Here is a 144,179-nt window from a genome sequence, read left to right as displayed (position 1 = left end):
GTGCGAAAATCGGCCCATTGGGCTTTATCCCATCAATAGAATGGACAAAATCTCGACATTCTAGAACAACTCGAAGCACAGAATGAAGGGCAACCCCCGGACCCCCGTATTCCATTTAGACCATGCAAATCAACTGCACCGTTCCCCATACAAGCAGGCTCTAGCCTGGATATATTTCAGAAGATCTTAGAAAACGACCTGAAGGCAGTAATCTACCCGAAAGCTGCAAGCAATCTTACCATTAAAGAGCAAAGTGCATTAAAATGGCTCCAATCTCGATCGGACTTACAGATCAAAAGAGCCGATAAAGGTGGGGCCAGGGCCGGTCCTGGACTTTCTGCTGCCTGAGGCAAAGATCGTAAAGGCGCCCCCCCCCCCCCCCAATATTTCTACATAACATTACATCCCCCACACAACCGACCGTGTCCGTGAAGGAAAGCCTGAGTGACGCAGCAAAGTGAGTGACTGACTCACCAGGGATTGGGTCTCCCTCCGGGTCTGGCGACGGCAAAGGGCGGGCATCCGCATCCAGCATGCATCCTGCACTGGGAGGGGACAGACGGCTGCGGTCTGCGGCGGGCATGCTCCATCTCGGATCTGAGGGATCTCGCGCTGGGCCAGTGAGCGGCGGCCGGCGGCAGCCAGCCAGCCTCATCATCATCATCGTCACGTCGGCGGCGCTCGCTGCTCAGTGACTGACCATGACAATCAGCCGCAGCCAGGGCAGCAGAGCGGGCGGCAGCCACCGCCATCAAATCATCAGGCTTAGGCACTAGGCAGCGTCACCAGCGTGCAGCCTTGGAGGAGACAGGAGAGGCTGCAGAGCTCGGAGTCGTCGGACTCGGAGGCCGGCGGCAACAGTGCAGTTTCTAGGCTAAAATGCACCCAGGGCGAGGGTGTAAAAATTGGGCACCCCCCAAGGTATAGGTAGCCAGCTATAGGTCCCCCCCGAGTATAGGTGGCCAGGCATGGGTGAGCCAGTAAAGTTGCCCCCAGTATAGGTTAGCCAGGTAGTTGCCTCCAGTATAGGTAGCCAGTATAGTTGCCCCCAGTATAGGTAGCCAGTATAGTTGCCCCCAGTATATGTTAGATAGGCAGGCACCCCCGCCCCGGTATAAGTTAGATAAGTAGGTTACCCCAGTACAGGTTAGCTAGGTAGGTGCCTCCAATATAGGTAGCCAGTATAGTTGCCCCCAGCATAGGTTAGATAGGTAGGTACCCCCAGTATAGGTTAGTTAGGTAGGTGCCCCCAGTATAGGTAGCCAGTATAGTTGCCACCTGTATAGGCTAGCTAGGTAGGTAGGTAGGTGCCCCCAATACAGGTTAGATAAGTGCCCCCAGTATAGGTTAGATAGGTAGCTTCCCCCCAGTTTAGGTTAGATTAGGTCGCTGCCCTTCAGTATAGGTTAGATTAGGTAGGTGCCCCCAGTACAGGTTAGATTAGGTAGGTGCCCCCAGTATAGATTAGATAGGTAGCTGCCCCCAGCATAGGTTAGACAGGTAGCTGCCCCCCAGCATAGGTTAGATAGGTAGCTGCCCCCCAGTATAGGTTAGATAGGTAGCTGCCCCCCAGTATAGGTTAGATAGGTAGCTGCCCCCCAGTACAGGTTAGATTAGGTAGGTGCCCCCCAGTATAGGATAGATAGGTAGCTGCCCCCAGTACAGGTTAGATTAGGTAGGTGCCCCCCAGTATAGGATAGATAGGTAGCTGCCCCCAGTATAGGTTAGATAGGTAGCTGCCCCCCAGTACAGGTTAGATTAGGTAGGTGCCCCCCAGTATAGGATAGATAGGTAGCTGCCCCCAGTACAGGTTAGATTAGGTAGGTGCCCCCCAGTATAGGATAGATAGGTAGCTGCCCCCCAGCATAGGTTAGATAGGTAGCTGCCCCCCAGTGTAGGTTAGATAGGTAGCTGCCCCCCAGTATAGGTTAGATAGGTAGCTGCCCCCCAGCATAGGATAGATAGGTAGCTGCCCCCCAGCATAGGTTAGATAGGTAGCTGCCCCCCAGTATAGGTTAGATAGGTAGCTGCCCCCCAGTATAGGTTAGATAGGTAGCTGCCCCCCAGTATAGGTTAGATAGGTAGCTGCCCCCCAGTATAGGTTAGATAGGTAGCTGCCCCCCAGTATAGGTTAGATAGGTAGCTGCCCCCCAGTATAGGATAGATAGGTAGCTGGCCCCCAGTATAGGTTAGATTAGATAGGTGCCCCCCAGTATAGGATAGATAGGTAGCTGCCCCCAGTACAGGTTAGATTAGGTAGGTGCCCCCCAGTATAGGATAGATAGGTAGCTGCCCCCAGTACAGGTTAGATTAGGTAGGTGCCCCCCAGTATAGGATAGTTAGGTAGGTGCCCCCTCATAATGGCGGAGGGGGGAGCCGGAGCCGCGGTGAGGGCAGCCCGACCTCTCCCTCCCTCTCCCCGGGCCGCTCTCCATGCTCCCCCCTCGGACTGTAGGCAGCAGAGTTAGCGCGCAGGGAAGCGCTGCTGTACACAGCTGTTACTCACCTCCCTGGATCCGATCGCCACTCCCGCCCTGCTGGTCTCCTCTCTGCAATGTTTACACAGGAAGCAGCCGCGTGTGTATCAGCCGGCTACGCAGAGAAGAGACCAGCAGGGCGGGAGCGGCGATCGGATCCAGGGAGGTGAGTAACAGCTGTGTACAGCAGCGCTTCCCTGCGCGCTAACTCTGCTGCCTACAGTCCGAGGGGGGAGCATGGAGAGCGGCCCAGGGAGAGGGAGGGAGAGGTCGGGCTGCCCTGACCGCGGCTCTGGCTCCCCCCCCTATCACAGCCACGTCATCTGGTGCCGCCCCTCCACTTCCTGCCGCCTGAGGAACCCGCCTCACCCCGCCTCATGGGCGGGCCGGCCCTGGGTGGGGCTATCAGCGCTGCGTAATATGTTGGCGCTTTATAAATACCCCATTTTGGAAAGAATACACAACAAGATATTCCATGAGGGGAATGGTGAGGTCATTGAAAATTTTATTTTTTGTCACAAGTTAACAGAAAATGACACTTTGTAAAAAAAAAAAAAAAAAAAAAAAAATTCTGCTAACTTGTGGTAAAAACTAAAATCTTCTATGAACTCACCATGCACCTCACAGAATACTTTAGGGTGTCCTCTTTCCAAAATAGGGTCATTTGTGGAGTCTGTCCTGGCATTTTAGGGTCTCTGCAATCATTACATATATGGGCAGTATTAGGAGTTTCTGCTATACTCCTTATATTGGGTATACGGGTAATGCACCCTGGGCTGAAAGGAAAAATGAACGGCAAACATACCTTGCTCCACATCAATGGCAGATCTTCCTCCACATCAATGGCAGTGATAACCTCAGGAGAGAGACACCCCGTGCCACCCTGCACTCAGGGTGAGCCACCAACTTATGTGATTGGGCCTCAGAACTTTAGTATACAGCAGGGGCGGACTGACCATTAGGGCACTCGGGCACAGACCGAGGGCCCGTGGTCAGGGGGGGGCCCGCCACCCGCAAGAGAACCCTAAGCAGGAGGTGAGATAGCCAGTGAAGGAGGGCGATAGGCACAGCAGCGGAGAAGGGGGGAAGTTTCCCCCCCCCCCTTCTCTCACCTTGGGCCCCCCCTTCCTGGCTCTCCCCTCCGTAATCTGCAAAGTGCAAACAGCTGGAAGCGGCTGACAGCGGGCGGAGATTTACCGCTGTTCAGCCATTGGAGGGATCGCTGATCTGTGTGCAGCTAGTGTGGGCTTGAGAAGCCCAGACTAGCGGCACACAGATCAGCGCTCCCTCCGGTGGCTGAACAGCGGTAAGTTTCCGCCCCCTGTCAGCCGCTTCCAGCTGCTTGCACTTTGCAGATTACGGAGGGGAGAGCCAGGAAGGGGGGGCCCAAGGTGAGAGAGGGGGGGGGGGGAACTTCCCCCCTACTCCGCTGCTGTGCAAATCGCCCTCCTTCACTGGCTGTCTCCCCTCCTGAAGGCACTACAAGCCTGGCTGCATATACTGGGGCACCTATACACCTGGCTATACTGGGGGCACCTATACACCTGGCTGCATATACTAGGGGCACCTATACACCTGGCTGCATATACTGGGGGCACCTATACACCTGGTTGCATATACTGGGGAGACCTATACACCTGGCTGCATATACTGGGGGCACCTATACACCTGGCTGCATATACTGGGGGCACCTATACACCTGGCTGCATATACTGGGGGCACCTATACACCTGGTTGCATATACTGGGGAGACCTATACACCTGGCTGCATATACTGGGGAGACCTATACACCTGGCTGCATATACTGGGGAGACCTATACACCTGGCTGCATATACTGGGGGCACCTATACACCTGGTTGCATATACTGGGGAGACCTATACACCTGGCTGCATATACTGGGGACACCTATACACCTGGCTGCATATACTGGGGAGACCTATACACCTGGCTGCATATACTGGGGGCACCTATACACCTGGCTGAATATACTGGGGGCACCTATACACCTGGCTGCATATACTGGGGGCACCTATACACCTGGCTGCATATACTGGGGAGACCTATACACCTGGCTACATATACTGGGGGCACCTATACACCTGGCTGCATATACTGGGGGCACCTATACACCTGGCTGCATATACTGGGGGCACCTATACAGCTGGCTGCATATACTGGGGAGACCTATACACCTGGCTGCATATACTGGGGGCACCTACACACCTGGCTGCATATACTGGGGGCACTTATACACCTGACTACATATACTGGGGGCTCTTATAGACCTAGCTACATATACTGGGGGCACCTATAGACCTGGCTGTATATACTGGGGGCACCTATAGACCTGACTGTATATACTGGGGACACCTATAGACCTGGCTATACTGGGGACACCTATACACCTGGCTACATATACTGGGGACACCTAAAGACCTGGCTATCTATACAGGAGACACCTATAGACCTGGCTATCTGTACTGGGGACACCTATAAGCCTGGCTACCTATTCTGGAGACACCTGTAGACCTGGCTACCTATACTGGGGAAACCTATAGACCTGGCTATCTTAACTGGGGACATCTATAGACCTGGCTATCTTAAATGGGGACATCTATAGACCTGGTTATCTATTCTGGGGACACCTGTAGATTAGGCTACTTACACTGGGGACACCTATAGACCTGGATACCTGCACTGGGAAAACCTATAGACCTGGATACTTCCACTGGGGATACATTTTGACCTGGTTACCTATACTGGGGGCACCTATTTTGGGGGAACTGCTGCCAGATTAACTATTTTTGGGAAACTGCTGCTGCCAGATTAAGTGTACTTTGAGAAACAGCTGCCAGATTATGTGTATTTTTGGGGAACCGCTGCCAGATTGTGTATAATGGGGGAACTGCTGCTTCCAGATTCTGTGTATTTTGGGGGAACCACTGCTGCTACATGTATTTTTGGTGATCCGCTGCCAAATTATGTGTATTTGGGGGAACCGCTGCTGCCAGATAACGTCTATTTTGGGGGAACGACTGCCATATTATCTGTATTTTGGAGGAACCTCTGCCAAATTGCATGGATTTTTAGTGAAATGCTGTCAGATTACATGTATTTTGGGGGGAAACGCTATGGCAGAGTTCAAACTTCCCCGGCAGACCTTTTACACCACTGCTAAGGTCATGTATATTTTGCCCCACCCATGACCATGCCCACATTCTGTTGCGTGACCACACCCATTTTTTGGCGCGCCGCGCTACGCGCGGCGCAGGGGTTTTTGGCAGTGTACAATATCACAATATAACATATTTACTGTTGTCAATAAATTATTATATCTTAGTCTGTAAAAATATAACGTGAAAGGTGGGAAACACTGGTATGGGGGCCCCATATTCTCCTATTGCCCGGGGGCCCCATGAGTTGTCAGTCCGCCCCTGGTATACAGCATTATGCCTGTAGTATACAGCAATATGCCTGCCAATAGAGATGACTCTGTGTGGCATTAAAGCATCATCATAGGCCCAAAGTAAATCACATATAAACCGGGGGTGTCCACACTCAAGGGAAATTCAAACATGCCGTCTTATATCGCCAACCCAGCACAGATCAGCAATATCAAGCATGGAAACCGATCCTTCTTTCGACTTTTATGCTTACCTGTTTGTTTGGGTTTCAAGCTTACCTCTCCTCCCCCTGGGACAATGTGCGAAATACCACTGAGTGTGTGCCTACTCCTGTATCTGGAGTTCCCTAGGTTCTAATAGTGTACCTGCTCGTGGTACCTCTCAAAGCACTCCCCTAGGCATAGGCCAGGCTAGTCAGGACATTTGGGACAATAAAAACTGGTGTCAGTCCTTCTTCTAGCACTGCTGCAGACACGACAACGTTTTCTTCGGATGCGTTGACCTGGGGTACTCGGAAGCTAATAGGCGTAATGCCTTCTATGCAGTCGGCTAGTTGCATCTGGGGGGGGAGGGGGGGGCCTGGCACCTCCTGGACACAGGAGGTCCAGAACGATCTGTTCCTGAAATTGAAGGAAATTGAAGGAAAGATCCAGTTCTCCCAGCCTTACTGTAGAGAACAAAGCTGTTGCAAACTGCCAATTGAATCAGATAAAAAGACACTTTCTTATACCAGCGTCTTGTTCTCCGGGAAATTAAATAGGGAGCTAACCTCTGGTCATTGAAGTCCACCCCTCCCATGTTGACATTATATTCGTGGACGACAAGGGGCTTTTCAATTACCTCAGTTGCCCGTTGAATTTGGACTGTCGTGTCTGTGTGAATGGTGGACAGAAAGTAAACGTCCCTCTTGTCCCTCCATTTCACCGCGAGCAGGTCGTCAGTACGCAAGGCGGCCCTCCGCCCCCGTTCAAGTCTGGTGGTAACGAGCCGTTGGGGGAAGCCCTGGCGACTAGGCCGCGCAGTGCCACAGCATCGGATTCCTTCTAACGTTAAGTGCTGATAGAGGGCCACACTTGTGTAATAGTTGTCCACATAAAGATGGTACCCCTGGAACAAGGGTGACACCAAGTCCCACTACTTTCCACTGCTCCCCAGGTAGTCAGGGCATCCGACCGGCTCCAATTTTGAGTCTTTTCCCTCATAGACCCTAAAACGACATGTATAGCCTGTGGCCCTTTCACAGAGCTTATACAGTTTTACCCCATACCAGGCGCGCTTGCTTGGGATGTACTGTTTGATGCCAAGGCGCCCGGTAAAGCGTAAGAGGGACTCGTCTACGCAGATTTTCTGTTCAGGGGTATAAGCATCTGCAAAAGTTGATGACAGGTGGTCTATGAGGGGCCGAATTTTGTGGAGCCGGTCATAAGCAGGGTGGTCCTTTTCATGACAGGTTTTGTCGTCATTGAAGTGCAGGAAGCGCAGGATGGACTCAAATCGTGTCCTGGACATGGCAGCAGGGTACAAGGGAACATGATGTACTGGGTTCATAGACCAATACGACCGCAATACATTCTGTTTCATTAGTCCCAAGTGAAGGATAAGGGCCAAAAAGATTTTAAGTTCGGAAACTTGGACTGGTTTCCACCGGAAAGGCTGGGCATAGCTGCTCTCCGGGTGCTCGGTGATGAATTGTGTGGCTTTACGGTTGGTCTCAACCACAATTAAGTCCAAGAGAACCTGGGTGATGAACAGCTGCAAAAAGTCTAGGGCCGTTCCTAGATGAGCTGTCGCCACCTGGACTCCAGACTGGGCGGTGAAAGGGGGCACTACGGGTGCGGCGGAATCAGGGGATTGCCAATCTGGATGTGCCAGCACCTCTGGGAGTCTATGGGTACTACGAGCCCGTCTTCTTCTTGGTGGCTGCGACAGGGGTACTACTGCACGTGCCACCGTACCAGTTTCAACTTCCATGCTGGCGCTCACCACTTCACCAGGGTCTACGGAAGTACTGGTACTAAGTCCAGGAGATGCTGCGCTACTGGTGCCTGCCTCACCAAGAAAACTCTCATCAGCGCTAGCACCACCCTGCTGCCCTTGAGGCGGATCCTGCTCCACCTGCGGTCTAACGACATGAAGTCTGGTACGCCTGGCTCTAGCCGGGACCAAAATCTCATCATCACTTTCGGTCAAAGAACCACTGCTTTCCACAGGTTCAAATTCGGACCCGGATGATTCGTCGGCTGAGTCTTCCCAAACGCTCTCATCCGACTGGTCCATGTACCTGTATACCTCCTCATCGGAAATCCCCCTTCTTGCCATTGTGGACTGCTAAATTTATGGGGTTTTCCTCCGAGACTACCCAGAAAAAAAGAGCACCTACCTAGCACAAGGGAGTATTTGAGAGGTATTGGGGGTGGTGGCGAGTGGGGTCTCAGAGGCAATCAAACAATCACGGGACAATCAAATACAATTACAGCACAATCGAATCCAATCACAGCACAAGCAAATCTGATGCACTCGGAAGGTGGTGGTTGGAGGTGGTGGGGGGAGGGTGGTGTTGGGGGTAGCGGGAAGTGGGGTCTCAGAGGCAATCAAACAATCACGGGACAATCAAAGCCGATCATGGGACAATCAAATACAATTACAGCACAATCGAATCCAATCACAGCACAAGCAAATCTGATGCACTCGGAAGGTGGTGGGGGGGAGGGTGGTGTTGGGGGTGGCGGGAAGTGGGGTCTCAGAGGCAATCAAACAATCACGGGACAATCAAAGCAGATCACGGGACAATCAAATACAATTGCAGCTCAATCGAATACAATTGCAGCACAATCGAATACAATCACAATACAGTCAAATACAATGCACTCGGAAGGTGATTAGGGGGAGGTCTGAGGGGGATTTGAGGGGGTGGGGGGTTGATCAGGAGCCCGCACGGGGCAGACTGAGTCCTGATCTGATGAGAGGCAGTCACAGGGGTTACTGATCGAAGATCAGTTAGTGATTGCTGGGGAGGACAGATGTAAACAATGCGCAGGGGATGTAATCAGGAGGGGGGTCTGAGGGCAATCGAGGGTCTGGGCAGGTGATCAGTTGCCCCCGCAGGGCAGTTAGGGTCTGCTCTGATGGGTGGGGGTGCTGAGGGGTGATGGACAGGTGATAGACAGGTGATCAGAGGGGGATCAGAGGGGGATCAGGGGGTAACGTAGCTGTATACAGATGTATACTGTATACAGGGGGGTAGTCTGGGATGGGGTCTGGGGATGATCTAAAGGTAGGGGGGGGATCAGGAGTGATTAGGAGGCAGTTAGGACCTAATCTAAGGGATAGCGTCGATAGTTAGTGGCAGGTGGGGGGGGGGGGTTTAGAGGGGTGCAAGGGTGCTGGCAGGGGTCTGCTGGGGTGATCAGGGGGGGTCTGAAGGCTGGGGTGGGAGATCAGAGGGGCTAGGTGCAAAAAAAAAAAAAGTGTGTTGTGTATACTATGGCTTCCTCCTCGCTGGTGGTCTCTGGAACAATGAGACCACGAGGCGAGGAGGAAGCATGTATAAGGCACTTTGTTTACCTAACAAAGTGCCTTATACGCATTGATAGGCGGATTTTTATATTCCTCCGCTGGCCGGCGCTGCTAATTGGCCTGCGAGCTGGAGGCTAAATGTCCGGCCATCGATCCCCGGCGGAGGATCGCGTCACGGATGACGCGATCGCTCCACCCATGCCCGTACAAGGACCGCCGCCTCTGTGCATGCAGCGGTCCTTGCGGGATCCACTTTCCGGCCGCCCCTGTGCAGTGGGCGGTCGGTAAGTGGTTAAAGAAAACCTGTAACGACAAAAAGTTCACCTGGGGGTACTCACCTCGGTAGGGGAAGCCTCCGGATCCTATCGAGGCTTCCCTCATTCTCCTGTGTCCCACGGCGGTCTTGCTTTGGCCCTCAGAACAGCGGGGATGTAAATATTTACCTTCCCGACTCCAGCGCAGGCGCAGTATTGGCTCTCCGCTTGGAGATAGGTGGAAATAGCCGATCACTGTCGGGCCGCTCTACTGCGCAGGTGCAAGTCTCCTGCGCCTGTGTAGCAAAGCAGACCCGATGGAGATTGCCTATTTTCGCCTATCTCCGTGCTAAGAGCCACAATAGCGCCCCCGTTGGAGCCTGGGAAGGTAAATATATCAAGCCTTGTCAGGCTTGTCGAGCGTGGAATGCAGGAGACTTCGGGGGAGCCAACGCTGGACTGCCTGCAGCTACAGGGATGGGGGAAGCCTCATTGGGACCCTGAGGCTTCCCCCTACCAAAGTGAGTACCCCTCAGGGGAACATTTCTTTGTTACAGAGTCTCTTTAAAGAGGAACTTTATCTAAAAGGGAAAAAAATAAATCAATACATTGGAAAGTGGGAAGTTAAAAAATAGAATAGAGATCAAGAAATTATTGATACTTGCCATGTAATTTGTTCAGATTGCTTGATCAACAATCTGCCTACATGTAATCATTTTTACTTCTGGAAGACATTAAAAAAACCAGACAGCACCAACTGCCATTATAACCACACCCCCTAACAATGCAATAGGCTTTTTTTTATATAGATATACATACAATTTTTGATATACATACCAGGAGTCAATATCATGTATGGAGGCTTTGCTATCAACTGCAAAATTTGGCCAATAGAATTCAGTAGAAGAACTACTGTAACGATCTGCTAGTGAATGTGAGGGCACTAGCAGACAGACAGATATCAGAGGTTCCCAATAAGGGAATAGCTTGCAGACAGTAGAAGGCAATACTGTCTCGGTTAATAATAGATTGGTCAAAAAATCGGGTCGGTAACAGATCTAACAGATGAGGTACAAATTATTTAGGGAAGATCAGAGTAAATATACAGGCAGAGGTCGGTAACGGATCAGATAGGCAGAGGTACAGAATCGTTAGGCAAAATCAGAGTGAGTATTCAGGCAGAGGTCGGCAACAGATCAGATAGGCAAAGGTACAGAATCGTCGTTAGGAAAAAGAGTAGTAAGAGGCAAAGCAGAGGTCAAATCATACAATCACAATAATATGTTTATTCCTGAGCTAGTGTGAAATCCCTGGGGGCCTGCCGGTTCAAAGCACACACGGATCTGACTGAAGGTCTGAAGCCTTCACTGTGAAGTGTTAGCTACAACAGACAATGAGAGACTGGCAGCGTGAGGATAAATAGCCCGAGGTGGGAGTGCGAACAATGCCTCCCTCTTGCCCAGCAATCAGCAATGGAGGTGGAACCCTGCGTGTCAGCTGACCGGTTGTCAGCTCACACGCTTCCTAAGGGCATAAGAGGTGCGACGCAAACAGCGTGTGCATCCACCCTCTTTCTCTCCCTGCGAGTGAAGCTCAGCTGACGAGCCGCTGATGTCATCTCCGACAGCGCAGCCCTGCGAACCGGAAGTCGCAGATGCGCTGCTGATCGCCACGGCGGAGATAAGCTCCGCATGCCTGTCATTACCCCTCCCCTGAGGCGTGGTCTCCGAACACGCCAGAGCAGGTTTGTCAGGGTGAGCAGTATGAAACTCAGAAATTAACTCATCTCCATGGAGTCTGTGAGCCGGAATCCAAGATCTTTCCTCCGGACCATAACTTTTCCAATGTACTAGATACTGTAAAGAATTTCTGTTTTTCCTGGAAACCAGGATTCTCTCCACTTCATTTTCTGACTCACCATCAATTATAACAGGAGGGGGAGGAGAGTCAGTATCAGCATCAGCAGCGGATTTCAGAAGGGACACATGGAAAGATCTGGTTCCTCTCATAGAAGCTGGCAGGGACACTTTATAGGTCACCTCATTAATCCTTTCAGAAATGACGTATTTACCAATAAACTTAGGACCTAGTTTAGCTGATGGCTGTCGCAGCGCAATGTTTTTTGTGGACACCCACACTCGATCTCCGGAAGAGAACTGCTTATGTGGAGAACGATGGCGATCGGCCTGTCGCTTCTGAGAAGCGGCAGCCTCTCTTAAATTCTGGTTGACAGAGGACCAGACTTCCTGCATCTTAATCACCCAATCCTGCAGGACTGGAAAGGGTGAAGAAGAAGAGAGAGCAAAAGAAAACCTAGGGGATCTCCCATAAAGTACTTAAAAAGGAGAAAGTTTAGATGAGGCATTCAACAAGATTTTATGGGAGAACTCTGCAAACGGCAAGAACTGCACCCAATCCTCCTGAGACTCAGAGACATAACAACGTAGAAACTGCTCTAAAGACTGATTTATTCTCTCTGTCTGACCTTTTGTCTGAGGATGGAACCCTGAAGAGAATGACAAGGACATACCGAGATGTGCACAGAAGTTTTTCCAGAACTGCGACACGAATTGAACTCCATTGTCAGAGACAACATTCTCGGGAATATCATGTAAACGAAAAATGTGCTCAATTAATAAATCAGACAACTCTTTGGCAGAAGGTAACTTCTCCAAGGGTACGAAATGTGCCATTTTGCTGAATCTGTCTACAACAACCCAGATCACCGTCTTCCCTTGGGAAACGGGGAGATCCACCATGAAATCCATGGAAATGTGGATCCAAGGAGAATCGGGATTTGGCAAAGGCTGCAATGTACCAGCAGTAGCATTCCTGGTAGGTTTGCTCCTAGCACATACACTACAGACTGCTACAAAACTCTTTCAGTCATTTCGCATGGAAGGCCACCAGAAATGGCGCTGGAGTAAGTTTAGAGTTCTGGTTACACCTGGATGTCCGGCTATCTTACTGCAATTACAGTGTTTTAGAACAGACAACCGCAAATGTAAAGGAACAAATGAACAGTCAGGAGGTTTCCCAGCAGGGGCGTCTATCTGAAATTGAGCCAGTGATTCAAGCAAATCTACTGATAACTCAGTTGCAGAGATAACGACATGATCAGAGAGTATGTTAGTAGGTGTGGCAGGCTCAGACTCCCCAGGTTCAAAACATCTGGAAAGAAAAAGAGCGTCAGCCTTTACATTCTTACTATTAGGCTTATACGTGATAATGAATTTAAAACGAGAAAAGAATAAAGCCCAGCGGGTCTGTCTAGGCTTCAGTGTTTTGTCTCCTTCTATATATTCAAGATTTTTGTGGTCTGTATATACTATAATAGTGTGCTCTGCCCCTTCCAGCCAATGCCTCCATTCCTCAAAGGCCATTTTCACAGCTAGGAGCTCCCTATTACCAATGTCATAATTGCGCTCGGCCGAGCTAAACTTTCTGGAGAAAAATGCACACGGGTGTAAGCGTTCGGGCTGACTTGAGAACTGAGACAGAATTGCACCCACACCGACCTCAGAAGCATTGACCTAGAGGATGAAGGGTCGGAGGACATTGGTGTGCATTAGGATAGGGGCAGAACAGAAGGCCTCCTTTAGAGTCTGCAATGCTTGGGAGGCCTCCACAGACCATTTAGAAGGATCGGCTCCCTTTTTGGTCATATTAGTCAGAGGAGCCACAATGGTTGAGAAGTTACGAATAAACTTGCGATAATAGTTCGCGAAACCTATAAATCGCTGTAAAGGTTTAAGACCAAGAGGTTGAGGCCACTGCAAAACCGCATCAACCTTCCTTTAGTCCATTGACAGACCGAAATCAAAGATAATGTACCCAAGGAATGGGATTTCCCTGACTTCAAAAAGACACTTTTCAAGTTTAGCATAAAGGGAATTTTCCCTCAAGTTCTGTAAGACAAACCTCACATGCTGGCGATGAATGTCTAGAGATTTGGAGAAGATAAGGATGTCATCAAGGTATACTATAACAAATCTCCCCAATACATGCCTGAAAATCTCGTTAACGAACTCCTGAAAGACAGCAGGGGCATTGCATAACCCGAATGGCATGACTAAGTATTCATAATGACCATCTTGCGTATTGAACACGGTCTTCCACTCATCCCCCTGTCTGATCCTGATCAAATTATAAGCTCCTCTCAGATCCAATTTGGAGAATATCTGAGCTCCAGAAACCTGTGAAAACAGATCCTCAATGAGGGGTAGAGGATATCTGTTTTTCACCGTGATGTTATTCAGACCCCTGTAATCCGCACAGGGTCTGAGACCACCATCTTTCTTCTGAACGAAGAAGAACCCTGCTCCGGCCGGAGAGTTAGAAGGGCGAATGAAACCCTTTTATAAATTTTCCTTAATATATTCCTGCATAGCTCTTTTTTCAGGACCAGCCAGGGGATAGATATGACCTATGACCTCTGGGAGGCATAGTGCCGGGGCATAATTCAATCGGACAGTCGAAGGAACGATGAGGAGGCAGTCTATCAGCAGATTGAGGTGAAAATACGTCTGTATACTGAACATACTGCTTAGGCACCCCCTCTCCCGACAGCTCAACTGAATGTAAAGGTAAATTTTGTAGGCAATTTTTCTGACAAAATGGAGACCAGGACGTGAGTTGTCCACTTCCCCAATCAAAGTGAGGAGAGCGTTTTTGTAGCCAGGGCAGGCCCAGAACAAAGGAACTGGACGACATCTTGAGAACATAAAATTGCATCTCCTCTACATGAAAAAGACCAACCTGGCAAGTAAGTGGAGCTGTTTGGGAAATAGGCTGTTTATCCTGTAGAGGAGAATCATCAACTCCTGTGACATACAGTTTTTTCTGCATAGGTATTAAAGGAATACTCCATCTCTCTACAAGAGTGGAATCGATAAAATTTCCAGCCACTCCCGAGTCTGTGAAGGCTTGTGAGGAAAACTCAGAATCCTTTAACGAGACTTTAATGGGTAGCAGTAACTTATCAAAATTTTGGGGTGTCTGAAGGACGCCTAGGGGTACACCACCAACAGAACCTAGGCGGAGGAGTTTCCCGCTTTCTTAATACAATTCTGTACCAGATGCCCCTTCTCCCCGCAGTACAAACACAGCCCCTCCTGTCTCCTTCTTTGTCTCTCACTGTCTGAGAGTCTGGCATGCCCTAACTGCATGGGTTCATCAACCTGAGCAGAGGTGGGACTGGCCGATGACACAGGAGGATGAAGAAACGACCGAGATCTTCTGTGTTGGTGGTAACGAATTCTTTGGTCAACTTTAATAGCTAAGGAGATGGCCTCATCAAGAGATCGGGGCTCAGGATGGCCGATTAATAATTCCGAGACCTTGTTAGACAAGCCCATTAGGAATTGATCTAATGGTGCGTAATTTTCCCATCTAGAAGCACTGGCCCACTTCCTGATTTCTGCTGCATAGTCCTCCGCAGAGTTACATCCCTGACGGAGACTACGCAGTTTCCGGACAGCAGTGGCGGACATGTCGGGGTCATCGTAAATGATAGCCATAGCCTCAAAAAAGTCTTTCACTGATTTAAGACTTACCAAACACACAAATGGAGAAACTCACTCCCAAACAGTTCTCTGCTGCTTTATAAAGCCTGCAGGCTGCTTATAAGCCAATGAGAAGTGCACACATATGTTACACCTAGCTTGCAGTGATTAATCAAACAGAAGCTGAGCAAGTCAGCCAGTCAGTTGGAGAGGGCTTCAGTTGCATATAGACAATGGCTATATGACCAGCAGGGGGCACCAGCGTGCAGGATATTCCCTCTCATCTGCCCCCCTCCTAACTAAACTGCATGAAGCCACACCCTGAAGAAACGTCTGCCCTTGACGTGAACCGCGTAGGGGGGCGTGGCCTACGTGCTGTCATGGCGGCTGACTAACTGCAACACACATGGAATGCCGTGCTTGGCGTTTTTTGAATCGCCGACTGAACTGGCTGGAATTCGTTTGCACACATCCTGGATCCATATGGGTTTGCCTTGAGGTCCACAGATAACGGAGCTATATGGACATTGTTACTCGGGGACATCTTGGTTTGGAAGCGGATTGGGTGAGAGCCTTCCTGTTTCATTTCTGCATATGCTACATATCGTTCTATACTGTCTGCCGCAGCTGGCCTCCCCCGCTCCTCAGATGTGCCCCATGTGCTGCTTGGCTATTGCTGTACGCTGTCTCTGTGACAATACACCTTGAACTGTGAGCTTAGCAATAAGTGTGCTGCTTTAATCTGCCCATAGCTCTGTACGTGGACATGTGCCCTACCTGTGTTCTCAGGAATTAGTGTCTCCTTTCATTTGCTCACGCAGATTATAATCCATGAATCCGTGGGAAATATTAAGGACTTTATGAGAACAATGATTGGAGGTTTCATATCCCCTTTAGTGAAACTGGCCGGCTTAGGTAGCATGTGTGTGAGTTGTGTGAGAACAGGATGGTCTGAGTGTATACAGTGGCCACTGTACTTTGAATAGCAGCCATTATTCTAGTGACAGCTTTGATAGGCTGAGGCTTTTTAATCATTTTACTGTAATTTTGTACCTTTTTGCATGCTAAGAAACTACCTTATCTCATCGAATTTTTCCTATTAATAAATAGTAGCAAAAAAGTTTCTGTACCGTGTTAGCCAAACAAATTATATAGGTAGAAAAAAACAACGTTTTGTAAAAAATAATACCTTTTAATGGCTAACTAATAGAGTTAACCTCTTGAGGACTGCAGGGCTAAACCCCCCTAGTGACCAGGCAATTTTTAATCTTTAAGGCCAAGCTGCAGGGCCGCACAACACAGCACACGAGTGATTCCCCCCACCTTTTCTCCCCACCAACAGAGCTCTCTGTTGGTGGGGTCTGATCGCTCCCCCCATGTTTATTTTTTTTTTAATAAATATTTGTGTTGCTGTTTTAAAAAAAAAAAAAAAAACCTCTTCCTTTAATTCCTTTCCCTCCCTCGCTCCCTCCCTCCCCACAGCCGGCCAATTACGGCGATCGGCTGTCATAGGCTTCTGCCTATGAGAGCCGATCGCTCTCTTGTCCCCCAGGGGGACAGCCGTGTCACACGGCTGTCCCCAGTGCAGCGCTGCTGCTGATCGCAGCGCTACACAGAGTAAATAGACGGCGATCACGCCGTCTAACAGTCTCCCGAGCGGCAATAGCCGCTCGGAGACTGAAGGCGGGGCGGAGCTCCGCCCCCCAAGCAGGAGATGCGTGCGCAGCCTGCGCGCGATCTCCTGCAAAACAGAGCCCCAGGACTTTACGCCAATTGGCGTTAGGCGGTCCTGGGGCTGCCGCCGCGGCCACGCCTACTAGCGTGACGTGGTCGGCAAGAGGTTAAATGATGCAAGCTTTCTGGGATCTTGTCCCCTTCTTCAGGCATATTTTCAGATGTTAGGTGAAGTAAAACACTGATGCAGATAAATGGTAAACACGAAGATGACAGTTGTGCTGGTTACTGTTTATCCGTTAGGTGTCAGGTGATCAGCAGGCTGGAGCCAGTGAGTTAGTGCAACCATACATGAAATCCAGCAGGTTTCTGAAGATCATGAAGCCAAATCAATCATGTTACATAAGGTGTCATGAATCCTGTTCCACAATTTAAACCTTCTGTTAATGTCTTGAACATTTTCATAAATTTGTACTCAGAAATTTTTCTTGATTGATCATTTTTGAAGTTACCCTTAAGAACAAGTACTTTTAGATCTTGCATGCTGTGTCCTGGTTCACAGAAGTGTTGGCCCACTGGTGTGTCCATTTTACCTTCATTGATTTTAAAGCGGTGATGGTTCATTCTTGTGCGCAGTTTTTGTCCTGTTTCTCCTGCACGCTGGTGCCCCCTGCTGGTCATATAGCCATTGTCTATATGCAACTGAAGCCCTCTCCAACTGACTGGCTGACTTGCTCAGCTTCTGTTTGATTAATCACTGCAAGCTAGGTGTAACATATGTGTGCACTTCTCATTGGCTTATAAGCAGCCTGCAGGCTTTATAAAGCAGCAGAGAACTGTTTGGGAGTGAGTTTCTCCATTTGTGTGTTTGGTAAGTTTTAGAGCAGTAGGAGACAGGCCTTGGGGGTGGCAGCTCCAAGGGTTTGTTGCGCTCACATATGGTGTTAGATGCTGGTTCTGGGGCCCCGGGCAGTGAGAGTTCCCGGGGCCCCAGGCTGGCTCATGCACCATTGTTTTTAATTTCACTGATTTAAGAGCCTCATGTTCAGGTGGAAGATTATAGGCCCACGTCTGTGAATCCCCCTGCAGGAGTGTTTTAACCAATGTAACCCTCTGATGCTCACTGCCAGAAGAAATGGGTCTCACTTCAAAGTATGACTGACAGTGACTCCTAAAGTTGTGGAAATTGCTTCTATGACCTGAGAACTTCTCTGGCAGTGGCATTTTTGGCTCAATTGCCAAATGTACCTGTCCTGGCTGCTGCGGCTGCAGTCCGCGAACAGCCTGAGACAAAGTGTCCAATCGCTGCTGCTGATTGGTTACCGTTTCGCTTAGGTTACCAACCGCCAGCGTGAGAGCTTGAACCTGATTACAAAGCTCTTCCATTATCGTTTGGTCTGTTGTAATGTAACGATCTGCTAGTGAATGTGAGGGCACTAGCAGACAGACAGATATCAGAGGTTACCAATAAGGGAATAGCTTGCAGACAGTAGAAGGCAATACTGTCTCGGTTAATAAAAGATTGGTCAACAAATCGAGTCGGTAACAGATCTAAGGCCCCGTTCACACTTGCGGTTTTGCAAAAACCGCACCGGATGTCCGGACCGCACCGGAGCCGGATCGGACCTGAACCGTACGGTTCCTGTCCGGATCCGGTCCGGATCCGGTCCGGTTGCATACGGTTTCCGTGCGGTATGAACACGGTTGCGGTCCGGATCCGGATTCTTAAAGAGATAACAACCTGTATAAATACCTGGGGTTCTGGGAGGTCAGCAGAAGCTCTGGGGTCATTGTTGGAGACAGCTGGACGTGTGGAGACCATCCTTGGATACAGAGACAGCAGTTAGGACCATGGATCCAGTCATTTTTTACGCTTATTACCTGGGAATTCTCTCCTTCCTGTTGTTTACCTACTACTATGTGGGGAGAAGGCGTGCTCCTCGCAGGAGATGGTGGGTGCACCCTCTACTAGCCAGGAGGCAGAGGAAGGGAGAGTTCCAGGCCCTCTACCGGGACCTCAGACGACACCCACAGAAGTTCTACAGCTACACTCGGATGTCTATTCCCCTGTAAGTATCTAGGCCTAAATACACCAACCCCCACCATCCCTAAACACCCCACCCTCACCCCCACAACACCTCATCCCTGTATACCTAGCTAAACACACCACCCTGACCCCCACACCCCTGTATACCTAGCTATACACTACACCCCCACCCTCCACAACACTCCCAAACCTCTGTAAACACACCTCCCCCATCCTCCACCCAACACCTTGTCCCACAACATACTTTACAGCTTCTTCCTTTCCATCTCCTGACAGGTTTGATACCCTTTTGGAGATGGTGAAGGATGACCTTAGGAAGAAGGATACCACGTTCAGGAGAGCAGTCACACCACAAGAACAACTACTCATCACACTGAGGTATGTAAAAACAAATTTTTTTATTGCAAAAACAACCACTTTCCAACATGGAAACATTCTTCCAACATGGAAGACAAAAAATAACATATCTATGGTATAGCCCGGTCAGTTTTAAGGAACACCAACCACCAACTTTGTGCTGAAAGAGTTGCAGGGCATAGCTGCCCAAGTGTCTTTCGGGGACACCAGTCCCTAATATTAAAGTGCTTCAAAAACCTAACCACTGGCACAGGACCCTCGTAGCCATGGATGAAGGACACAGGTCAGTGAAAAGGCTAGGCCTCTCACCGACCAGTGTAGGTGTCCTTCATACATGGCTCCAAGGGTCTTGTGCAAGTGATTAGGAACAAGAACAAAGTGAGGAGCAAGAGGAACCGATGGCAGAGGAGCAGGACTACAGGTAGTGTCTTTCGGGGACACCAGGCCCTAAATTTTTAGTGCTTCTAAAACCTAACCACTGGCACAGGACCCTCTGAGCCATGGATGAAGGACACAGGTCAGTGAAAAGGCTAGGCCTCTCACCGACCAGTCAAGGTGTCCTTCATCCATGGCTCCAAGGGTCTTGTGCAAGTGGTTAGGAACAAGAACAAAGTGAGGAGCAAGAGGAACCGATGGCAGAGGTGCATGACTACAGGTGCAGTGCAACAGGCACAAGGTTGTGACCCAGGTAGTGTCTTTCGGGGACACCAGGCCCTAAATTTTTAGTGCTTCTAAAACCTAACCACTGGCACAGGACCCTCTGAGCCATGGATGAAGGACACAGGTCAGTGAAAAGGCTAGGCCTCTCACCGACCAGTCAAGGTGTCCTTCATCCATGGCTCCAAGGGTCTTGTGCAAGTGGTTAGGAACAAGAACAAAGTGAGGAGCAAGAGGAACCGATGGCAGAGGTGCATGACTACAGGTGCAGTGCAACAGGCACAAGGTTGTGACCCAGGTAGTGTCTTTCGGGGACACCAGGCCCTAATAAATTGAAGTGCTTTAAAAACCTAACCACTGGCACATGACCCTCTGAGCCATGGATGAAGGACACAGGTCAGTGAAAAGGCTAGGCCTCTCACCGACCAGTGTAGGTGTCCTTCATCCATGGTTTCAAGGGTCTTGTGCAAGTGATTAGGAACAAGAACAAAGTGAGGAGCAAGAGGAACCGATGGCAGAGGAGCAGGACTACAGGTAGTGTCTTTCGGGGACACCAGGCCCTAAATTTTTAGTGCTTCTAAAACCTAACCACTGGCACATGACCCTCTGAGCCATGGATGAAGGACACAGGTCAGTGAAAAGGCTAGGCCTCTCACCGACCAGTGAAGGTGTCCTTCACCCATGGCTCCAAGGGTCTTGTGCAAGTGATTAGGAACAACAAAGTAAGGAACAAGAGGAATCAAAGGCACAGGTGCAGGACTACAGGTGCAGTGCAACAGGCACAAGGTTGTGACCCAGGTAGTGTCTTTCGGGGACACCAGGCCCTAAATTTTTAGTGCTTCTAAAACCTAACCACTGGCACATGACCCTCTGAGCCATGGATGAAGGAAACAGGTCAGTGAAAAGGCTAGGCCTCTCACCGACCAGTGAAGGTGTCCTTCACCCATGGCTCCAAGGGTCTTGTGCAAGTGATTAGGAACAACAAAGTAAGGAACAAGAGGAATCAAAGGCACAGGTGCAGGACTACAGGTGCAGTGCAACAGGCACAAGGTTGTGACCCAGGTAGTGTCTTTCGGGGACACCAGGCCCTAAAATTGAAGTGCTTTAAAAACCTAACCACTGGCACATGACCCTCTGAGCCATGGATGAAGGACACAGGTCAGTGAAAAGGCTAGGCCTCTCACCGACCAGTGAAGGTGTCCTTCACCCATGGCTCCAAGGGTCTTGTGCAAGTGATTAGGAACAACAAAGTAAGGAACAAGAGGAATCAAAGGCACAGGTGCAGGACTACAGGTGCAGTGCAACAGGCACAAGGTTGTGACCCAGGTAGTGTCTTTCGGGGACACCAGGCCCTAAAGTTCAAGTCCAGCAAAAACAAAAGTTCCCTGACATGGTCATCTGAACACCTCTGAACCTTGGTTGAAGGAGATGGGGCAGGGAAAAGGTTGGGCTAAAAAGCCCTGGGATGTATCCTTCCTCCGAGGATCGGAGGTATTCAGAGGAGCATGTCCAGGAACAATTTGACTTTTTTTTTCAAATTGGATCGACACCACTACTAGAAAAGGTGGGAGTTGCTGCCTGGAAATCTGGACTCTCTTGGGTGCTGGTCGTGGATGAGCTGGACCCTGACAGCGGTGGCCCATATTGACTGCCTCTGTAGCCGGTGTACATCTGTGATGATTGCCAGGTGGGCACCGCTGTTGGTTGTGGGGGTCTAAAAATTGGTGGTTGCAATAATGGCGTGTCCATGTGTTGTTTGATCACCTCCAGCAAAGTGGAATGGCACGCCATCATGTTTTGGGAAGGCACCTTTTCCAAATATGGTATTAGAGACATCACAGTGTGAAAACACGGGTGTGCCTGCAATTTCAGTAGTTCCTTGCTTTGTTGATGCATTTGCTGCATCATGTTCTGCAGCTGGCCCACCGACTGATGATGCTGCGCACGCAGTTGGTCGATTTCTCCTCTGTGCATCTCATGCATCATTTTAAGCTCGTCCCTGTAGTGCCCATGTACAGCGTCGAGCTCACATTGCAGTGAAGTGATGTGGGACTTGTACTGCTCCATGATATGGCCCCTGTCCTCATCTTGCAACTGCCGGGTTATGAGAGTTTGGTGGCTCTGAAGAATCCCGAGAAGTCCGGAGACAGCCCCGGACATCTCGGACTCTGTCTCTCTCCTTGTTGGGGGGAGGGTACCTCGACGTCTCACTGGTGGGGTGGTCCTCACTGGTGGTGTGGCAGCATCTTCCCGTCCTCTGGCCTGTGTCGGGGTTGCCCTGCGCGCTGGTTGTGCTGCAGTCTCTTGGTGCTCCTCACTTTGTTCTTGTTCCCCTGGAGCTTCCATAGCGGTCGATTGTGGAGGTGCAGCTTCTTCCACACTCGGTCCTGCAACCTCAACATCCAAGCTCTCTTCTACCAAGTCATCATCAAAGGAGAGAGCTGGGATAGCTAAGGACTCCCTCCTCCTACTCCTCTCCTCGGGGAAATAGGTTACATCGGCGACGTCATCATCCACCAAGCTCTCCTCACTGCTGAACCGTGCCTCCTGGGTCGGTTCCTCTTGCTCCAAATTGTCTTCAGTCCTGTAGATAAAAACAATATTTATTGGTGTGCCAAACAGCATGTGGCGTCAATTCACAGAGCTAGCAAACACTAGCAAACACTTTATCAACCGTTTCTACCAAACATTTGATAAAGCTTGTGAGAAAAGTTCGCTAGCCATGGGAATTGAGGCCAGTTTATAGCAATACATGGCCGAAGTCATGGTAGTTGTCTGCTAAAATGAGCTCTCAGTTCCTGCCCACAGTAGTGGTACTTACAGTCTAGGTTCCAGGCTTGCATTGATGAAAGACAATTGCTTGGCAAATTGGTAGTCTTTTTGTCGCTTTCCCCCGCCACTGCCACTTCGTTCGGCAAGTTTTTTCTTCCGTAGCCATTTCACGTATGCATCACGTATATTGCGCCACCTTGTCTTGAACCTTTCTCCTGTAACGACATGAAAAATTGATTTCGATTATTTCTCTTGTAGGTACATCGCAACTGGACAAACATATACATCGCTACATGTCACATTTCGTATTGGGAAGAGCACGGTGGCAGGCATCGTCGTGAGGGCTTCGAGGATCCTTTGGATGCGACTGAGGGCCAGATACATGCCTGTGCCAGACACCACGAAATGGGAGGAGATCGCCCAGGGCTTCTGGACCGAGTGCAAGTTTCCTAATTGTGTTGGCGCACTGGATGGGAAACACATCCAGCTTCAGAAACCCGTGGGGAGTGGCAGCCATTATTTCAACTATAAAAAATACTTTAGCATTGTTCTAATGGCAGTGGCAGATGCGGACTACAAGTTTGTGTACGTGGACGTGGGGTCGTACGGTAGTTCCAATGACTCTGGAATTTTCCAGCGTACGACCCTTTGCCGGCTGATGGAGGAAGGCAGACTGCGTCTCCCCCGTGACAGACCCTGGCCTGGGACAAGGGCACCGGCCTACCCCTATGTGTTTGTGGGGGACGAGGCCTTCGCCCTGTCCGACCATGTAATGCGTCCGTACCCAGACAGGGGACTTGATGCCAGCCAGCTACACTTCAATGCTCGGTTGAGCCGTGCAAGGAGAATGGTGGAGTGCACATTTGGGATCCTGGTGTCAAAGTGGAGGGTGTTCCACACGCCCATGCTGCTGAAACCGGGCAACGCAGTTGTCGTGGTGAAGGCAGCATGCATCCTCCACAACTTTGTGCGGCAGGGGGAAAGAGAGACTCCGGAACCCCCGAATGTGCTTCCACTAATGCCCCTGCGGAGGTATGCAACCAGGCCAAGGGTAGTGTCACTGCGGAACAGGGACCAACTGAGACTTTATTTTACCACACCACCAGGACGAGGGTGAATGTTTGGTTTTTAATATGTTTTGTTGAAATGTGTTTATTTTGGAGTTTCAAGTTTTTAAGTGATTTTAAATGTCTTAATTTTTTACAATAAATTGATGTTTAATAATTGGTCATTGTGTATGTTTTATGTGCACAGGTGGGGTACATCGCAGGTGGGTGGGAGACATCACAGGTGGGTGGGAGACATCACAGGTGGGGTACAGGTGGGTGGGATACATCACAGGTTAGGTACAGGTGGGTGGGATACATCACAGGTGGGGTACATGTGGGTGGGATACATCACAGGTGGGTGGGATACATCACAGGTGGGGTACAGGTGGGTGGGATACATCACAGGTGGGTGGGATACATCACAGGTGGGGTACAGGTGGGTGGGATACATCACAGGTGGGTGGGATACATCACAGGTGGGGTACAGGTGGGTGGGATACATCACAGGTGGGTGGGATACATCACAGGTGGGTGGGATACATCACAGGTGGGGTACAGGTGGGTGGGATACATCACAGGTGGGGTACAGGTGGGTGGGATACATCACAGGTGGGTGGGATACATCACAGGTGGGGTACAGGTGGGTGGGATACATCACAGGTGGGTGGGATACATCACAGGTGGGATACATCACAGGTGGGTGGGATACATCACAGGTGGGGTACATCACAGGTGGGTGGGATACATCACAGGTGGGGTACAGGTGGGTGGGATACATCACAGGTGGGTGGGATACATCACAGGTGGGGTACAGGTGGGTGGGATACATCACAGGTGGGTGGGATACATCACAGGTGGGGTACAGGTGGGTGGGATACATCACAGGTGGGTGGGATACATCACAGGTGGGGTACATCACAGGTGGGTGGGATACATCACAGGTGGGGTACAGGTGGGTGGGATACATCACAGGTGGGTGGGATACATCACAGGTGGGGTACAGGTGGGTGGGATACATCACAGGTGGGTGGGATACATCACAGGTGGGGTACAGGTGGGTGGGGAACAGGTGGGTGGGCAACACGTGGGTGACACAAATCCATAGCAAAAGTGGAATACATCACAAGCTAGCCACAAGCCCCCCCAAAAACTTCTAGTCAACATACCCTCTGTGCCTTGCTGTCTCTTGCTCAAGTGCTCAAAGTCCTCCACATACAGCTTGGCAATTTTTTTCCACAGGCCTCTGCATTTTTTGATGTTGCCGTGGTCCGCATCCCCCTTGTCCCACAGGGCTGGTACCTGCTGCACCTGTAGGATGAGGTCTTCTGATGTGTAGGGCCTCACCCCCTCGTTATCAGACATATCGTCAGACATGTTGCTGCCAAAGAGCTCCAGCATGAAGTCACTGCTGCTCCACTCTGTGAACGCTGGTGCCATGTGGTCCCCATCCAAAATGGCCACCATACCATAGAGTCAGCATAGGAAGTGTGGTATAACATCCGGTTTTTATAGCCAGTGTGTTGTGCGCTCTCCGGTTCTCATTGGTTTCCATTGGCCGGATGCAACATTCCGGCTCCGGTCCGGATACGTCAGCCGGACCAGCCGGACCAAAAAATAGCGCATGTTGGAACGGACGCCGGAGTCCGGATCCGGTCCGGCTCCGGTCCGGACGAAACGGACGCATGGGAGCGGTCGCATAGACTTTCATTGCTATGCCGTGCGTCCGTATCGTCCGGTCCGCATGCGGTCCGGCTCCGGCACGGCTCCGGCACGGCGATTCCGGATAGCAACCGCTAATGTGAACCGGGCCTAACAGATAAGGTACAAATTCTTTAGGCAAGATCAGAGTAAATATGCAGGCAGAGGTCGGCAACGGATCAGATAGGCAGAGGTACAGAATCGTTAGGCAAAATCAGAGTGAGTATTCAGGCAGAGGTCGGCAACAGATCAGATAGGCAAAGGTACAGAATCGTTAGGAAAAACAGTAGTAAGAGGCAAAGCAGAGGTCAAATAATACAATCACAATAATATGTTTATTCTTGAGCTAGTGTGAAATCCCCGGGGTCCTGCCGGTTCAAAGCACACACGGATCTGACTAAGGTCTGAAGCCTTCACTGTGAAGTGTTAGCTACAACAGACAATGAGAGACTGGCAGCGTGAGGCTAAATAGCCCGAGGTGGGAGTGCAACCACGCCTCCCTCCTGCCCAGCAATCAGCAATGGAGGTGGAACCCTGCGTGTCAGCTGACCGATTGTCAGCTGACACGCTTCCTAAGGGCATAAGAGGTGCGACGCAAACAGCGTGTGCATCCACCCTCTTTCTCTCCCTGCGAGTGAAGTTCAGCTGACGTCATCTCTGACAGCGCAGCCCGGAGACCCGGAAGTCGCAGATCGCCGCGGCGGAGGTAAGCACCGCATGCCTGACAACTACTAGAACAACTACAGTAAATGCAGGTGTTTCTACGCACCGTGGGAGCTATAAAGCATTCAGTATTAGTCAAAGCCCCTGGTCCACATGTATGTAAATTCCAAAATGTATTTCAAACTTTAGAGAGGAAAACGTATTTTTAAACCAATACAGTGTCATATTGAAGTGTATTTTAACGTATTGTAAAGCCCCCGTAAATGCTATTGTCCCCAAATGTGCTATGTATGTCAGGGTCAATAGTGGGAACATGACAAAAAAATTTTTTTTCAAAAACACCTTGTAGCTTTTTTTTTTTTTTTTTAAATCTGCCCCTAATTTTTTTGCAGAAAACAACAAACATTCACAGTTAAGGTAATTGGTGTCTCAGCCAAACTGATTAACTGCCTCTGTGTATTTCTACAAAACATGAGAAGATGAGTTGAGAACCTCTTCTTTAAACTATACCTGAACTCCGAGTAAGATGGGGCACTCCAGGTGCTTTTGGCTCATATATCCTGCACTTAAGACACTGTTTTTATTGATGGAGCCCTTCATTAGTGTCTAAATTGCAATACATTTTATAACCTCACTCAGGCTTTATCCTTTCTAGAGATAAGCTACTTTATTACTTTTATATAATTTATTGCTACAATATTATTTTTGGGGTGCCTCCTCCTCTCCAGTTTCAGTCTCCATAGCCCCTAAACACTGAGTGTGTGGGGGGGGGGGGGGCATTGCTTTTTTTTTTTTTTTTTAGTTCTTCAAACTTAATATATATTTTTTCTGGAGCATGACCCACCCGACCTTAAAGAGACTCCGTAACAAAAATTGCATCCTGTTTTTTATCATCCTATAAGTTCCAAAAGCTATTCTAATGTGTTCTGGCTAACTGCAGCACTTCATACTATCACAGTCTCTGTAATAAATCAATGTATCTTTCCCCTGTCAGACTTGTCGGCCTGTGTCTGGAAGGCTGCCAAGTTCTTCAGTGTTGTGGTTCTGCTATGAACTCCCCTCTCTCTGCACACTGCCTGTGTATGATTTAGATTAGAGCAGCTTCTCTCTTCTCTCATCTTTTACAAGCTGGATAAATTGTCCTCTGAGCTGGCTGGGCTTTCACATACTGAAGAATTACAGACAAGGGCAAAGCTGTTTGCAGGAAGAAAAGAGCAGCCTGAAACTTCAGTGCATGAGAACAGGGGGAAGAAACACACAAATGATCTCTTGAGATTCAAAAGGAAGGGTGTATACAGCCTGCTTGTGTATGAATGTATTTTCTATGTGTGGACATACTGTACATCAACCTACTTCCTGTTTTGGTGGCCATTTTGTTTGTTTACAAACAAACTTTTTAAAACTGTTATAGAGGGTAATAGGAGATGTCCCCTAACGCACTGATATGTTTACTTTTAAACGATTTTAACAATACAGATTCTCTTTAAACCCCAGGAACATGAGTGAGGATGGGATTTCCTTACTTGCGATTACAATGTGGTTGCTGGTCTTGCAACCTTTGTAACTACACCATAAGCGGTTCCAGGCTTAGTCTCCTTCTGCAGGTCTATGGATCCCTCAGGAGTACTACACAACCCTTGACTGCCCACGGTCAAGACAAGTTCACACAAAGGACCCCGGTAGCAGACCCTCAACATGAATACTCCTTTGGAGAGTCCTAAAAGGCGCTCCTGGCTCACAACTCCTGCACCTAAGACACTGTTTTTTTTGATCTGATGAAGGGGAATGTGATCTGTGAAAGACGTAAACTCATTAGTATCTGAATTGCAATAGATTGTATTACCTCACTCAGGCTGTGTAATTTCTAGAAGTAAGCTACTTTATTACTTTCATATTATTAACTGCCACAATATTATTTTTGGGACATCTCCTCCTCTCCAGTTTCAGATTATATCCCCCTTGTACCTCTTGTTCCCCTTTTGTGTCCCCTTTGTGTCCTCTGTCCCCCTCTGTGCCTTCCAATGTACTCCTTATGTCCTCATCCCCTCCTGTGATACCCGCCTGCAGAGTGCATCTGAAACGGAAGCGGCAGCTCACTTGCTCTGGGCACTACAGTGATCAGGGATGTCTCCTCTCTCACAATTTCCCTTAGTTGCGGTTACATGTAAAACACAATCAGGAGAAGCCACCACTAGAGGAAGCCTTGACAGAGAGAAGACATTGCTGATTGCTGCAGGCAAGAAAGCAGGTGAGAAAAACACTTCTGTGGATTACGCTGTATGGGAGAGCACTGTACAGGGAGTCCCCAAAATCAATATTTAGTGGTGGTTAATGTCGGTGGGCTTCGTAAGTCGGGGACTTCCTATATACCATTCATAACACGCAGTTTCTTTCTCCCCACTTTTGTCTTATGTGTCTTATGGTCCAAATAATACAGTAAATATTTTGTTTTTCATTTAAACTCATGGATGGTATTGTGTCTCAAGGCTCTTTGATCACTGAAATCAATATTGGACACCTATGACTTTGCCAGGTGAGCCCAACTGAAGGAAAAATTACCAAAGGAAGATGTTATTACGCAGACTACAATTTTCAAGCAATATGGGAAAGAAAAAAGGACCTCTATGCTGCCAAAAAGCATGAAATAGTTGAATGCCTTGGACAAGGTTTGAAAAGCTCAGGTATTTTAGTAAAACTTAAACTTGAACATCATATTGTTTGTGGCTAAGGCTTCGTTTCCAGGAGCAGTTAAAAGGCAATTAAAAATCTCTCAAACTCTCCCAACTGCTTGCTGCTGCCTGGCAACTGCTTGCTGCTGCCTGTTAACTGCTCACTACTGCCTAGTAACTGCTTTCTGAGCACACAGATCAACTGCCCATTGAAATGAGCCCTAACTGAGAGCACACACAGATTTGTGCAATAAAGGCAAAATTAGGAAGGTTTCTGCAGACAAATACATCAGATTAAGAAAACAGCTGCCAAAATGCCATTACAAAGCAGCAAACAGGTATTTGAAGCTGCGGGTGCCTCTGGAGTCCCGCAAACATCAAGGTGTAGGAACCTCCAGAGGATTGCAGTTTTGCATAAACCTTCTATGCGGCATTCCCTTAACCAAACCTCACAAGCAGAAACTGCTGCAGTGGGCCCAGAACTACATGAAGACTAATTGTTAAACAGTCTTGTTTACTGATGAGTGCTATGCCTGGATAGTCCAGATGGATGGAGTGGTGGATGGCTGGTGAATGGCCACCTTGTCCCAACAAGGCTGCAACATCAGCAAAGAGGTGGCTGACTTCTACTTTGGGTCAGAATCATGGGGAGAGAGCTGTTCGTCTCTTTAGGGTCCCTGAAGGTGTGAAAATGACCTCTGAAAAGTATGTGGAGTTTCTGACTAATCACTTTCTTCTATGGTACCAAAAAAACTGTACTTTCAGTAACAAAATCACCTTCATGCATGACAATGCACAATTTCATGCTGCAAGAAATACCTTTGCATCATTGGCTGCTATCGGTATAAAAGGAGAGAAACTCATGGTGTGGCCCAATCCTCCCCTGACCTCAGCTCTCGGAGGCTATTCTAACATCCTGCGAAGACATTAAGGATTCTTTCAGACTTAGACACTGCTTTGCAGAGGACGTTAAAGAGAATCTGTATTGTTAAAATCTCACAAAAGTAAACATACCAGTGTGTTAGGGGACATCTCCTATTACCCTCTGTCACAATTTCGCCGCTCCTCGCCGCATTAAAAGTGGTTAAAAACAGTTTTAAAAAGTTTGTTTATAAACAAACAAAATGGCCACCAAAACAGGAAGTAGGTTGATGTACAGTATGTCCACACATAGAAAATACATCCATACACAAGCAGGCTGTTTACAGCCTTCCTTTTGAATCTCAAGAGATCATTTGTGTGTTTCTTTCCCCCTGCAGCTATCTTCCACTGAAGTGTCAGGCTGTTTCTTCCTGCAGAGTGCAGACAGCTGTGCCTGTATGTAATTCCTCAGTATGTGAAAGCCCAGCCAGCTCAGAGGAGGATTTATCCAGCTTGTAAAAGATAAGAGAGAAGAGAGAAGCTGCCCTTATCTAAATAATACACAGGCAGTGTGCAGAGAGGGGCCTGGAGGGGGGAGATGCATCACAGAACCACAACACTGAAGAACTTGGCAGCCTTCCAGACACAGGCTGACAAGTCTGGCAAGAGAGAGATAAGTTGATTTATTACAGAGACTGTGATAGTATAAAGTGCTGCAGTTAGCCAGAACACATTAGAATAGCTTTTGGAACTTGTAGGATGATAAAAAACAGGATGCAATTTTTGTTATGGAGTCTCTTTAAGGTCGCATAACATCCCCTAACGCAACGCTTGCTGGTAGCAAAGGTGGACGCTATATAAAGCTGCGGTATGCAGCTCTCGGTGCGCCGATAAAATGACTGTGGAAACCTCGTGATCGGAACACTCCGCATCACGTTTTCCCACCAGCCAATAAGCGGCCGCTCTAGGAAGTAAACACTGCAGTAGTGATGGGAAGTCTGGCTCTTTTCAATGAATCGATTAATTGAAAAGAGCCGAACTTCCCATTGCTACTGTTCAGAATCGATTCAGAGGCAGAACAGCAGGACTGAACCTAGTGATGGGAAGTCCGGCTCTTTTCAATGAATCGATTCTGAATCGATTCTGAATCGATTCTGAACAGTAGTGATGGGAAGTCCTGCTCTTTTCAATGAATCGATTAATTGAAAAGAGCCGAACTTCCCATCACTACATTGCAGTGCAGTAAATATTAATTAGCCATGTGGCTGGCCACAATAGCGGACTCTCCCCTCCTCCTCTCCTGCACGAGTAAATTAAAAAAAACACATTACTGAGCATGTGCAAACAGTCTAACGCGGCTAAAACCGCGTATAACGCACAGCATGCTGCACTTTCATTCAACGTGTAACGTTACAATGTAAGGCAACGTGGGCACTGTGAACAGCCCATTGATTTTTCATTACTGTGAGTTGGGCTGCGTTACAGGCTACTCTAACGTGCGCCTGTAACGTCCCACTCTGAAAGCAGCCTTAAGCAGAAACTCTACAAAAACTCACAGGTTCAATGGATGCAACAATCCATATACATTTTACATTAAAATAGCATGCAAAACTGAATTATTAGCATCTCATAGACCATCAGTAGAGGTAAATAGCTGCGTTTTTTTGTTCATCATTAGTGGCGGGGTGAGTCATAACCAGCTAGAGGTGGCCTAGAAATCTTTTTCATATATTTGATACAGAAGGGCAAAATTATCACGGAAAGAAATGAGGATGCATATACTGTATATAACAAAAGTGGAGTTATACTTTGTGTTTTTGTATCTGACTTGTATGTGTGAATGCCTTTATCTCAATACAATCTTTACATAAATTCACCACTTTAAAGTTTTGTTTTGACATGTAATACTTCATATTGTGTTGCATGTTTCAGCATGATTGATAGGAAGTTTTCCCCTCTACGAATAAAAGCAAACGTTAAAGTCACCAGGCCAGAAATCTTGTATTTACCTTCTTTGATAGGTTTGCACAGGGCTTAGCATGTCGTGTACTTGAAGGGCAGCACCGTATCTGTATATACAAGGACACAATAGAACTCAGATCAGGCACTCCCTTGAGTCTCTGTGAATAAATACACCCAATTAATAAATGCGCACAGTTGTAGGACAACATGCAGCGTATGGTATTTCTTCTGCATGTATTTGACAGTTGGGCGTTATTACTACTGAAAGCATTACATTTAAATGATTACAAAAAAAAGGAAAGATCTACTTACCTGGGGCTTCCTTCAGCCCCTGGCAGCCGTCCTGGGATCCCCTCTGTTGGAGATGCCAGTTTCCCCAGGTCGGCATCTACTGCCCCACCACTGGTGACCGCTCCATACCATGCTTCATACCACGTGAGCACAGTCACCAGTGGCACTCGCGCAGGCGCAGCAGCTGCCGACCTCAACAGAGGGGATCTCGGGACACTGGAGCAGCAGCTAGGGCACAGGACGGCTGCCAGGGGCTGGAAGGAGCCTCGGGTAAGTAGAATTGTTTTTTTTCGTAATCCTTGGACATTCCCTTTAAGTAAGTGTATGGATGAGATCAGAGGACACCTCCAGGCTGCCACAGTCCCCTCCATAAGATCATCAACCCCCAGCTGGGTCACGGTTCTGCGCATGGGCGGGACGCCACGCACCTTTCGCAATGATGCCCCCGTGGCCGGGAATGCTCTGCACTTCCTCAGTTCACAAAGACTTGAACTGCACTAGTGCAGAACGGCAACAGAGCACAATCACTAACAGTGCACCACACATTCACAGAACCCTGCAAACCAGTATGAGGTTGTGGATCTTACGGAGTGTACATCGGCAACCTGGAGGACATTGGAACTTCAGCACTGGAGCAGATAGGCTTCTAGGGGCTAGAAGGAGCCCCATGTAATTAAAGCTTCACTTCTTTATTTTACCTCATATTAAAGATGCCTCATACTTTTTTTTTAAAAGAGAATTTTTATTGAGTTTTATACATAAACCATGAACAATCAATACAAAACAAAAACAACACAAAACACTTCCTCCATCAGTTACAAACCATCAACAGGAGCTTTGCAAAGGTTATACAAGAGACAGGGATACTTTAAGTTATATACACATTTATAGGGGTACATATTATACACTCGTCAAATCTATATTTGAGCAATCATATAGAATCATGCACCTACGTCACTCAATTATTCCGCATACATTATAAGTGTAAATCTTGTAGTGTAGCTGTGATATCAAGGTTAGAGATAGGCGCTACCACCTCAAAGGAGTCCACCCATCTGCTCCAAACTTCGTTAAATTTATTAAACTGGGCTTTGGCCTGATAGGTAAGCTTATACAAAGGAATAGCATCATTGACCAATTTTATCCAGTCTTTGATCAAAGGAGGATTATGTTGTTTCCAACGTATAGTTATGGACTTTCTAGCGTAATACAACAGAATTCTAATAAGCATTTTCTTATATTTCCCACAGGCCATGTCTCTCAGCATCCCCAACATACATGTCTGAAACGATAGAACAACTGGCATGCCTATTTTGGTGGATAGAAAATGAATTACAGATTTCCAGTATTTCTGGACTTGCGGAAAGGACCAGACAGAGTGTATAAAATCCGCATCAGATGCAGTGCATTTAAAGCATGTTTCACTTTGGGTGTACACATTTTTGCCAACCGACTAGGGGATAAATATGCTTGATGTAACCATTTCAATTGAATGACCTTATCCTTTGATGCAATTACCGCACCAAAGTATGTCGTTTGGAACTCTTCCCAATTTAAGTCAGTAATTTCGGGATCTGCCCGCTGCCATTTATCCTTATATGATCCGTATTTATTTGTATATTTGTGAGTCATAATAAAGTTATAATACTTTGAGATTAGTTTTGTTGAGTCCTTATTCAGTAATAGCGACTCTAATGGGGATTAAGGGAATTTGTTGCAGACCTAATTGTGCTCTGACAGCATGCCATAATTGGAAATATCGGAATAGTGAGTGGTTAAATTCCTGCCTAAGGGCCCGTTCTCACCTGAGCGGGAATCGCGCGATTCCCGCTCACGGCAAACCGCTAGCGGTTTAGCAAAAACCGCTACACATTGTAGCGAGTGGCAGTATTCTCACTGCCGCGGTTGCGGTTAGCGATAACCGCAACCATGCTGCATGCAGCGGTTTGCCGGCGACGAGCGTTCCGCGATTAGCGATCGTGATTAGCGTGCAAAGCACGCTAATCGCGATCACTCCAAAACCGCCGCAGTGTCCGGTGTTTTTTCCGCGCTAATCGCGGGAAAATCACTCCCGCGCCGGCGTTCTGCGATTATAAGTATGAACGGGCCCTTAGTGTTATAAAGTCCTTAAATGAGCCATCAGAGTACAATTGATTAATATACTTGATATTATACTTGCACCAAAAAGAGATGTCAGGAATTGTCAGAAGCTCTGGGAGGTTATTATTAAACCATAATGGGGAGCTGGGTGACACGGTCGTCGGCAGTGGGTCACACAGTTTTTGCGTTTTTTGATATATCCTCACAGTATATTTGATAAGTGATGTTCCCTTATCTCCTGTTGGGACTGTGCCCCTGTATATCACATTACACAACGCTTCATAACATGATGCAATATCAGCTTCAGTGTTCATAGCTAAGTCAGTTCTGCATGGGCCCAACCAGTTAACAATTGGGACCAGCTGGGATGCCAGATAATAAAAATAACAATCCGGTAATGCAAGTCCACCTTGTGAAGTAGGGAGTCTGAGGATCGCAAGGGCCATTCTGGGGGAACCACCATTCCACAGAATAGAAGAGACCATAGAGGCTTGTATTTTAAAATATTTTTGAAGCGCATATAAGAGTATCGGAGCTAGGATCATCTTGACAGAACATACCCTACCTAGTAGATTCAGGGGGAGTGCCGTCCAACTTTTTAGTTTCAGCTCAGTATTATTTGTAAGAGGGATTAAGTTTTTATCCAGATAATCATGTATATCCCTATGTACCCATATCCCGAGGTATTTGAACCGGTCCACAATTTGCAGTTTAGAAGCTGGGCATATAATGGTATGGTCAAATGTATCTAGTGGAAACAAAACCGATTTAGTCCAGTTGATCGTAAGTCCTGATAATTGTCCAAATTGTTCATATAGTTCTAGAACCTCTGTCAGGGATGAGCCAGGGTCTGCCAAATATATCAACATATCGTCCGCATATAGGAAAAAAATTTCCTCTACATGATTGATGGAAAGTCCATGTATACGGGCAGATTGACGGACTGCCTGAGCCAGGGGTTCTATTGCCAGTGCGAACAATAACGGGGAGAGGGGGCAGCCCTGTCTAGTACCCCTTGTTATCTGCAGAGGTTGAGATATGTTTTGATGTACCCTAACCCTTGCTGTCGGGTTGTTGTAGAGAATTGTGATCCACCTGCGAAACCCGGAACCAAAGCCAAACCTCTCCAGTACTTGTAATAAGTATGACCACTCAATAGAGTCAAAAGCTTTGTAGGCGTCTAGCGAGAGGATGACTCTGGTGCCTGAGTTCGCATGCGAGTATTGTATGTTGGATAATAGTCTTCGTATGTTGAGTCTAGTGGACCTACCAGTGATAAACCCGCATTGATCTGGGTGTATACGTTTCTGCACTACCTTTGACAATATTTTGGTGTCAATATTAATCAGTGATATAGGCCTATAAGAGTCACATTCAAATGGGTTTTTCCCTGGTTTTAGAATTAATGTAATAAGGGCCTCACGCATTGATACCGGGAGTGTGCCTTTGTTATATATATCTGTAAAAAGGGCAGTCAACCTAGGAACCATTTCAGTTCTGTTTTTGATGTACCATTCCACCGGTATCCCATCTGGGCCTGGCGCTTTACCTTTATTAATTAGGGAAATGGCCATGGATATGTCATCTGCACTTATAGGCGCATCTAATTGTTCAATATCAATTGCTTCTAGGGTAGGTAGGTGAAGATCACTCAAGAATTTAGAAGTGGAATCTGTATATGGGTTTATACAGGAAGAGTATACGTTCTCATAGAATTCTTTAAAGGCTTTAGCAATATCTGCAGACAATGTAACGGATTGGCCGTCTGGCAGATCGATTCTAGGGATGGCAGTTGTGTCTGTCTGGGCTCTAAGAAAGTAGGCCAGTAGTTTCCCACATTTATTGCCATGCTTAAATTGTTGTTGTGTTTGAATTACATTTTTCCTTTTTATGTTAGTTAGTAGGGTTAATTCTAGTTTTTTACGAGCTACTTCTCAGGCGTTGTATGTTTCAGGGGATGGATTAGCAATTAGACGGGCCCTGCAGTCCTCAGACTTCCTTTTCTTGTACTCCTGATAGGCCTTGTAATTATTTCTCAATACTGACATTGCCGATCGAAATGTATCCCGTAGAACCGCTTTACTGGCATCCCAGCAAATATCTATATCAGCTGAACCATCGTTTTCTGCCCAATAATAATTCATTCCTCTTTTACATTCAGCCAAAATGGTCTCATCCTCCAATCAAACCTGTCCCATTCTCCAGCGGCCCGGGAAATTGGAACCAGGGGTATCTAGAACACAAAGCAACGGTGTATGATCGGAGATGCTGTGTGACAACTGATGGATTTTAATTACCGGTATATATGGTAATAGGTCTTTAGAGGCCAGTGCTAAGTCAATGCGGGACATTGTCTTGTAACTATCTGATAAAAAATAGAATTCCCTGAGCGTTGGGTGTTTCCACCGCCAAACATCTGTAAGACTGTATGTACTCATCCAGTCCAACAGAGGAGAACATGCTCTATGACCTTTATTAAGTTTATCAAGAGATGGATCGATAATAGCGTTAAAATTACCCATTAGAAGCAATGGTCCCTCAAGAAAGGTATGTAGTCTAGCAGACGTACTCTGTAGGATTTGTATTCTGAAGGGGGGTACATATATGGATACTAAGGTAAATACCCTCCCCTCTAGACTTTGTTTAATAATTACATAGTTACCTTGAGAGTCTGTGTATGCATTTTACACCTTACCCGTGAATGATTTGGAGATAAGTATAGCGGTGCCTCTGGAGAGTGCGGAGAAATGTGCCAGGTAGTAGTTTGAGATCCACGGTTTCTTTAATGAAAGGGCCCTTGCCCCCATTAGGTGAGTCTCTTGCAGACAGATGATGTGGGGTGCCTGCTTACGAATCTGCTCAAATACCAGTTTTCTTTTAATGTTATCATTCATACCCCTGACATTCCAAGAAAGCACTTTTAATTGTACCAAATATAACTGCTGGGAGAACGCCTGCCTCTAACATTAGTAAATGCGTACCAGTAAAACCTGAATAATGGATAGCTTCTGGAGGAAAACACATACACATGAACACATTAAACCAAACGCCCTTCCCACCCTGCTTCCTAAATGAAACCTTCCTAGGAGGCTTATTACCCTAACTTGCCCTTAAAGAGACTCTGTAACAAAATGTTGAGCCTTATTTCTTCTATCCTATAAGTTCCTATACCTGTTCTAATGTGGTCTGTCTTACTGCAGCATTTTCTAGTTGCACTGTCTCTGTAATAAATCTTATCTTCTTTCCTCTGTCGGCTCTGTCGGGCTGAGGCTGGAATGTGTGGAATGTGCAGCACTGCTTGTCATTGGCAGAAGCTTTACACACCCTCTCCAAGCTCTGCATGAGTCACACAGTAAGCTGTTCTCAGCGTATCATACTCTGGTTAGAAGCCATGTCTTTTGTTTGTAAACACTGCCTAAAACTGTTAATTACAAGCCAGGATTGCAGCAGGGGGTGGCAGAAACAGCACAGAGGGGCCCAGGAGAACATAATGAAGAGAATGGTATGCTTTTTATTGTAAGAATTTTAGAGTACAGATTCTCTTTAAGTAGCTACTACTAAGGAGCTGGATTTAACAGACCCGCTACCTTGTACCCACAATTTAGTGTTAGCCACCAACCAAAAACCATTAGAGGTAAATAGAATCAGGGGAGTCTAGGGGGACAGGGGGGGGAGCAGTAGAGGGGGGGGGGAGGAGGGTCAAAAAAGGTGGTAGGGAGGGAGAAGGAGAAATGGGAAGGGGAGGGAAAGTGGGGGGAGGTGAGGAAAAAAGTTCACAGATTGTTCCCGATGCTGGCATATATGACCTTATTAGTGAAAATACAGAAGTAAAGACATCATAAAAACCCAAGTTGTTCAAAATCTATGACCACTTTAACTTTTAGGCCCAGTAGTTGGGCAGTACCACCAACATAGTAATATTCAAGCTTATTGGATAACTCCGTTTCGCTTTTCCAGGTGGACAATCTCTTAATAAATCAAAGCTTTGAAGAGTGAAGCCAGGATATTTCCATCAGAACATTATATACATAACATCAAGTTCTGCTGTTTTCTCTTTTTAGTATATACTGCCACCTACTGGACAGCATATTCCATTGTGCAGGAGCAAAAAAAAAACTTTTTTGTCTGACTTTCCCTGCAACAGGAGAATAATATAACTCCCTTAGGGGGATATTGGCCAGTTACCAGACAACTGAGTTAAAGCATAGTAGGAGTCCTGAGATTAACCACCTTAGCGGTATGGACGAGCTCAGCTCGTCCATTACCGCCAGAGGGTGCCGCTCAGGCCCTGCTGGGCCGATTTACATGAAATAAAGAGCAGCACACGCAGCCGGCACTTTGCCAGCCGCGTGTGCTGCCCGATCGCCGCCGCTCTGCGGCGATCCGCCGCGAGCAGCGGCGAAAGAGGGTCCCCCCAGCCGCCTGAGCCCTGCGCAGCCGGAACAAATAGTTCCGGCCAGCGCTAAGGGCTGGATCGGAGGCGGCAGACGTCAGGACGTCGGCTGACGTCCATGACGTCACTCCGCTCGTCGCTATGGCGACGATCTAAGCAAAACAAGGAAGGCCGCTCATTGCGGCCTTCCTTGTTTATTCCGGGCGCCGGAGGCGATCAGAAGAACGCCTCCGGAGCGCCATCTAGTGGGCTTTCATGCAGCCAACTTTCAGTTGGCTGCATGAAATATTTTTTTTTTTATTTAAAAAAAACCCTCATGCAGCTGCCCTGGCGATCTTAATAGAACGCCAGGGTGGTTAACCATCCCTGTTAAGTGACACAGTGAGTGATCCTTCTGGAAATATATAACCCAAAGTCATGTAGTGCACTGCTATAATATCCAGAGACAGAGTTCTGCATCCTTCTTAGTAAGGCAAGTTGGCATATCTCACACAGGAGAAAAAAAGGCATAAGTGGTGGTGTTCGATAGGGAAAGATATCCTATGGCGTATGCAAGTGCTAGATAAACATAGTCCTTGTGAAGTAAGAAAAGTTACTTCCTAGCTGTTGGCTGCCAAGCTGTGAATACATCCATGCCCTTCTGTTCCATCCAGGCTATTGCATCACCTGGGGTAGTAAAGAAGTGGGCTTTGGATTCGTATTGGATCCTACGTTTTGCTGGAAAAATCATACTATATGGGATCTGAAGCTCACGCATGCATTGCTTGTCATTATAACAGGTTTCCCTCTGTTTCTGAACTTCGTTAGAAAAGTCCTGATAGATAGAGATCTTTGAGCCATTGAATTGTACATCAGGTGTTTTGCGTGCTGCACGATGTATTTTTAATTTGTCCCTATAATTGAGCAGTTTTGCTATTAAGGGCCGAGGAGGGGTCCCGGGTTTAGGGGGCCTCCCGGAATACGGTGGGCTCTTTCAACAGCAAAGGCACGCAATGGATTCATTTCCGGCAGATTATCTTTTAACCAGTCTTCCAGGAAAAGCTCTGGCTGAGTACCTTCAGACTTCTCTGGAAAGCCCACAAATCTTAGGTTTGACCTCCTGGAGCGATTCTCCAGGTCATCCAGATTAGCCGCCTGCATGTCTGAGGCCTTAACAGTATTGGTGTGAGCGCGTTGCAAAGGGTACACAATATCCTCCAGTTCCCCTACCCTCCTTTCTGTTTCAGCTGTTCTGTCTTTTAGTTTCCCGAAGTCTCCTTTTAAAAAAGGACAGTTCTGTGTGGATAGTATCTAGCCTGGATGTGAGTGTGAGCTGAAGGGACCGGATAGCTGCCAGTAATTCAGCTCTCGTGGGCTCCACTATCTCCTCATTGTTTTCTGTGACACCATCTTGGGCCCTCTCATCCCTCTCTCCCCTCCTGTCCTTGTCACCGCATCCTCTATCTTTTTTGGGTCTAGGTGGCAGCGGCTGACATACCTGATCTGCCGGTGTGGGGCTGGGGGATCTGGATGCTTGTGTTTCCTGTGTCCATGGCGTCTGTAGGAGGAGAGGGATCTGTTTGCGCGTCTGCTGCATCGGCGCCATCTTGCGGAGCGTCCCGGGCGAATCTCGCCAGCTTCTCCACCGTTGCTGTAGGGACAGGCGGCCCGTATTTCGGCATGGCTGCGTCCCCTGAACGTTCTATGCCTGGTAGAGTGTCGGTTCCGGCGGCGGCGTTTTTCTCCTTTTTTTGCCAGGATTACTGAGCAGGTCTTAGGGAGCTGAGGAGAATCACGTCCTCACGCGCTCATCGTAGGCCACCCCCCCCAAAGATGCCTCATATTAAAGATGCTGCTCCAGTAATTTTATTGGCTTTCAGCACTGAAAGCCATTACCAACTCCAGTTTCCCTGTTGGTTATCCTGTATATGCTACCAGTCTTAACCCTACTTCTCTATTGGCCATCCACTCATTACCTGCCCTGACTCCAGCCTCACTCAGCAGTGCAGTGATGTATCAATATTGTATGGATATTGAGTTGTGGACCAGGAATGCCCTTTCCTTCATTTAAGGGTCCACAGCCACTTCATTGTATGAATGGCAATGTAATACCCTGTCCAAAACAAAGAACGGAAATGCACACTAAAGCAGGGGTCAGGAACCTTTTTGGCTGAGCGAACCATAAACGCCACATATTTTAAAATGCAATTCCTTGAGAGCCATACGATATGTATCAAACTGGGACAGTGCGCATTCGCAGCAGAGGGTTCACGTTCTTCAGCAACATGAACAATTTTCCCGAGAGTCAGACAGGAGAAATACCGGCTAACAGCTTTTACAATTATTATAGACAATGTAAAATAGTGTGGTTCCACCCCAAATATCACAATACTACAGTTTCAAACAAGCAAAAGACGAGGTTTTCTTCGAACCAAAGTTCTCTTATTTATTCTTCATTGGTAGTATCTTCAAATTTGCGGACAAGGCGTGTAGGTGCAAACACCAGACCTCCAATTTACATAAAAAGACTGCCTGACACGTGTTTCACGGCCAAAAGCCGCTTCCTCAGAGGCACATTGTATACAAATATCCGTGGGCTTGCAAGCAGTACCACCGCAATCTGAAGTTTGAAGAGGAGCCGTAATCAGCGCCGCACGGTATCAGCGCTGATTACTTTGGTTCAACGAAAACCCTGTCTTTTGCTTGTTTGAAACTGTAGCTTGTACAATTAGCTAGCTGACTTGGGGGTTGATTCACTTTGTAGGGCTTTGCTGCACTTTGGCCCAATAGGCTGCCTGTCAAGTGACAGACAGCCTATTGGGCCAATCAAAGTGCGGGGATCTCATCCTACAAAGTCACTGGACCTGACAATTGGAGTGGCCGTTAGTTTTGGGGGGAGCGCGAGCAAGTTAACAGTGCATGCTACAGCAGTAGCAAGCCTACTTTGAAAATTTTACTTGCGCTGTCACACTATGCTGCGCTGCTTGAGCAGTGTAGCTTAGTGAATCAACCCCTGCTGATTTGTATGTGAGCCAGATGTAACCATCAAAAGAGCCACATCTGGCTCCCTAGACTGGCCCCTAAAAACTGCAGACTTTGTATCACCCATTTTTGTCCACTATTTACCATATGCAGTGTGTTGTGATGCTGAACGCCTTTCTACTACACCTGCCGCACTGTGAACGTCGCATAGGTGGTGCAATGCAATGCAGCAACGCCACAACTTTACACCGCAACACCCCCTGTGAATGTAGCCCTAAGTATAGAGATCACTTTGCTGTATCATATACATTAATGTTTAGATTTTCTGAAGATGTGTGGATAGTTTACCTACTTGCTTACTTATAGTCTACGTAATCAGTTCACCAGTATCATATTATTGCCATTCATTTCAATGTAATTTGGCAATTACAAATGTTGCATTAAATGTGCATTTCTTTTTCTCTATATATCTAATCATTTATTAACTGGTTCGCATTCCAGTTTTTAACCCTTAAGGTTCCTGACATTTTTTTTACACTTTAGCTGTGTCGTTTTGATACAGTTGTAACTTTTTAATTACTTATGCCATCTCTGTTATATATCTTGTTTCTAGGCTTTTAGGTAATATTTTTCTCCCAAATCTATTTTATTTTATAGTCATTTTATAGGGACATTGTTTTCTTTTAGCCTTACTAATTTTTCCCTCCAGGGAAAAAAAGGTGGAGGGGTTTGTCTCTTTGTTAAGAATTCTCTTACAGCTGTCCTCAACGATGAGATGGAGGAAGATTGCGAAGATGTGGAGTCCGTTTGGGTAAATATTCATGGTGGAAATAAAAGTTGCCAATTGCTTATTGGGGTATGCTACAGGCCACCTCTTATTAATGAAGCTGCAGAACTGCGATTACTACAGCAGATTGAAAAAGCTGCAGGTAAAAATGAGGTCATAATTATGGGCGACTTCAACTTTCCAGACATTGACTGGGGTATTGAGGCTACCCATTCTGGTAAAAGCAGCAGATTTCTGGCAGCACTACAGGACAATTACTTGACTCAAATGGTAACTGAACCAACTAGGGGGAATGAGTTACTGGATCTGATCATTTCTAATAGACCAGATAATGTATCAAATGTGCAGGTTCAAGAACATTTGGGAAATAGTGATCACAACATGATAACGTTTGATCTGGTGACTGATAGGCCACGGGGCAGCGGGACCACTAAAACTATGAATTTTAGAAAAGCAAAGTTCAATCAAATTAGGCAGGCACTAAGTTTGGTGAACTGTGATAATGTACTACAAGGGGAAGACACTGAAGGGAAATGGCAAGCTTTTAAAATTATACTCAATCAATACTGTAGTATGTATATCCCATATGGAAACAAAATGTCTAGGAATAAAAAAAGGCCTCTATGGATGAATAGAAAGGTTAAAGATAAAATGAAGAGGAAAAAGAATGCCTATAAGGTCTTAAAACAGGAGGGGACCGAGGCTGCACTAAGCAATTATAAGGAGTGCAATAAAAATTGTAAAAAAGAAATTAGGCAGGCAAAGATTGAAGCTGAAAAACAAAATCGCTAAGGATATCAAATCTAACCCAAAAAAGTTTTACAAGTACATTAACTCTAAAAAAAGAAAGGCTGACTGTATAGGACTCCTAAAGGATGAGGATGGGAACTCAATGGTGGATGACCAAGGTAAGGCAGAGTTATTAAATGCTTTCTTTGCTTCTGTCTTCACAAAAGAAACAGCACTGTTGCAAACTACAGAGGCGGAAGAGTCTCAATCTTCTAACTGTAATATTAAATACTTAACGCAGGAAGAAGTGAAGGCAAGACTAAATAAATTAAAAATAGACAAGGCACCTGGCCCGGATGGCATGCATCCTCGGGTCCTAAGGGAATTAAGTTCAGTTATAGATAAACCCCTTTATCTTATCTTTTGTGACTCTCTTGCAACTGGCAGAGTCCCAGTGGATTGGCGTACAGCCCACGTTTTCCCATTATTTAAGAAGGGCAAAAAATCTGATCCAGGAAATTATAGACCTGTAAGTTTAACATCAGTTGTATGCAAACTATTTGAGGGGTTACTAAGAGATACTATACATGACTTCATAGTAGAAAATAATCTTATTTCTCAGCATCAACATGGGTTTACTAAAGACAGGTCCTGTTTGACTAACATGCTCAGCTTTTATGAGGTAGTGAATGCTAATATGGATATTGGGAATGCTGTAGATGTGATATACTTGGACTTTGCAAAGGCCTTCGACACTGTTCCCCACAAAAGTCTGGTGCAAAAGTTGAGGATGCAAGGACTGGGGAAGAGTCTGTGTGCATGGATAGGGAACTGGCTAATGGACAGAAAACAAAGAGTTGTGGTCAATGGATTGTACTCAAAATGGGAGACTGTTAGCAGTAGGGTCCCACAGGGGTCTGTTCTGGGTCCAGTGCTCTTCAATTTATTTATTAATGACCTAGTAGATGCAGTAGTGAGCAATGTTGCTATTTTTGCAGATGATACAAAATTGTGCAGAATCATCAACTCTCAGGAAGATAGTGTCATATTGCAACAGGATCTGGATAGGATGGCTATATGGGCACATACATGGCAGATGAAATTCAATGTTGACAAATGTAAGGTCATGCATTTTGGATGTACTAATGGTCTAGCACCATACAAAATAAATGGGATACAGTTGGGGACATCAAACTTGGAGAAGGACTTAGGAGTACTCATTGACAACAAGTTAAATAATCGTACTCAATGCCAAGCAGCTGCAGCTAAAGCTAACAAAATTTTGGGATGCATTAAAAGGGAAATAAAAACTCGAGATGCTAGCATAATATTGCCCCTGTTTAACTCTCTAGTAAGGCCACATCTGGAATATGGAATTCAGTTCTGGGCACCACATTACAAAAAAGATATTGCAGTTTTAGAGCAGGTGCAGAGACGAGCAACAAAATTGATGCGTGGGATGGAAGGTCTTACTTATCGAGAAAGGTTAGATAAACTGGGTTTATTTAGTCTAGAGAAAAGACGCCTTAGAGGGGATCTAATTAACATGTATAAATACATCAGAGGGCAATATAATACCTTGGCGGATGAGCCTTTTGTCCCTAGGCCTTCTCAAAGGACTAGAGGACATGATCTGCGCATGGAGGAAAAACGTTTTAGCCACTTATTTAGGAAAGGGTTCTTTACAGTAAGAGTGATTAAGATGTGGAATGCATTGCCACAGGAAGTCGTTATGGCAAACTCTATACCTGCATTTAAAGGGGGCTTAGATGCTTTCCTTGCGTTGAATGACATCCATGGCTACAATTACTAGGTAATGCCTAATGATGTTGATCCAGGGATTTTATCTGATTGCCATCTGGAGTCGGGAAGGAATTTTTCCCTTTAGGGGCTAATTGGACCATGCCTTGTAAGGGTTTTTTCGCCTTCCTCTGGATCAACAGGGATATGTGAGGGAGCAGGCTGGTGTTGTACTTTGTACTGGTTGAACTCGATGGACGTATGTCTTTTTTCAACCAAAATAACTATGTAACTATGTAACTATCTTAGTTATAAAACACAAAAATGAATTATTTGGCCTTTCCCATTTAAAAAGATACCCCATATGCCATAGTTTACTTCTAGTTGAGCATGTGGTGGACCACTATCCCCAGTCGTGCCTACCATGCTCCTGTTGCCTGGAGAGTTCAACGCAAGCGCAGAACACGCCTGGAAATAAAGAGCGATGGGTGCGTGCGGCTGAGCCATGCATGCGCAGTACAGGCGACGACTGGAAGAAGAGACCGGTTTGGGCGGCTGATAATCAAAGTGGTCCGGGAGGACAGAAAGAGAGCGCCAAACGGCCTAAAGGGGGCTGAAGGAAGCCCCAGGTAAATGTTAATGCTTCATTTTCATCTCAGGTTTCCTTTAATAATTTAGCTCTACTAGATTGTCCATAACAGGTCTGCATAGATGAAATATTTATGAAGTGAGCTCCCTCTAGTGGGCATTTTTTAGTATTGCGATTTTGGTCAGGCATTTCATACACAAGTTACATGCAGTCATCATTTTTAAAGAGAACCTGAGGTGGGTATTTAAAATCTTAATAGAACACAGAGGCATATCCTGTGCGCTATGACATACCTCTGTGGTATTACTGCCTCAAAGTCTCCCCCAGGGTCTGCTGTGTCCCCCTAGTGCTTGTACAGGACAAGCATGTGAGCAAGCGCTGTTTAGCGCGAAATGGCTGTTGTGCCGTCCTATTATCCCCGGGTCACCTCGCTCTACCCATAAGAAGCACAGCACCTCACCAGGTTTGATTCTTGTTTTCACTGGACGTGTTAATCATAATGGTTGTATGCTGTTAGCATGGAATAAATAGGCATTTATGAGGACAGCGCCCAGGCTGCTTTTTTTCTATGTACAAATTTACAAGTGTTCCTTCCTTTCACTTACCAGCAGCACATTCTCTGCCACATCTGTTACCATCAGTGCTTATGGATGGTTGTTTTTTGAAGTTTGTGCTTAATGTGTGAGGACTTTTGGCTCTTCTCCCTCTTGAAAACCAAGTGCCGAGCTATTTCTTCTCCACGTAACTAAATATATATTATACATAGGGCAAAGTATGCATTGAACACCAAATATAAAACAGCATCCAGAAAGCCCAGAGTAAATCCATACAAAAACAATGAGAACATCCAAACTATGTCATTTGTGTTCTGACCAGAGATTGAACCTGGGATGCTAGTGCTGCAAAGCAAGGTAGTCCTGACTACTATATTGTAAAAATTAAAACTATCCAGGAGGGCACACTGGGGAGTGGTGGACTCAGCAAAGAGTATAATCTTGTTCTGCTTATGATTCTGTACATATCCATACGATCTGGTTGTATGTGCTGCTGAGTTAACCTCCTTAGCAGTAGCCCCGTGCTGGACACGGGGTAAGCCGCCGCGGAGGATTCCTCAGGCCCTGCTGGGCCGATTTGCATAATTTGTTTTCAAACACGCAGCTAGCACTTTGCTAGCTGCATGTTTGTTGCGATCACCGCTGCCCATGCGCTGCTACCTGCCGTGATACAGGGCCCCCCCCCCCTCCAATCGCCGCCAGGCTGCGCTGTGGGGTAGATCTAGACTCCCTGTGATGTCACTCAATTTGTTGCCATGGTGACAGGGGAAGCCCTCAAGATAATCCTGTTCAGAACGGGATTTCCTTATGGGCAAGTGCGATCTAAGGCTACGGGTGAACACCGCAGGGAGGGAGAAGGGGGGGTGAGGGGGGCATGTAGCTAGCGCTAGGCAAAAAAAAAAGTGGTGAAAACCCTCCCACAGCCGCACGATTCATACCGCCAGGGAGGTTAAGGCGTAGTGTTTTCCTATACATTTACTGCACTTTTAACGTAGGACTTGTGTGGCATGTATTTTTTGGGCTTACGTTCTTTTTTCATCAAGTGTTTGATTTTTTTGGGGTGGAATGCAGTGATGTTTTGATTCTGATTGTATTTGGCCTTATTTGCTTAAGGTGCTTTAATGCTCCATGTAGACACCTGATTTTTTTTTTTAGCATCACAATTTTATTCCATGAGACTGTTCTTGTGTCTCCTGGGTGGTTATTTGTTTTCATATGGTCGACGTAAGCCTAGTATTATACGCCTCGTTATTAGTGGCAACTGCGTCCATTTTTCACTGTATGGCATGTCCTCAGCGGCGTATCTCCGCTCTAGCGTCTTGTCGAATGGAAATGCTAGGGGGAGTGTTTTTTTGCTGCGGTTTGTACTTTGCATAACGTTCCATGATGCCGCTCACATGGCTGGCTACACTGCAAGTTGTGCCATGCCTCTTTTAGGAAGCATTGTGCCGCTTTCATATAGTAGATGCAGTGGTGGGAGCCATTACACTCTTGGGTGGATGTACAGCTCCTGTTTCCCATCAGGTCTGCCTTTGGGTGATGCTGCTCATTGGTGAGTTTTTTTTTTAATCCACATGGCTGTCCCCATTTGGGCATTTGTCCACCTGAATTAACTTGACACGGTATAAACATATTACATATAGTACTTATATTAAAGAATTAATAGAATTGCCTGAAGTCCGTTTCTATTTTCCTGCACTACTGAAGGTAGTAGCAATAGAAGTAAATGGTAATCGATCAGAAAAATAGACAGTAAATCTGATGAAGAATCTCATTGTGTATTCCCAACATTAAACACAAAAAGTTTAAAGTCAGGATGATACCATTTATTGTCTTAAAGAGAACCCGATCCTGCGTCCCTTCCCACCTCCGTAAGCTTCCTCCAGTCAGCTTACAGAGGCAGGGTGCCGCGATATACAGGAGGCAGAGGAGTGGCAGCATCAATGTAAACAGCTGACTAGCAACAATCTGCGTGTTGCTTGCCTGGCGGTTTTTGTAAGGGAGGACAGCAGAGCACGGGGTGGCTGGGGCACATTATGTGGACACAGAGGCTGGTGATAGTATGCAGAATGTGCTTCTGTGTCCTGTATTGATTGCAGAAACCCACCTCGGGTTCTCTTTAAAAGAATAGTAAGCTTTTGGCAATGCAGCCTGCGTCAGAAATCCTGTTTGATTACAAGCTGTTACGACCGACCAGTGGCGTACCTAGGGCATTTGACACCTGGTGCTGGGCATTGTAAGACAACCCCCCCAAAAAGGAGCAAGTGTGGCAAACTATGCATACCACGGCAGGTAACACCAGATATAGTTGCGCCTAGTCGGCCCAGTTGTAGCCAGCATAGTTGCTGAAGGAGGGGCAGTTGGGACAGCGGCAGGGATGGGGCCAGAACCCCCCCCCCCCTCCCTCACCTGGTTCCCCTCCTTCTGCTCTCCCCCTCCAGAATAGCGGTGGCGAAAGCAGGCAGAGTATTATTCACCTTCTAGCTCTGGAACGCAGCATCCCCTTGTCACAGGTCTCCACCTTCAATGCCGCCACCTTTGCTTCCACCAATTAGGAAGCAGTGGGCAGCATTAAAGGCGAAGACATGTGACAATGGGGACACTACGTTCCAGCGATTGGAACACAGAAGTTAGCATTGCAATGCAATTTCTGCCCTTAAAACGCTGCTGTGCTTCAAATCCAGATTTTTTCCCCAGAGACTTTTGGCGTGTATCCCACTCCATGCAAAAACTGCAGTGTTAAGCCCCTTGAAACATCTTTTCCACCACTTGTGGCCAGCATAAATGTTTGTAGTTTTCAAAGTTCACCTCGCCATTGAAGTCTGATGTGGTTCGTGAAAACCCGAACTTTGAGGTTCACGAACCTAAAATCAGAGGTCCGAGCCATCACAACCACAAGGCAGGGTAGTATGTGGACAAGCATACGACAGGCTGCATACACAACAGAGGTGGATCAATATATGTTCTAACAGTCAATTTTCCTATTTAAGACTAGATTTAATGTTTAAGAGCAGAAATTACATTTCAGTTTCATATTGCTTTGTCCTCACAGCTACAAATGCCATCATTTTACTTCCAACCAAAACCACCCAGGAAATGTCTCATTCTCAGGTTAAGGAACTAGAAATGAAGCATGTATTTGTTTAGGGGCAGTTTTTATTGACAAGGTAAAAGCAGTCCGAGGTACCTAAGAATATTTAATATATTCTTTAACTTTTACTTCAGAAACAAATGGAGAATTATGCAATTTTACATAGAACATTATGACATTTATTTTCCTATGACAGGTATAGATCCATTCCACCTAGGGAAAAAAAAAAAAAAAGTGAAAGTTAATGCATACAATAGCTCAGTGAAGCAAGTTTATCCCCAAAGCTCTGTTTCATATAGAAGCAGACTTTCCCAAACCCTCTAGCATAAAGAGGGGGGAAAAGAAAAAAAAAGGTTAAAAATTGAATCTGACGTGAGAGGGATACTGACAGGTTTTGCTGTTAAATAATGTACATTGCCTGGCTGTCCTGCTGACTCTCTGCCTCTTAATACCTTAAGCCATAATCCCTGAACAAGCATGCAGATCAGATGTCTGACAAATCTGATTAGATTAGTTGCATGCTTGTTTTAGGTGTGTAATTCAGACCAGGAAGATCAGGATTGCCAGGCAACTGGTATTTAAAATTATAGCAGCATCTAAAAGGTCTCACTTCTGGTGCCTTTTAAAATTGCATTTAAAACCAGTAAAACTGGGGAGCTTGCCAATATCAGCAGACTGCACACCGTAAGGCCTTGTTCACACTGCACGCGTCTCTAGCTGCGTTTTGGGAACGCGTGCAGGAAGCCAACACGACAGAGTGCACTGATGTTCACACTGCATGCGATCAACCAGTGCGGTCCGGGAACGCATGCTGCACGCATTTTTCCCCAAAACGCGCAGCTGTCCCATTCACTTTCAGTGAATGGGATCAGCCACGCAACGCAAACACAGACGGTGTGTGTTCGTACACTTTGCAAACGCACAGCCGTCTGCGCTTGTAATGTGAACGGGGCCTAAACAATCTGCATGAAATAAGTAGGTGGTAAAAAAAATTTTTTGTCTATTGCATTTCTAATGCCAAATTTGGCATTTTATAGTTGAAAAATGCTTTTCCAGGTCCTGTGTTGGTTCTCTGAATGAGCTCGTTTAGCCTTGTAGATGCCCTTTGATTAGCCACTACTTAGATACCCCTTTCTTCAGATAGGGCCAGTGCACACCAAAAAGCACCATCGTAAACACTTAGCGCTTTTTTTTTTTTAAAGTGATTGTTCTAGGCGATTCTAGGCATGTGCCTAGCGTTTTCTAATCATGCCTAGCATAATCAGGGCTAATTCACACTACAACAACTTTTCTAAGCACTTATTCTTAAAGCTCTTGCTAATGTTATCCTATGTGTTCACACTGGAGCGATGTAATTTTGTAAACCCCCCCCCCCCCATAGCATTGCATTAGCAAGAGCTTTTAAAACTCTAGCGCTTAAAATAGCTCTTGTGTGAATCAGCCCTAAGGCCCCATTCATACGTAAAAGCGCAAAACACTGGCGATTACAGCTGGAGTTTTGCAGGAGTGATTTTTCCGTGATTACACTCAGGGGAAGAAGAAAAAAATAAAATTAAAAAAAAAAATCACTGGACACATCGGCGGTTATTCTGCTTCTATAGCACTGAAACACGATCACCGGGAAATAGCCTTAAAATGGTGCAGGCTATGCGTTTGCCGATTTGTGTTAATCACCGGCGATTAATGCAAATTGCCCAACAGGCCCATAGGGTTTTATAGAGTCGCCGGCAAAACACTCTAGTGTGAATGGGGCCCAAGGTTGTTAATACAATTGAGTCAGATTGATGGCCAATATGGAGCACTCCCAAGACAAGGAGATCTTATTAGCTTTTGCATGAATATTCAGAAGACAGCCATACCAGTAAATGTAGATCAACCCCTTGTGTGAATGCAGGTAATTTGGCCATGCAGCATTTTAGTGACACCTCTGTTCTAATGATTTGTGTGAAGGGTTATTTCAGAAACAGGTCTAGTTAAAAGCAACAGATTTTATATCTAAGCGAAGGCCTCAGTGATAGAAATGTGTCCTCATGGCTGACAAGTCAGACAGGGATAACAAAACATCATTGGCTCTTAAATGAGACTTTAGGATGCTCCATTACACTTACCCGAGGACACGTTGATCTGGTCCATGCAGGCCACTGCTGAAGTCAGACATCCTCCTGCAACAGGACAAATCTGATCAGTATAGAAACCGTACACCACATTCAGCATGATGGCAAAATAGGCACAATTCAGATCAGGAGAAATTGTCAGTTCTCGCATCTGACGGCACTTCCTATTTCCTGAGTCTCATCATGTGACACCAAGACAATATCACTGTAAGGCCTCATTCAGAACCATATTTAAGCAAACTAAGATCTGGTCCCTACTAGACAAATTCAGGAGGCTATGCAATTCCTAAAATAAATTTTTTTTTTAAAAACTTCCTGGAGTGATCACAACTGTCCCTGCATCCAGGGCTGTGGATTATGTTTGGCCCTCTCTAGACCACCAGAACAGCTATATTGGAGGGTAAGCCCTAGACCACCAGTAAGCCATATGGGGAGGAGGACAGCACTAAATACAAGGGAACTGTATAGGAGGGGGAAGGGGGGCACTAGACACCAGGACACTATAGGGGAGGATCACTAATAAGGGAAATGTATAGGAGTGGGAGAGAGGACCACTAATCTGGGAACTGTATAGGGGATGGAGGTGGCCACTAGACATTGAGGTCGGCCTGCAACTTGGCCCCAGAGCTCAGTTTCAGCCCACTTTGTATTTTAGTTTGACACCTCTGTCCTAGACTAAAACTAGTCCTTGTAGAAGGTACAGACAGGACCAACCAACATCAGGCCCTAGGCAATGTAACTAGGTACATGTAGGAGTGATGTGCAGGTACTCTGCAGGAGAATGAGGAGATTCTTCCTCTATTACACATTCATGCAAAATCTGAATCATGTTTATGGGTGATAGACAACACCCCTCTGTTCAATGTGCACAACATTCTCAGTTGATTCCCTGCAGCTCTGTAGGGAGTGCATATGTATAGTACTACTGTAACAAAGTAAACCTGAGACAGATGAAATTAAAGTTTTATACATACCTGGGGCTTCCTCCAGCCCCCTTCAGGCTAATCAGTCCCTCGCTGTCCTCCGCCACCTGGATCTTCTGCTATGAGACCAGGTACTTGAGCCAGTCTTGAGCCAGTCTGGCGTAGTGCGCATGCACACTCCGCCAGGAACGTACTACCCCTGTGCAGAACGCTCCTGGCTGTTGAAGTGGCACATGGCTGGACTGCGCCAACTGGCTGAATTACAGAGACTCATAGCAGAAGACCCAGGTGGCAGAGAACAGGGAGGGACTGATTAGCCTGAAAGGGGCTGGAGGAAGCCCCAGGTATGATATATCTAGATCTATGAGATTCCTGTGTACACACAGTCAGATATGTTTATCTGACTTTAAAAATATGGGGACTGCCACACAACTAACTATGTGATTTCTTTTTTGTGGGCTAAGCAGATATATACACATATACACATACACTTAAGACAACCATTATCTGAGAAAGAACATTTTATCATATTTTCCATTTTAATTAGTTTAAATTCATTAGGAGTCGGAGCATTTTTCCCAAAACTGCGCCGACTCCACAGCCCTGCCTGCATCCCTCTAATGTGATGACTGATTGCTTCAAAATTGCTGCAGGAAGTGCTCTAGTTAGCTGCAGGCCATAAGGCTCTTTCCCACAAACAGTACAGTGGTGTTGTGGACAGCCTCAGCTTGCAGTGCTGGGTTCAAATCCAGTTTGTGTCCCGAGTACTTGTGTAACCATTCTGAGCGATGCCCACTGACTTGTGTGGTTATGAATGCGTTCACTTGGTTGCATTATTTTACAGTGGGAAGGAGCTTACCCACAACACTCAGGCAGCTAATCAAGGCGTTTGTAGCAGGGTCCCATTTTTGATAAAGGGTGCAGTCACATGCACAGCAGAGACTGCTACTCACTGATTAGCATTCTACTTTTGAAGCATCTAGCCAATTACCTGGGAGTCAGCTGATGAGAATTCATACAAAAGCTTAAAGCGGTATTGTCACCATAAAAATCAAATTACAACAGCAACTGGTCTGAGTGTATTAACCACCTTAGCGGTATGGACGAGCTCAGCTCGTCCATTACCGCCAGAGGGTGCCGCTCAGGCCCTGCTGGGCCGGGTTTGAATCAAATAAAAAGCAGCACACGCAGCCGGCACTTTGCCAGCCGCGTGTGCTGCCTGATCACCGCCGCTCTGCGGCGATCCGCCGTGAGCAGCAGCGAAAGAGGGTCCCCCCAGCCGCCTGCCTGCGCAGCCGGAACAAATAGTTCCGGCCAGCGCTAAGGGCTGGATCGGAGGTGGCTGACGTCAGGACATCGGCTGATGTCCATGACGTCACTCCGCTCGTTGCCATGGCGACGAGGAAAGCCAAACAAGGAAGGCTGCTCATTGCAGCCTTCCTTGTTAATTCTGATCGCCGGAGGCGATCGGAATTATGCTCCAGGAGCGCCCTCTAGTGGGCTTTCATGCAGCCACCTTTCAGTTGGCTATATGAAATAGTGTTTTTTTTTATTTAAAAAAACAACCCTCCCGCAGCCGCCCTGGCGATCTCAATAGAACGCCAGGGTGGTTAAGTGATAAAGATGCTAATCCTGCATTCAAAACTTTTTCTGCTGTTATTCAGTTTGAGTTCACATACTTTAGGAGCACTGGCCCTAGTGCCAAAAAGTTGAATGCTGGGAGTTTTTTTAATCTATAAAATATTTATCCTCTTCCATTTCCCTGCCTAGCTGATCACTTGTGTTTACAAGCAAGGCTGAGGTGACTCAGTGATTGGATGTGTAAGAAAAATAAATAAATAAAATAAAAGACTCTGGGAGGAGGGCAGCTGATGAATACACAATGAGCAAGGGGGGGGGGGGGGGGGGGAACAAGAGTCAGGGAGGATACGATGTCAGCATTAGTTTGGCAAGATGGCCACTGCCTAGAATAGGACTTTCTGCTTTGCCTTTGTAAAATTCACAGGAATCATTACGTGGATAGCACAATACATCTTTTATGTAAGTAGTAGTATTTATCTACTTATATATGTGTTTTTTATTACTAGGTTAGCATGGGTGTCGCTTCTTATTTAAGGCAAGGACAAATGGGACACTGGGCCTGAACATTCTCACCACGTTTCCTTTAAAAAAAAAAAAATATGCATTACTTACCCAAGCAGAAAGTCCCAGAGCATTGCAGCACTTCATTTGGTTTAGAGACCTCCATCAGGTTCTCCAACAGATCCTAAAATACGTATTAGACGATCGTTTAGTTTGATGGGGGGAAAAAAAAAAAAAAAAAAAAAAAACAACTTACAGTGCATTTTCTAAAATCTTCCTGCCACTGTAAAAGGATAATGCCGTTTTTTTTACACCCGTACCACAACCTGGACATGTAAGAGTAGCAGCGCTCAGATAACCCTTCTCACCACCAGCAATCTGACGGTAATTCCAGCTATTTTCAGGTTATTTCATCACAGCGCACTCCGAGGCCTTCTACCTTCCAACACTAGACAAAGCCTACAACCAGCCAGACCCAAAGAACGTTTCCTTATTTTCCAGAGCAAGTACACATCTGTACTCGTTTCCAGCAGAACCCTGTGGGGCTGTAAAGACTCTTGCCACAATGGCACACTGCTACAAATCTCCCTTATTGGGAGGTCCATTAAAAAAAAAAAAATCCGTTGCCTTTAAAGTAGACTGAAGGTCCACTTGAAGTAACGCAGTACATTCCTCCCTGGGTTTGATTGCTGCAGGGTTGTGCAGTCACATAATGGCTGGCTTCCTGCTTGTTCCTCAAGTCTCCCATGGCACCTTCATAAACCATTCACTTCAGAATTCATTAAACTTCTTAGAATTGTTTAAAATTACTGTTTTAGGACATGCACACTACAACATTACACCTACCAAGAACTAGTGACAGAAGACCGTCCTGAAGCATCGCAGCACTGAGTGTTTTTGACTTCCCATCAGGTGCTTTGACACCTAAAAAAAAAAAAAAAATAATAATGTTTAGTCCGAGATTGGCAAAAAAAGTTTTATTGTACATTTCAAAAAAAAAATAAATATAAATAAACCTTCACTGAATGAGGATTAAGCAGTTTGCTACACAACACCACAACCTGGCCAGGTAAGAGGAGCAGCGCTCAGATAAACCCTTCTCACCACCAGCAATCTGACGGTAATTCCAGCTATTTTTAGGTTATTTCATCACAGCGCACTCAGAGGCGGATTCTACCTGCTAACACTAGACTAAAAGCCTAAAACCAGACCCGAAGAACTTTTCCTCATTTTCCAGAGCAAGTACATATCTGTACTCAAACCCTGTGAGCCTGTATATATGCTCACCTCAAAGGCACACTATTAAAGACATCCCTCTTTGGGAGTTCATAAAAAGATTTCTAGGTGTTCAGTTGCTTTTTAAAGTAGTCTGAAGGTCCACGTAAAGTAGCACAGTACAGTCCAGTGTTCTCCCCAGGCTCTTTTAGCCGGGTGCTCCACCCGGCTAGACTTGGTGACCACCCGGCTGTCATTGGCTCACGTTCTCACCGCCTCTTATGCTGTAAGCAGAGTTGCCCTGCATTTTCATCTCTCCCCACCCGGCTGTTTTTTCATGCCACCCGGCTACAATTTCATGCCACCCGGCTGGAAAATAGTTCTGGGGAGAACACTGAGTCCCCCCCGGGTTTGATTGCTGCAGGCTTGTGCAGTCATAATTGTTGGTTTCCTTACCAACTTACCATGAACTAGTAACAAAAGCAGACAGTTCTGAAGCATCGCAGCACTGAGCGGTTTTTGTTAAGACTTCCCATCAGGTGCTTTAATGACTGATCCTAAAACAAAAATAAAAAATTTAGTCTGAGATCAGCAAAAAGCAGTTTTATTGTACATTTCAAGAAAAATCTTCACTGAATGAGGATTAAGCCGGTTTCTACACAGTACCACAACCTAAGCAGGTAAGAGGAGCAGCGCTCAGATAAACCCTTCTCACCACCAGCAATCTGACGGTAATTCCAGCTATTTTTAGGTTATTTCATCACAGCGCACTCAAGAGGCGGATTCTACCTGCTAACACTAGACAAAAAGCCTGCAATTAGAATTGAGGGAACTCTTCCGTCTCAATTTCCAGAGCTATAACTTTAAAGCAGAACTAAAGTAAAAGTAGCTCCAGCACACAGAAAAGTCAAAACGAGTAAAGCAAACCTGAAGTTTATGTCTAGTACACAATACAATTTTCTGTTAGATTTACCTGTAATTCGATTATTTCCTGTTAAGTACTGATAGAGAATTGTCATTCTCTGGTGCATTGTCTTCTGGTCATCTCCTGCCGAGTAGAACAATGCTTAAAGTGGAATATAGCCCTGCATTTCAACTTTGCTCTAAAACATTTACAGCATATTATATGCAACCAGCATTTTTTTACTAGACCAGCATTGGAAGGGTCACACAGCTTTAAAGTTCCTGGAAAAACCTGCTGCCACATCAGAAGCTTACATAGATACATTTAAGCAAAACAAAATGTAACAACTGTGGAATGACTCACTCTGACTGTGCAGGAGCTGGAGGACAGCCAAAGAGTAACATTCCTCACTTGCTACATTTTGTTTACTGAAATGTATCTATCTAAACTTCAGCAGTTCTCTCCACGAACTTTAAAAGCTGTGTGTAACCCTTCCAATGCTGGTCTAGTAAAAAAAAAAAATGCTGGTTGCATATAATATGCTGTAAATAATGTTTTAGAGCAAAGTTGAAATGCAGGGTTATATTCCGCTTTAATTGCTAGGCAGATGGTTAGACATTTCCAACATGTTGGAAATATCTGGCAGGTAAATCTAAAGCCCAATCTACACGATACAATTCTTTGTGCGATTCGATTACGATTCTATTTACGATCCATTCAGACATGTCCGATCAGACATGTTGGATTTAATCAGATCGTACATAGAATACTACAATACAATAACATTTCTATAGCGCTTTTCTCCCATAGGACTCAATGCGCTTAGGCTCTCTCAGATTCAGTAATTAGTAGGATGAAGTATTCACACAACAAAAGTTATATTTCTGCAAATGCCAGACTGAACAGGTGGGTTTTCAGTCTGGATTTAAACACATCCAGGGATGGGGCTGTCCTGATCTGTTGAGGTAAGGCGTTCCAAAACGTAGGGGCAGCATGACAGAAGGCTCTGGGACCAAAAGTTTCCAAGTGGACTCTGGGTATGACTAGATTATTAGAACCTGTGGATCTGAGAATGTGGGGATTGCTACGCAGCTGTAACATATTTCATGTATCCAGGGCCTAGATTATTCAGGGATTTAAATGTCAGTAGGCCGATCTTGAATAGGACCCTCCATTCTATAGGTAGCCAGTGAAGGGAATGCAGGACTGGCGTTATGTGGCAGTGACGGGGTTGGTTGGTTAGCAGTCTGGCAGCAGTATGCTGTATCAGCTGTAGGCGGTACAAGACCTTTTTTGGAAGGCCAGTGTAGAGAGCATTGCAGTAGTCCAGTCGGGATGTGATGAAGGCATGGACTAAGGTTGGCAGATCTTCTGGGGGTATGAGGTGCTTGATTTTTGCAATGTTCTTCAGGTGAAAATAGGATGATTTCACCACAGCAGAGATTTGAGTTCTGAAGTTTAAATCCCCATCAATTTAAACTCCCAGGCTACGCACATGATCAGAGCTGCGTAGATCCGTGCCTCCTATTCCCAGTGGTGAAGAATGCAAGTTAAGTTGTTTTGTTATCATGCTCTGCCCTCCAATCAGAAGGACTTCAGTTTTGTCTGCATTTAGTTTCAGCCAGTTGTCATTCATCCATTGCTGTAGTTCACGTAAGCAGGCGTTTATAGTTAAAGTTGGGTCTGTCACACCAGGCTTGAAGGAAAGATATAGTTCTATATAGTAGAATTGTAATCGAATTGCACAAAGAATCGTATCATGTAGATGGGGCTTAAAGAGAGTGAAGCGAGAATAAATCTCGCTTCAGACCTCATAGATAGCAGGGGCACGTGTGCCCCTGCTAAACCGCCGCTATTCCGCGGCTTAACGGGGGTCCCTGATCCCCAAATCCCCTCCGTAATGTGGGGGAGCGCTTCCTGGTTGGGCAGGGCTAACCACCGCAGCCCTGCCCCACGCGCGTCTGTCAGCGCGCATCTCCGCCTCTCCCCCGCCCCTCTCAGTCTTCCTTCACTGAGAGGGGCTGGGGAGAGGCGGCGATTCGCCGCTGATAGACGTGACTGGAGGCAGGGCTGCAGCCGTTAGCCCTGCCTCCAGGAGCGACCAAGTCTGCGACCAAGTGTCGCAGTGGGGGTTAAGGGACCCCCGTTTAGCGGCACTATTGCGGCGGGTTAGCAGTGGCACATGTGCCACTGCTAACTATGAGCTCTGAAGCGAGATTTATTCTCGCTTCAGAGTCTCTTTAACAGAAAATTGTATAGTGTGTACTAGGCATTAAATACAAAACAGATGTTTACCTAATGAGAGGAAAGGCTCTGGATCCTATAGAAGAGAGCAGTATTCAACCCATCGGCTGAAGACTGCTATCATGGGTTACAGTGGTGGAACGAGGGAACCGGGAGAGGCATGGGAAGGCCCTGTAGGAAGTGCTGCAATGTCATCCAAAATGGCAAGTTATTCAGCCAGCAGCACCATTATTCCCTGTGGTAGAGTTACCCCACACAACTTGCTTTTCTGCGCTAGTGGAAACAGGACCTATATCTATACACGTTCTACATTTGAAAATCATATTCTAGCCAATTACTGTAGCCAAGCTTTTCAGGAAAAACCGCACTGGAAAACTTGAGCGCACCATAGGCCATAGTGTGAATTACAGCCATAGCATTGCTCAGACAGTAATCTGGGAGCTGTCAAAAGACAAAGCCCAAATCACTTAAAGGGCTCGTTCACATTGCGTTCCACCCGTGTTAGCGTTGGGTTTTTCGTAGCAATTTCTTTCCGATTCCCGGCGCCTGGGTGGGGCGTTCCGTTTTTGTGAAAAGCGCTTATCCTGAGCTTTTTTAATTCACTCCCTGACGCAAATCAGGAAGTAAACTCTGACTCAGAAAATAATTGATACTATGCATTCTTTAAAACGCTAACACAATTGCCTCACAAAGATTCTGTGAGCGGGTAACACTTCCTATAACTTCCATTATAGCAAAATAACCACAAAAAGCTTATGTACAGGACAAAATACCTTTTACACCCAGGAATGGCATCTTGTCATCCGTATTTCGTGGTAAACCCTCTGCAAAGAATATTGAAAAATAAAAAAAAAGTCACTTCAAGGCAAGGTGTTAAATGCTTTTACTTTTATAACATTTACGTTTTAAAAGTTGAAATAAATAGGGAAATTTAAAGATCTAAATTGGCACATGTGAGACTGACAAGATATGCAAATAGAGAATGCTCATGCTTTGTTAGGTGGTGAGAACTCCAGACGCTACAATAAAATGTTCACCCTACACAAGCCAACTTGGTTACTAAACAACTTATGGAAGTGAGGGGTATATAGAAGCTGCCATATTCATTCACTAACAAAGCCAGCTAACTGAATTCTGTACTAATCACTGCCTTTATTACTTAGAGCAGGTATGTCAAACCGGTCCTACGAGGGCCGAGATACTCACATTTTTGATACAGCTCAAATGAATTGATGGGTCTGAATCAGGAAAGGTGTGGTCCATCAGGTAGAACACATTCTCTTTCTCAGTCCATCCTAAACACTGGCATGGATCTGGCCCTCCAGGCCTGGAGTTGACACATGTGACTTAGAGTCTGAAGCGAGAATAAATGTCGCTTCAGACCTCAGATAGCAGGGGCATGTGTGCCCCTGCTAAACCGCCGCTATCCCGCAGCTTAACGGTGGTCCCTTCACCCCCAAATCCCCTCCGTACAGCGCGGAATCTCTTCCGCATCGAGGCAGGGCTAACCGACGCAGCCCTGCCTCACGCGCGTCTATCAGATGCGTACCTCCGCCTCTCCCCCGCCCCTCAGCATGCACAGTAGCACTGAGCGGCTCCGGCTTACTGCACATGTGCAGGTATGCTCAGGAGGCCATGCTATAGGAAGGGGAGGTGTGTAGCCCTGATGTGCTTAGAGGATGCAATGTTGCCAATATTCCAGGGAACCATGCTCAGCATGGGGGGGGGGGGGGGCAAGGGGACATCAGCACTGAGGGAATCATCAATAGGATCCCTTGGCTTCCCCCTCTGTAAGCATCTCATTTTGTACCAGAGCTTCCACTCTGGTACACTTTAAAGGCAGAACGGCAAGTAGTGGTTAGCGCTCTCGCCTTGCATCACTGGGTCCCTGGTTCAAATCCCAGCCAGGTCAACATCTGCAAAGACTTTGTATGCTCTGTCTGTGGGTTTCTTCCAGGCACTCTGATTTCCTCCCACTTTCCCCCCAAAAATACAAACATTAACTGGCGTCCTCCTAAATTGGCCCTAGACTACGATACATACACAAATGTGACTATGGTTGGGATTATATTGTGAACCGCTCTGAGGGACAGGTGACAATATAACCTGTACAGCACCTGTGGAAGATGACAGCGCTATATAAATACTAAATATAATAACCTTTGGCAATGAAAAAAAATATTGCAATAAGCATTACTAACTGGATGTGATGCGATTTTCATCATTTAGAAAAAGCAAGTTTGCTTCAGTGACTGTCAATTATATTTATAAAGCGCCAACATTACACAGCGCTGGACATTAGTTTACAGACAATATTTAGAGGTGAAATACAGCAATATGACAATACAGGAATACAAGAAAAACCAGATCACACAGCACAGTATGAGCATAAGGTAATGCTTAGTCACTGGAGGGGAGCATGGAGATTAGGCAAGTTAGGCTCACAAATGCATAGCATGGGTTCACAGTAATGGAGGTGTATGATCAGGTAGGACACAAGAGGAGGACCCTGCCCAAAGGCTTACAATCTAGAGGGAGAGGTAGGGACACAAAAGGTAGGGGACCAGAGTTCAGCTGTGGGTTTAGAGCACTTGTGAGGGGTATAGTAGGCTAGAGTGAAAAGGTGAGTATTGAGGGCTTTCTTGATGTTGGAGGGGGCTGCCCTAATGGATGGAGGTAGGGAGTTCCATAGTGTTGGAGCAGCTCTTGATAAGTCCTGGAGGCATGCATGGGACTGAGTGATGTGGGGAGAAGTCAGGCAAAGTTAATTGGAGGGGGGGAGTGAGCGGCTAGGTGTGTACCTGAGTAAGATCGGAAATGTAGGTTGGACAGGTTTTGTGGATAGATTTGTAGGTCAGACAGTATCTTGAATCTGATTCTGGACCGGATAGGAAGCCAGTGGAGGGATTCAAGGAGGGGAGCTGCCATGGTGGAGCAATCATAATCATTGATCAAGTAGGAAAAATGTAGCGCTTTTACGATTGGGGAAAATTCAAAGTGCAGTTTATGTTAATTATATGCAGCTTGGACTTGCACTTGTCAGTGTAAAAAAAAAAAAAATCTCATTCATCAACCAAAGACTGCAATAATCTCATAACAAACCAAACAGGTTATAAACCAAACATACCAAATGCAGCATGCACTCCTTAAAATGAAATGGCGCAAGGTAAAAATCTTTGGTAATCTAGTGAAAAAAACTGCATGACCACTCCACTACCACCAAGTTCAAAAATCTTAGTAAAATAAAAAAAACTACAGAATGCCTCAAAGCCTGCTGCTGACACCTTAAAAGTTGTCAAACAAATAAACACCCCCCCCCCTCTACTTAAGTGCATAGTACAAGGCAGGTTCCACATTGATGACCAAAGTATAGCACGCCAAGGCCAGGAGACACTTTTTTGGCTTGTGAGCCACTTTAAAAAAAATAGCAAAGACAAAATGATCTACCCATGAACAATTTTAGGAGCACATTTGGTGTAGATCAACCCTTGTGTCAATGCATGTTCTAATAATTGTGTGAAGGAAGAGTTCAGAAATTTGTGTACTACAACAGGTGTACGAAAGATTCAATATCTAAGTGAAGGCCTCAGTGATAGAAATGTGTCATCATGGCTGACAAGTCAGACAGGGATAACAAAACATCATTGGCTCTTAAATGAGACTTTAGAATGCTCCATTACACTTACTTGAGGACCGGTTGATCTGGTCCATGCAGGCCACTGCTGAAGTCAGACATCCTCCTGCAACAGGACAAATCTGATCAGTATAGAAACTGTACACCACATTCAGCATTATGGCAAAATTAGGCGCAATTCAGATCAGGAGAAATCGTCAGTTCTCGCATCTGACGGCACTTCCTATTTCCTGAGTCTCATCATGTGACACCAAGACATTAAATACCACCATAAAGGTGGCCACTAACTACCTAATTTTTGGCAAAAAAAATAAAAAAATCGTCCAGCAATCAAATAATTCTGATTGGAAGTGAAATCGTTCACATCAATGAACCAATATTTTCTCATCACATCCGAGAATTTAAATTCTGGTTCAACAAAAACTAAACGACTTTAAAATAATTCATAATTGATTGAGCCCATAAAGAGATTTATAACAAATCTGACCAAAATTTATGGTTGCTCAAATGTTTTTTTCCCTAGAAATTAGACTTAGTGACCACCTTTAGGCTTGGGGCCTACTGGCAGCAATTTCAGGGAACTACTTGCAGTTTCTTAAATCACAGAACTGCAATTTTAAACACCATTCCCAGAGCAATCGCAATTTATCCCCGCATCCCTTGAATGTGATCACTTCGGAATTGCTCCAAAAATGCTGTAGGCAGCGCCTTTGTGGTTCAAACATTGTTCCATAAGATTTGTCTGGTTTTAGAGATCTTGAGTCTTTAGGCCTCGTTCAGCTGGACGTTAACACAATTGCCATGAAACTAGTCAGTATTCTCTGGGCATCCGTATGATTGCTTTTCTCTGGTATTTACTAAAGGCTAGCAAATGCTAAACAGCAGCGTATAAGGATTCTTCCCTCTTAAAGCAGATATATCAAACAGTTGCAGGTTGGTATATTCTCCTTTATTCCCCTGCCTAGCTGTAACATGATCCCATGCTTGCTTGGGTTTACAAGCAAGGCTGAGGGGACTCAGCAATTGGAGGAGCAAAGAAAAAAAAAAAATTAGTGAAGAATGACATCAGTATTTAGCCTCAGCTGTGGGCAAAAAAAACATTGACCCCACCAGGAACAGAATTCATTTACTAAAAAAAAAAAAAAAAAATTTTCACTGAAATCAAAACATGGACAGTACAATACAGGTCTTTAGTAGATGAACTATCCACTTATAAATGTGTTTTTCCCCTGGCATTGTATGGCTGATCCTCCTGCTTTAAACTGAGGCATACTGCAGATCGCTTTTTGATAAGTCAGTGCTGAATTTGCACTTTTAAAATAACACTCCTGATTTGCATAAAAACTACAGTAAAATCAAAATTGCCAAAAAAAATTTTGTTTTTGTTTTTAATTGTTGGTGTCCAGTGTCACGATTTTTAGGCTTTCACACTACAGGATTATTAGTAATTTTGACACGATGCTAGCAACCAAGAAGAAGCAAAAATAAAAAATAAATTGCCAAGCACGTTTTTTTTCTCATCTGATATAAAAAAAAAAAAAAAAAAAAGTCACATTAGATGTAAAAGAGCCCTTAACGTGATTTTTTTTATGAAAATCAATGGGAGCATTTATTTTAAAAACAAATGCTGCGCTGATGGATCAAAAAGCACCCTGCAGTGTGGCTCAGGCCTAACACTTGTCAATGTCAAATGCTTACAAAATCACTGCAATATACTGTGCATTTACCAAGTTTTTGACATAGATCCCATACACCTCCAACATTACCAGTTAAAAAAATATAAGTAAATATAAGCAAACAAACATTACACCCTTGATGTCAACTGTCCAGATAAAATACATGGAGTCATCACATAGGAGTTTACAAGTTTAAAACAAAACAAAAAAAAAAAACACCTTTTCAAGTCAATACAAGCCCCTCTCTACCACACATCTAAACATGGTCAGTTCAACTGCAGTTTCTGCAAGTCAATGCAATTTAGTATGTTCTTAGCCACGAGCCTTCCCATCACTGCTAACTACTCTTTACGCCGATCTATACCGGATTGCAAGTAAAAACCTTAAAAAATCCCGATAGTATATAAGTAATCAAATGGCTTGTAAAAGAGCATGGTTACTGAAAGGAGGATGTTTGCCAAACAAACGTGATAAATGTTAGCTTAATAGCATAAATAAGAAACAAAAAGCAAAAGTCAACTGCACTTCCCTACACAGTAAAAGCAGGAGCCCTCTCTGTAGACCCCCTACACACCCAGCAAGCAGATGCCCCCAGATTGCACATTACAACAAACGTACCCACTCCCTGCAGCCATAAGCACATGAGATGAGAGGGAAATGCAGGCCGAGGAAATGCTTTATATAGTCTCAAAGCCCGCGTTATCTCGTTAACCTTGGGGAGGATTCTGGGTAATGTAGTCTTCAGCCTTCTTTCCTTCCCCTTCAAGCAAACGTGCCTGTGAAATCTCAACACATGCTCTGCACAGATGGCAGGCAGGACTGATGACATCATCAGAGGCAGCCTAGTTTTGGTCCAGCACGTGGTAAAGAAGAAGTGTGAGAAACAGAACAGAGGCATAATCCTATGCTATAATTCTTTGAATGCTTGAGTGGCTCATATTACATCTAGTTCGGTGTGTGGGGAGGAGGGGGAGACAGAAATGAGAAGAGATGCTGCAGCTGTGGTGTTTGCTATAATTTTTATCTGAGGTGTCTGTGTATAATGCTGGGCATACACGGCTCGTTTTTGAACCATTAAGATGGCTTGATAGATAATTTCCGACATGCCCGATCTCCCGCCCGATCACATAGCTCTCAACTGTCCCTCTTTTGGAGGGACAGTCCCTCTTTGGGAGCCCTGTCCCTTTTTCCTCCTCATTTGTCCCTCTTTCAGAACTTTGTCCCTTTTTCTATGTAAGTATATATATTTTTCTACTAAAAATGTGTTTGATTGACTCTAAACTTTATTCACATGCTTGAAATTGATATATTACTAATTTTAAAATGTTAATATGAAGGATAGAAAGGACGGTGTGTGGTTTGAATTATAAAACAACATATTTTTCTTATGAAATCTTTATGGTATGCGTGACTAGGGTTGTGATGGGGCGTGGTCAGGGGTGTGGCTTAAGTGTCCCTCTTTCTCATCTCAAAAAGTTGGGAGGTATGCGATCATTTCACCGCTCGATTCCGGATAGCAGTCAATGGAAAAATATAAGAAAAATGAGCGGAAGATAAGAGAATTGACTGCAGAATCGAGCGGTGAAACGATCTAGCGGCAAAATCGAGCCGTGTATGCCCAGCTTAAGAGACAAAATAGGAGAACTGCTGCAGCCCATGTCTGTTTGACAATTACTCTGCTAGTTTCCTAGCACCATTTTTTTTCACACACCCCCTTCCTTATTGTTTGATGTATAGGGAGACATGCATTATGTCCTACTCTCGGAAACATGCATTATGTCCTACTCTCAGGGCGGAAAAGTACATTGCTGAATAATGCATAAGATGTGATGACCGTTTTGGTCTGTGTGACATCTCCCTGCTATTTACTTTTCTCCCACATCCTCTATAATAAAACCTTACTGTCCCTGCGTCATCATCTTTCCCTGTCTGTGTCGGAACGGTTGACTGTACTGCGCACATGCGCAGTACAGAAAACCACGGACAGGAGGACGGGCCAGGGAGCTGGGCGGACGGGTGCGCGCGTGGCCGGCAGTGGGTGCGCGCATGCGCACTAACATGGAGCGGCAGTGGTGGCGGAATCACTACCTAGAGCCTGTTTTTACACGGGCTTAGGTAGACTAGTGTCTATGATTATAAACCACTAGTTCACTAGAGATGGCCCGAACGGTTCGCCCAGCGGGTAGTTCGCACGGATTTCAGCTGTCCGTGGCGGGTAGCGAACACATAGTGCGTTCGACCCGCCTAAGGTTGCCACCTTTTATGTCAGATAGACAGGTCTTTCTCATCAATTTTGTATAGAAGTGATCAGAAAAAGATTAAAAAAACAGTCGAAAATCAGATCGAACCTGTCGGAAATGATCAATTTGACCCATCTATGTGACAGTAAAATTGCATGGTGTGTACCAGGTATTACATTTTTAAAGTGAATCTGAAGCAATATGTTACATGAGAAAAACATACTTGACTTATGATACTACCCCTACTAATTATGCAAGGTTCCTTTCTGTTTACTAGCATAGGATAAAGGCTGCCATACACTAGTCGATTGCCACTAGATCGACCAGCAGATAGATCCCTCTGTGATCGAATCTGATCAAAGAGGGATCTATTGGCTGCCTACACTGCAAACAGATATTGAATTGATTTCACTGTGAAACCGATTCACAATCTGTGGAAAATAAAGGGCATTTCTGTACTGAAACACAGCACTCTAGATATAATTAATTTTCCCACCTCCACACTTAACAACATTACGTAAATTGTGTATGTTCAAACAATACCGCCTATTTGTTTACATTTTCCTGAATTCTAAATAATTGCTAAAACAGCAAAATAAATTGACATAAAAAAACCAGACCATAAAGACAAAAAAGTTGTCATGACATTTTTGTAAAAAAAAAAAAAGAAAAGCAAAGAAATCCTGGCAATCCATGTAAAAATTATTTCAAACTGCAAGAAATTAAACCAGTGTACATGTACTAGAAGGGAGAGAGAGTGACAGTGATTGAGAGAGAAAGGTTGAGAGAACCTGGCTAGTGGTTATGCTATGCTATGCTGTGCTGGCCTGGCTAATGGCGATGCTGTGCCAGCTTTGCTGGCGGGGATGTAGAGCTGGCCTGGCTTTGTTAGGTGACTTGCTGGGGGCTTTGCTGGACTGGGCAATTTGCTGGGAACATTTTGGGGGGCTTTGCTGGGCTGGGGGCTTTACTAGGCTTTGCTTGGCTGTATGCTTTGCTGAGCTGGGACCAGGAGGCTTTGCTAGGCTGGGGGGTTTGCTTTGCTGAGGGCACTGCTTTGCTGGGCTTGGGCCCTGGGGCTTTGCTTGGCTGTAGATAGGTAGGTGCCTCCAGTATAGGTTAGATACGTATGTTCCCCCAGTATAGGTTAGATAGGTAGGTTCCCCCAGTGTAGGTTAGATAGGTAAGTGCCCCCAGTATAGGTTAGATAGGTAGGTGCCCCCAGTATAGGTTAGATAGGTAGGTGCCCCCAGTGTAGGTTAGATAGGTAGGTGCCTCCAGTATAGGTTAGATAGGTAGGTGCCCCCAGTATAGGTTAGATAGGTAGGTGCCCCCAGTATAGGTTAGATAGGTAGGTGCCCCCAGTATAGGTTAGATAGGTAGGTGCCCCCAGTGTAGGTTAGATAGGTAGGTGCCCCCAGTATAGATTAGATAGGTAGATGCCCCCAGTGTAGGTTAGATAGGTAGCTTCCCCCAGCGTAGGTTAGATAGGTAGCTTCCCCCAGTGTAGGTTAGATAGGTAGCTTCCCCCAGTTTAGGTTAGCTAGGTAGCTTCCCCCAGTGTAGGTTAGATAGGTAGCTTCCCCCAGTGTAGATTAGATAGGTAGCTGCCCCCAGCGTAGGTTAGATAGGTAGTTTCCCCCAGTGTAGGTTAGATAGGTAGCTTCCCCCAGTGTAGGTTAGATAGGTAGCTTCCCCCAGTATAGATTAGATAGGTAGCTTCCCCCAGTATAGATTAGATAGGTAGCTGCCCCCAGTGTAGGTTAGATAGGTAGCTGCCCCCAGCGTAGGTTAGATAGATAGCTTCCTCCAGTGTAGGTTAGATAGGTAGCTTCCCCCAGCGTAGGTTAGATAGGTAGCTTCCTCCAGCGTAGGTTAGGTAGGTATCTTCCCCCAGTGTAGGTTAGATAGGTAGCTTCCCACAGTGTAGATTAGATAGGTAGCTGCCCCCATCGTAGGTTAGATAGGTAGCTTCCCCCTGCGTAGGTTAGATAGGTACCTTCCCCAGGATAGATTGGATAGGTAGCTTCCCCAGTGTAGATTAGATAGGTAACTGCCCCCAGCGTAGGTTAGATAGGTAGCTTCCCCCAGTTTAGGTTAGATAGGTAGCTTCCCCCAACGTAGATTAGATAGGTAGCTTCCCCCAGCGTAAGAGGCGAGAGTAAGGAGGCGGGTGCTGGGTGGAGCGGCGGGGGGGAGCGGACAGTTACAAACTCACCTCCGATCGACGCAGATACAGCCTCCAGCTTCTTCCGATTTTCTCCCCTGGCGTAGCTCGCCTTGGTAACAGGGGCCCCTGTGATGACATTGGTCATGTCATCACAGGGTGTGCTGTAACCAAGGCGACGGACGCCGGGGAAGGAAGTCAGAAGAAGATGGATGCTGTGCCTGCGGCGATCGGAGGTGAGTTTTTAATTGCCCACTCCCCCCCCCCCGCCGCTCCGCCCAGTGCCCCCTCCTGCCACTCAATCAATCCAGGCACCATGGCAACAGGTTTGGGGGCGGTGCCTCGGATCAAAGGCCCTAGCAACGCCGCTGGTTAAAATAAAAAGAGAGAAGGTACAGTTGTGTTCAAAATTATTCAACCACCACTGAAATTGAGTATTTTGGTCAGTTTGACATTGATTTCGATCATTTCAGTCATCTTGTTTACAATTAAATCAAAGAGGCACTTGTAAGTCAGACAAATATATCATAACATTTAGAATGAAATAACCACAAATGTCTTTTCTGTGCTCACATCATTATGTGATGATGTCATAATAATATCATTATTATCAGTTTTATTCAACCCCCAAGTGACATTCATTCTTAGTACTTAGTACAATATCCTTTTCCAGTTATAACAGCTTTTAAACGTGAAGCATAGCTTGACACAAGTGTTTTGCAGCAATCTACGGTTATCTTAGCCTATTCTTCATGGGCAAAAGCCTCCAGTTCAGTCACATTCTTAGGCTTGTGCGCTGCAACTGCTTTCTTTAAGTCCCACCAGAGGTTCTCAATCGGATTTAAGTCTGGTGACTGCGATAGCCACTCCAAAATTTTCCAGCCTTTAATCTGCAACCATGCTTTAGTGGACTTGGAGGTATGCTTGGGATCATTGCCCTGTTGAAAGGTCCAACGTCTCCCAAGCTTCAGGTTCGTGATGGACTGCATCACATTTTCATCCAATATCTCCTGGTACTGAAGAGAATTCATGGTACCTTGCACACGCTGAAGCTTCCCTGTACCTGCAGAAGCATAACAGCCCCAAAGCATGATTGACCCCCCGCCATGCTTCACAGTAGGCAAGGTGTTCTTTTTCTCATAGGCCTTGTTCTTCCTCCTCCAAACATAGCATTGATCAATGGGCCCAAACAGTTCTAATTTTGTTTCATCAGTCCACAGAACACTATCCCAAATGTTGTGTTGGGAGGAAAAAGAGACCCAATGCAATGGGAGCACAGCAAGTAAATATTTTTAAGCTTAGTCTGCTGGGGAAGGGAGGAGGAGCTAGTTCCCAGGGGTATGCTGCAGGGAGCCCCATGATGGTTGTGTTTGGTGGGGAGGCCCAGAGGGGTGTTGTTTTGTGTGTGTGTGTGTGTGTGTGGGGGGGGGGGGGAGCGTTGCCTAACAACTATCAGGATCACTTTGCTACCTATGTTTTGGGAGGAAAGATACACTCGTACACTTCTCCCACATCCTGTCATGACCATGCCCATTTTTTCGCTGCACTTTCCCTCCTTGCTTGGTGCCCCAGATCATTCAAGATCGTAGCCCCTGAGGACATAAACTGGCTGCATCAGAGCAACTGCTGGTGCGCTGTTTTAACTTTAACACTAATAGATTTCCACCCAATGTTCCATTATGTTTGATTCCTTTCATAAAGGAATCTATGTAGACACAGCACATCAGTATTTAATAGATTCTTGCAAGGAATCTATTGAAAATTGATCGCACCACAGAATCACACTATGCAATGGAAGCACGTTGGTGGAGGTGCCCAAAATTTTTTATTATAGGTGTAACAATACTGTGGTAATAAAAAAAAGTGGTCTCTTACCTCGCAAGAAGACTCACATAGATGGAAAAAGGAGTCTTTATTAAAAGAGTAAAACGGTTATGCTGTAGACAACGTGTTTCATGGGACACAGCCCGCTTCCTCAGGTCAATAAAACAGATAACCTAAAATCAAAGTATTTGTTTTAACATTCTGTATAACACAACAAAAAGCTAAAAGCACGGCCAAAAATTTATTTACACCTATTTTGTGTATTGTATTGATTTCTGAGATGTACATGTAGCATCTGTGTTTGAGTTGCAGCAGGCCCTGGGATAGAGGGGAGTGGGAGAGGAGGGGAGCACAATTGAGAAAATCTACAAACTGCTTGTCATTGGCAGAAGCTTTACACACCCCCTCCAAGCTCTGCATAAGTCACACAGTAAGCTAGTTCTCAGCCTATGATACTCTGGTTAGAAGCCAGTCTTTTGTTTGTAAACACTGCCTAAAACTGTTAATTACAAACCAGGATTGCAGCAGGGAGTGGCAGAAACAGCACAGAGGGGCCCAGGAGAACATAAGGAATAGAATGGTATGCTTTTTATTGTAAGAATATTAGAGTACAGATTCTCTTTAAATTACATAAAGACATTGGGAGGAATTACAGTTCTGAGGTTTAGTAGAAACATTGCATGGGTCATCTACAAGGCCGTAGAAGAGATATCCAGGGCATAGGCCAGACTAGCTGGCGGCAAACAACAGAAAACATGAGCCATTGTTATGAAAACATGCACACAGTACATTCAACAATGGTCTTGGGGACATATGACCTCATTTTCGGGGTTTTAGGAGAGGAAACGCCATATTTGGCTTTCCCCATCTGAGCAGGCGCAGATAGGGTCATCCATCACATGCTCTGATCAGCCAATTGCAGGCAATAGGGACTGGTCCATCCCTGCTGGGTGATGTCACATTTAACTCTTTAGAGGCTAGTATAAAACTGCCGACACGGGCTCCAGAGGGCCACTTCCAGCTTCTACTTTCACTTTACTTCTACTTTTCTTGTAACTTCTTGTCATCTCATCTACCTGTATGCTGTATATACGCTAAGTGCTGTCTAGCATAGATGTACCATAAGAGAAAGCCTGGTTGATTCACAAGGAATGGAGCAAGAGCAGGCAACACTTAAAGCTAATGGGAACCCATACTGAAAAAAAAAGTCAGATACTCACCTAAGGAGAGGAAGGTCTCATAGAGCTTTCCCTCTCCTCTCCCAGTCCTCGCTGTTGCGCTGGCTCCCACGTAGCGGTATTCGACCGTTTCGGTCAAACCGCTGTTTCCCTGCCGAAGGGAGGCTTTGGAAATGCTTCGGGAGCCCGAGTGCTTCCGAAGACGGGCCGCTCTACACTGCGCATGTGCGAGCGCCCTCTATGACGCACTCGCGCTTGTGCAGTATGGAGCCGCCTTTCTTCTGGAGGACTCAGCTCCCGAAGACTTCCGAAGTCCCCGCGGCGGGGGAATTGAACGGGGGAGCCAGCGCAGCACCGAGGGCACCTGGAGAGGAGAGGGAAGGCTCATTAGGACCCGAGCCTTCCCTCTCCTTAGGTGAGTATCTGATTTTTTTTTAGTAACACATGGATTTCCATTAGCTTTAAGAGGACTTACTACAGACCGATTGCTTTGCTGAGGTAACAAACATGTAACAAAGATAAGATAGCTGCTGAATACATCTGTATATCTGTTTTGCTGAGTAAACTCCTTACACTTTGAAGACGTCTAATCAGTGCTATGGCTTCAATTCATCAAGCATTACCGCATTCGGTAATGCTGAAAACAGCTGAGTTAACGGAGCACTTAAGAAAATGTTAATTCATCAAAGCTGTTACCGAATGAGAAGCTGAAATGACAGAGCAATGAGATAAATTACCGACTTGTGCTCAACACATGTCAGCAAATGTCAGTAAATGTTAATTCATCAAGGTTACCACATTCGCTAGCACATTCGGTGTTTATCTCCAGCTCTCCCCTGTCGTTACAGGCTTCGAAAGCCTTCTGTGTGAATGTTTTCATGATTAACAGGAGCAGGCAGCCAATAGAAACAGCCCCTGTTCTCCTGCAAGTGCCGCTGATAGGTGCTGATAGGTCACAGGCTTCTCCACACAAGCTTCCAGACCCCCCAGGCAGTGAGCAGAGAGAACTGGACAAAAGATATCCCCAGATGTCCTTCGGTCGTTTAACCCTTTGAGTCCCTGTTTGAATATGCAAAGATGCAAGTGGTGAAATCACCAAGCATGGCATTTGTAATGTCTCCAGGAAGTTTATCTACGTTGTGGCAAATAAGTAAAATGTTAAGAAACACTGATGGACAGATTCAGAGCAGCAGAGGCAGTATAAGTAACAGTAAATATAACACGTTTACATGTAAAGGGATGTCTGGATGCCTTCTATTGTTATCAGCTTGTAACAACACAGGGACATTCCAAGCTGCTCTGCACCACTCTGCTGTTATCTGACAGCCTTTGATGAACTGAAGCAGTAGTACTTCGGTAACTTAACAAACCTCTACCACACATGTGAAAATATTGATGAATTAGCACAGTGAAGTGTAAAATACCGAATGCGGTATTTTAAGGACTGGGATTTTGTTATCGAACACCCTTTGATGAATTGAAGCCTATGTCCTTTGCTGTTGTTGTGATGAGTGTCAAGTTATCACACATTCTGTGATATAGTGTCGAACAAAGGTGTAGTGTTGTTGCCCATAGCAACCAACAAATATTTATTACATTAGAATTAACATGTGATGCATGAAGTGGCACCTTGCTATGGGCGTACCGGAAGCTCCCAGTCCTTTCACAACAAGGCATTACATTTAAGCCGGCTGAGCGGGCAGACACACTTTTTCTATGCGCCCCCGCACTGCACGGCTATCAGTTAAGGTAAGATCTTCCTTTTACCACCAGGTTAGTAGGCAAGCAACCATAATCACTGTAACCACATTCTTTTTTATATATATGCATACTCCCTTCTGGCACACACAAGGCATTAGAGTCCCCCTGCCAGGGCCGGCCTTAGGTTTTACAGCGCCCTGAGCGAAGCCTGATTATGGTGCCCCCCTCCCCCCCCCCCCCTCATCCTACACACACACACACGGAATAGGTAATATTGGGATGGACAGACAGACAAATAGAGAGAGAGACAGAGAGAGAGAGACAGAGAGAGACAGAGAGAGGAGAGAGAGAGAGACAGAGAGAGACAGAGAGAGACAGAGAGAGACAGAGAGAGAGAGACAGAGAGAGACAGAGAGAGACAGAGAGAGGAGAGAGAGAGAGACAGAGAGAGGAGAGAGAGACAGAGAGAGAGACAGAGAGAGAGAGGGAGAGACAGAGAGAGACAGAGAGAGGAGACAGAGAGAGAGAGAGAGAGACAGAGAGAGACAGAGAGAGGAGAGAGAGAGAGACAGAGAGAGAGAGACAGAGAGAGGAGAGAGAGAGACAGAGAGAGGAGAGAGAGAGACAGAGAGAGGAGAGAGAGAGAGACAGAGAGAGGAGAGAGAGAGAGACAGAGAGAGGAGAGAGAGAGAGACAGAGAGAGAGAGAGACAGAGAGAGGAGAGAGAGAGACAGAGAGAGGAGAGAGAGACAGAGAGAGAGACAGAGACAGAGAGGGAGAGAGACAGAGAGAGAGAGGGAGAGAGACAGAGAGAGAGAGGGAGAGAGACAGAGAGAGAGAGGGAGAGAGACAGAGAGAGGAGAGAGAGAGAGAGAGAGAGACAGACAGAGAGAGACAGAGAGAGGAGAGAGAAACAGAGAGAGGAGACAGAGAGAGGAGGGAGAGACAGAGAGAGGAGGGAGAGACAGAGAGAGGAGGGAGAGACAGAGAGAGGAGGGAGAGACAGAGAGAGGAGGGAGAGACAGAGAGGAGGGAGAGACAGAGAGGAGGGAGAGACAGAGAGGAGGGAGAGACAGAGAGGAGGAAAGAGAGAGGACGAGAGAGACAGACAGATATAGGGATGGAGGGATAGGAGGGAGAAAAAAAGAGAGAGAGAGAAAAACATAGGGGGGGAGGGGGAGAGAGAGGGATGGATGGATGGATAGATAGATAGATAGATAGATAGATAGATAGACAGGATATAGGAATAGATAATCTAGGGACATATATGAGAGAGAGAGACAGAGCTATAGGGATGGATGTATGTTTGGGGAGAGAGAGAGAGACAGACAGATATAGATGGATGGATGGGAGGAGTAGAGAGAGAGACAGATATATAGGGATGGATGGATGCATGGGGAGATAGAGAGACAGACAGATATAGGGATGGATGGATGGATGGATGGTAGGAGTAGAGAGAGGGGGAAGAGAGACAGAGAGAGTGAGTGAGTGAGTGTGTGTGCTGCACAAAGTACGGTCCATTAAGGCTGCATTTCTATCTATGTAAAGCCCCTGGGCCCTGAGTGACTGACCTGCCTCTCTGCTGTCCCCCTTGCTTGCAGTTTGCTGGCACTCTGTGGGAGCTGGGCGATGTGCTCTTGTCACACAGACCTGTGGGCTGCAACAAGTTCCCCTCTGTGGTGGCTCCCTCCATCCCCGGCACTCAGACTGCCAGCCATGTAGTTCAGCGGTGGGTGGTCCAGCAGCATTGATGGCAGAGCGAGGGAAGCCGCTGTATACTTCAAATACAGGAAGTGCTCATTCAGGAAAGCACTTCCTGTATTTGAGATACACAGCGCCACCACTGGGCTCCCTCTGTCATCACAGCTGCCGATTCACCCACAGCTGAACAGGGCTGACAGTGAGTGCCGGAGATCGGAGGGAGCCGCGAGTGAGGGGAATAGAAACCCCTGCACATGCGCCCCTTGGAGGCCGGCGCCCTGTGCGACCGCTCCGGTCGCACAGGTCAAAGGCCGGCCGTGCCCCCTGCTCACTTTTGTTGCAGATTTTAAACGTAAAGACGTACACCATACATTTATTATTTAATTTTATTGAGATGCTTTTTACAACAGCTGCCTCGCATAGCCTTGCCATGTGACTGTTATAGTTATGTAATCCTTATGGCTGCCACTGCTATTTATCTGAGAACTATTATATTATAATTTTTAATGCTGTTATTATATTATTTTACTATTTATTACATTATTCATTTACTGCGTAATATATTTATAAGACTGGTATTTAAAGAGACTCTGTAACAACAAAAACCTCCCCTGGGGGGTACTCACCTCGGGTGGGGGAAGCCTCCGGATCCTAATGAGGCTTCCCACGCCGTCCTCTGTCCCACGGGGGTCTCGCCGCAGCCCTCCGAACAGCCGGCGACTGTGCCGACTGTCATTTCAATATTTACCTTTGCTGGCTCCAGCGGGGGCGCTGTGGCGACTTTCGGCACGGAAATAGACGGAAATACCCGATCTCCGTCGGGTCCGCTCTACTGCGCAGGCGCCGGAAACTTGCGCCTGCGCAGTAGAGCAGACCCGACGGCGATCGGGTATTTCCGCCTACTTCGGCGCCGAGAGGCATCAGAGCGCCTGCGCAGGAGCCAGGAAGGTAAATAATGACGTCACCGCTGCCCGGACTGCACGGAGGGCTACAGCGAGACCCCCGAGGGACGCAGGACGGCGTGGGAAGCCTCATTAGGATCCTGAGGCTTCCCCCACCCGAGGTGAGTACCCCCCAGGGGCCGTTTTGGCGTTACAGTTCCTCTTTAAATAATTTATTAAGCTCACTTAATGTAGCGGGGCAGCACGGTGGCGTAGTGGTTAGCTCTCTCGCCTTGCAGCGCTGGGTCTCTGGTTCGAATCCCGGCCAGGGCACTATCTGCAAAGAGTTTGTATGTTCTCTCCGTGTCTGCGTGGGTTTCCTCCGGGCACTCCGGTTTCCTCCCACATTCCAAAAACATACAGATAAGTTAATTGGCTCCCACTAAAATTGGCCCTAGACTACAGTACTTACACTACATAATATAGACATATGGCAATGGTAGGGATTAGATTGTAAGCTCCTTTGAGGGACAGTTAGTGACAAGATATATATATATACACACTGTACAGCGCTGCGTAATATGTCGGCGCTATATAAATACTAAATAATAATAGTAATAATAATAATATTAATGTATCTACTACATTGGCTAGTGTTTATTTCTACTAAGTTACCCCTTGAACTAACAGTACTAATGATGTAGTAGGAAAAGGTGTAAATAACTTTTGGCCGTGCTTTTAGCTTTTTGTTGTGTTAAACAGAATGTTAAAACAAATACTTTGATCTTACGTTATCTGTTTTATTGACCAGAGGAAGCGGGCTGTGTCCTGTGTGAAACGCGTTGTCTACAGCATAACAGTTTTACTCTTTTAATTAAGACTCCTTTTTCCATCTATGTGAGTCTTCTTGTGAGGTAAGAGACCTCTTTTTATTGTTACCACAGTATTGTTACACCTATAATAAAAAATTTTGGGCGCCTCCACCAATGTGCTCCTGTACCCTACATCTCCCCAAGGTGCCACTCCTACCGCTGGGGGCTTCGTCCACCAGTGCATATAGGACCACAGGAGGAGAGCGACCACCCAGTTCCAGAAGGGTTCTGGCAGTGGCGTAGCAATAGGGGGTGCAGAGGTAGCTACTGCATCGGGGCCCTTGGGCTAGAGGGGCCCCATGAGGCCCACTCTCAACCAGAGTATTAGCTCTTTATTGGGCCTGCGCTTGTAATAAATCAATTCTACAGATGCTTTAAATAGTAGTAATCATTAACAAACTGTACCCCATCCCCTTCTTGCACCTCTGACACTGTGGTTGTCCCTGGCAGGTTTTGGTGCGCCCTATCAATTGTTATGTATAGCATGACTGGGGGGCCCCAATGCAAAACTTGCACTGGGGACCACAGCTTCTTAGCTACGCCACTGGGTTCTGGGATACCGAGCGGAAACGGTTCTTTTCCACATGCATTGTCGGTGGTTGCAGAATTGCAACCCACCTTTGTGAGTATAATCTACCCACATTATTTGTTATCATATTCATTCTAAAAACGATACTGCACCATAAGGGCTCCTGGTCTCACCTTCTCCATAGGCCAAAGACGTTTTCCTCCTCAGTGAAGGGATCGTCGAGGGCCTGCACAAATACACTATGCAATGCAATGCTTCGCTGCTTTTGATCAATTTTTGTCAAAATCGTTCGAATCAAACATTTTAAAGAATCAGTTCCCACCTGATTTGATCAGAGTAATCACATCTGCAGGGAATCGAATGGGAACCTTGATGTGTGTATGGGCACCTTTACAGACTTAGCATATCATTGAACTCCTCCTCTCCAATAAACGTCCGTCCACTTTCACCTGGATTTAAATGGGATAAATATAGTAGGTGCCAATTAGACTTGCAGTTTTGTAGGCTGCACTACTAAACTTTGGACACTGGGTGGCAGAAGAGCATTGCATAAGCCTGATGTACAAATGATTCAACTATTACAAAATAAATAATAAAATGTGTATTATTGTGAATTGTGTCATAATAAAATGATTAATAAGGTGAGCATCCAGAAAGGTCCTCTCCTGCATCTTGAGATGAGTCGTCAATGAAGCTAAACGTATTTGTAGCTTGCAGTAAAAGCAGATAGAAGCATGAAATGGTGACCTGCTGATATGCGGAGATAATGAGATTTCAGAGTTTGCATATTGCTGGGCCATTAAGCAGTCAGTTAATTAGAAATTAAATGGAAGATTAACCTCCTGTTGAGAGATAACACAATCAAGGCTTGGATCTGTAATATGCTGACACTCCTCCCCTATGTTTGACTGGCTCGATATCTCTCCCAAGCCTGTTATTAATCCAAATGGATATTCCAACACCACTGCAGACTCCCTTCTTTCACAATTTATTTACAAAAGCATTGGAATGTCTGCAATTTGGGCCGGGTTGTTGGATGTCAGCCGTACACTAATAAAAACAACTATTTCATAGAAAGGCTATGATTTTGTCTCCATAGGAGCTAAAAGATTACATGTTGTACTGTTTTATGTTTACTTAAAGCAGAATATAACCCAGCATTTCAACTTTGCTCTAAAACATTATTTACAGCATATTATATGCAACCAGCATTTTTTTTTCACTAGACCAGCATTGGAAGGGTTACACACAGAGCTTTATAGATACATTTAAGTAAACACAATGTAACAAGTGTGGAATGTGACACACACTCTCTGACTGTGCAGGAGCTGGAGGACAGCCAGAGAGTGTGTAACATTCACCACTTGTTACATTGTGTTTACTTCAAATGTATCTAAACTTTGGATGCGTCTGCATTTCTCTCCACTGAGCTTTAAAGCTCTGTGTGTAACCCTACCAATGCTGGTCTAGTAACAAAAAAATGCTGGTTGCATATAATATGCTGTAAATAATGTTTTAGAGCAAAGTTGAAATGCTGGGTTATATTCCGCTTTAATAAAGAGGAACCTTTCTGAATATAACGTAATAAAATGGCCTGTTTTCTTCAATATTTATTTATAAATGATGCAGTCAATGATTGCCCATTGTGAAATCTTCACTTGGTTTTCCATTCTTAAAGTGGATCTGAATTTTTGCACATGACACAAGGAAAACGGAGAGAAAGGCACCCTGTGCGTTTTTAGAGCGAAGAGCCTGTGTAATTCACCATCATCTTCAAGTATTCACAAGTGTAGTCTGATCTCTCAGCTGCGTCAGCATAAAAATTTGGCCGTCCCCGGCAGACACAGCTAATATGTAAACACAAGATGTTAACCCTTTTTCTGCTTCCATGAAATCGGGAGGTCGACACACTGCTTTCTATCAGCTGTAACAAAGAAATGTTTTTCTTTAAAGGTTATTATGCTGTTGCTTATCTTTAACCACTTCACCACTGAGGGGTTTTATCCCCTGAGCACCAGAGCAATTTTCACCTTTCAGCGCTCCTTCCATTCATTCGTCTATAACTTTATCATTCCTTATCCCAATGAAATGAACTATAGCTTGTTTTTTTCGCCACCAATTAGGCTTTCTTTAGGTGGGACATTATGCCAAGAATTATTTTATTCTAAATGTGTTTTAATGTGAAAATAGGAAAAATGTGGGGGAAAAAATAATTATTTTTCAGTTTTCGGCCATTATAGTTTTTAAATAATGCATGCTACTGTAATTAAAACCCATGAAATTTATTTGCCCTTTTGTCCCGGTTATAAAACCATTTAAATTATGTCCCTATCACAATGTTTGGCGCCAATATTTTATTTGGAAATAAAGGTGCATTTTTTTCAGTTTTGCGTCCATCCCTAATTACAAGCCCATAGTTTATAAAGTAACAGTGTTATACCCTCTTGACATAAATATTTAAAAAGTTCAGTCCCTAAGGTAACTATTTATGTATTTTTTTTAATTGTAAATTTTTGAATTTTTTTTTTAATTACAAAAAAAAAAAATGGGGAGTGTGGGAGGTAATGAGTTAATTTTTTGTGTAAAAATCATTTATTTGTATGTGAAAAATGTGTAGGGTGTAGTTTACTATTTGGCCACAAGATGGCCACAGTAACTTTTTGTTTTAATGCGACCTCCAAGCTTCCTTCCGGAAGCTTGGAGGAAGTATAAGGAGGCTGGACACGTGAATTTTTTCTCACAATGATCGCGCTGCCCATAGGAGAGCAGCGGATCATTGTGGGGCTTAGATCAACGAACGGGATTGGATTTTCCCATTCATTGATCTCTGGGCGAGCGGGCGGCGGCGTGTTTACTAGGTGGCGGGCAGCGTGTTTACGAGCGGGAGCGCGGACAGCGTCGGGAACGCGGAAAGTACGGATTTCTCCGTCCCTGGGGGTTAAAGGATGGAAAAAGGGACGGAGAAATTCGTACGGGCGGGGGTAAAGTGGTTAAAAGCAGAGAGGACGTTCTGAATTCTGGTCTGCTTTATCAGTGGTGGTGGCATCTTTAATGTTGTGAAGGTGTACCATGGTGAAAAATTATTTTTCCTATCTGTAGTGAGCAGTTGATCTCCCAGAGTGCTATGGGGCAGACGGCTGCATGACATCACATCCTAGCCAGGTGCATAGCAATAGGGGTTGCAGAGGTTGCGACCGCATCGGGGGCCCTTGGGCCAGAGGGGCTCCAAAGTGCCCTCCCTCAACTGCAGTATTAACTCTCTATTGGTCCTGTGCTCATAATAATCACTTCTATAGATACTTTGAACAGTGGTAATTATTAACTAGCTGTTCCCCATCCCCTTCTTGCACCTCTGACACTGTAGTTGCCATTGGCAGATTTTGGTGCACCGTATCAATTGTTATTCATAGAATGCTTGGGGTCCCCATTGAAAAACTTGCATCGGGGCCCACAGCTCCTTAGCTACGACACTGATCCTAGCCTAAACATCACTGGGAGGGCAGGGCTACGTACCATTATACTGCAATATATAGTTATAAGACTTGTTTCTGATGATTAAACTAGGATAATTAACATAAAAATGGGTAACTTGATTATTTTTTTTATGTTCTGCAAAGGTGCTCTTAAATATACCCAGTCAGAGACAACCCACAAATTCTGCCAGTTAGTTATTTCATTATTCAACCACTGAATAATTAACCTACAGTTCCCCAATCTGATTAGTCCAAATTATATTTCCATCTATGTAAGTTCCAGCTCTGCCAAAAGCAGAATTATCACATTTGTTGAATGATTTGCTTATTTCTACTAGTCTGTTTAAAGCAATGGAATGGATTTACTAAAGTTGGGGAACAATGAATGGCATCCCGCATATACTCCAATATAAACCAATTTGATTATAAAATGTGGGAACAACCCATAGCTATATTAGGGGACAAAGGTGTCTCCCTTGTAAAGATAGAAGCAAAGCATACATGTTATATCTTGGTTTTAGCTCGCTTTTCCACAACCAACTTCCCTGCCCGTATACAACTAATTCAGGCGCTGGGAAATTTGGGCACAGGGTAAAGCCAACAAACGGCTCACCCTGCTCCTGCAAAGTCCCGGCAGCATTAATTAGTATTCCCCCTACAGGCCGCCATTGACTCAGGGGTAAGATGCATTTCGGCTGTTGCTGGCAGCCGAATTACACTGTTTTCATGGTAATTTGGACTCTGTCTTTTGACGGCACCCAAATTACTGACTGACCGCCACTATAAATACGTATGATTGGGTATTATCCTTTTTAAAATGAAGGATCAAAAACACAGAGTCCTTTTAAGGGCAATCCACCTTGCCCACAAGACTTCAATAATTTTATGGAAAAGGACTTGAGTTCAAAAAACGAGGAGATACAGTGCAATTTTAGCAAAATCTTATAGAAAATCTTTATTGATACAAAATATCAAAAATTCGTTAAAAAGACTTCTTCAATTCCACATGATTGGTCTTCATGTAATTAATTATATACCATAAGACATGAACAATTGAAGCTGATTGGTAGGTATTATATTCTGGCTTGATGCAACTTTAAATAGGTGTTGTATTTTACAGGCAATGACACATGTTCGTTTCGGGCTCTTTATATCGTATGTATGCCCTTCATCAGGCCGTAATACAAATTTCTGTGTGGCACAGTCAATCAGCACAAAGGCCAAAAAAATACATAAAATGGCACAGGCATCCAGGCCTACCAGATGCACAAGGGAATTCTTCCAAGGCGTAAAGAGGAAAGGACGCTGCTAGAGTGGAAGCCCTCTATAGCCATCAGCGCCAGATTTACCATAAAGCATTGTAAGAACGTGCCTACAGGTGCCTGGTGGTGGAAAGGCAGCTCAATCCCCTCCCTGAGTGCCTCCCTCCCTTCTACCCTATGAGAGTCCCAAGCGGAGTGTAATTGAGAGGTTACTCAACTGGGTCTCGGCATTCCATTGACCAGATCTCCCTTCAGTCGGCGGCACCTCTACCTACTTAATACTTGGGGGCACCTCTAGCTACTTAATACCGAGGATAGCTCTGGCTTCCTAATGCTAAGGGGCACCTGTAGTTACCTATGACGGGCAAGGGAACTAAGGACAGCTGGGTCAGCCAGCACACTTGCAGTGGAGTTTGTAGGTCCATGGAGGGTGAAGTCTAAGGTGAAAGGACCTCTTTGTCTATAGGCTCCTATGATGTACCGTATATTCCGGCGTATAAGACGACTGGGTGTATAAGATGACCCCCTAACTTTTCCAGTTAAAATAAAGAGTTTGGGTTATACTCGCCGTATAAGACTACCCCTCTTCCAACGCACACCAAAGAAAAATGAAAAAACATCATATACTGGTGCTATGTATGAAGAGATACTTGTACTGTACTGTATGTGGTACCCAGTATATAACAGTATACATGTGATTGACTGTTTGGATTGGTCAACTCTCCCTCTCCCTAAGCGGATTGGTCAGCTCTCCTTGTCTACCTGTTTATCAGAGCGGTATGGAAGAATAGATTGCGCTGTGCCCATAAAACATGCCTCTTTCACCCTTCTGGCCCTCCGTGTTATCCTATTTACCTCCTTCCCTGCCTCTCAGATCTCGCACATGTGCGCCTGCGCCGCTTCACTACAGTCCTCAGCAGCGAGATCTGAGAGGCGGTAACAGGATAGGGTGTATCACCCGGCATCAATGACACCCGCCATATAAGACGACCTGACTTCTCAAAGATTTTCAAGGGTTAAAAAGTAGTCTAATACACCAGAATATACTGTAAATCAGTGCCTGATAGCTGTAATTCACATTACGGCCTATGGCGGTGCCAGCTGCACCCAAATTCCCAGCACCATAATTGCCTGACTCACCCTGCCCATCTTTTAGAAGGCGTCTGTCTTATTTTAGAATTTAGAATTTGGTTCAATCACATTCCTTACTTCCACTGTGAGTATTCACCGATATAGACTTCACACTGTCATGCTTCAGCCATTCTTTTGTTAATACAAAGTGCTAGAGAACTTTATTGTGATGTCTCCTCTTTAAACATACTGTACTATTCCAAATGTATTACAGTCATTACGATCTATCATCCATCCAGTTTTCCATAATATCATAGTCTTTATATCACATAAGCAACTTAAGCTTTTGACAGGTAATCACATTGAGAAACAAAACATACCACTGCATGCTGGATTATTATGGCTATGTATATTTAACAAGCTGACACATCATTGCATTCCAGCAAATCTGGAGGTGTGGTTAGCTTACAGGGACACCAATGGATAATTTGCATATTCAGTAGTGATGCTATGATTAAGGAGCCACACATTGCTCCGATACGTGTTAGCTTTTTTATCTGTACACTGATGATGGATTAAGATGGATTTAAAATAAAGTTTTTTCTACTTCACCCTACCTCTTGGTGTAGCGGGATTTCCTTGGATACTTGTGGACTTTTGGCGTTGATTTCCCTGCTCCCATCTGTGTACACACGTGAGTGCAGCAGTCTACTCCCCTTTTTCAGTGTTAGGGAGTCTTGCCCAAGATCTCTTACTGAATTAGTGCTGGCTTACTGAACAGGAAGAGCTGTGATTTGAACCCTGGTCACCTGTGTCATAGGCAGAGCCCTTAACCATTACACTATCCTGCCACAAAGCAAGTTGTTTTTTCCTTGTAATTGTGTAGGGCCCATGGAGACTCTTTATTCCAGAATACCCCATGGGGATTACATATAACAGGCTGTCAGCATTTCTTTCAGGTGAATCGTCTTCTCACAGAACCCAGAAAACAATTCATGAAGTTTGCAGTAACACACAATTACTTTTCTTGGGAATGTTAGATGTTTGCAAATGATGGGAAATGGTCTGAAAAGTAAAATGGCTCCAGAGTATAATTACTTATGGCTAGACTGGAGGGAACTTTTGTCTCTGCTGTACTTGCAACATCAAACCATGGGTTTACTTCCGCTCTAAAAAGAAAATATGGACTGCACCAACAATGAAAGGGAAATTAATCACATTCAACAAAAATGCAAGACATTTCCACCATGCGTCAAACTGTCATCTGAGGTTTCATGTTAATATTTATCTCTGGGTGAAGACTTTCAGCACTTTCCCCATTCTGCATCCATTCAGATGCCAGCTGACATATATATCAAGTTGTCTCCACCTATTAGAACCTCACCCCAGTAAAGCTCCGTTCTAGGTGCATCTTATATACCCATCGGTGAGAGTACCTGGGGCGCTGCCCAAGCCGCACCACCTCCCTTTATATGGCCTGCTGCTCCTAAGCCAATGTTGCTAGCATGTTCCCAAATCGATGGGTGATTTTAAATGTAAGTTAGGGTGGGGACCCTGAGAGAAGCCTGCATGTGGCGTACCTGCTAACATGCTTTGCAGCATGGAACTGATGTCTCTCCCAAAAAGAGAAGGGTAACGTTCCCCAACAATAAGCTGTAATAATGTGAATTTCATAAGTTTGCTTCCATTATTTGTATTGTGAGTTGCATTAGTTCTTAATGCACCTGTTCAACTGCAATGAGCACATTTGCTGCAAGCAGCAATTTACCAGCGGTCGCAATGTAATTATCCTTCTCTTGAAAGGGAATCGCAAATTGCATCAAAATCGTAACATTTCTTGCAGCAAAACTTGCAAGTTGCACTTCAAGTGTGAACCAGCCCATAGTGATACATTCAAGTGATGCTGCTCTGGGGATGTGGGACTCTGCTACCTCTATGGCTCATTCTTCATTCCTTTAGCAGTAAGTTTGAAAAGGAGGGCACGGATTGGTGTAAGGCCTCTTTCACAGTGGGACGTTGCGTTTGATGCAACGTTAAGGTCGCATAATGTGCCCCTAATGCAACGCATGGAAAGACTATAACTTAGACGTTATAGTACATTCTTTAGCCCTGCGTTTGGTGCGCCGTTTTCATCGCACAGTGATGGAATGAAAACGGTGCATGCGTTACAATTAAAAAAAAACTTACTGAGCATGTGCAACACACATAACGCAGCAAACGTATTGCTAAATGCACAGAATGCAGCACTTTCTAAATATTGCTACACGTTACACATAATGCAACGTGTGCACTGTGAATGTCGCACAGACTTTGTATTGCTGTGCGTTAGTCTGTGTTATAAAATTTTCTAACGTGAAAGAGGCCTAAAAGAAGCAAAGATACATCACTATTGTTCAGACCAAGTCGGCAAATGTGTTTCTGCAACATGATTAGTGGCCTCTGCATCTGCCAGCAAGCATTTGAAGCAGGAGGACCATATTATATATGTTACGACCAGAACCCAAAATTTGGCCACTTTGGGTTCTGGCCAGTCAAAACTAGAAATGGCTGGGTGATGGGGCCAGTGTGCAAAACGGGGACATTTTGCTAACTTTGGCCGGCCAGAACCCATTATGGCTAGATGTGGCTGGCAAAATCCCGAACTCCTGAGTCCCCGCCTCCTCCTGTCAGCTCACTTCTCCCTGCCTGCTGTCTACCCGGCTGCTCAGCTCACCGCCGTCTCCCCGGGTGCTTAGTTCACCTCTCTCCACCTTCTGTCTCCCCGGCTGCTTAACTCACTTCTCCCCGTCTGCTGTCTCCCTGCTGTCTCCATGGCTGTTCCCCAGCAAAGCCCTGATGAGCTCTCTGCTCCCTGCCATCGATGCTGCAACTCTGTCTTCCGTCTGTCTTTCGCAGCACTGTACAGAGTATATAGTCTTGTAACTTAACTGTCCCATAGAGGGGCTCAAAATCTGAAAATATGTCCAATATAGTCTTGGAGCAATTTTAGGGGGAAGCCAATTAATGTATCTGTATGTTTGTGTGTTAAGGGAGGACATTGGAGTGTCCAGAGGAAACCCACACAGACACAAGGAGAACATACTGCAGACAGTGCCCTGCCTGGGATTTAACTTATGGACCTTGCAAGGCCAGAGTGCTATCCACTACGCCACTGTGCTGCCCAATATGATTATATGGTTGAGTGATACCCAAAGGATTCCATTATTATTTCCCATAATGCATTATGAGTTGCATCAGAATGGAGGAAGCTAGAATTCAGAAAAAACTAAACCAAATGGTATTGCTTCTGTGTGGTGACAGAAAGTAATGCTTTTTTGGTTATAGGCACAGTTTCCAGCCATTGTACCATGCCTTCACAATTCCCGTGAAGTAAAGTAAACCTGTGAAAATATGACACATGCTGCCATCTTATGTTTGCCTGACCTCAATGTCAATTTTTTTTATTCTGAAAGTGCCTTTTTTATGTGTATGGAATGAGACTCAGGCAGTTGTACATTGTGTCCCTTGCTTACTGCCTCCCTCAGCTAAGTGTGATAAGAGGGACCATTGCCTTGAGCCTGCCTATTTCTGTCTGAAAATTTTACTTTAGCCAAAAATGTAATTTTTCAAGGAGTGATTACGGGTACCTTTGCCTCTGGTCAGGTGTCCTTTAATTATCAAAATAAATCCATGTCGGCCTCAATTTATGACGAAAGGTTTCCTTTCTGCAGGTTATTGATTTTCTTTCATGAAGGTTTTATTGTGCAAAATATCAATAAAATTGAACAAGACATTATTATAGAACAACATTTGTCCATCAATCATCATTCACTGACAAGGCTATATAAATGTCCTGGAATACTGTAGGAAACAGCCTCAAAATATAATCCATAGTACAAAACAAATAACCAAGAAGCCAAGAATCTGGGGGTTGGACTCAGGGTGTCTAACAAAAGGTAACGTAGGAGCGAAATTTGATTGCTGATTATTGATTTAATGTCTTGAAATGAATAAATGCAAAATCTGTAACAAATATATGATGTACTGTATGTGATATATGAACTACTCCTAAACATTGCAGCCCCATGTTATAATTTAATAAACATTTAAAGGGGTTCTGTGGAGGCTATAAAAACAAAAAAAACTGACACTTACCTGGGGCTTCTATCGGCCCCCTGCAGCTGTCATGTCCTGCGCCGTCCTCCTACGATCCTACATTACCCGCCGCCGATCTGGTCTAATTATTCATCTAACTGAGGTCTTCTCGTGCCTGCGCAGTAAGCTCCCTAGTTAGATGAATAATTAGACCGGTGGAAGGAAACGGATGATCGGAGGAGGACGGCGCGGGACATGACAGCTGCAGGGGGCCGATAGAAGCCCCAGGTAAGTGTCAGTTTTGTTTTGTTTTTTATCCCTCCACAGAACCCCTTTAAGATACCAAAAACCTATGCAAATGCTGCTTTTCCATAGTGTCGTTCATAGTGTGGTGAATATAGTCAGACAGCATAAGACCATACACCCTGGTGAGACCCTGATAGTAAGTCAGAGCTGTCTTTTCCCACATATATACAATAACCCAAAACACTGCACTTAAAGGGGCATACTATACTCTCTGCCACAGTTTTGGCATCAAAAAATTTAGTGCAAACAACAAGGCCTGGGTAGCATCAAGTGAAACTTATTTCTCAAGAAGCGCTCCGAGCTGTAATTTCACCTGTGACCATAAGTTAGCAGCTACTGGACAACCCCAGAAGATGTGCATCATTGAGCCATCTAATTGACAGCCTCTAAAACAGCATGGAGAAACCGGTGGAAAAATGTTGTTAAGTCTAACTGGTGTATAATACCAATGTGTGTCACTTTTAAAACAGATGCTGTTTTAGTGGTTGTTTTCAAGTCAGCTAATAGTTTATTCCAGGAAATACGATCCGTTTCTTGATTCAGGTCTGATTCCCAAGCTGTCATGCTATTGGTTTTACGCTCAGCTGAATATGCCCTAATATGGTTATAAAGAAGTGAGATAGTTCCACTAGATAGTTCAGAAAGGTAAAGATTTAAAAAACGTAGCATTAAGTGCCCTCCCCTATGAGTGGAATTTTTGAGGAAGAAATGTTGAAGCTGACAATAGCGAAAATAGTCCTCAATTGAAATTATTCTATTGAGTCTCAATATTTAAAAGGGTAGAAATGTATCCCCGATTTAAAATCTGTTAAAAGTGGTATAAGAATTAATTCATTGAAAACTGAGACTAACCAAGAATGGGGGGTGGGGGGGGGGGAGGGGGGGGGGATCTGGGGGTTGGACTCAGGATGTCTAACAAAAGGTAACATAGGAGCGAAATTTGATTGTTGGTTATTGATTTAATGGCTTGAAATGAATAAATGCACAATCTGTAACAAATATATGATGTATGTGATACTGTATATGAACTACTCCTAAACATTGCAGCCCCATGTTATAATTTAATAAACATTTAAAGGGGTTCTGTGGAGGCTATAAAACAAAAAAACGGACACTTACCTGGGGCTTCTATCGGCCCCCTGCAGCTGTCATGTCCCGCGCCGTCCTCTTACGATCCTACATTACCCGCCGCCGGTCTGGTCTAATTATTCATCTAACTGAGGTCTTCTCGTACTGTGCCTGCGCAATAAGCTCCCGGAGACGCAAGCAGGAGCAAGCACGCACGCGGCCACGGCCGTGCAGCCGTAGTCTAGTTAGATGAATAATTAGACCGGCTGAGGGGAACGGATGATTGGAGGAGGACGGCGCGGGACATGACAGCTGCAGGGGGCCGAAAGAAGCCCGAGGTAAGTGTCAGTTTTGTTTTGTTTTTTTATCCCTCCACAGAACTCCTTTAAGATACCAAAAACCCAAACCTGGGAAAACCTAAGCAGTGACACCCTCCATCTCCTCGCCTCCAGTCTGTCCATTTGTGAGTAATTACTGATTTCACTGTACCCCAAACTGCATTAATCAGGCATCCCTTCATTTTAAACACAAGGATAAGGCCTCGATTCATCAAGACTTATCGAATTGGTTAACGGCAGTTCGGTAATATACCGAATGCGTTAAGTTGATTTCAGGATTCATCAAATTTATCTACAGCTGTTAGCAAGCATTCGGTAATCATTCGGTAATCATTCGTTAGTGATGCGTTAAAGCGGAAGAAAGTGCAATTCATGAAAATGAAAGTGGGCGTGGTTTAGCGTTACATTTAGGATTAGTTATCTACTTCACTGCTCTGTCGTTATTCCTGTCAGATCATTGCTGACAGAGAAAATGGAGCCATTTGAAGTGGTTATGTATCAGCTGAGAGTGATTCAAAGGCGCAGAAGGGCAAGAATAAGGTCTAGAACCGTATCAATTTGCAAGAGAATAGATTTATTTGCTATAACAGGACATCTGCATTTCTATTGAATCATCTTGTAAGAGAACACAGGCAGTGCCAGGGTTAACTAATTTGCTAGCTGCACTATATTTTTTTAGAAAAGGCTCCTATCAAATTGTGGGATTATCCCAAACCACTTCTAGAATCCTGGTCCAGATGTTAAGCCCTGTTCAGAATGTTGCTACGTAGTGTTCAAAGGACTGCCTTTTACCCACAATTCCATGGAAATCTTATGGCCTTGTGTTAAATTACCGCTATAAAATGGAAATATCGACATGTTACCGAATGGTTACCGAATTGTTATCGATATTTTATCGAATTCACACCAAATGCAGAAAAACCTTGATGAATACAACTAGGAATCGATAAACTTCGAATTCGGTAATTTAAAAAAACTGGAAAAAGTTATCTCAAAGACAATGATGAATCGAGGCCTAAGTAACAGAGAAAAAATAAAAGGGTAGTAAACCATGTTCCCCAAATACAGGGTCCCATAGTAGAGAAGACAAATAACATCTATATTGCACTTTTCTCCTGGCTGACTCAAAGTGCAAAAGCTGCAGCCACAACGGAGCCCAAGGTCTCCCCACTGAATAGGTGCTGGCTTACTGAACAGGAAGAGACGAAATTCAAAACCCTGGTCGCTGGGGTCAGAGACAGAGCCCTTAACCATTACACTTTCAAGTCCCTGCTGGATAGTAGCCGCTATGACTGCTAAGGCTATTGCTGTGCTCCTGGCCCCAAGTCAGTTTTTGAAATATTACTGACACACAAAACAGACAGATTTTTTATAAATCCAGACCAAAATCTCAGAATCGCCTTTCCAGTGATCCCCACCCAGGAGAAGATTGGTAATCTAGGCCCTTTTGGTTCTGTTTTTTTACTGTAAGAGACACTTTTGCTGCAATGGTTTAGCAATATTCTTTTTCTGTTTACAAAATTCTACCAGTAAGACCAGCAGATCGATCTAAAAATACAAAATGTATGTTTTATATACTGTTCGTTAAAAAAATAAAAAAATGTGCTTTAAAATTATTTTTAATTTTTTTGTTTTAATTTTAGGCTTAAAAATGAAAACCAATATGAAAAAAAACCTATGCATTCATCCTAATGTAGTAGGCCTCAGTCAATATGCGTTTTCATTGTATTCAATCAGAAAAAGAAAGATTTGCCTTCAAATATATTTTGAATGCTTTATTGCATTCTCCTGGATCACCAGTATTAAAACAGGATTGGATTTATAATGGCCTGGATTTGATGGAAGTCTGTCTTTGTTCCACCTTTCTACATGCACTACATTCTGGTGTGATTTTTTTTGTTGGTAATATTATTAATACACACGTCAGAAATGTGATAGCAAGGGATAAAAGAAACAGATAGCAAACACAATTTCCCAGTGAGAAAATTGATGAGAGATAGCAGCAGAGCCACAATGGCAGAGATGAAATAATTTAGAGGGGATATGAGATAAAAAAAGAAGCTTTGAGCGAAACATGACAAATGGAGTTAATCAGCTGCTGCTGTAACCCCAATATCCTATCCATTCTTCAGTAGGGTTTTGTTTCCTACTGGCAGAGATTGTGAAATCTCCTGTAGACCATATTTTGAGTTGTCTTTCAGTTATTAGCCATTGAAAGGTATATATTGTGTCTTGGAAGGTATATGTTGCATACCTTTCGCTTTCTAGAGGAACCATAAAAAGGTTAAATACTATGAGTAATGCACTTTTTGCATGAATAAAAATTCTTATAGGATTGTATGCAAAAATGCACCATTAATGCCCATAGCTGTAAAATGCTGAAACAGGAGGGTCCAGTTCAGCCTGTCAAAGGACTTCTGTGCATCAAGGCTCAATAAAATAGTACAAAGTTTTTGTGCGTGCATGAAAAAAGTGCGCCAGAAAATAGAGCCCGGCTGGATAGTGAAATGGCGCCGGTGGATAACTAAATGTCAATAATGATAAACATCATTAACAAAATTGGTTAACGATAAATACAACTTTAAAACATATGGGAAATAATAACGAAAATATATTAACATTAAAAATCGTTAAGTAATTCAACAATACAACCCAACCCTACTGTCACACAGAACCATACCCTGGTGGTGCCTAAACCTAACCACTCCAATGGTGGTGTCTAACCCTAACCACCCTAGTTAATAGTCAGGTGGTGCCTAACCCCCCCCCCCCCCGGTGGTGCCTAATCCTAACTTCCCCAGTGGTGCCTAACCCTAACCATCCACCACCCTGGCGGTTTCTAACCCTTACCACAGTGTTGCCTAACCCTAACCTTCCCCTGGGTGGTGCCTATCCTAAACGATAATAGGTTTGATAACGTAAAATCTGTACATACAAACTAAATACAATGACAAAAACTATAACGTTTATTTATTTGTTGTATTTATAAAGCGCCAACATATTACGCAGCGCTGGACATTAGTTTAGGTTACAGACAATATTTAGGGGTGACATACAAGCTACTAAAACGATAACATATTTCAAAAAAGTAAATGTTCTAATGTTGTTAACGATATTTATCGGGTGCCCATTTTTTCTGCTTTGGGGGCCGTATTAATGAGAAATGCATTAGAATCTACGGCGGCGCCCTTTTCGTCCACTAGTGTTCTTTCTAACATTGCATCACTCTATAATATGTGCAGATTACACAACACTCAGCATTCAAAATGAGTCTTTCAGAGCAGTCTGTGAAGTAATGAACTCTCCTCTAGCAGAGGAAAAGTAAACAGTTCAATTACAGTTGAGATAATAAAAGTCAGATAACAGCCCTCTCCACGACTAACTTAGTCGGAGAGCTTAATGGCTTGTTTGCATAGAGATAACAACTGGAGTTTCTCAACTCTTCCTGTACTGGAAACAATTAGACTGATGTATCTGATCTTAATGTTTTTTTTTCTTAGCTGTACTACACATACAAATCATAATATCATCATTTTTTTTTCGCTTCAGTGTCTCTTTAAGAATTTTTTTTTTAACAAGGTGACAAGCTTAGGTCTTAACAGATCCTTACATTTTTTTGTAATATACTATCGTGAGGCCATCTGGGCCTGGGGCTTTATGCCGTTGGAGTGGTTTAAGGGTCTCTAATACTTCAACATCTATTTCCTTATTGAGAGAGTTTAGCTGAGCTTAAGATAACCTAGGCAATGTGCAAGAATACAAATATGCGTTAATATCATCAAGTTTTATCAAAGTTTTAACAAAATATGTATTTTTTTGTATAAATGTTCTCCTTGGTTTTAACACAGATTCCCAATTAGCCAGCACCTATTTAGTAAGGAGTCATTGGGCTAGACTCCCTAACACTGCTACTGCCTACTGAGCGCAGTGGCTGCAGCTCAAAAGCTTTAAGTCTGCTAGGAGAAAAGCACAATATAGATTTTATTTGTCATGTCTTGTCTTGACTAATAGACATTTTGATTCGCAGAAACTAAGACTTGTTTGTTTAGCTGTTAATACGGAGAACAGGATCATATTTCCGAGTGGGAATTCCAGATGCAGAAGGCACAAAAGACTTATTAATCAATAATCACACTATTTCACTTTTAATCTTTTTATTTGTGAAAGGATTAACAGTATTCTTCGTTATATATCCCGAAGGAATGTTTGGATGTTTTCCAAATGACACTCCTTTGTTCAGTTCTGCAAAGCTTGAGTGACGTAGTTTTGTTTGGTGGTGTTTGGCAATGCTGTATATTTTGAATATCATTTTCAAGCCTGGGTGAATGCTATGTAGACTTGGAAAAGGCAAAAACCGCATGGCATGATGGGCATGATTCACTAAGTGAAAGGATTGCAATTTGCACATCTATTGTGGTTGTGAATGCTGTGGGATGCCATCACATCCTGACCAGGTGGCAGGGCAGCCACAATGTGCAAATCCATCAGACTCCTGTGGCTTCCAGTGCACCAGGAACCACAGTGGTGGAGTTGTACATTTGCTGCACAATTCTATATTCACTGTGGGGCATCTCACTACTTGGCCAGCTGGGCAGTGGCCACATATAATATTAATGGGATTATATGCCTAAAACTAGAATATCAGTAACTACTCTTAGTTATATAAAAGAACATTTGAAAGCATTCTCAAGTATTCCCTATGTGTAAAAGCATGTATTTTCACTGCAGAGAGCAGTACAGGCTTGCTTATCTCAAGTGCAGATCGACAATGTGACCAATTTTGGGCTGAAACTTAGTGCATTAACCAGTCGTAAATGCTGCAAAATGTAGGGCCAACTTGCCCAATAAAATGAAACAAGGGCTTATGGTGCTATCTGATCACCCCAAAATGTCTGTGCACATTGCTCAGAAAATGTGAAGAAGCCAGAATCAATAAGTCTTTGGGGTTCTTCTCCTGAAACCCCATTTTTAATCAGTAAACTTAATTGTAGTATCGCATCTGTCTTGGTGATGCCAGCAGTCTTCTGTCTTGCTTGAAGGATTCCTGGAGGCAGTCTGTCTGAACTCTGGGCAACACCTCTCTCCCATAAGGAAGAATGGTAGGGAGGTTAAGTAGTATGTTGGCAACACCCTCTCCTAAAACCCTCTGCAGCACATTATAGGAAACCCATGAAATCCTCAATGCAGAGCACTTTTCTGTATTCCCATTGTAATAGCCATTCCCCCTATTTGATAGCAATAGAAGGAACAGGATGGGGTGGTTAGTGGCTTTATCAGAATATTCTTTTTCATTCAGTAGGAAAGCAAGGGGGTGACTGCCCCTTCCTAAATAGATGACAAAACTTTTTTTTCCCACCAAACCCAGATCATGTGCCCTTGTCCTTTGTACAAGCCCAGGGACAAAAATCTAATTTGCCAAGCTTTTGTATTACATTCTGATGCATTTGTACATGTCAATCAGGTCACCTCTTAGACGTCTTTTATACATGTCAACCAGGTCACCTCTTAGCTGTCTTGTGTACATGTCAATCAGGTCACCTCTTAGCTGTCTAGTGTACATGTCAATCAGGTCACCTCTTAGCTGTCTTGTGTACATGTCAATCAGGTCACCTCTTAGCTGTCTTGTGTAAATGTCAGTCAGGTCACCTCTTAGCTGTCTTGTGTACATGTCAGTAAGGTCACCTCTTAGCTATCCTTTTCCAAGCTAACTAAGCCCAGTTTGTCTAACCTTTCTTTTAGCTGGGCCCTTCCATCTCTCTGATCAATTCAGTTGCCTGTCTTTGTACGTTTTCTAGAATGCCAATGTACTTCTTATAGTGTGGTGTCCAAAACTGTATTTCATATTGTATCTGTATCTTTAGTTTGTAAGCTCGCAAGGGCAGTGCTCTCACCTCTTTGTGTCTTGGAACTTGTTATACATTTTATTCATCATGCTACTTTTGTCACTGTAATTACCATCTGTGTATTTTGTATATTAGTGTACACCACAACATTGTCTGTATTATTATGTACCCCATGTTTGTATTCTTACTTTGTACAGTGCCACTACAGCGTCACAGAATATGTTGGCATTTATAAATCATTTATAAATCAATAATAATAATACTTCAGATGTGGCCTCATAAGGGTTTTTTTCCACATACGGTCAAGTATACTAGCATCCTGGGGTGTTGCTAGGGTCCTGGGAGATCCGGGGAATCTCTTGGCAAAATAGGCATGGCCATGTGCCTGAAAGTGGGTGCAGTCATGGGTGGGGCCAAATGTACATGAACTTAACATCTGGGAAACTTAGGCTACGTTCTCAGAGGTGCATTGCAGCATAACCATAATGGCTGCTTTGTAATGCGGCTCCTGCACTGCAATGCACCACCTATAGTGACAATCTCAGTGCGGCAGGTGTGTTCCCACATAGATATATCATAAACAGGCAGCATTTCACAATAATAGGCAAGTAGTCCCCTCACCTGGCTTTTGAGTTGGCCTAGGTGCTGTGCTTCGCTGGCCTGGTGGTGATGCTATGCTGGATAGCCTTGCGTGCTGGGTTGGCTGGCAGTTATGCTGGCTATCGCTGATGCTGGCTGGCTGGGGGTGATGCTGGCTGGCTGGCTGGCCTTGATGCTGGATGGCTGTGATGCCAGGACTACCACAGCTTCCAGCATGCCCCATAGAGGAACCACAGCTTTATGGTTGTATGCTGTGAGCTGTAGTGCCTCTATAGTGACATGCTGGGAGCTGTGGTTCCGTAATGTAGGCTATGGTTTGAGTTGTGGTGCATTAATGGGGGGCATGCTGGGTGCCATTGTGTGTGTCCCTCTCTTCTGACAGCTATGCCACCTTTCTCTCTCCTCTGCCAAAGTGGGGAGGCCGGGCAGCCTAGAATAGATCTGTGGCACGTGCTACGGATCTAAAGGGCTAGTGACATGCCTGTTAGTATTTCATGTTTCTATTTCTCATTTTATGCTTCCCAGATTTTTATTTGCTTTAGCTGCTGCTTGGCACTGAGTACAATTGCTTAACTTGTTATGAACCAGTATTCCCGATTCCTCCTCCAAGTCTGAGGTTTCCAGCTGTGTGCTATTTATGTCATATGGTGCTCTTGACACATCCAAGGTGCATGACCCTACATTTATCTACATTAAATTTCATCTGGCATTTGTCTGCCCATATGGCCATGCTGTCGAGATCTTGTTGTGAAATGTCACTAACCTGCTTAGGGTTTATAATTCTGCATAATTTTATATAATCTGTGAAGATGGTAACATTACTCTGTATTCCGTCTACTAGATCACTGATAAAACACATTGAACAGGATTGGACCTAGAATTGATCCTTGAGGGACCCCACTGCTAACAGTTACCCATTTTGAATATGGTCAATTTATCATAACTCTTTGCTTTCTGTCCTTGAACCAGTTCTCTATCCATGTACAGATATTTTCTCCTAGTCTCTATTTCCTCATCTTCTGCACCAGGCTATATTAATTCTAGGTGAACATATAATGAATGAAGATGTTTGTAGCTTTTGTAGCTATTGTTATTACACAGCTTTACCCCAAACAATTTGAAGCTTTATTAAAGAAAATCTGTAACAAAAAAAAGTTCCCCTGGGGGGTACTCACCTTGGGAGGGGGAAGCCTCAGGGTCCCGATGAGGCTTCTCCATCACCTGCAGTTGCAGGCAATTCAGCGCTGGCTCTCCCGAAGTGTCTGGCAATCCTCCCTCGACAAGCCTAACAAGCGCTGATAAGTGCTGATTTATTTACCTTTCTTGGCTCCAGCGGGGGCGCTGTTGCGGCTCTCCGCACGGAGATGGGCGAAAATAGCCGATCTCTGTCGGGTCCGCTGTACCGTGCAGGGGCAGGAGACTTGCGCCTACACAGTAGAGCGGGCCGGCTATTTACGCCTATCTCCGAGCAGAGAGCCGATACTGCGCCTGCGCTGGAGTCGGGAAGGTAAATATTTACATCCACGCTGTTCAGGGAGCTTTATCGCTGCCGCGAGGAGGACAGGGAAGCCTCAATAGGATCCGAAGGCTTCTCCCACCCGAGGTGAGTACCCCCTGGGAAGGTTTTTTTTGTTACAGGTTTTCTTTAAAAAAGATTTTCAGAAAGAGCTTTTGTATTTTCCTCCAGCAAAATGGAAAGATTGATTGTTTAACAATGTGGTCCATGAATCACAGCCAATGTTATTGTGGCGAAGAGCCAAAGCTATAACAAGAGGAGTAGTAATTGCATATAAGACCTGTCTTTACAGAGAGAAGAATCTAAAATATGAGACAGCTAGATGCCAGGGCTACAGTCTATCACCACTTTCTCTATGAAAACATCCTTACATTATCTTTACAAATGTCAAGTATTCAACAAACTGCAGTATACTAATATAGCTGTGATTATTCTATTTTCTGTTTTGCAACCTGAACTTCTATATATGTGTGCATGAAATAGGGGCCCAAGGAAAAAATGGGTGCCCATTTCTGCTTATAAAGTGATTGTTAACTAGTGACCTTATCTCATTTAATAAACAGGCTCTAGGTCTGTCATCGCTTCCACATGCACGCGCCCTCACCCGCCCCGCGCGCACACCCACCTGCCGCGCGCACACCTGCCCACCCGGCCGGCCCCCAGGCCTGTCCTGCTCCTGTCCCAGCAACCACAAAGTTGTGTGAGACCGCACACTAGCGATGTCGGGGAATGGGCGTGCAGCGGATCCACCCCTGTACCCACAGGGTACAGCGAACAATTTCTCCAAGATGATCCAGCACAGCTCCTTTAATCAGAAAATTATTTTATTTTTATCATAAAAGTACAAACATTAAAGCTGCATAGTGGTTACGGTCCACCGTTTCGGACCATCACAGTCCTTGTTCACGCCACACAGCCAAATGAACAACTGCAAACATGCTCTTTATATAGTCAAAGCTATACCATGGCAACCAATCAGAGAAACCTATGCAAATGACTGGACCTGATGGGGAACTACAGGGCTTGTCCACAAAGGGTACTGCCCTCCCACTCTATTGGTCAAACATTTTGAAATGCATGATGTCATTGCAGTAACATAAACGTGAATAGAAACATTTCTAACTCTGATCTATTGCACCTGTTAAACATCTAAAAAGATCCAGGGAGGAATCCAGGGCATCATGATGCAGAGGGCATGGGTTTGGATGTGTCATAAGCAGTATAAAACTGTAAATAAAGGTACACCATGGCGACGGCGGGCAGCGCTCGGTGTACCTTTATTTACAGTTTTATACTGCGTATGACACATCCAAACCCATGCCCTCTGCATCATGATGCCCTGGATTCCTCCCTGGATCTTTTTAGATGTTTAACAGGTGCTATAGATCAGAGTTAGAAATGTTTCTATTCACATGTTTATGTTACTGCAATGACATCATGCATTTTAAAATGTTTGACCAATAGAGTGGGAAGGCGGTACCCTTTGTGGACAAGCCCTGTAGTTCCCCATCAGGTCCAGTCATTTGCATAGGTTTCTCTGATTGGTTGCCATGGTATAGCTTTGACTATATAAAGAGCATGTTTGCAGTTGTTCATTTGGTTGTGTGGCGTGAACAAGGACTGTGATGGTCCGAAACGGTGGACCGTAACCACTATGCAGCTTTAATGTGTGTACTTTTAAGATCCAATAAAATAATTTTCTGATTAAAAGAGCTGTGCTGAATCATCTTGGAGAACTGCTCCTGTCCCAGGCTGTCCCTGCGGCACATGCGCAGTAGCACAAACGCAGGGACATACATACACAGAAACAGGACGCAGAGACACAGGGGTTTTATTATATAGGATATCTACCGATATTATTAGTCTTTAAAGTGTAAATAGTGTAAATCCTCTATAATAATCCCCCTGTGTCCATGCGTCCTCCTTTGTCCCTGTGTCCATGCACTTCACTTACAGCGCATGCGCGACACTCAGGCGGGCAATGGGACTGCTGGAGGATGGGGCCACGGGGGCAGCCATGCACGCACATGCATGCTGACCTGCGGGCGATGTGGCGGCGACAGGGGTGGGAGGGGAGGGAGGTTGGAGGGGAGAGGCCTAGCGCCATTATTGTAACGGGCCTTAGGTGTAGTTATTGTCATAAAATACCAGTATGCAGTGGAGGAAATAATTATTTGACCCCTCACTGATTTTGTAAGTTTGTCCAATGACAAAGAAATGACAAGTCTCAGAACAGTATCATTTCAATGGTAGGTTTATTTTAACAGTGGCAGATAGCACATCAAAAGGAAAATCGAAATAATAACCTTAAATAAAAGATAGCAACTGATTTGCATTTAATTGAGTGAAATAAGTTTTTGAACCCTCTAACAATAAAAGACTTAATACTTAGTGGAAAAACCCTTGTTTGCAAGCACAGAGGTCAAACATTTCTTGTAATTGATGACCAAGTTTGCACACATTTTAGGAGGAATGTTGGTCCACTTCTCTTTGCAGATCATCTCTAAATCCCTAAGGTTTCGAGGCTGTCTCTGTGCAACTCTGAGCTTGAGCTCCCTCCATAGGTTTTCTATTGGATTAAGGTCCGGAGACTGACTAGGCCACTCCATGACCTTAATGTGCTTCTTCTTGAGCCACTCCTTTGTTGCCTTTGCTGTATGTTTTGGGTCATTGTCGTGCTGGAACACCCATCCAAGACCCATTTTCAGTTTCCTGGCAGAGGGAAGGAGGTTGTTGTTCAGGATTTAACGATGCATGGCTCCGTCCATTTTCCTGTTAATGCGATCAAGTTGTCCTGTGCCCTTAGCAGAAAAACACCCCCAAAGCAAAATGTTTCCACCCCCATGCTTGACGGTGGGGACGGTGTTTTGGGGGTCATAGGCAGCATTTTTCTTCCTCCAAACACAGCGAGTTGAGTTAATGCCAAAGAGCTCTATTTTGGTCTCATCAGACCACAGCACCTTCTCCCAGTCACTCACAGAATCATTCAGGTGTTCATTGGCAAACTTCAGGCAGGCCTGCACATGTGCCTTCTTAAGCAGGGGGACCTTGCGAGCCCTGCAGGATTTTAATCCATTGCGGTGTAATGTGTTTCCAATGGTTTTCTTGGTGACTGTGGTCCCTGCTAATTTGAGGTCATTCACTAACTCCTCCCGTGTAGTTCTAGGATGCTTTTTCACCTTTCTCAGAACCATTGACACCCCACGAGGTGAGATCTTGCGTGGAGCCCCAGAGCGAGGTCGATTGATGGTCATTTTGTGCTCCTTCCATTTTCGAACAATCGAACCAACAGTTGTCACCTTCTCTCCCAGCTTCTTGCTAATGGTTTTGTAGCCCATTCCAGCCTTGTGCAGGTCTACAATTTTGTCTCTGACATCCTTGGACAGCTCTTTGGTCTTTCCCATGTTGGAGAGTTTGGAGTCTGCTTGATTGATTGATTCTGTGGACAGGTGTCTTTTATACAGGTGACTAGTTAAGACAGGTGTCCTTAATGAGGGTGACTAATTGAGTAGAAGTGTCTAACCACTCTGTGGGAGCCAGAACTCTTAATGGTTGGTAGGGGTTCAAAAACTTATTTCACTCAATGAAATGCAAATCAGTTGCTATCTTTTATTTAAGGTTATTTTTTCGATTTTCCTTTTGATGTGCTATCTGCCACTGTTAAAATAAACCTACCATTGAAATGATAGTGTTCTGAGACTTTTCATTTCTTTGTCATTGGACAAACTTACAAAATCAGTGAGGGGTCAATTAATTATTTCCTCCACTTGTATATTAACAATATTTTGCTACAACTTAACCTAACCCTACTCTCACACAGAACCCTCTCCCCTCCGATGCCTAACCCTAAAACCCAGCTTCCTGACGCCTAACTTTAATATCCCCCTTCCTGACTTTATAATGTTCAAAACTATACATTTCAAAAAAAATAATTTCAAACATGAATGATTTGTAAATACAAAACATTAAAAATGTCAAAAACTATAATGTTATAATTTTCAAAATGATAAAAAAAAAAATTATAACATAATTTTCAAAACCATAATTATCACGTGCCCAAATTTTTGCTTTAGGCACCTAATAGCCAATATTTGCATTAGCGCCTATTGGGCGCCCAAATCGTCCATTACTGCCGGGCACCCAAATTCCCTGCTTCCCTGCATGTACCTAAAGGCCCATACACACGTCTGATTTTTGCGAACGATGGGTCGTTTGAACGTCCCGTCGTTCAGTCGTTCCGCCCGGCGGATCACTCAAATTTAGTCTTATCACACAAACGACAGCCTGTACACACGCCCGATTTGGCGGGCGAACGACTGAACGACGGGACTATCAAACGACCCATCGTTCGCAAAAATCAGACGTGTGTATGGGCCTTTATTGGAAAAGCTGTCTTGCAGAGCTCTCAGCTGTTACTAAGGTGGGAGTGCTGTGTATGCACATCATCTCCTCACAGGCATCCAGTGAAAAATGGTGCCAGTTAAATAATGGCGCACGCTTCCGCCTGATATTTGTTTAAAACAATATTAATCGTTTTAAAGGTTAAAATGGTGCAGACCTTGTGAAGGTTTTTTATCGTTTTAAATCCTGCTTTTTGTCCTGCCTGAACGTTATTTATCATTTTAAGCCCTGCTTTGCTGCCGTTTGAAAATATGTCTGCCCGCCGACTTTAAGGTTTAATATTAAAGCCCCCTTAAAAGCTAGAAACACCAAATGTGCAGGCCATGTTAAGAAGAAAAGTGGGAACAAGAAGGTAATTTAAAAAAAAAAAAGACCTTGTCCTTTTTTCAGAAAATCGATTTTAAAGTTTCAAAGGAAAAAAGTTACATTTAAATGCGGCAAATGACAGTTAATGAAGCAAAATCCGCCGACTTTGATGGGGTGTCACCTCAGTGGAAAGGTGGAGATAGGCAGAAAGAACTCCTGCATAAGGAGATAGGATGGATCAGGCGATTGGATGCAATGGGAAGAGCAGGGCTCAATAGGGAGCTGGACTTGGGATTCTGTATCTAATTATAATTATTGTTCTTGTTGTATATTTCTCTAAATTTATAAGTATTTTACTATTCGTACTCTTTACTGTTTTATTATGCATTGTTTTTAATTTTTGTCTTTCAGACCAATATGAGAGCACAGGTGGAGAGACTAGTAGAGTTCCCCTTTAACTCCACGGTGGTATGGTGAGTGCTGCGGCTATTGTATCACTTTTAGTGTATATGTCACCATGGTTACGTGGGCGGACTTTTAAGCCGCTTTAGCACTGCCTACCGCCGTGATGCGGAGGCTAATGTATGGCTATGCGACATTCTGGGTGCAAAATGATTGGCTGGCGGTAGTCAGTTGAGCGAGTCATGTGACTTGCCACATGACACTGACGTCATACCACTCGCCTCCGTGGAGGGAGGCGGTGGTTAGTGCTATGATGCGCCCGTCCTTTCCGCATCACCTATTACAGATAGCGGGGCGCTCCCTAACTTTCACTGATTGGTGAGTGAATATTTAAAATACTATTGGCTTATATAATATGGTCAGTCTCCCATCAGGTCCTCCGAACTTAGGCTCTTCTGATTGGTCACTGAGCCCCCTAGAGGGGCGTGTATTTGTGCTATATATATGTATGTGTTTCACTGTTGTCACAAGCCTGAATGGAGGAACAGGGTTTTGACCACAGTTTGCAGTATACAGACACTGAACCAAGGAATATGGTGCAAATATAATGTTTTATTGCAAATGCAGGCATACATGCAAATGTAATGCAATATCATGCAAACCCATGCACAGCACACAATATATACAAAAACCCGCGAAAGCAGTGGTAAATATATATAATACCCTGACTAACTAACTATCTAAATATATACAGAAAATATATACACAATCACAGTACAAAAAGGGATCAGGCAGAATATCAGAGTCAGCAGGAGAGCAAGGTCAGCAACAGGTTATCAGAGAAGCACGGTACCAGGGATTAGACAAAAGAAAGGTCTCAGAATAAAGAATAAACAGGTTCGGCAACAGGAAGGCATACACAGGAATCAGGGCAAGGAACAGGAACCAGGGTGTCCAGAAACTCAGACCTGGGAGCTCAATGTTCTGGCCATTAGCAAGGGGAAGTGGAAGTCCTTATATACTCCATGTGAAAGTGAACACAGGATGCAGGTGGTGGTGAGTAACTGGAACAAACAACTGAACCACCCGCAGGCAAAATCAGGAACTGCAAGTCTTTGTGAGTGAACAGCCAACTGCTGTTAGATTGTAGAACTGCAGGTCTGTTCAAAAGTCCTTTAAACCCTCTGCTGGTGACACAATTAAAGTTCCAGGCATTCCATGCCAATACTGCCACCAGCAGACAGGAGCAGGCAGTACACAGTTCCTAACAACTGTGTTATGTATAATCACTAGGCAACTTGATAAAGGCCTGAGGAGGCCAAAACAGCGGTCTGTTGTTGCCATCATGCATGCATCAATAAAACCATACAGAGCTATAAATACACTGTGTGGTGCCAGTCTTTTGTGTGGATCTACGGATGTGACCCCCAGGTACCGGGGTGAGGACCTTGGCACACACCGCTTCTACTATCTATTGGAGCTTCTGGTGGTTCTTCTGGGCACTTGATGAACATTTTCCTATTTTTTTTTTATTTCTTTTTTCTTATGTTCAGAGTGTGGGAAATTTAAAAAAAATGACGTGAGGCCCCCCTACAGAGCCTCTTTAACCTCTTGTCCCCACGCAGGCTGGGCCAGAATGTGGAGCCCCGGCCAACTGGGGCTTCGCACCCTGAGCTATACCAGCCCACATGGACCATGGTATGGAGGGGCTCCGGGGGAGAGGGGCGGCCAAGTCTTCCCCTTTCCCCCGGAGCCCTTGTCTAATCCATGGACAAGGGCCTCTTCCCCACCTCTGGTGTCCAAGGAGGAGGTGGGGCTACGACTTCCTGGGGGGGTTCATGGTGGCATTTGGGAGTCCCCATTAAGAAGAAGACCCCCAGATGCCAACCCCCCTCCCAGGAGAAATGAGTATAGGGGTGCGAAGTACCCCTTACCCATTTCCACAAAGGGTTCAATGAAATAAATACACAACGACTAAAAAAAAGTCCTTTATAAGTCTTAATTAACCAGAAATACTTACCTGTACCTTTAAAAAAAGTTCCCACTCCAATATACTTGGGAAAAGGTCCCACAACAATATCTACTATCTTGCAATCTTCTGTTACATTGATTGAAGATCACCGCACACTGCCGCCACACACGCCACCCCCACCAAACTGCTCTCAGCTATAGTATAGCTGAGACCAAAAAGCATCTTTAAATTCTCCTCCAAGGCTCCCCATTGGTTCCTTAACAGACCAATGGGGATCAGGAGGATCCTTGGAGGGAAATTTGCCTTGGAGGGAAATTTAAAGATGCTTTGCTCTCAGCTATACTAAGTATAACTATGCGGACACTATACCACTGGCTCCCACTGCCCTCCCTGTCTTCCACGCCTATCACCCTCACCCATGCTGGCACTAGAGATGGCTCGAACCTCTGATTTTGGGTTCGCGGACCTCGAACGCGAACTTCCGCAAAAGTTTGAGTTCACACGAACCATGCAAACCGCAATAGACTTCTATGGGCAGGCAAACTTTAAAGACTACAAACACTTTTTCTGGCCACAAAAGTGATGGAACAGATGTTTCAAGGGGTCTAACACCTGGAGGGGGGCATGGAGGAGTGGGATACATGCCCAAAGTCCCAGGGAAAATTACGGATTTGATGCAGAGCAGGGTTTTAAGGGCAGAAATCATATTGCATTCCTAAATTGGAGGCATAAAGTGCTTGAACACATCTTGCGTGTGTAGACATGGATCAGCAGGTAGTGTAAGTAGTGTATTGCTTCACACTGACAGACCAAACTCACTGTGTAACACATCGCAAACAGCTGTTTGTGTAGTGATGGCTGACGGCTGTGACGGACTGGTGCACATGATGGCGAGAGCGCGGGCGATGACGGTTGTCCACAATGAAGCAACAACCTTATAATTTTGAATGTGCCCCCCAACACACTCATATAGGTCATTGCTTCATTGTGATATGCAAGCCCCTTCACCGCGGCAAGGTAACGATCACGCAGGGGAATTGACACATGTACATGCCTTTTGTTTTGTTGTTGCAGCCGCATTGCATCTAGAAAAATTAGGCAGGCATGTACACGCACCAGAAAAATTATTATTCTTTTTGTTAGCAGCCTTAAAAATTCAGGAATCCACCTGGAGTCCTGGACCCTGTTAGTGGTGGCGGAGAAGGCAGTAAAGCGGCCTGCAGGCAGAGATGCTGTGTGGGGGGACTGACTTAGTCTTGGGGCAGGCAGCAGGCAGGCAGGCAGGCAGGGATGCTGTGTGGGGACTGACTTAGTCATCGGGCAGGCAGTAGCTCTCCAGGATCCATGCCTCATTCATTTTGATAAAGGTGAGGTACTGAACACTTTTTTGACCTAGACAACTTTTCTTCTCACTGACAATGCCTCCAGCTGTGCTAAAGGTCCTTTCTGACAGGACGCTTGAGGCAGGGCAAGCCAGAAGTTGAATGGCAAATTGTGACAGCTCTTGCCACAGGTCAAGCCTGCACACCCAGTAGTCCAGGGGTTCATCACTGTGCTCAGACTGTCGATTGTTCTTTCTCTACCATTGTTAAAACTTTTTTTTAACTTTTTCTGCTTTCTGTTCAGTTCCTTCAACGAGAATCTTATGAAGGGCAAGTCTGCCATTCATTCAACTGTGTGATAAAGTTTTTATGGTACTTTCTCAGTACCATGGTGACCACGGGTAATGGTCCGGGAATCAGGGTTCGCTTCCGGTCTGGAGTGGGAGCCTGAGAAACAGCTACCACCACACATCCAAGGAAGGCAGCAGGCATGGCACACAAGTCCCGACTCAGGGAGGTAGTGACAAAAAATAACAATACAGGAGGACTCTTTCGAGGCCCTGCTGTATAATGATGAGACGAATACACTTGAAATCCTTTAACGAGAATCTGTTATGGAGGGCAAGTCTGTCATCCATTCAAGTGAAAGGTATGCACTGACTGCCAAGTATAATACAATGTGCAGTCACAGATGCAGTGAAATGTATGCACTGACTGGACTAATACAGTGTGCAGTCACACATATGCAGTGAAAGGTACTGACTGCTGGTATAATACAATGTGCAGTCACACAGATGCAGTGAAAAGGTATGCAGTGACTGGTACAATACGATGTGCAGGAAGAAAGGGTTGTTTGACCTCTGTACTGAACATAGGGAGCGATCTTGGCAATATCGATGTAAAGTATAGGCAAAGTATGTTAGTTGGTGCTGCTCCTTTAAAAGCCACTCTGGTTGGTGAAGATATCTGTAAAGGACAAGGCGGAAAAAGGAAGGGGAGGGGGAGAGCGCACTCAATAGACAATTTGAGAAAACTGGTTAGCCAACCGTGGAATAATCTCACCTGAGATTTTTGCCGATTAGCCCATATGGGTTGGTCGTCTGAAGAGCTTTTGTCCCACTAAACTTCAGTCCTGGATCAGATGTATTTCCACTCCTCGCAAATGCTACCTACCGCTATAGGCAGCCGCATTTATGCATAGGAGTGTCTGCACAGAGGTGTATTGGATAAATAAATTTAGCCTGATAAAAGAAAGTTGAGCTCTCAGAAACGTGTCGCTGTTTATTAGAATAAATACTTTTAACTACACTACACGGCAGTTGCCTTTTATCCTTTCTACCACGCACCTGCTTGTCAGCTCACAAACCTCCCTCCAGCTGCCTGCTGCTTGCTTGTGCGAGACACGCAGAGCAGAGTGGAGTTTCTCTCAGCCATTACCACTCACACAAACTGAGCCTGCTCCTGGCTCCAAGAGCTCCTGCAGCCTGTGGCTTACAAGTGTAAAGCATACAGAGCTGCGTGGAGTAATCTAGGCACAAACTTGGTTCCTCCTGCACATCCAAGACATCTCTGTGCAGACACTCCTATGCATAAATGCGGCTGCCTATAGCGGTAGGTAGCATTTGCGAGGAGTGGAAATACATCTGATCCAGGACTGAATTTTAGTGGACGGAGGAGCATATGTGCCAGTACATCTTGTGGAGGAAGATCGCTGGAAAGACCTGGTCCCCGGTTCTGAGTCGGACAAAAGCTCTTCAGCCGACCAACCCATATGGGCTAATTGGCAAGAATCTCAGATGAGATTATTCCACGGTTGGCTAACCAGTTTTCTCAAATTGTCTATTGAGTGCGCTCTCCCCCTCCCCTTCCTTTTTCCCCCTTGTCCTTTACAAATACAATGTGCAGTCACACAGATGCAGTGAAAGGTATGCAGTGACTGGTATAATACAATGTGCAGTCACAGTTGCAGTGAAAGGTATGCACTGACTGGTATATAAAACAGTGTGCAGTCACACAGATGCAGTGAAAGGTACTGACTGCTGGTATAATATAATGTGCAGTCACACAGATGCAGTGAAAGGTATGCACTGACTGATCTGGGCCTGGCACAGTATAGCAATTAGCAAGGGTCAGCTGCAACAGACAGGGCTGTATATGGCGGTGGTGCGCAGTGATCTTCAATCAACTTCAGAAGATTGCAATGTTAGTGGGATTAGTTATAGAAAATGGCAGTTGGTGCTGTTTAGTTTTTTCATGTCTGTCAGTAGTAAAGACAATGACATGCAGGCTTATTGTGGATCAAACATGAATAAATTTCATGGCAAACCAGGGGCGCCTGGTCCATCAGGCCGACCAAGCGGTCGCCTGGGGTGCCGTGTGGTGGAAGGGCGCTGCCGCTGATGGGGAGAACATGCCCACCCCCCAGATTTTGTGACCACCAGGTGGTGAACTGTCTGCAACATCTAATAGACGCTGCGCCAGTTCACTCCCAGCAGCCTGAAACTCACCTCTCCCCGCAGGCAGAGCAGGGCTACGGGCAGATGGCGTCCGAAGCCCTGCACTGGAGACTATTTGTGTCTCCGGTACAAGGCTTTGGGCGCCATCTTCCTGTAGCCCTGCTCTCTGCCTGTCAGCGCAGAAGTTTCACTGGAGCCGGGGGAGCTGCGCGCTGGGAGAGCAGTCTTCTGGAAGTGAATACATGCTTTTTTTTTATAGGTGCACTTTATTTTCTGGTTAAATGCTTCCCACATTACGATTATTTTCTGGTGAAACATTGCTGCATTATGATTATTTCCTGGTGAAAGATTACTGCATTGCCATTATTTTCTGGTGAAACATTGGTGCGTTATGATTATTTCCTGGCGAAAGATTACTGCATTACCATTATTTTCTGGTGAAACATTGCTGCATTACTATTATTTTATGGTGACGCATTGCTGCATTATGATTATTGTCTGGTGAAATGCTGCCCACATTACGATTATTTTCTGGTGAAACATAGCCGCATTATGATTATTTTCTGGTGAAACATTGCTGCATTACAATTATTTTGTGACAAAATGGCTAGAGGAGCCCATGTGGCGAATATCAAAAATTTCTTGATCTCACTTCTATTTTGTAACTTCTCACTTTGCAATGTATTGATTTATTGTTTTCCCTTTTTTCGCTAAAGGTCCTCTTTAAGTGTAAGGGGCACAGACATGATGCAGAACAGAAGGGTGAACTTTGAAAGAAGCCAGTTCATTGTCATGTAAGCGTATGCTGTACAAAGCAAATACAGTTATTAACCATTTTTAATCTATGGGGTATGATTTATGAACTGTTGGAGGAAGAGATTGGATGAGTAAAAAAATTATTGTTGGATACGGGCTCTAAGCTTTGGAAATCAGCCCAGAAGATTGATTTGAAACCTTTCTAAACCCCCAAGATCCTCTGCATTTATATTACAAGTAAGATGGCTGAAGGGATATATACGTAAATATACAAATTCAGAGTGTATAGAGAAGATATTTTGACAGTTTTATGAGGAAAAAGAAACTTCACTGCTAATAAAGAAACCAGAGAGCATTTTTGGTGTATACTTGACTTGCAACAACTCAGTCTAATTCAGACATCATTATAAAATCCCTCCTTTACAGATAAACAGGTTGAAGTAGTTATTAAACATCTGCTTTGCTCAGACACACCTGGTGTAGATGGGGATACCTCTCTAAAATGCGGTCATAGAAAATAGCTTCTAATTTGATATTGAAGTATCATTCTCTCATTTGTTGTTCAAAGGGGTAAGAGGCGTCCAGGAGTATATAAAACTAAGTTAAAAACAAATAAAATAGAGAAAGGGGGAGGTGGCTTACCTCAAAAATGACAATTTCATATACAGTGGCTTGCAAAAGTATTTGGCCCCCTTGACGTTTTCCACATTTTTTCACATTACTGCCACAATCATGAATCAATTTTATTGGAATTCCACGTGAAAGACCAATACAAAGTGGTATACACGTGAGAAGTGGAACGAAAATCATACATGATTCCAAACATTTTTTACAAATCAATAACTGCAAAGTGGGGTGTGCGTAATTATTCAGCCCCCTTAGTCAATACTTTATACAACCACCTTTTGCAGCAATTAGAGCTGCCAGTCTTTAAGGGTATGTCTCTACCAGCTTTGCACATCTAGAGACTGAAATCCTTGCCCATTCTTCTTTGCAAAACAGCTCCAGCTCAGTCAGATTAGATGGACAGCGTTTGTGAACAGCAGTTTTCAGATCTTGCCACAGATTCTTGATTGGATTTAGATCTGGACTTTGACTGGGCCATTCTAACACATTGATATGTTTTGTTTTAAACTATTCCATTGTTGCCCTGGCTCTATGTTTAGGGTCATTGTCCTACTGGAAGGTGAACCTTCGCCCCAGTCTCAAGTCTTTTGCAGACTCCTAAAGGTTTTCTTCCAAGATTGCCCTGTATTTGGCTCCATACATCTTCCCATCAACTCTGACCAGCTTCCCTGTCCCTGCTGAAGAGAAGCAACCCCAGAGCATGATGCTGTCACCACCATATTTGAAAGTGGGGATGGTGTGTTCTGAGCTATGTGCAGTGTTAGTTTACCACCATACATAGCGTTTTGCATTTTGGCCAAAAAGTTCCATTTTGGTCTCATCTGATCAGAGCACCTTCTTCCACATGTTTGCTGTGTCCCCCACATGGCTTGTGGTAAACTGTAAACAGGATTTCATATGATTTTCTGTTCACAATTACTGTCTTCTTGCCACTCTTCCATAAAGGACAACTTTGTACAGTGCACGACTAATAGTTGTCCTATGGACAGGTTCCCCCACCTGAGCTATACATCTCTGCAGCTCGTCCAGAGTCACCATGGGCCTCTTGACTGCATTTCTGATCAGCGCTCTTCTTCTTTGGCCCGTGAGTTTAGGTGGACGGCCTTGTCTTGGTAGGTTTACAGTTGTGCCATACGCCTTTCATTTCTGAATGATCACTTGAACAGTGCTCCGTGGAATGTTCAAGGCTTTGGAAATCTTTTTGTAGCCTAAGCCTGCTTTAAATTTATCAATAACTTTATCCCTGACCTGTCTGGTTTGTTCTTTAGACTTCATGGTGTTGTTGCTCCCAATATTCTCTTAGACAACCTCTGAGGCCGTCACAGAGCAGCTGTATTTGTACTGACATTAGATTACACACAGGTGCACTCTATTTAGTCATTAGCACTCATCAGGCAATGTCTATAGGCAACTGACTGCACTCAGATCAAAGGGGGCCGAATAATTATGCACACACCACTTTGCAGTAATTTATTTGTAAAAAATGTTTGGAATCATGCATGATTTTCATTCCACTTCTCATGTGTACACCACTTTGTATTGGTCTTTCACGTGGAATTCCAATAAAATTGATTCAATTTTATGGCAGTAATATGACAAAATGTGGAAAACTTAAAGGGGGCAGAATACTTTTGCAAGCCACTGTATATAAATATAATTCATATTTAATAAGCACAGGCAACACGTTTCGTGGTGCTCTCCCTACATCCTCAGGGCAAATATAGTACCGAAAGGTTTCAAAAGACAGGTGCAGAGTGCTCAGAGTGCATGAGAGAGCATGCTCACACATGCGCAATACCGAGTGGCATGTCTTCAGGAGCACTCAGGCTCCTGAAGACTTCAGAAACCTACCGCAGTGACAGAGAGCAGTCTCCAACCCATCAGTCGGAGACTGGTAACGGGGAGCCAGTGCTGGAACAGGAAGGCTCTATAGGGACCAGAGCCTTCCCTCTCCTTAGGTAAGTATCAGTTTTTGTTTTGTTTTGTAATTTAGCTTTAGACTCACTTTAACTGTCTGCTTTTACTGCTTTTAGGCAGCAAAAATTTGCATCCCCCACCACCACCACCACCTGGGTTAAAGGATCTGGTGATAATTTCCGAATCAGCCAATTTCAGAGCGCGGCTCTGAGAGCCAAGCGCCGAAACTGGGCGAAGTTATAGCAGCAATGCTATGCACCCCGCATAGCGGTAATTCGGGGCTCTGGCGGCTGTCAGACCCTGAATTACATCTCCCTCCGAGTTGCGACAACTCGGAGGAGGAATAGTATTTAACACCACATCGGAGTTTAGCAGCAGCGGGGAGAGCCGTCATTCGGGGAAAAAAATCAAAACGTTTTTACAAAATGATTTTTAATGTCATTTTTGCCTGAAAGTAGATTGTTACATTATTGTTGCGAAAACTGATGCGAAAATAAAATCTGCATTTTCACTCATCACTGCTCAAAAGTTCTGAGTCACTAAATTTAGATCTGATCTAAAGACCAAAGCAATGCATGACTGTGTGGGTAACTGGGCCAAGACTGTGAAGAGCAACGAAGGTCAGTCAGCATGCCAGCACTGAAACATGTCTTCAAGCCACTGTGCCATATGTGATCTGAGAAGCTGCTTGCTTTGGCACATGATGTACCCCAGCCTATACCAGAGTACAGCAGTACCAAAGGAATCCGTTTTGTGAAATGAATGGATTAGCACTGCAGATCGGAAGCAAAATATTTATAGACTGCAGGGATGAGCAACGGATGAATTCCGAATAGCTTTTACTCGGAATTCATCCAGGTAAGTAGCACACCTGAGCGAGGGGGGTTAAACTTACCCAGGAGCCTTCTGCTTTAATTCGTCCCACGTCACGTCCCACGCTGCGTTCCAATTCACGGCCACGTGTCTACCGCACTTCCTCCTTGTCGGGTTGAAGGAGGAAGTGCGGTAGTTACGTAACCGTGAATTGGAACGCAGCGTGGTACGGATTAAAGCAGAAGGCTCCTGGGTAAGTTTAACCCTCCCGCAACCCCCCCCCCCCCCCCCCGCTCAGGTGTGCTAATTACCTGGATGAATTCCGAATAAAACCTATTCTGTATTCATCCGTTTCTCGTCCCTGATAGACTGCAATGGATTTCAGTATGGTTTTGGTGTACACATAAGCTTAAAGTGATTCTGAAATGTTTTTGCAATATACAGTAATACAGCGTTCACGCAAAAATACTTTGAAGTATCTAAGATAGGAAACTTTTTTTTAACTTTTTTATTTACTAGATAATTCCATATGTGTACCTGCATACTTCTGGCATGAAAAACATTTAATGAAGATTAAAAACAACATTGAACTGGCGCTGCATATTTTTTCCCAACATCGGTTAAGTATGAAAAATGGACCATTTTGGCTCACTATCTGAACAGTACAAAGACCTTAGATATGAAAAATTGAACATGAATATTTCATATTTTCCACTTGCAGCTAGCAAGAGGAGGTGTAGGTCAGGACAATGACAAACAGGATTCTAGAAGGTTTGAAGTCAGTTTACAAGAAAATAAAGGTATTTTTTAATAATTCAGCCAATAACGAACATTGGTTAATAGTGTTGAATTGTGTTCTAAGAATTTGTTTATATGTCAAATTAACAAGGATCATAGTGACTTTAGTTGACAGGAAAGGCTAATGGAGCTTAAAGGACAACTGAAGCGAGAGGGATATGGAGGCTGCCATATTTATTTCCTTTTAAACAATACCAGTTTCCTGGCTGTCCTACTGATCCTCTGCTTCTACTTTTAGCCATAGACCCTGAACGAGCATACAGTACAGCAGATCGGGTGTTTCTGACATTATTGTCAGATCTGAAAAGATTAGCTGCATGCTTGTTTCTGGTATGATTCAGCCACAATTGCAGTCAAATAGGCCAGCAGGGCTGCCAGGAAACTGGTATTGTTTAAATGGAAATAAATATGGTAGCCTCCATATCCTTCTAGTTACAGTTGATCTTTAACTACTTAACGACCACGTCACGCCAAACGGCATGCACGTGGCGGCAGCTGGGGGCGTGTTTTGCTGGGGATCCCCACGCCGATGTGCGTGCATACCCGTATACTCCGTTCCGTCATCAATTTCCCAGCGGCGATCGTTGTTAGGAGACTGTTAGATGGCGAAACCACCGATCTATGGCAGTGCTATACTAGGGACAACCGTGTCAATCGGCTGTCCCCTGCGAAGGCACATGAGCGATCGGTTCTCATAGGCTAATGCCTATGACAGCCGATCGCGGTGATTGGCTAGCAGGGGGAAGGAGGGGGAAAACAAGAGTCAAATTTAATTAAAAAAATAACAACAAATAAATATATAAATACTTAAACAAACATGCTTGCAGGGATCAGAGCCCACCAACAGAAAGCTGGTGGGCAGAAAAAAAAGGGGGGGGGGTCACTTGTGTGCTGACTTGTACGGCTCTGCAGCGAGCACTTAAAGCTGCAGAGACCTAATTAGTAAAAAAATAGCCTGGTCATTAGGGGGTGTAAGCCAATGGTCCTGAAGTGGTTAATATATTTATTTACCCTAGAGAAGAGGAAATTAGGCTTGATATTGCCACTTTATGCTGGGCATACACGGACTTTCTTGTCCTTATCAATCGAGCCGCTGATCGCTCGATTGATAATATCCGACAGGTTTGATGACCTGCCGTATAGATTCCCCGCTCGACAATAGCGGGGAATCGAGCGGCTGGTAAGGAGCGCCGGCGGGGACTAGCGTGAATCGATCCGCGCGGATGAGCGGGGACGTGGCGGGGACTCGGAGGGTGTCGATCCGGCGGCTAATCGGCCACCGGATCAACCCGTGTATGCCCAGCATTACATCAATATATATATATGGCCCATACTGAACATTTAGTTCAAAGGTATTCACAATAAAGTCGCCAGAAAAGACTTGAGGCACCTCTGGGGAAGGAAATAGAAAAGATTTAATCAACGATGGCAGATAAGATTATTTTTAACTTAAAGGTCTGTGAAAAAGTGCAGTAACTTTTCCATCAGAAATGGTTCCAGCAGATAAATTAGGCCAGTTGATCTACTATCTTTAAATGGTTTCTCTGCTTCTCCTCTGTAGGTTTCTGAAGGTGCTGAATTTTTTTTTTTATTTAAACTCAGATATTTTTGAACATTACTAACTGAGTTCATTCAATAACACCTAGGTTCTAAACACATGGTGCATGTTAATGCTGTAGTTAGGGGTCATATTAATGACTCCTGTTCCTAAAAAAAATATCATGATTAGCTTGTGTGACAATGGACACTATAAAAAGATATTGTAACGGAGAACATTTAATGAAGCACATTGCAATGGGGGCACTATTAGGGGGCATTATAATAGAGCTTACTACAAAAAGAGGACACTTGAAGTGAGTCTGAAGTGTAATTAAAAAAAATAAAAGCAGGCACCTCAGCTTTGCCTCCCGTTAGCAGTCACCGACCGATGGGTCTGAGACTGCTCTTTCTTCCACTATGGGAGGCATCAGCAGTCTTCGGGAGCCAGAAGATGGGCCGCTCCTTACTGTACATGCGCGAGCACGCATTCTCGTGCATGCGCAGTATGGAGTGGCCCGTCTTCGGGAGCACTCTCGTAGCGGAAGAGAGTGCAGTCTCCAACCCATCGGTCGGAGACTGCTAACTGAGACACATCGGTGGAACGCGGGGACTGTAGGAGGAACGGGAAGGCTCTATAGGACCCAGAGCACTCCCTCTTCTTAGCTGAGTATTTGTGGTTTTTGTTTATTATACTTCAGACTCCCTTTAAATAGCAAAAGGAAAAGGTCACGATAAAACCACGCACACCTCTAAGACATACCTTTAGTGCCTTATTTGTTTTAATACTAGCCAAACATATTTTCCATCAAATCATGCTATCTATCTCATTAATGAGACTTGTACATATGGAAACTGAGGAATGCTAGAGGAAAACATGAGCCCCTATATTTACATTTAGCAGCAATGGTTTGCAAGCCCAGAGCAATAATTATCCAAGTTTAGAATAACATATGCTTGTATGTTTTATGGGGATGTTAAACACACATATGATGAGAAATAAATATTAGGCCCATCTGGAGGTCCACATCCCTCAAAGGCCTTCATATGGCTCCCAGCATATGTCGACTTATAACACATATGCATACACACAAGCATACACAAGGCGGTAGCAGGAAAGAAACGTGACGGCTGAGGGTGGACGAAAAGGGCGCGGGCATAGACTTTAATGCAACTATTGTTAATACAGCGAAAAAAGTAGAGAAAGGGGCGCCGCGATAAGTATCGATAATAACATTAGAACATTAAAGTTTTTGAAGTATGTTATCGTTTTAGAAGCTTGCAACGTTATAGTTTTTATCATATTATTTTGTTTGCATGTACAGATTTTACGTTATCAAAGATATTATCGTTTCTATGTGGAAAAGGGTGTTTCTGCAGAGGGAGTGGTTAGGGTTTGGCACCACCAGGAGGAGTGGTTAAGGTTAGGCATCTGCCTGCTTCCAGCTTTCCGGCCATGCTGCTGCGCTCCACTTTCCACCAAAATATGCACCGTAGCCATGAGCTCCCGACGCATCGGTAAACAACTCTAAATCGTAATTCAGAATGCTGTCTTCCATCCAGACCCAGCGCCTATTAAAATCCAAAAGAAACATCAGCCATGTCCTCAAATCTTCTTTGTGCTCGCTACACAGAAGTAACGCCTGCCGTCGCCATTGCCAGTCGTCTGCAAATAAATCCGCCCCATGGGCATAATCCTGCATTAAAAATTGAATTTGCCCAGGAGTGATTGAAGTAAGCATAGTGTTATTTTTAATGTGACCTAAAGTCTCCCGAATGGTTGCCTGTCAGTCCGTTACCTTATCCTCGGGCAATCTGCACTCCATTGCCATGGAGTCAATAGTGATGCCCAGGAATTTGATGACTGTGTGGGGCCCCTCTGTCCTCTCCTTGGCCAAAGGGACACCAAAGTCCTTTAGCATGGTAACAAACAAATAAGCACACTCCGTGGAATCCCTTTGTCCCAAGAACAAGAAATCGTCCAGATAGTGAATAACTGAATGGACTCCTGAAACTTCTTTAACTACCCACTCCACAAATGAACTGAATTTTTCGAAATATGAGCATGATATAGAACATCCCATTGGCAAGCAGCAATCGATGTAATAGCTTCCCTCCCAAAAAAAACCAACTAGGTGAAAACTGTCTCTATTAGTTGGGAGTAAGCGGAAAGCTGACTCAATGTCAGTCTTCACAAGTAACACGCCCTGACCCATCCGCTTCACCCAGCGTATTGGCACGTCGAAAGATGTATAGGCAACGGATGAATCCTCTTGATTGATTCCATCGTTCACCGACAGCCCTTTTGGGTTCGACAAATGATGAATCAATCGGAAGATATTAGGTTCCTTTTTTTGGAACAATACCCAACGAAGACACCACCAAGTTCTCCAGTGGAGGGGCGGAAAAAGGGCCCGCCATTCTACCCAAACGAACTTCTTTTTTCAGCTTGTCTAAAACTATATCAGGCTGTAAAAATACAGATTTTAAATTTCGATGAGGGGGAGGGGAACAATCTGCTCCTGAACTAGGGATATTAAAACCTGCTGAAAAACTGTGGCGAAGTAAGTTTGCCGCCTCAATATCGGGATACCTATTTAGGTACTGCTCCATCTTTGTGATTTTCACTGGGGTCATTCCTCTTAGTGGAAGGCTCCCCGCCCCTACCCTTTCCCGGACGGGAGCAACACGAGGATGCGTGAGATCACCGACAAGTGGCACATTCGTGCTTAAAGCGGCAGGAGCTTCCAAACTTACAGGAGCTGTCATTAAACTTCAAGCACACCCCTGGACGTCTATTGGCCACTGGCCAGCTGCCCTGAGCCCCAGAACCACTAGCACCCCCTTGACCCCATCACCTGAGGTACTCGGTGCATTCCTCCCAGCTGCTCCCTTGCCTGCTCTTGCCTGTTTCTTGGGTGCAGGAGCTGGAGGAGCCTGAATGGGACAACCTTCTCTGCGATCGGCGCGTGTTGAGGCCTCAGGGCTCAGCCTGTCAGGTGGGCGCGACACTCTGGTGCTGGACTGCGACCCAGTTCCCCAGGCCGACATGGTGGCCATTTTGATTGCTACGCACTGTGGCCCCCTGGTTGTAGCCTCACTCCGAACAAGCTGGAGCAAGACATCAGTATCCTGGTCTGCCATGTATGGTGCTTGAGAGGTGGCTGCAGGCTGGCTGGGTCTGACTCACCATGCTTGCTGCACTTGCGGAGCTCCACCCATTCCTGCTCATTCTACAGCCCTGTCTGCCGCTTTCACCACCACAGACCGAGCACAGTATCCTCCAGACTGCTATGGCGCTCAAAACCGCCGCGGGCGACTCTCCGTCCAGCCTCCAATCTCCGCTCCCTGGCCGCAAGTGCCTTGAAGTGCGTACGGGTTCTGGTTAGCCGACGTCACTTCCTAGCGCCCTCCTCCAGACGCAGCCAAGCCTTTCCCCCTAGCCGTCTCCTTCCCTCCCCAGAACATTAACCCCTGAAAACCCACGCTAAAGCTAGCCCTATCATGGGACCCTCCCCTCCAGGTCGTTTCTCTCCCTCCGTGCGAGCCCAGTTCACCACCTCCTAAGACAGCTGGAGTGTGTTTTCGTTATCTCCTCTGGGCTTGTACTGCACTGCATGCATGACGCAGTGCTTTTCCATTGAATATAATTTAATGGGATCCGCATGGTAACACTGAGCAATGCAGATGCCGTATCCTTCTGTAAAATGCATGGCCACCTGCGTTACATATCAAACCTATATAGTGCTCAGGCCCTCAGAGTGCTTATAGACCTAGGGAGGCTAAAACACGCACCTTAGTTTGCTGATAGTCATGGCCAGATTCCTGGGCTGGTCCCCCGAGGCCCGGGACTAGGGTGCCAGAATGCAAAGGGCGACCGCCCTTCGCCAATGCCATTTCTATTCCTAACCAGGTCGCTGTTACCCCGTTTTGTCTAAAGCAGAGTTGGAGCTAGATATAGCAGAGTTGGAGCTAGAGACATTCTGACTGTGAATGACAAGGGGCTAGACTGCACTGAACATGCAGCTGCTGCCTGCTGTGAAGTATAGCTGCTCCGGGTTCTTTCTGTTCTCCTCACCTCCCCACCCTGCTGCACACAGCGTGCCCAACCCTCCCCACCCACCAGCACCCAAGTGTGTCTCGCCCTCCCCACCCAGCAGTACCCAGCATCTCCAACCGTCCCCAGTGCCACCCAGCAGCACCCAGCGTGTCCTGCCCTCCCCACCTTGCAGCACCCAGCATGTCCCACCCTCCCCATCCAGCAGCACCCAATGTGTCCCGCCCTCCCCACCCAGCAGCACCCAGCATGTCCTACCCTCCCCAGCCAGCAGCACCAAGTGTGAAACCCACCCTCCCCATCCAGCAGCACCCAGCATGTCCCACCCTCCCCACCCAGCAGCACCCAGCATGTCCCACCCTCCCCACCCAGCAGCACCCAGCATGTCCCACCCTCCCCACCCTGCAGCACCCAGCAGGTCCCACCATCCCCATCCAGCAGCACCCAATGTGTCCCGCCCTCCCCACCCAGCAGCACCCAGCATGTCCTACCCTCCCCAGCCAGCAGCACCAAGTGTGAAACCCACCCTCCCCATCCAGCAGCACCCAGCATGTCCCACCCTCCCCACCCAGCAGCACCCAGCATGTCCCACCCTCCCCACCCAGCAGCACCCAGCATGTCCCACCCTCCCCACCCAGCAGCACCCAGCATGTCCCACCCTCCCCACCCTGCAGCACCCAGCAGGTCCCACCCTCCCCACCCAGCAGCACCCAGCATGTCCCGCCCTCCCCACCCAGCAGCACCCAGCATGTCCCACGCTCCCCACCCAGCAGCACCCAGCATGTCCCACCCTCCCCACCCAGCAGCACCCAGCATGTCCCACCCTCCCCACCCTGCAGCACCCAGCAGGTCCCACCCTCCCCACCCAGCAGCACCCAGCATGTCCCACCCTCCCCACCCAGCAGCACCCAGCATGTCCCACCCTCCCCACCCAGCAGCACCCAGCATGTCCCACCCTCCCCACCCAGCAGCACCCAGCATGTCCCACCCTCCCCACCCTGCAGCACCCAGCATGTCCCACCCTCCCCACCCTGCAGCACCCAGCATGTCCCACCCTCCCCACCCAGCAGCACCCAGCATGTCCCACCCTCCCCACCCAGCAGCACCCAGCATGTCCCACCCTCCCCACCCAGCAGCACCCAGCATGTCCCACCCTCCCCACCCTGCAGCACCCAGCATGTCCCACCCTCCCCATCCAGCAGCACCCAATGTGTCCCGCCCTCCCCACCCAGCAGCACCCAGCATGCCCTACCCTCCCCAGCTAGCAGCACCAAGTGTGAAACCCACCCTCCTTACCCAGCAGCACCCAGCATGTCCCACCCTCCTCACCCAGCAGCACCCAGCATGTCCCACCCTCCCCACCCAGCAGCACCCAGCATATCCTATCCTCCCCAGCCAGCAGCACCCAGCATATCCTATCCTCCCCAGCCAGCAGCACCAAGTGTGAAACCCACCCTCCCCACCCAGCAGCACCCAGCATGTCCCACCCTCCCCACCCAGCAGCACCCAGCATGTCCCACCCTCCCCACCCAGCAGCACCCAGCATATCCTATCCTCCCCAGCCAGCAGCACCAAGTGTGAAATCCACCCTCCCCACTTAGCAGCATCCAGCATGTCCCACCCTCCCCACCCAGCAGCACCCAGCATATCCTATCCTCCCCAGCCAGCAGCACCAAGTGTGAAATCCACCCTCCCCACTTAGCAGCATCCAGCGTATCCAACCCTCCCCACACAGAAGCACCCAGCGTGTCCCTCCCCAGATTCTTGTATATTTGTATATAAACTACAATTGATTCTTTTCTGGGGGCTTTTATGTGGTGCCAAATTGTGTATTGTACCGTTATTTTAATTTTTTATAAGTGCAAAGCATTTGTTTCTGATAATTATCAGCATTATACTACAATTGATGAGTTTTTTCGAGTTAATAAGATTTCCCTTTTTGCAAGCATTTGCTTTGCTAACAGCAATAACATTCTAATTGCACTTTTGCTGTTCTATTTTTTGCTGCCAATTTTGCTTTCCTATTGCATGCTACTATACTTCCACTATTTTCATATATCTTTGGAAACACTCTGCTTAAAAAAAAGCTGTGGAAGGTTTCAAAGCCCCCAGATTTTAAGGGGGGGGGGGGGGGGGATGGTTAGGATGCTGTTGGTCAGGAGGGGGAAGCTGGTGTTAGTGGGCCTTGGGCGGTAAAAAGTACAAATCCGGCTCTGCTGACAGATGCAGCCATGCAAAGGAACAATTGAACACTCTGTCCTAATTTGATCAAACGGTTTCCATCCTGCTCATTTGATCATGTTCACCACCAGTTAGCAGGCATCTGCTTCACCTATATACATGAATGGTCATCTCATGTCTGTTGTCAGATTTACTATACTTCAAGTGGAAAATACGGTATTCAGATCACGAAGCAGAAATTCTGGCATGCTGCAATAAGCTGTGCTTGTCCTGGTTGGCATTGATTTTTATTATGAGCATAACAGAATGACATGTTGAAGTTAAATCTCAGGCTTTACTGTTTTATCTGAAATCTTGTTAGGAAATGTCAAAGGCTGAAGGATTTTTAACTGGCTTGTTTTTTCCTGTGGCTGTTTGAAGTGCTTGTTCTGTTTTCTGTCTCTTATCTGAAGAAATTGGCAGTGACGGGGATGCATTATGTGCCAGTCACCTCTGTGGAGATTTTCAGGGTCAAATACTGGATATATTCACGTTGTGGGTCCACTACCGCCTGTCATCACATTTTTTTCATATTCTGTAATCGATTCAGGCAGGGTCGGACTGGGACACTAAGGGCCCACCAAGGAAGTTTCAGACTGGGGCCCACCCCCTCTCCTCCCCCCCCCTCCCCCCATTTTGGGCTCACATACACATGTACTCTACAAATTTTGCATGACTTTATGGTAGGGAATAGATTGTGAGCACTTCTGAGGACAGTCTCCAATAGGAATATGTCCGAGCCACAGCAAAAATAAATGGGTGTCACCACGCACTGGAACATCGGCGTGGTCATGATGAGTCTTGGACAGACTTAAAAAAAAAAACAAAAAAAAAAAACCACAAAATAAGTAGCGGTGTTATTCACAGAGATTAGGTCCAACCAGATACATTTTAGATAAAATATTCAAGTAGTTACATGCCTCATGATAATTCATCAAGTAGTCAAATCGCAGCAGATTTTCCGACAAAATGCAATCAGATTGGCGCCAGATATCCCTCCACAAAATGCAATAAGATTGGCGGCAGATTTTCCCACAAAATGCAATAAGATTGGCGGCAGATACCCCCACAAAATGCAATCAGGTTGGCGGCAGATACCCCCACAAAATACAATCAGGTTGGCGGCAGATACCCCACAAAATGCAATCAGGTTGTCGGCAGATACCCCCACAAAATGCAATCAGGTTGTCGGCAGATACCCCCACAAAATGCAATCAGGTTGGCGGCAGATACCTTCACAAAATGCAATCAGATTGGCGGCAGATACCCCCACAAAATGCAATCAGATTGGCGGCAGATACCCCACAAAATGCAATCAGGTTGTCGGCAGATACCCCCACAAAATGCAATCAGGTTGGCGGCAGATACCCCCACAAAATGCAATCAGGTTGTCGGCAGATACCCCACAAAATGCAATCAGGTTGTCGGCAGATACCCCCACAAAATGCAATCAGGTTGTCGGCAGATACCCCCACAAAATGCAATCAGGTTGGCGGCAGATACCTTCACAAAATGCAATCAGATTGGCGGCAGATACCCCCACAAAATGCAATCAGATTGGCGGCAGATACCCCCACAAAATGCAATCAGGTTGGCGGCAGATACCCCCACAAAATGCAATCAGGTTGTCGGCAGATACCCCCACAAAATGCAATCAGGTTGTCGGCAGATACCCCCACAAAATGCAATCAAATTGGCGGCAGATACCCCCACAAAATGCAATCAGGTTGGTGCCTCCCCCCCCCCTCACCTAGGCCCCCCCCCAGTTAGGTAGGCAGCCGGCGGTCTCAGCCCCCCATGCTGGAAGGAGGGGGGGCAGCGGGCACAGAGTGCCATGGAGGGGAGGAAGCCTCTCCCCCTCCCTCACCTAGGGCCCCCCCCTTCCGCACTACCCCCTGTCCAAAATAGCAGCCAGTAGCGGAAGCGAGCGCAAGAATAACTTACCATCCGAGAGTCACATCCATAGTTTCAAGTATTCACATTGACTAATACAAAACTACTGGCTGTGGGGAGAAGGCTCAAAGGCAGCTGATACCTGGGGAGCACAGGAGAGGAAGGGAGGAAAGAAGTTAGGTCACTCTTCCTGCACCCTTTCTTGCTCTGTGCCCAGAGGCCGGAGCCTCGTTTGCCTCTTCCTTGGCGTGAAGGTTGTTCATTACAAGAGTGCATATTCATATCTTTGTGGTCAAGTGAGCTTTAGACAGGCCCGGATTTAAATCACAGGAGCATATCAGCACAGATGTCCTGGCACTTTAGACTTCGCCCTCCATAAACCTACAAACCCCCACTGAACTTCACTGCAAGTGTGCTGGCAGGCCCAGCTGTCACTTCTTCCTTACTTCCCTGCCCATCATAGGTAGCTACAGGTGTCCCTTAGCATAAGATAGCCAGAGGTACCCTCAGTATTAAGCAGCTAGAGGTGCCTCCATGTAATAAGTAGCTAGAGGAACCTCAGTATTAAGTAGCTAGAGGTACCTCCATGTATTAGGTAGCAAGAGGAACCTCAGTATTAAGTAGCTAGAGGTGCCCCCCTGACTGAAGGGAGATCTTGCATATACAGAGGTGCCAGAAATTATAAAATATATTTAAAACAGTTTAAAATGGGGGGTACTGGTGGACTTACCTCCCAATGGATGACACAACAATAATGTATCTTTAAAACGTATTCAACATTTATTTCTCACTCCAATAACATCTGCAAGGCGTTTTGCGGGTATGTCACCCGCTTCCTCAGGCAAAGTACAACAAAGAGGAACTGAATGAGTGTCAGGACTGGTATAGCACCTCTGTAGGGAGATCTTGTCAGTGGAATGCCCAGAGCCAGGTGAGTAATGCTTTATGCTCTGCTCAGAACTCTGCGTAGGAGGAAAGGAAGGGGGTGGGAAGTTAGCTGCCTTTCCATCATCAGGCACCTGTAGGCACATGCCTACAGTGCCTTATTTTAAATCTGGCCCTGGCTTTGGATATTTGTAAATAGCCTTTATTGCAGTTTGGTGGGGTTGTCTCAGTTGGTTATGCCTTCACTTTTTCCAAAATGATTGACTACAGATCACTGCTGACAAGAGCACTGAGGAATATTGTACTATATCATTGTTCCTTTGTGGATTAAGGATCCTCTGGCAGCTACTATTGGTTTTTGTGTGGAGTGATTGTATCGTTTAATTCTACATTGAATCCAAAATGATTGCAAAAGGCTTTTGCTAACTTCATAAATCAGCACAAAACAAAGATGATATGCTGACGGGCCTTCTAGCAGTTTTATGGTCTGCAATGGCTTCGGTTCCCCCTTTGAGTAATTATGAGTAAACATTTGTTACTAGTAAACTTTTTCGGAAGCAGACAATTTGGCCACCAGCCGCTAGTGGAGAGAATGGGAGCCGCCATTGACATTAATACCAAATAGCGGCAAGTGAGCGCCCAAGTGGAGATATATGTGCCCGATAAAGTATATATCTGTTTTTCTGCAAACAAACGATAAAAATATTACTTTTGCAATATCCGAATTCCTTCATTTAACTGTGTATACTTACATTACATCTATAGAACATTTTTTTAATAGTCTTCAATAGCATTTATAGATTTTGCCATATCTCAAAAAATTGTTTAGTTTTATATAATTACTTCCTTCGTTCTATTTTTATCAGCTCATCTAAACTTTGTGTTGTTGTATATAGTTCATAGTGGGAGGGTTTTAAGGTTAGGTGTGGGGGAGGGTTAAGGCTTGGCGTCAGGGGGATTTGCACAAGGGGGAGTAGCAGTTAGGGTTAGGCATCAGGAAGGGTTGTTGTGCGGCGTGTGGCAGTTGGGGTTAGGCGTAGAGATGGCTCAAACCTTCGATTTCTGGTTCGCGAACCTCGAACGCGAACCTCTGCAAAAGTTTGGGTTTGCGCGAACTTTGTGAACCGCAATAGACTTCAATGGGAAGGCGAACTTTCAAACCTTCAAACATTAATTCTGACCAGAAAAGTGATGGAAAGGATGGTTCAAGGGGTCTAACACCTGGAGGGGGGCATGGCGGAGTGGGATACACACCAAAAGTCCCGGGAAAAATCAGGATTTGACGCACAGCAGCGTTTTAAAGGCAGAAATCACATTGCAATGCTAAATTGGAGGCATAAAGTGCTTTAAAACATCTTGCATGTGTATACATCAGGTAGTGTAATTAGTGTACTGCTTCACACTGACAGACTAAACTCACTGTGTAACACACAGCACACAGCTGTTTGTGTAGTGATGGCCGTGCTGGACTGGTACGCACCATGGCGGTAGTGCAGGCAATGGCGGTTTTCAAGCCCATATGGTCGCCAGGCTGAGGTAGCTCAATGACGGAACAACAGTGACTGTCCAGCTGATCGAATTTGGTCTGACCACAATGAAGCAACGACCTTATTATCTTGGGTGTGCCCCCCAACACACTCATATAGCCGGTGGTCATTGCTTCATTGTGATACGCAAGCCCCTTCACCACGGCAAGGTAACGATCATGAAGGGGAATTGACACATGTACATGCCTTTTGTTTTGTTGTTGCAGCCACAGCGCAGCCAGAAAAATTAGGCAGGCATGTACACGCACCAGAAAAAATTAGTATTGTTTTTGTTAGTGGCTGCTGTTACCAGGAAATTCAGGAATCCACCTGGAGTCCAGGACCCTGTTGGTGGTGGCGGAGAAGGCAGTCAAGTGGTCTGCAGGCAGAGATGCTGTGTGGGGACTGGTGACCGACTTAGTCTTGGGGCAGGCAGTCACACTGCGTGCAGACAGAGATGCTGTGTGTGGGGACTGACTTAGTCTTCGGGCAGGCCTGACCGTGCTTTGCAGACCACGTAGTCAGATGGACCCTTGACCCAACGCTGTGAGCCAGAGATGACACCACTTGCCTTTCAACATCACGGTATAGTTTGGGTATCGCCTTTTTTGAGAAATAATTGCAGCCTGGTTTCTTCCACTGCGGTGTGTGGCTTTGCTTTTGTGTGTTGCTTTTCCTCAGGTGGTCATCCCATTGCAGTTTGTGCTTTGTCATCATGTGCCTTCGTTAGGAAGTTGTCCCTACACGTGTCTTGGTCTTTCCATGGTTCAATTTTCGGTGGCAGAGAGTACAGATGGCATTGCTCTCATCTGAAGCAGACACACAAAACATTTCCAAACTGCTGAGCCCTGGGATGATAGCACTTTGGTGGTGGCGGCCGACTGAGTCTTAAGTGGTGTGCCAGAATCAGAGGAGGAGGAGGAAGATATGTCACGGTTCCGTTTGGAAGCTGAAGAAGATGAGGTGTTCTGTGTTAAATAGTCAACTACGTCCTGACAATCTTGGGGGTTGATTGCACGTGCCTTCTGAACACTGTACTTTGACCCAGGGCCGCACAAAATCACGACAGCACAACCTCGAACAGACCTGCCGGGTGGCCTGCCTCTGTCTCTAACTGTTTTGTCCATATTGGGGGGGATGAAGTGAAAGGTATGCACTGACTTGACTAATACAATGTGCAGTCACATATATAAAACTGCGTGCTGTCTGCTGTCACACAGGTGCAGTGAACAAACAGGTATGCACGGACTGGTATCAATACAATGTGCAGCTGTCACACACACAGGTGCAGTGAACAGGTATGCACTGACTGGTATTACAAATGTGCAGCTGTCACACACACAGGTACCGTGAACAGATATGCAGTGACTGGTATAAAAAAATGTGTGCTGTCACACAGGTGCAGTGAACAGGTATGCACGAACTGGTATCAATACGATGTGCAGCTGTCACACACACAGGTGCAGTGAACAGGTATGCACAGACTGGTATTAAAAATGTGCAGCTGTCACACACACAGGTACCATGAACAGGTATGAAGTGACTGCTATATAAAACTGTGTGCTGTCACGCAGGTGTAGTGAACATGTATGCACAGACTGGTATTACAAATGTGCAGCAGTCACACAGGTCAGGTGCAGTGAACAGGCAGGCACTGAATGTGCTGGACCTTGCACAGTATAGCAATTAGCAAGGGCCAGCTGTGACAGACAAGACTGCATATTCAAGTGGGCCACACACAAAAAAACACATCACAAGAACATTAGCTCTCAAAAGAGCTGTTTTGGGGTGCTTTTTAGCAACAAATATCAGCAAGGAGCAAGCTAACAGACCTCCTACCTATAGCTTTCCCTATCTCTCCAATGTCTCTCCCATCTCTCACTAATACTGCAGCACACAGAGTGAGAACATGGCCGACGCTGCTGCTGGGGGGGGGGGGTGGCTCCAGGAGGAAGTGTAGCCTGATTGGCTTCCATGTGTCTGCTGACTGTGATGTAGAGGGTCAAAGTTTAACCCAATGATGTAATATAGGGGGCGGGTCGAACTCGCATACAGTTTGCGTGAATAAGTTTGCATGCGAACCATTCGGGCCATCACTAGTTAGGCGTCAGGAAGGGTCGTTGTGCGGCGTGTGGCAGTTAGGGTTAGGCATCAGGAAGGGTGTTTGTGCAGGGAAACCAGTTAGGGTTAGGTGACGGGAGGGTTCTGTGTGAGAATAGGCTTAGGTTTAGCCATAGTAAAATATTAGTATTCAATACCGTTATTTTGCTATCATTTTTACTCTTTGCTAGTAAAATATCGGTAACAAATACCAATATTTTACTATCGGGATTACTGGGCTTCCAAGAACCTTTTTTATGTACCCCTTTTTTCCCCCAGTACCTCGCAATGTTAGCAAAATGGGTGGTTCAGAAAGTTGGCTGTCAAGAGTAGAAAATAAGATCATTTAGTCTATTACAAGAACACTCTTCCCTCTAGGAAGACTTTGCACAGGACTCAGAGGTTGAAGCTGAGGGTTGGTTCCTGCTAGAAAGCTATTTGGTGCCTGGTACTTTTCCCAGAAAGTCTTCTCATCTCAGACATGGTATCTGAACAAGTGTGATGGTATTTAACTGTAGGCCCGGAAGATTTTGTGGTATGCCCAGCTGTTAGCTGCTTGCTACTGATCTGTTTTGTGTATCCCATTAAGGGTGCTTGGAGACTGGTTTTGAATATTCACCTTTCAATTTCTTAGCTGAGGCCTCAGAGTTCTTGAACAGTGTTGAGATTTTGATTCGTAATAAAGTTCTTTACTTGCAAATTAAGGCCTGGTTCACACGAAAATCGCTATCATTGGTGCTTAGCAATTTTGCTAAGCAATTTTCAGAGCAATTTTTGAATGAATGAGTGTTTTTGCACATTCGTTCATTTATTATTATTATTTATTGTATTTATAAAGCGCCAACATATTACGCAGCGCTGAACATTAATTTAGGTTACAGACAATATTTAGGGGTGACATACAGCAATATGACAATGTTCATGCTGAATCGATCCAAAAGATGCTACATGCAGCACGTTTCCGATGCCAAAAAAAATCACAATGATGCTCTGGGAACACCCTCATAGGGTTACAGTAGCCAAGCGCTTTTCAAAGCACTGGTGCTTTGAAAAGCGCTCAAAAGCACTCTTCGTGTGAACTAGCCCTAACACTGAGAGTCACTTGCTTCATTGCCACAACACTATGGTACTAATAAATATTTGAAAGTGAACAGCACAGCAGGATTAGCAGCAGATAGATCATCAGATAGATCGCTGATCTATCTGATGTGTTTAGGAACATTTTTTACTGGGAACAGATTTCCAATAGATTTCAGTATGAAATCTAATGAAAATCGATCTGATGGCATTTTTTTTGCCATCAGATTTCCATTAGGTCCAATGCAAAATGATAAGCAGTCTCAACAGATCTTCCTAAATTTTCCAACATGTCAGATCGATTGAAATCGATCAAAATCGGCCACAAATCGATCCATTGGTCAATTGATTTGCGATCGATCGATTGATTTCGATCGATCGGCCGATAATTGGCTGAGTGTATGGGCCCCTTAATGCTATTCCTAGGTTGGCAGGATACCTTAGGTATATCCATGTGTACAACAAATAGGGTATGGCTATACTTGAGTGTTGGATATTTCACAACGAAGATTAATTATGATTGAATATGTTTGAACATGTTAATGTAATCAGAGGATATATTGTTGTTTATTTGCATGTTACAGTGGGTTGCAAAAGTGTTCGGCCCCCTTGAAGTTTTCCACATTTTGTCATATTACTGCCACAAACATGAATCAATTTTATTGGAATTCCACATGAAAGACCATCACAAAGTGGTGTACACATGAGAAGTGGAACGAAAATCATACATGATTCCAAACATTTTTTTACAAATAAATAACTGCAAAGTGGTGTGTGCATAATTATTCGGCCCCCTGTGATCTAAATGCAGTCAGTTGCCTATAGACATTGCCTGATGAGTGCTAATGACTAAATAGAGTGCACCTGTGTGTAATCTAATGTCAGTACAAATACAGCTGCTCTGTGAGGGCCTCAGAGGTTGTCTAAGAGAATATTGGGAGCAACAACACCGTGAAGTCCAAAGAACACACAAGACAGGTCAGGGATCAAGTTATTGAGAAATTTAAAGCAGGCTTAGGCTACAAAAAGATTTTTAGCCTAGCATGTACCATTATGATATATCCGAGAGAAAAATTAGCTTGCTTAAAGATTTGTAGGCTTTCAAAAGCCAGCTTACATACCTTGGCCGGGAATTGAACCCAGTTCTGAGTGCGTGGTAGATAGCTCTCTTAACCACTATACCACCACCAACACTACATTCTGAAATCAGCCTAGCATGTACCATTATGATATATCCTAGAGAAAAATTAGCTTGCTTAAGGATGTGTAGTATGTCAAAAGCCAACTCACATTGGCCAGGAATAGAACACAGTCTCTGTGGCACAATTGGTTAGCGTGTTTGGCTGTTAACTAAAAGGTTGGTGGTTCAACCCCACCCAGGCATGGCCTTGCCTTTTGTGTTCAACAGTTGTCCAAAGAGAACCCCAGATAGCCATGTAGATTCATCTCTCTCTCTCTCTCTCTAGTAGGGATGGTCACCGCTTTCCGTGGAATTGTATTTTCCGCAATTTGGGGCGGAACTTGCTCATCCTATTCCATTTGGTCGGAACAGAATTGCTTTTTCAATCTGGCAGAATTCCGAAATTGCCTGTGAAATTCTGCTAGTATCCGTTGATGCCATTGAAGTGAATTTTCAGCTTAAAACCATCAAGTCCTAGAGAGAGAGAGCAAGCTCATTTTTCTCTTGGGTATATCACAATGGTACATGCTGGGCTGGCTTCAGCATGTAGTGTTGGTGGTGGTATAGCGGTTAAGAGAGCTATCTACCATGCACTCAGACCTGGGTTCAATTCCCGCCAAGGTAAGTGTAAGCTGGCTTTTGAAAGCCTACAAATCTTTAAGCAAGCTCATTTTTCTCTAGGATATATCATAATGGTACATGCTAGGCTGGTTTCAGAATGTAGTGTTGGTGGTGGTATAGCGGTTAAGAGAGCTATCTACCATGCACTCAGACCTGGGTTCAATTCCCGGCCAAGGTATGGAAGCTGGCTTTTGAAAGCCTACAAATCTTTAAGCAAGCTCATTTTTCTCTTGGATATATCATAATGGTACATGCTAGGCTGCCTTCAGCATGTAGTGTTGGTGGTGGTACAGCGGTTAAGAGAGCTATCTACCAAGTACTCAGCCCTGGGTTCAATTCCCGGCCAAGGTATATAAGCTGGCTTTTGAAATTCTACAAATCCCTGGAAGATGAGACACTACTCCCTCCGGGAGGAAGGAGTGAGGGAGAGAGAGATACACTGCCTGATGTTGTAAAGCAGTGTAGGCCTGTAATTGAACATTGAATGAGATTTGTGACCTTAAAATAGGGGTTTATGTGAAATCTAGATTTTTGCCTGGGACTTTTGATGTGTATTTCACTCAATCATTTCTTCCTCCAGGTATTAGATCCCTTGAAACATGTTTTCTATCATTTTTCCAGCCGGTAGAAATTTTTCTAAATGTTTAAGTTCGCCTCCCCATTGAAGTCTATTGCGGTTCGCGAACTTCTCCGCGAACCGTACGTTCCGCGGAAGTTCGTGAACAGGGTTCGCGAACCGAAAATCGGAGGTTCGCAACATCTCTATACAGCACCAATAAAGGTCTAATGCAGTGATTGCAGTGCCCTCAAGTTCAGGGGCCCTGGTGCATTCACAACCTCTAAATAATTACAACACTAAAACACAGGTCTAGATTTGCTATAAAACCTCCATCTTAATATTCTCCCCCCAAAATGGGGAGGAAAATTCACTGCATCTTATATGCTGAATACTTACCAATGAACACTTACCAATGCCTGACGATACGAACAGTCGATTCTCCACGATGTCAGGGACTCCCTTTATTGTCCCCATGTCCTCCGCTCCCCCTAAATAAATGAAAGCAGCGGCAGCATGGCTCACCCAATTCATCGGAACCCGCGGAAATTAGACACCTCGCCCTCACTGCCCTTCTAGTGCTGGCTTCTGCTGATGATGTGATTGGCAGAAGCTGACACTAGGGGAACAGTGAGAGATGGGAGAGGTCTCTAATCACCGTGGGCTCCGATGAATTAGGTGAGCTGTGCTGCTGCTACTTTCACTTATTCAGGGGGGAGGAGGAGAACATGGGGGGGGGGAGCAGAGGGAGTAGAAAAGGACACATGGGGGACAGAAGGGGACACAGGAGCACACATGAGGTACAAGGAGGGCACAATAATTGGGGGAGAATATGTACAAGGTGCTCCAGGACCATGGACACACCATGTTTAGTATATTTTTTCCCCCTGGTTTTTGCCCTCTAAACTTAGGTGCGTCTTATAGTCCAGAGCGTTTTATATTCTGAAAAATACGGTATTTGTTATAGCACAAATTGCCCACTAATTAACAAAATCCTGACTTTGCAATTTAAAAAAAATGCACTCCTGGAGGTTTTCTTAGTGGCTATAAAAATATTATTTCAGCTACAGAACAAAGATCTCACAATGACAAGATCAAACAAGGCTGCAACTAATTTCCTTTCATTTAAAAGTGTCTGTTGGCAAGAGCTGTGGCCACTGCTCCATGTCTCATATGAGTTGAGAGGTAATTACGTTAGGTTTAGTAACACTTCAAACTACAGTCTTTATGAATTTTGAAAAAAGGCCCTTTGTCTTTATTTAATTTTTTTCCCCTCAATTTCAAAAGGATGGAACTCTGAGCCTTCGGTCTACAGAAGTCTTTGAACTCTGCTTTCAGGGACATGCTAACTGGCCCCCCACTGAGCTTTGCTGTCACACAGGGACAGATCAGGCTCTGATGATCACAGCTGAAAGTTTTGAAAGATGGAAACCAATTAACAGCTTACATTCCCAAACTTGTTCAATAGGCAAATTGCATGAAGCCCACTAATGTGTAACCTTCATGATCTCACCAATGTTCACTGTTCAAGATTGGCAATGAAATACATATGGTGTCTTGTGAACGATCCAGTCCCTAGTGAACGTGGTAACATGCTTGTATCCAAAGGATTCAGCAGAGTATGAGCCCTGTTAAAGTGGGATGAAACTCCATATTGACAAAAAACAAATAAAAATCATCCAATGAGAAATGACTTATTTAGCTTACCTATCCTTGTGTTTTTCGTGTTCACTGCCAGATTTAGAAGAAATGTGATATGAACAAGAGAAAATAATACTTCTGCTGGTTTCCATCTTTTCTGTCTTTCTGCGATGCCAGACGTTTCATCATGTTTGCCCTTTTCTTTTTTTCTTTTTTTTCAACCCAGCTCAGTGTTAATTTTTGTTGATTGAATACCACTTACAATTTCTTTTTTTTCAGGAGACAATAAAGGACTGGTGTATGAACATAGGATGGCGCTAAATATTTGGCTTCGTCAGGTAATGACTAAGCTTTTTGTTGGCCCCCTCAACCAGTTTCTCCAAATCTTCATAAAATCATCTACCTGCGTCCTGCTTCATAATCTTATATGTGGCTCTATCGTCCAATAAGTCCATCACCATATTCTCATACTCCAAAGTATCCTTAATCACCACACCACCAGATAAATCTTAGAGATTTTATTATTTTGTTTCTAATGCGTGATATATTTGTTGTATTCATGTGTCTTCTTCCTATTGGCCAGTGGCCACAAGATGGTGATATGGCAACCAAGGAGAACGCTTTTTTATAAATGCTAAAGGAAGGATGTGATTAAGCAGGGACGCATTGCGGCGGTGGTGGTGTGTGTGCGATCAGGCTTTGGACAGTGGTGGTGTTCTTGCTGTAGGCTTTGGTGTGCATGTGCGCAGGCTTTGGGCAGAAGTGGCGTTCACATTGTGGGCAGCAGGGTGGTGTTCACATTGTAGGTGACTTTTGTGGTGTGCACAGGCAGGTGTGTCATTTAGTATATAGGATGATTTGCAATTCTTTTGAGACTTGCGGGTTTATTGGTTTCTTTAACCCATTAGCAGCTTTAAAGGAATTATCTCATTTGAGATAGTGCACTGCTGTTGACCTCAGCTGGCAGAACTCATTGTGCTATAAATTCTTGGAATGCTTTGATATCTCTCTGCTAGCAGAGGATATAGAATCTGAAAGCTGAAGTTCTCTGTTGTTGTCTCACACTGCCACCTAGTGACAACTGGCCATAATACACATTACATCAGTACTAATTAGTAGCAAGGAAATTTAACAAGTAAGAAATAAAAAAAAATGTGTTAAAATAAATTGGCCTTGCAAGCCTCTAAATAAATTGGCTGCTAAAGCATTAAACAAGGGAGTTTGAATTAAATTTATCTGCATTTACTACGGTAGTGATAAGACAGCATTCTGTTCTGTAATATTGCACATACTAGCGAGATTAATAGTAGTATTTATTCCTGTACCCAAAACTAAAAAATACATACATTTTGGGTACAGTTCTTTTAAGGATGTTGAATGATAAAGGTCAGGAGACAAGCAGTAGTCGCAACAATAAAGCTTCCTTCGTACTGTGAACTGATGAAGAAGCTTAAGGCTACACATGACCTTCATCACATGTACTCTGTTTCTGCTTAATAAACATTCAAATAATTATCTCATACTACATTAGCTTTAGTTTATGATTTGGTTCAAGAGCTTTTTTTGTAAAGCCAGTCTTGAAACGGTCTTTGTGTAACAGATGTTGGAGGGTCAGCTTACTGCATTAAACAGAAATCTTTGAAGTTTAACTGGGTTGGGCAATGAATAAGAATAGCTTTAGTAATACATTCTCTCCTTATATAAAAAGCTGAGTTTCAGATGACTTGAGAAATTAGTGTGAGAAGAAAATAGGGGTGTGATGATATGTATTATGTAGCTGCATTGTGTATTTCTAGTACCTTGTTAAAGCACACCTGAACTTTACTTAAACCTGTAGCCTTCTACTTACCTGGGTCTTCTACCAGCCCGCTGTAGGCCGTGAGGTCCATGGGCAACTCCTAGATCCCCTCCGTTCTCCCACTGGGGGCTTCTTAAAGAGAAACTGTACTGTCCAATTTGTACAATAAAAAACATACCAATCGAGTCACTGTGATCTCCTGGATCCCTCTTTGCCGTTTCCGCCGTTCCCCACCGCGATCCTGGCTTTTAATCGCCAGTTTTAGGCAGTGTTTACAAACAAAAAACATGGCCGCTAACCAGGAAGTGATGTTTGTGTATATATATATATATCATGTTACGGTATACTACAAGTTTTTATTACATAGTGAATTATCTGCACTCCAGTCAGGCATTCTCACAGTTTATCAGCATGGGTAGCTCCTTTCCCCCTCAGACAAGCTGAAACTCAGAGCAGAGACCTGTCTGTGAGGGATAAACAAAGCAGGCACACAGAGCCTGCAGGGGGCGTGGAGGGGGCGTGCATAACTTCTCCCTATCACAGCAGAGGCAGCCACTTCCTCCCTGAGTCGACAAAGCTTGACAAAAAAAAGAAGATTAGATATATTACAGAGACAGCGCAACTAGAAAAGACTGCAGTAATCCAGAGCACATTAGAACAGGTACAGTGGGTTGCAAAAGTATTCGGCCCCCTTGAAGTTTTCCACATTTTGTCACATTATTGCCACAAACATGCATCAATTTTATTGGAATTCCACGTGAAAGACCAATACAAAGTGGTGTACATGTGAGAAGTGGAACGAAAATCATACATGATTCCAAACATTTTTTACAAATAAATAACTGCAAAGTGTGGTGTGCGTAATTATTCGGCCCCTGAGACAATACTTTGTAGAACCACCTTTTGCTGCAATTACAGCTGCCAGTCTTTTAGGGTATGTCTTTACCAGCTTTGCACATCTAGAGACTGAAATCCTTGCCCATTCTTCTTTGCAAAACAGCTCCAGCTCAGTCAGATTAGATGGACAGCGTTTGTGAACAGCAGTTTTCAGATCTTGCCACAGATTCTCGATTGGATTTAGATCTGGACTTTGACTGGGCCATTCTAACACATAGATATGTTTTGTTATAAACCATTCCATTGTTGCCCTGGATTTATGTTTAGGGTCATTGTCCTGCTGGAAGGGGAACATCCGCCCCAGTCTCAAGTCTTTTGCAGTCTCCAAGAGGTTTTCTTCCAAGTTTGCCCTGTATTTGGCTCCATCCATCTTCCCATCAACTCTGACCAGCTTCCCTGTCCCTGCTGAAGAGATGCACCCCCCGAGCATGATGCTGCCACCACCATATTTGACAGTGGGGATGGTGTGTTCAGAGTGATGTGCAGTGTTAGTTTTCCGCCACACATAGCGTTTTGCATTTTGGCCAAAAAGTTCCATTTTGGTCTCATCTGACCAGAGCACCTTCTTCCACATGGTTGCTGTGTCCCCCACATGGCTTGTGACAAACTGCAAATGGGACTTCTTATGCTTTCTGTTAACAATGTGTAATGATCGCTGCTGCAGCAGGTGTTGCTGGAAGTAGTAGTGCTGCAGCTCAGGCAGTTCTGATCTCTTTCCATGCAAGCTGCATAGCTTTGTCTGCCTTTCCCTGCTGTCAGCTTGTGACTGATTATTATTCACCTGTGTGGGAATCTGCATGTCTGCTCCCATTGGATGACCTCAGTATAAAGATCTGCTTCCTGCAGGACTCCTCGGGTTTTCATAGCTTCAGTTTAAGCCTGTCTTGCTGTCGCTTCAGCCCTCGATCGTGTTTCTTGTTCTAAAGATACTTTGCTGGTCTTTGCATCATATATTGGTTCATTGCCAATATATATGCATACCAGCACGTTTATTATTTTCCTTGTATTTGTGTTACGTTGATACATCAGTGTCGCTGATGTATACGTACACGAACTGTTTATATCCTGTGTGCAGTTAGTCAGCTTTCCAGCACGTTTTGGTAGGTTGCGCGTACCGTGACCACCCGTGCTGAGGTAGTTACCCTGCTCCTGGTTCTGTTTGTGGATTGCGTTCATCTCTGCGAGGAGATAACGAATCCTTCTGAATCCTGTCCTGTTACCGTTTGTGGATTGCGTTCATCTCTGCGAAGAGATAACGAATCCTTCTGAATCCTGTTCTGTTACTGTTCGTGGATTGCGTTCATCTCTGCGAAGAGATAACGAATCCTTCTGAATCCTGTTCTGTTACCGTTTGTGGATTGCGTTCATCTCTGCGAAGAGATAGCGAATCCTTCTGAGTCCTGTTCCCTGTATTACTCCAGTCCTAGTCAGCGTTCCTGCTTATGTCATATATCGGTTCATTGCCGATATATACATATGTTAGTCAGACGTTACAAATAGTTTCATTGATAGCTGTAATTGTAATACGCTAGGAAAACATACTTATTGTATATTTGTCTGTGTTACGTTCATCTATCTTGATCCTGCTATTTCCTGACTATCCTGTCCTGTCTTTGTGAGGCACGCCATCGCCGCAACGCATTGGCTGCCTCATTCCAGTCTGTGTTATTGTGGACGCTTGCTGTCACTAAGTAGTGGCTAGTTTAGCAAGCGTTCATTCTGTTTACCTGTCCTGATCTCCTCAGTTCTGGTTTATGCGCTCAGCGCTACTTTGCGCTGAGACGTTATAACGAAAGCATTGTTTGTGGCTGTCAGATCTGCACCGGCTCTGTGCGCCACAATCTCCTATTGAAGTCAGTCCTCCCCTCCACTATACTAGGGATAGCCTGTTTCCTTGTGCTAGTGTGTGTACCTCCTCCACGTCAGCTCATGCGTTGCATGCTGACTGTGGAGAATACACCACCAAGCCTTACACAATGCCTTTCTTCTTGCCACTCTTCCATAAAGGCCAACTTTGTACAGTGCATGACTAATAGTTGTCCTATTGACAGAGTCTCCCACCTGAGCTGTAGATCTCTGTAGCTCGTCCAGAGTCACCATGGGCCTCTTGACTGCATTTCTGATCAGCGGTCTCCTTGTTCGGCCTGTGAGTTTAGGTGGATGACCTTGTCTTGGTAGGTTTACAGTTGTGCCATACTCCTTCCATTTCTGAATGATCGCTTGAACAGTGCTCCGTGGGATGTTCAAGGCTTTGGAAATGTTTTTGTAGCCTAAGCCTGCTTTAAATTTCTCAATAACTTGATCCCTGACCTGTCTTGTGTGTTCTTTGGACTTCACGGTGTTGTTGCTCCCAATATTCTCTTAGACAATCTCTGAGGCCCTCACAGAGCAGCTGTATTTGTACTGACATTAGATTACACACAGGTGCACTATTTAGTCATTAGCACTCATCAGGCAATGTCTATAGGCAACTGACTGCACTCAGATCAAAGGGGGCCGAATAATTACGCACACCCCACTTTGCAGTTATTTATTAGTAAAAAATGTTTGGAATCATGTATGATTTTCGTTCCACTTCTCATGTGTACACCACTTGTGTTGGTCTTTCATGTGGAATTCCAATAAAAGTGATTCATGTTTGTGGCAGTAATATGACAAAATGTGGAAAACTTCAAGGGGGCCGAATACTTTTGCAACCCACTGTATAGGAACTTATAGGATAGAAGAAATAAGGCTGAACATTTTGTTACAAAGTCTCTTTAAGATATGTAACCGAACACAAGGCAAGCTGACTGCGCATCCGTGACCCCATCTGCGTGCCTATCTTGATCATGCTTCTGTCACCGAACATGCACAGAATGCTCCTGGTGACAGAAGCACAATCGAGATAGGCTTGCAGATGGCGCCAAGCATGTGCAGTCAGCACAACTTGCACAACTTGCATTTGGGTTGCATATTTTACACAGTGGGAGAACAGAGGGGTCCCAGAGGATGGTAGGGAACTCACTGACTACAGGGCAACCCCTTTACTTTCCCCACAGGAAAGGAACAGGCAGATATCTTGTTGCTGTGAGTTCTTTCCATGCCCTGTGCCTGTCAAGAGTCAATGCTATAAAGAGCAGCAGAACCAAGGTAAATAATGCGCCATCTTCAAACACCAATGTGTGCTGTACAACATTGTAAACCAGGGATGTCAAACCGGTCCTTTGAGGGCCAAGGTCCTCACACATTTTTGACACCGCTCAAATTGATGGGTCTGAATAAGAAAAGGTGTTGTCCATCAGGTAGAACACATTCCTCTCTTTCTCAGTCCATCCTAAACACTGGCATGGATCTGGCCCTCCAGGCCTGGAGTTTGACACCTGTGTTGTAAACTCATTAAAGAGGCACTATGGCAAAAAAAATATAACATTTTAAATATGTGCAAACATAAACAAATAAGAAGTACATTTTTTCCAGAGTAAAAGGAGCCATAAATTACTTTTCTATGCGGAATGCAACGCATGCGAACGCACGCCATCCGTGTTTGTATGCGTTGCGTGGCTGATCCCATCACTGAAAAGTGAATGGGACAGCCACGCGTTTTTGCAAAAAATGCGTGCAACATGCGTTTCCGGACCGCACAGGTCCGAAACGCATGCAGTGTGAACATCAGACAGTGCACTCTATGCACTGTCTGATGTCGCGCGTGTCGGCCTCCCGCACGCGTTTCCAAAACGCGGCTGGAAACGCATGCAGTGTGAACGAGGCCAAACGCACCTCATCACAATGGCCATTAAAGCCTATGGGACATGTTACTCTTCTTGCAATGTGATACATCGGAAGTGCTCGAGCTGATGCAGAAGCTGCAGTGCATTATCGCGGCACTGGAAAAAATGGAAATCAATGGTAACGTGCAAATTGTTGTGCAGATGCTACCTTTCCAGCAGAATACACATGCCTAAAGGGTGCAAGTGCTTGAAAGCAGTCTGCCTCCAATTTATCTGTCAACACAGTCTGCCGCAAATACTAAAGTCTGTGTAATGGTGCAACGCAGTACGGCAGCCATTTTGACGCATCACACCATTTTCACGCGCCATGCCGAAAAATGGGTGTAGGGGGGGGGGGGTCGGGAGGCGTTCGTGGCGCGCCGGAAAATGGCCATGGCCATGACATTGTGTGGGCGGAGCGTAACCGTAACCCCAAAGCAGCAAATATAGCCAACTATGACCATTAAATAATAAATGCAGCAACAGTTACCCCAGACACCAGAAAATAAACGCAATTTGGGAAGCATTTCAGCAGAAAACAAACACAATTTGGGCAACATTTCAACAGAAAACAAACACTATTTGGGGAACATTTCAGCAGAAAACAAAAGCAATTTGGGCAACATTTCAGCAGAAAACAAACGCAATTTGGGCAACATTTCAGCAGAAAACAAAAGCAATTTGGGCAACATTTCAGCAGAAAACAAACGCAATTTGGGCAACATTTCAGCAGAAAATAAACGCTATTTGGGGAACATTTCAGCAGAAAACAAAAGCAATTTGGGCAACATTTCAGCAGAAAACAAACGCAATTTGGGCAACATTTCAGCAGAAAACAAACGCAATTTGGGCAACATTTCAGCAGAAAACAAACGCAATTTGGGCAACATTTCAGCAGAAAACAAACGCAATTTGAGCAACATTTCACCAGAAAATAAACACAATGTGCCCAGCAGAAAACAAATGCAATTTGGGCAACATTTCAGCATAAAATAAACGCAATGTGGGCAACATTTCAGCAGCAAATAAATGCAATTTGGGCAACGATTCAGCAGAAAATAACGCAGTGGGCAACATTTCAGCAGAAAATAAGGCAGTGGGCAACATTTCTGCAGAAAATAACGCAGTGGGTAACATTTTAGCAGAAAATAACGCAATGTAGGCAACATTTCACCTGCAAAAAAAGGGATTTACTCACACGACAGAAGTCTCCTCTCCTGGCCGGCCTCTGGCGCGCAGCTCCCCGGACCATCTTGCTCCTGCTTATCTCCCGCGCTGAATGGAATAGCAGGGCTACGGGAAGATGGCGCCCGAAGCCCTGTACTGGAGACACAAATAGTCTCCAGTACAGGGCTTCAGACGCCATCTTCCCGTAGCCCTGCTCTGCCTGCCGAAAGACTATGCAGGCTGGAGCGGGTCTGCAGGTTATGAACTGGCGCGGCGTCTATTAGATGCCGCGGCCAGTTCATGCAATCATACGATGGCCAGAGTCAAGAGACTGGGACGTCCCGCGGCTAAAAGCGGGACGTTTCCCGGGACATAGCACAGCCTGGGACAGGTGACCCCGAATCCGGGACCTGTCCCGGGTAAAGCAGGATGTATGGTCACCGTAAGAAGATGGCCCATGGGCTGGGACCAGAGAAGCAGCACCACATAGGTAAGTAATGATGTACACCCAACCCCAACGACACACTCCGTTTAAGAAAAATCCACTGATCAGTTTCCTTTAATTAGCAGGCCATTATCTTCTGAATACACCTGGGTGCATGAATAAAAGGTGTGTGTGGGATTGTCTCTGGGAAGGGAATAGCGTTCCTGAGTTCAGGTGCACTTTAAGCTTCATTGGACGTGTATGTAGGTAACATGTTGCATTAAGTCATCATCTAACTGCAAGGGGTCTGTAAAGGCATGATTTCTTGGGAGGTCCGTCATATCTAGTGTGTGTATGATTTTCCACTAGTGTTTTCTTTCCTCTTTGGTATGGCCTCACGTTAAGTACCAGTGACATCTATTACTTTTTATGACTCCTCATAAACTCGGTCCATAGCTGGTCCAGATGTCTTCCATACTTTATCTGTATCATGATAAAGCTATTCTTCTGATCTGTGTTGTCCAACATTCTTCTCTGGCAGAGCGGGCTGGATGGAATGGACTCCCCAAAATCTACCTCTCTCTGGGAGCAAAGGAAATCGGTTCACACCTCTCCAGGGACAAACTGAACTTATTTCTGGCAGCGTTCTTGTGACCACAGCAAAAATTGCTGATTTAAATAAACAACCTTTTCATATTAAACTCTTAAGATACCATGAAGATCTGAGAACTAACAAGGAACAGCTGGATGGTCGGGATACACAAGGGGGAAAATACTGAGAAACTTCAATGGAAACTAATAAAGAAGAACTCTGCCAGTGGTCATTACATGAGACTTGAATGAGAATGACATTTCTGATTTATACCTTACTAAAATGTTTTGCCCTTCATATGTCATCACTGACAGTGGCATAGTTAGAGCCACAGATGCCAATTTGCACTTCTCCCCGCCCCCCATAAAAACATGACCATACAATTTTGACAATTTTTGGGTGTACTCACTTTTGTTGCCAACGCTTTAGACATTAATGCCTGAGTTATTGTAAAAGGACAGCACATTTACACTGTTATACAAGCTGTACTCTGTCTATGTTACATCGTATCATGGGGTGTTTGCACTAAACTGTTTAAGCATACCAGATGCGAAAGCATCTGGTATAAACTGAAAGCTGTACTGGGTGGGTGGGTGGGTGGGGGGGGTATAATCAAATACTCACCACGCCTTCTGTGGCCCTCTGTCCCCAGCCGCTCTTCTTCGGTCCATCCCATTGTCCTGGGTGACTTAAGCAACGCCAAACTTGGACATACTGATGCGCAGTATATCCGTTTTGCTCCCCTATGGCTGCACTAAGTGACGTCACAGGACAGGAGCTCACTCACTCCCCCCGCATCTCCAATCAGCGCTCACGCCGGGATGCAGGAGCAAGTGGGGTCCTGTTCTGAGACGTCACTACACAGCCACAGGGGAGCAGAACGGACATACTGCGCATGCGCGGCGCAGTATGTCCGGGTTTGGAGTTGCCGAAGTCGCCCAGGACAACGGGACGGACCAGAGAAGAGCGATGGGGGAGAGAAGGGGAACGGGAGGCGCAGTGAGTATTGGATTATGCCCCCTTACCAGCTTAAGTTTATACCATATGCCTTCGCATCTGGTATCCTTTAAGTAGAATAACGTGAGTAATGCTTTATCGCATGATGGGTAGGGCAGAATGCAACACATGCAAGGCATTACGCTCTATTTTTTACGCAGTTTGGTGCATACAACCCAAACTGTCATATCTTAGGGCTCTTTCACATCAGAGCTTGCGTTGGAGAACGCTCAAAGCATGCGTTTTGTTGTATGCCTTTTAATGCGTTTTGATATGCGTTGCACTGCAGTGAGTGTGCGTTTTTAATCCGTTTTCAATCCGTTACAGCACAGAGAAAAACGCAGGTAATTTTTTTTTCTTTTAGTTTTCAACTTTCTACATTGTTCCTCTGTTGCATTGTGGGACTGATTGCCTGCGTTAACGGATTGAAAACGCGCATAGTGTGCGTTTTACATTGACTAACATTGTAACGCATAAAGCTAGCGTTGGCTGAAAAACTGCGCCTGGGTGCAGTGTAACGCAACGCACAAAAAGGCTGCGTTATATGTGAAAGCTAAAATGAAAGTCTATGGACTTTCATTTCACCTTGGGTAACGCAAACTTTACCCTTTGCGTTGAAACGCAGAAAATCTGCCCTAATGTGAAAGAGCCCTTAAAGGACCACTATCGCAAAAAATCGTAAAATACAGTATAAATTACATGCGACCACAGATGTACATTTCTCCCAGGGTAAAATGCACTATAAATGACTTTTCTCATATGTTGCTGACACTTACAGAACCAACAGGTTTTGGTTGGACTAATCCATCTACTCATGGGGGATTCTGAGTGTTTCATTTTTTTTTTTACAAAACACTCTACGGAAAGGATCTATACAAAGCTGCCATACAGCCTCCCTACTTGTTTGCAGTTTTTTGGCAATTGGCCTGAGCAACTACTATTCAGTTAGGGCTTGTTCACACCTAGGGCGTTTTCTCCTTTCTTTAAGCGCCGCCGATTTTCAAAATCGTCCTAAAAGCGCTTGTGCAATGATTCCCGATGAGAGTCTTCACATCTGAGTGGTTCGATCCCGATCCGCTCAGCAAAGCGCTGCATGGACCATTTTTGGGGTGATTTGCCTCAATGGAAGGTATAGGGAAATCGCAAAATGCTTGAAAAAGCGCTTTGTATAGCAATTTCCCCAGCACTTTTAAGAATAAATACATTTTTATTTATTTTTTTCCAGGTCAAAGAGTTCACTTCCTGACTTGCATCAGGAAGTAAAAAAACAAATCGCTCTGCAAAAGCGCTTACAAAAGCACGTTTACAAAAAAAATCACAGCACGCAGGTAAATGTCGGGAAGTGCTAAAAAAAAACCTCACAAAATCGCGAAACGCTGGTGTCAGCGATTGCGATTTTAGATGTGAACAAAGCCTAAGCCCTTTTGAAAGTAAAGAAAACCCTGAGAATCCCCATAAGGAGATGGACTAGTCGAAAGCCTGTCAGATCTGACATTTTTACAACCTATTGTAAGCGACCGCAACATAGGACAAAAATATTTTACTCGGTTGCAAATGTACATTTTATACATAGCCATACACAAGCATTTGAAATTTCAAAAAAAAAAATTGTGATAGTGTTGCCCCATGAGAAGATATAATAAAATATTTACAAAATGGCGAGAGACGTACTCACTTTAGCGAGATGTCCTAGTTTTCTTCTAAACCCGTTTAGATGTCAGACCTGAACATCAGTCCTATATCTCGCTTGCATTGGATCTGAAGTTAAAATTGCATGGTTTGTACCAGGCCTAAGCTGAGGAAATGGAATGCTTTGTTAGTGATTATCACACAATTAATAAAGAGGATATACACTGCTAATGGTATCAAATGAAAAGAGCAATATACCTAATATTTTTGGATGCCTGTATGCATAATATTATAAAATGTGCAAAGCATTATATCTAATATTTAGAGTTGCAGAACTAAGGTTATATGATTATTACCATTCAATGCTCATGTAGGTGTAGATTCATCAAGCAGCGCAGCTTAATGACAGGAGCTCGAGCTCAGCGCTGGTTAACTTACGCTCACTTAACTGAACCAGCCCTGAGACCCGGCGGGTTCAGTGGCTTTAAAGGATACCCAAAGTGACATGTGACATGATGAGATAGACATGTGTATGTACAGTGCCTAGCACACAGATAACTATGCTTTGTTCCTTTTTTTCTTGCTCTGCCTGAAAGAGCTAAGTATCAGGTATGTAAGTGGCTGACTCAGTCCTGACTCAGACAGGAAGTGACTACAGTGTGACGCTCACTGATAAGAAATTCCAACTATAAAACACTTTCCTAGCAGAAAATGGCTTCTGAGAGCAAGAAAGAGATAAAAAGGGGAATTTCTTATCAGTGAGGGTCACACGGTAGTCACTTCCTTTCTGAGTCAGGACTGAGTCAGCCACTTACGTACCTGATATTTAGCTCTTTCAGGCAGAGACAGAAAAAAGGAACAAAGCATAGTTATTTGTGTGCTTGGCACTGTACATACACATGTCTATCTCAGCATGTCACATGTCATTGCTATAGCAATAAGATTGCAGTGACGTAGAGAGCATGGCCATGCTCCATCCACCAACTTCCATGTTCCGGCTCTATAAAACACATGGACGGGCACTCACTACTTGCCTTCGACCTGGGCAGTGCCACAGGCTGATTGCCTCCATGCCACGCCGCACTGAAGCAGTCATTTCTGCAAAAGGATTCCCGACCAAGTATTGAGTGCATAACTGAACATAATTATTTGAAGGTTGACTTTTTTTGTTTTAAAAACACTTTTCTTTTATTGGTCGGAAGAAATATGCTAATTTTTTGAGATAGGAAATTTGGGTTTTCATGAGCTGTATGCCAAAATCATCATCAGTATTAAAACAATAAAAGGCTTGAACTACTTCAGTTGTGTGCATTTGAATCTAAAATATATGAAAGTCTAATGTTTATCAGTACATTACAGAAAATAATGAACTTTATCACAATATACTAATTTTTGGAGAAGATCCTATATATATATATATATATATATATATATATATATATATATATATATATTTATATATATATATACACACACACTTGCTGATTGCTCATGACCTAGTTTGTGAGCTTTACGGTCTTTGGCATCAATAGTTTGCATTGAGAGGAAACAAATCTGACTTGCTGTAGCTCCACCCCTTTTCTGAATTTGAACCCGAGTCACCAAAAGGCCAACTGCACCAGGTTTG

General features: G+C 45.1%; 1 long non-coding RNA gene and 5 other non-coding genes across 7 annotated transcripts; 1 reads left to right on the top strand and 5 right to left on the bottom strand.

The window, feature by feature from the left end:
- Positions 1–51,034: 51,034 nt before the first annotated feature.
- On the bottom strand, positions 51,035–51,105 carry LOC137542611 (small nucleolar RNA SNORD49). The gene has a single exon (XR_011025490.1). It is a non-coding gene; the product is annotated as a small nucleolar RNA SNORD49 (small nucleolar RNA).
- A 3,164-nt stretch (positions 51,106–54,269) lies between these two features.
- LOC137542623 (small nucleolar RNA SNORD65) lies at positions 54,270–54,340 on the bottom strand. The gene has a single exon (XR_011025500.1). It is a non-coding gene; the product is annotated as a small nucleolar RNA SNORD65 (small nucleolar RNA).
- Positions 54,341–55,004: 664 nt separating this feature from the next.
- On the bottom strand, positions 55,005–55,076 carry LOC137542622 (small nucleolar RNA SNORD65). The gene has a single exon (XR_011025499.1). It is a non-coding gene; the product is annotated as a small nucleolar RNA SNORD65 (small nucleolar RNA).
- Positions 55,077–55,830: 754 nt separating this feature from the next.
- On the bottom strand, positions 55,831–55,902 carry LOC137542620 (small nucleolar RNA SNORD65). Its single transcript, XR_011025498.1, has one exon. It is a non-coding gene; the product is annotated as a small nucleolar RNA SNORD65 (small nucleolar RNA).
- A 6,193-nt stretch (positions 55,903–62,095) lies between these two features.
- LOC137542610 (small nucleolar RNA SNORD49) lies at positions 62,096–62,166 on the bottom strand. The gene has a single exon (XR_011025489.1). It is a non-coding gene; the product is annotated as a small nucleolar RNA SNORD49 (small nucleolar RNA).
- Positions 62,167–76,147: 13,981 nt separating this feature from the next.
- On the top strand, positions 76,148–111,962 carry LOC137541151 (uncharacterized). Of its 2 annotated transcripts, none has more exons than XR_011025089.1 (4): positions 76,148–76,200; positions 101,357–101,418; positions 107,814–107,891; positions 111,730–111,962. It is a non-coding gene; the product is annotated as an uncharacterized lncRNA (long non-coding RNA). The 2 variants fall into 2 exon arrangements; XR_011025090.1 differs by lacking the exon at positions 76,148–76,200 and adding an exon at positions 87,451–87,518.
- Positions 111,963–144,179: the final 32,217 nt, after the last annotated feature.

This window comes from Hyperolius riggenbachi, chromosome 12 (assembly GCF_040937935.1).
Source record: "Hyperolius riggenbachi isolate aHypRig1 chromosome 12, aHypRig1.pri, whole genome shotgun sequence".
Taxonomy (NCBI): domain Eukaryota; kingdom Metazoa; phylum Chordata; class Amphibia; order Anura; family Hyperoliidae; genus Hyperolius; species Hyperolius riggenbachi.
The sequence above is the reverse complement of the archived record's forward strand: the minus strand, read 5'-3'. Positions and strand labels throughout refer to the sequence as shown.